At 44.7% G+C, this 141,344-nt stretch overlaps 4 protein-coding genes and 3 long non-coding RNA genes across 17 annotated transcripts; 2 read left to right on the plus strand and 5 right to left on the minus strand.

Annotated features, from left to right (window-relative positions):
* Positions 1-13,334: 13,334 nt before the first annotated feature.
* WASHC1 (WASH complex subunit 1) lies at positions 13,335-60,051 on the plus strand. 5 transcript variants are annotated; one of them, XM_027669070.1, is made up of 12 exons: positions 13,335-13,346; positions 19,336-19,986; positions 28,935-29,088; positions 50,223-50,334; positions 51,024-51,170; positions 56,095-56,231; positions 57,144-57,279; positions 57,368-57,572; positions 58,073-58,237; positions 58,455-58,613; positions 59,230-59,298; positions 59,816-60,051. In XM_027669070.1, the coding sequence occupies exons 3-12, from the start codon at positions 28,940-28,942 to the stop codon at positions 59,965-59,967; spliced, it is 1,431 nt and encodes a 476-aa protein (XP_027524871.1). In that variant the 5' UTR covers positions 13,335-13,346; positions 19,336-19,986; positions 28,935-28,939; the 3' UTR covers positions 59,968-60,051. The 5 variants fall into 5 exon arrangements, with proteins under 5 accessions (XP_027524871.1, XP_027524855.1, XP_027524879.1 ...); XM_027669054.1 differs by lacking the exons at positions 13,335-13,346; positions 19,336-19,986 and adding an exon at positions 18,328-18,370; XM_027669078.1 differs by lacking the exons at positions 13,335-13,346; positions 19,336-19,986 and adding an exon at positions 18,511-18,652.
* A 723-nt stretch (positions 60,052-60,774) lies between these two features.
* Positions 60,775-78,598, minus strand: DDX11 (DEAD/H-box helicase 11). Of its 3 annotated transcripts, none has more exons than XM_027669025.1 (26): positions 78,463-78,598; positions 78,149-78,355; positions 77,576-77,662; positions 75,853-76,010; positions 74,700-74,745; positions 74,067-74,174; positions 73,434-73,521; positions 72,753-72,955; positions 72,041-72,193; positions 71,890-71,936; positions 71,031-71,110; positions 69,708-69,752; positions 69,524-69,621; positions 68,962-69,000; positions 68,360-68,483; positions 67,737-67,871; positions 67,172-67,284; positions 66,490-66,562; positions 66,069-66,172; positions 65,146-65,295; positions 63,141-63,209; positions 62,869-62,969; positions 62,387-62,471; positions 61,706-61,781; positions 61,369-61,523; positions 60,775-61,244 (listed from the first exon to the last, which is right to left on the minus strand). In XM_027669025.1, exons 1-26 carry the CDS (start codon positions 78,526-78,528, stop codon positions 61,215-61,217), a joined length of 2,640 nt encoding a protein of 879 aa, XP_027524826.1. In that variant the 5' UTR covers positions 78,529-78,598; the 3' UTR covers positions 60,775-61,214. The 3 variants fall into 3 exon arrangements, with proteins under 3 accessions (XP_027524826.1, XP_027524817.1, XP_027524835.1); XM_027669016.1 differs by having other exon boundaries at positions 67,737-67,874; XM_027669034.1 differs by having other exon boundaries at positions 67,737-67,874; positions 69,524-69,591; positions 78,463-78,596.
* A 254-nt stretch (positions 78,599-78,852) lies between these two features.
* LOC113959821 (zinc finger protein 501-like) lies at positions 78,853-87,338 on the minus strand. Of its 4 annotated transcripts, XM_027669088.1 has the most exons (4): positions 84,846-85,233; positions 83,152-83,468; positions 82,121-82,227; positions 78,853-81,306 (listed from the first exon to the last, which is right to left on the minus strand). In XM_027669088.1, the coding sequence occupies exon 4, from the start codon at positions 81,281-81,283 to the stop codon at positions 79,871-79,873; it is 1,413 nt and encodes a 470-aa protein (XP_027524889.1). In that variant the 5' UTR covers positions 81,284-81,306; positions 82,121-82,227; positions 83,152-83,468; positions 84,846-85,233; the 3' UTR covers positions 78,853-79,870. The 4 variants fall into 4 exon arrangements, with proteins under 4 accessions (XP_027524889.1, XP_027524897.1, XP_027524913.1 ...); XM_027669096.1 differs by lacking the exons at positions 83,152-83,468; positions 84,846-85,233 and adding an exon at positions 87,308-87,338; XM_027669112.1 differs by lacking the exon at positions 84,846-85,233 and having other exon boundaries at positions 78,853-81,303; positions 83,152-83,991.
* Positions 83,049-85,929, plus strand: LOC113959847 (acrosin-binding protein-like). Its single transcript, XM_027669123.1, has 4 exons — positions 83,049-83,164; positions 83,989-84,204; positions 84,594-84,688; positions 85,240-85,929. The coding sequence occupies exons 1-4, from the start codon at positions 83,140-83,142 to the stop codon at positions 85,663-85,665; spliced, it is 762 nt and encodes a 253-aa protein (XP_027524924.1). The 5' UTR covers positions 83,049-83,139; the 3' UTR covers positions 85,666-85,929.
* A 1,968-nt stretch (positions 87,339-89,306) lies between the features above and the next one.
* On the minus strand, positions 89,307-100,760 carry LOC113959854. 2 transcript variants are annotated; one of them, XR_003531933.1, is made up of 3 exons: positions 94,899-100,760; positions 92,211-92,719; positions 89,307-89,945 (listed from the first exon to the last, which is right to left on the minus strand). It is a non-coding gene; the product is annotated as an uncharacterized LOC113959854 (long non-coding RNA). The 2 variants fall into 2 exon arrangements; XR_003531931.1 differs by having other exon boundaries at positions 92,183-92,719.
* A 9,439-nt stretch (positions 100,761-110,199) lies between these two features.
* LOC113957911 lies at positions 110,200-117,364 on the minus strand. The gene is made up of 5 exons (XR_003531322.1): positions 115,816-117,364; positions 115,521-115,671; positions 114,165-114,263; positions 112,871-113,058; positions 110,200-110,261 (listed from the first exon to the last, which is right to left on the minus strand). It is a non-coding gene; the product is annotated as an uncharacterized LOC113957911 (long non-coding RNA).
* A 20,784-nt stretch (positions 117,365-138,148) lies between these two features.
* Positions 138,149-140,593, minus strand: LOC113952595. Its single transcript, XR_003529599.1, has 4 exons — positions 140,482-140,593; positions 139,363-139,483; positions 138,581-138,713; positions 138,149-138,286 (listed from the first exon to the last, which is right to left on the minus strand). It is a non-coding gene; the product is annotated as an uncharacterized LOC113952595 (long non-coding RNA).
* Positions 140,594-141,344: the final 751 nt, after the last annotated feature.

Raw genomic sequence — 141,344 nt, forward strand, 5'->3', positions numbered from 1 at the left:
AGGTAAAAAGGCAGTAGCCTTTCCAGTCACTGTGGGTGCTGAAGATCCAGAAGGCGTAATGAGCAGTCAGGTTTCAGACAAGCATGTCAGTAGACTTGACTGATCATACAAAAAAGTGGAAGGCCACAGAACAAAAAGCAACTGGGTTTAAGTGATTTTGGGCATAGAGCTCATTTTGCCTTTTCAGATCAGCAAAACCTGCACTGTAGCAAGGATTTCCTGAAGTTGGGAAACAAGCAGTGTAAAAGAGAATCTCTGTTTCAGATGAGCTGAAAGGTGTATTTCCAGTCTTTTCTGTTCACAGATAGCCCTGGGAATGTAAACTGATGCAAACAGGATCACCAGGATTAGAAGCTGTTCACAGACTCCTCCTAAAACAGAACTGCTATTCACAGTTCTCTAAGCAAGCACTTAGAGATGGCTTTGGGGGATCATGAAATGTTGCCATATGTCCCCTGTGTGTTGGGGGAAGATCCCAGAGTGAACTCTAGGGAGTATCAGCATTCAAATCCCACACACTTCTGATTTTATTGGAAAAGTTTAGGGGAACCTTCCTCCCTCTCATTGCCTAGTGTGTCATTAATGTTTTGTGACAGGAGATTGAGCAGGAACTGGCACTGTTTGGAGACATGGTTATAGGGGAATGTGAAAAAAGGCACATGCAGAAAGACAGGGGATGTGAAAACACCTAATCTGTATTTGGAGAAGAGTGGAAGTGATCATTTGGGAAACGGTGCTGGCATGCTGTCTCCTTTCAGAGACGCTACTGAACAGCATCATTTCAGTCTTGCCTCTCAGGAATAGAGTCCAGGGACAGCAATGGAAGTAACGTGCTCTTGGCATTAATACATTCTGGGAAACAAACAGAGGTGGCTATATGTACACTCACATATGTATGTACACACACACACATGCACATAGAGCTACCTTGTCCTTGTTAGGAGACACTTCGGGCACAGATTGCTTATCTGGTAGAACAGAGGAGGCTGCTTTCACTCTTGAGGCAAGTCCTGTGCAGAGGTCTGTGTTTACAGTGGACATCATGTTTCTTTGCAGCTCAGCTGGATAAAAGAGATGAAGACATAAGGGTCATAGACATCATATTGGCCAATCCAGGTGAAGTCAGCCAGGTCGTGGCATGTGTTCTTAAGGAAATACTAACTAAAAATAAAAAATAATCTTGATTTGGATGATTGGGGACGGGGCAAAACAACTTTGGAATTCTTGTGTCATGGTCCTTCAATGCCTATCAGAAGATGTGACTTTTACTGCGCAGAGTGGACCTTATGTATTCGATCACTGTTTCTGCACCTTTAATTTGCTTGACCAGCCTCATTAGCCTAATTTGTACTAATAATCTTTGTCATAATTTAAACAGAGACCTACAGCTGTGGATTGGTAAGATAAAAACAAGCAGGGGAATCAGAAAGAAACCTCTTTTCTGTGCACGTGTGGTGACTGGTGGACAAAAATGGTAAGACCAGTCCTGACCTTCCAGGTTTTGACAGAGAGCATATGCCAAAGGAAAATGCAGCAGAATGCTTTTGTGCCTAACATGAGTGGCTATGCGGGGACCTCCTTACAAAACTTCAAGAGTTAATAGAGTTGCATAATCCCCTGTAATAAGAAAATTCAGTGAGGACGTGGTATTCAGGACGAATCTGCCAGGATATCAGAAGAACCTGAATGTCTTCTTTTTCTTGGTAACCAAGAATTCTGCATAGCTGGAAAACGCCTCCTCTTTTATCCAGCCACCAGTGTGCCCCTTTGATTATGCTGCCACAATACCTAGCATACATCATTTGCAAGGCTCTGCACATTAGTGAAGCACTGTTCTGTAGAAGGTGAATTGTAGGGCTGTAGCCATCACAAAAAGGGAAATATGGACACAGAGTGGTTAAATGATTTATCCAAGGCCAAATCCAGCAGGAAGCTGAAGAGGGAGGATGCAAGGTGGATGGGAGGAGAGGGACGGGACACTTGATGACACCACGCACACAAATGGCACGACAGATCTCTGATTTAAAACATCTTTGGCATTTAGCCCAATCTTCAGGTCATTAAATGCTGCTGCTTTGCTCTTTAGGAGAGATGTTATCTGGAGGGAAACAATGGTGAAGATAAGGAAAGCCTGAATTCTGTTAAAATTATTTTTGCCATAGATAATTTGACGGTATTGTATTTTTCAAAGTCCTGATCCTTTTCAGTCCATTCCAGAAAAAATTATAATGAATAATAATGGATTAATTATGTTCTTATAGAATAAAGTGCTTCCCTTATCCACTTAGCAAGGTGCTTGGGCATTGCACAGACAATTACAAATAAAGTGCATCAGTAGTAATTAAAATAAGCATGCATTATAAAACCAAAACAAAATGCAAATGAGTCAAGCCCCAGGATTTAATGGAAAGGTCTAATACTACATGATTTAATTTTATATTTATTTAGCTATTTAATTCAGTCAGAGTACAGTGAATCCACAAATAAGGGTATACTAATAAGCATACATGATAGGGAAAGTAGTAACAGCTTTAGGTGTTTCATCTGCAGAAAAAAAATTTCACTGCAGAGCGTTCTTGTAACATTTTCTGAGAGGTCCCAATCCCAGTTTCATTTGCAACAGCTCACTGAAACTTGATGCAAACAAATCATTCCAGCCTTTCCACAGGTAGAGACTTCACATGTTTTTCCATTTGAAATTCTCTTTGAGGCATTCCCTTCTTCTCCATTACACTCTAATTCTTCCTGGACAGGAGATCATCACAGCAAATCCAGGCAATATTCTCATTTCTTACATTTAACCCTGTTCTCCTCCCCTTTCCATGCCCCAGCCTTGCAAGGTAACAACTTACCCCTTGTAATTTAGCATCAAAAGTGCTACTGGTAGGAGATGCAGGGCATATAGCTTAGATTTCCACTTATGATTTTGTGGCCTCATTATAAATTTATGATCTTATGGTAAGGTTTTTTTATACTTCTATAAGACCCGTATTTCTCTTGTTTGGGTTTGTTTGGTTTTGGGGGTTTTTTTGAGAAGGAGAATTTAGGAAGGTGTGTACAAGCACACATGAATACAACAAAGTTTATTGGTGTTTAAGGTCAAGTCCTTGGTACTCAAAGAAAGGCACATTTAATGTTGGCCATCCCACCCTAATTAACCTAATGTTTTCTCCCCTTCCTCCTGTCTCTCAAAACCATGTGAGAAACTCAAGTGAAATCCCCACAGCCAGATCTATTCTCATCCAGTTATTAAGGAGTATGCCTAAGGAAGCATAACACATATCATATAAAACTCCACAGAATTAGGGTAAAAGACAGGAGGTAAGAGATGCAAGAACCATGGTTCTATGTTGCGTCCTCCATTCTGATTTCTGGGGAAGACGAAGCCTTTTCAGCCCCACCTGGAAGTCAGCAGCTGCTTGAGTAGAGATTCTCAGAACTGCTTGCAAACAGCCTGCAGACCAAAAAAATTCTGCAGGAATTAGATGAATGATTTCAAAACAGAGGATAGAATCAAGACAATCACAATGTACTCATGCATAATTCATGGTGGAGTGGTAAAAAAAGTGCATCTCCTGAATGCTTCTTTCACTCGGGCTTCTTTCACTTGAGGCCTCATCCAAAACTATTCAGATCAATGAGAGATGTTTCACCATCTTGAGCCTAAGCCAAGTCACTATCTGCTTACACCTGTTAAAGAGATGGATAAGATGAAGCTAACACGAGTGAAGCGTGTTGCCCACAATCACACAAGACACCACAATGGGTGAGCACTGAGTAAAGGTCCTATGGCACCTTCTATCTCAGTTCAGCACCTAAAAGCCAAGTGTTATGGTCTGCAGCCCTGATATATGCAACAAGGTAAATCTCTCTCTCACTCTGGGGCTCTTGAATTGTTAATTCATACTGATACCATAAAACCAGAAGCAAATGGAAAACACCTCAGTTTATAAATCAAACATAAAGAGCAAAACATAAGGACAAATACTTCAGTTTCTTTCAATTTTTGTTGTTTTTCTTTTCAGCTGAGTACAGCTGAGCTGCCATATAAATATTTAAAACAGCTGCTCATCAGGAAAAAGGTACAAAATCTGTATTGTAGCCTTAGCTGAGATGTGTGGTTCTGACATATTTTAAAGTCTTGACTGTATTTGAACTGTGCTATTGCAGCCTTGTGTTATTTACTGCAAATTAAAAGGAATCAAGATCCCTCTTCAGAATGCTCTTCCCCTTTTCCTGTTGCTAAATGTTGCATTGCCTCCTGTCTTTTCCATGAAATTAAGCTTTGACCACTTAATTGATTAATTCTAGAGAGCAAAAGCTACATAGAGACATTTTCTTCAGAGTCAATCAGGTTTTTGTTTGAGCTGACAGTTGTTCAGTCTTTTGTAAATACTGCAGTTAAATGAAAAAAAAAAATCAGAATATGAGCTTGTTTCTCCAAATATTATCTGACTGGCTCTTCTGAATTACATAGAGATTTTCAGATGGGACAAGTTTGTGTGATTTGACCTTGCATAAGATACATTGGAAAAAAATAAGAAGACATGGAATAATGTTAAATCTAAACTCATACTCCTACTAGAAGCCTTCTCTGCAATGCCAGAAATCAAAATCTGTCAAGAAAACTAAAAACATGCATGAACAGTATACATTTCAGCTCAGGATACAATACAGCACTTTTCTGATGAGCTGCTGTTTAAAATATTTATATGTCAGCTTAGCTGTGTTCCCTTGAAAAGAAAAAAAGACCATTGACAGAATAGGAAGTATTTGTCCTTACCACATCTCAGTTTTTTATGTTTGATATATAGAACAAGATATTTTCCCTTTGCTTCTAATTTTGTGCTATGAGTAAGTATAAATTAACAATTCAACAGTCCCAACACAAGCAAGAAAATTCACCTTGTTGCAGAATTCAGTTTAAAGAAGTTTAAAGACTGCAGACCATAACGCCTGGCTTTTAAGTGCAGGACTAAGGATGAAAATACCAGAGGACTCCTCCTGCCTTCCCACAGTCCTCATCTGAAGCTGAGAGAGCACTTTCTGATTACAGACCCTCAGTGGTGTCCTGCTTCACCTTGACAGTGTGGCTTGTTTGGTCTCTGCTCCTGTTTCATAACAGGGGTAAGCAGATGCTGACTTCTCAGGGAAATTAAAGCCAGGACAAATCAATAAAGCATCTGGCCTGATGTGCTACATACTGTATAAACTCATGCAACTTGGAATATGAGTTTAAGAAAAAATGTATCTCCAGAAGTGCCTCTGGTACCACTGGGAAGACAGGAAAAAGCAGAGAACTTGTCTCATTCCTTGATATTTTGTCATCATAGTCAATCTGTGTTATTGTTGACAAGTTGGGATATTTTTCTTGTATGAATTTATCCCTTTTACTTTCCAGACATGAGTGTTTATGGTATTCTCCACCCAGGTAAAGAGCTCCTTAATCCTAAAACTTTTCTCTGCTTGAAGGTGACTGATCAGATCACCTGATGATAATATTTTTAGCAAGATAAACAGACTGAACTCTTTAAATAATGTAATTTTCTAAAAACTTGAGTCTTCATTTTTTTTGGCTTTTGAGGTAATCTTTAAGACTTGCTGATACATGGCATGGTCCAACTAGAAGCAGGCCAAATATTTGCTGAAGAGGTCGCTGCTGAGATATGCTCCTCTCTCATGTTGCTCATTATTTATGGGGTCAGGCTTCTGCTCAGGTCAACCTTTGTCTTCAAATCTGCTTACAGACAGGATCCTTTCTGCTCAGACACAGTGACTTGTGAAAAATATTTCTGTGTTCTATTTTGGTGTCTGAAACAATTTCAAGGAGCAAATGGAGAGACAAAAAGGATCCTGTGACTCAAAACCAACAGAAACTTGCTCCAGACTTTTCTTTGAGGAACACAGCAGAATTGTTTCACACAGCCACCACCATCCATGTCATCGCAACTGACTCCATACAGTAGAATCTCTGTTTACACAGCCTCTTGCAAAGGACACAAAAGATCCCTCTGTTTTGGGAGGCCCAGATGTAAAGAGCAGAATATAAGTGAAATGGTGGCAAATTACAGGTCTAGTTTTTGTGTTACATCCATTAGCTTAACATAAGGTTAAGCTCTGGGTGCAAGCCATTCTGTCTTCTAAATTTCTTCACAAATGATGGGATTTTGGCAATGGTTGAAGCCAATATGGTGACAAGGCAAGCAGATGGAAGCTTACCTTGGCCAGAGAGAAATTCCCCACTGACTGCTGGCTACCTTATTTCCCCATCTCCCAAGTAAAAGCAGCCTAGCAGACCTTTTCAGATAGTGAACAGAAGTATCTTCCCAATCAACACTACACTCATTTTTAAAAGAGGGAAAAAGGAAAAAAAAAAAAAAATCCCAACAGCTCACAGCAGCACTGCTTTGTTGTTCCATCCCTTGCAGAGATAACGTTCAGTTCTTCATTCCCTCTGCAGCACAGTCTGCAGTGCTCACCTTGGGAAAGTGGAGAGAGAGAGAGAGAGAGAGAACAAAGGATAAGGGCTCTTGTCCTGGAGGGAGGGAGGGCTTAGGAGCCAGAAGCAGTAACAGTGGCTGGATGGTGGGGAGTGAAAACCGATGTGAACTGGGAAGCATGAGGCACAGGGAGACTGGTGAGAAGTGACAGAGGGCAGGGGACTGAGGATGCACAGGCCGTTGGTTGCTGGGGTGGGCAGAACTGAGGCAGGGGGAGGGCTGATGTTTGGTCTGCAGGCAAGGCTGGTGTGGAAGTTGTGGAAGAGAAAGGAATGTGCAGAAGGAGGAAGAAAAGTATCTGAAAAATGCTCTCAGTAAACTGAAAAGGATGGCTGAATATTTGTTATACAGACATGCTAAGAGTGGTCAAAAGGAAGACTCAAAACTTGAAAGTTAGGTTGAAATCTACTTTGTAAGACTTAAGGAGCATATGAATAACAACAGTAAGATGCACAGGAAAGAAAATTACACTAGAAGCAGCACAAAATTATACTTTCCCCAAATATGCTTCCAACCAGACTTCCCGAGCCAGAGGTGATACCCTTGCATTAAAACAAAAACCCTCAGTAGCTTTCTATCAGTTTGTCTGGTCTCATCTTGAACCCGTCTGAATTTTTAACATTTACATCATCTGGTAACAAGGAGCATGAGATCTTTGCTCCAGCTGTACTTAGCTACTACCTTACTGTCTCTGAGGAGCAAGGGCAGTATCATGTACCTGAACAAGGGGTCAAGGCCACACGAGCAAACAGAATCCTCTCTCCAAAGATGTCACTGTGCAGGGGCACACAGGTACCTGGGATTTGGTCAAAGGACACCAGCAGTCTTTCCATTGACTCTGTCTTAGTTTCAGGTCTCGATCCTTATTTGAGCTATTTGCTGATGTCTTAAGTTATGATTTGTTTAAAAGCTCCCCATCTGTTCAGGCTTGTACTCTGTTTCACATTGAAATTACTGCTGGATGGATGTTGTAGAGTGATGATTTTGGAAACATTCTCATTGGGTTTTAATTTCTTATGTGATGTTTTGTGATTTTTTTACAGATATCAGCACAAAAAGGCAAAGCAAAACCAACTGTGACAGAACATATAAAACAGCGTGAGCTGCCTACAGATAAATAAAAACTGTCCAGAGTAATAGAGACCAATATGAATCATGACCAATAAGCATATTTGTAATAATAAACATGTCATCTGTGTCAGATAAACAAATCACAAATATTAAAGATAACAAACAGATTATAAATAGAGAGACATCCCAAATTAGGATCATGTCTCTCAGTCCTAGTAGATATGAATTAGCAGCCATATCTGCCAAAATAAATCTGGCAGTCTCTCAGGGGTCATCATATCTAAAAAAAATAAAAAATACTAATAAAAAAATAAAAAGAAGAAGAGTACAGAGAAGGAGAGGGCAGATAACCATTATATTTTTTTTACTTCCACTAGTATGACATAGTTTAGAGAGATCAGGCTGCATCAGTGCTACTAAAGATGATATAAGCATGACAATGATAAGAAAAAACTGGAGGCAGGGTTGAAGGAGAGGCTTCCCCTGGTAGCTGCAGTTCTAACCCCAAACCTATAAGCTGCTGAGGCCTCATTTTGAAATCAGTGAGTTCAAGCCAAGCACAAACGTTTGTCTAGCAGAAGCATCAGCTGGCAGTTTGCATTTACCTCCTTCTGCCAGTCTTTCAGATGCAGATAACACTTTATTGATATGACATGATTTTTGATGTCATGAAAAAAATGTGATAGAGTTTTTATTCTTTGATTCTGATGGTCGTAGAATGAAGCCAGTCAGTTTAAAAAGTGAACTAAAGTTTATTTTCAGGAGGAGATTAATAAAACAAGCTGTTCTTAATGCAAGCCTGGCACTAGTTTGTCATGCACAGTGGATGTACTGTCCTGAGCCTCTGGAAAGGGAGGGGCCGAGGTATTGCAGCAGGAGGAATTCTTCCATAATGTGTATTCTGTGTTTCACAGCATAAATTTCAGGACATAAACAGTGTTATGCCAAACTGAACAAAACAGGCCCATAAAATACTAAATGTGACTGAAACAATACTGGGTTTGGCATTAATTTTTTGTATTTCCTTCCCTTCTGTGAAGGTAATGGTGCATACTCAAGGCCAAGCTCCTGCTGCCTATATTCAAAGAGGGAATGGAGGAACTCATAATGTGATAGTCTTCCTGTCCTGGCTGAGTCTCCAAAGAGGAGAAGGAGCAAAAACTACCTCATCAGTGCTAGTGCTGGTTCAGATAGACCCAGGGAATTACTGTGAGGGGAGCCCAGGTGGAGATGTTCTGGCAACTGCTGGCATTTTTACCAGCCAACATGCTAATTAAACCTCTTCATCCTTGCTGGCACTTCCAGTGGTGTCACTGCTGCTTCAGGTGAACTGGTAGCTAGCCCTGATTGGAACTTGTCCTGCTTAAACAGCTGTGCTGTAGCCAGCAGACTGTTTGTTCAGTGGGCTCCTGAAAGATGAAAACACTCTTTTATGGCTGAGGGTCAATCTGTGCGGAGCTAAAGTCAAGGGTTCACTGCGTGGTTTCAAAGTCAGAGTGAATTTAGCTGCAGCAAAGACTTCACCCTGCATGATGTCTACCTTGCTCTTCTAGTGGTTCTGAGTGAATATGCAGTACTTTGCAGTGATAGAGACAAGGTGGAATGTCGTGCCACAGTTTGCATTGACTATCAGGAATATAGGCAAGAGGATGGGGCCAGACTGTCTTTGGTTGTTCCCAGCAACAGGACAAGGGGCGCCAGGCACAAACTGAAACGCAGAAAGTTCTATCTGAATGTGAGGAAAAATTTATTTACTTTGAGGTGACAGAGCACCAGAACAGGATGCCCAGAGAGGCTGTGAAGTCTCTGGAGATACTAAAAACCCATCTGGATGTGATCCTCTGCAACCTGTTCTAAGTGAACCTGCTTTATCAGTGGGGCTGGGCTAGATGATATCCAGAGGTCATCAACTCCAACCATTCTGTGACTCTGTGAATAAAACCCAAAATAAAGTCAGGAGCTCTCAACTGTAAATACCAGACAGCATAATAAGAGGTAGGTGCCAACCTACTCTCCACTGGAGGTACTGCCATCACAGTTTGAATTTTAAGGGATATTCTTGTAGCTGGTTTATATTTTCATTTGCCTTCTGATAAGCCCTACATACTTGTTTTGAGATACACCCAAAAATCCTTCTCTTCCTTTATGTTTATATATTTGGATCCTTTCAGATATTTTTTCCCACATGCAGCAGTTGTTCTGTGAAGGTCCTGAGTCCTTTGACTCTCTTCCTTACAAGCCAGTTTCTTCTTCCTAATGCTGTTAGACTTACCTGTCCTGGTCATCTCTGTGTTTAGCTTATTCCCCTGCATGCCAGAAAGGTCAAGTCCATTTTAAAGGCAGAAGTACCCCAAGGCTTTGCAGGCAGAGGACACCGGTGCCGTCTCACCATTCTGAGCAGGATGCAGCTTGTCTTCAGCAATCCAGCTCAGCACCTCTGCCTTGCAGCAAAATACTTGGACAAAAATAGACAAAGAGGCCTCCTCAAACAAACTTACAGGATTTCTGGGCTCAACCCTGATTCTCTGCACTCGACGGGAAATTCAAGGTCATATTCATGTTCTGTGTAGTTCTGAGAACACATCTTTTGTTGTTGACTGAACAAAGCCTCTCAGCCTGAGCTGAGCTGAGAGGTTAGCAGCTTGACTGTGGTCCTGTCTTCCTTCCTGATGAAAATCCTTGGTTCCTGGCTCATGTTAGTGGATGAAGTCCCCATTGAAATGGATGTAGTGACTTTTTTGTCACAAATTGGTTATTTGCCAAAATAAACATTTAGTCAATGCAAAATTATTTGTGAATTTGAGATGCACTCACTGAACATTTTGGAGGTTTAAAACAATGAGGACAATGTTACAGGAATGACAAAGTGCTTCTTTTTGAGGCATTTTTGTTTGCATGTCTTAGATGAAGTCATGAGATGGTGGGAACAGAGTGGAATCCTACACCATCGGGTGTCTTTCTGTCTTTCTGCTAAGCAGTTCTTGGTCAGGATGCTCTCATGGACCATGACAGAATGATGTCACATGTTGTCCTCATTATAACCCATTTCTCAGGGAAGAGGCTTTCCATTGGCACACGAGGCACATCCCTTTCCTGCTCTCCAGTTCGTATGAAACTTCCCAAACTTGTGAGGTTTGAGGGTGGGGTTTGTGTTTGGTTTTGTTTTTTTTTTCCCCTAAGCCCTTTGTCTTCTCCCAGGAACAGAAAAAAAATTAAGCCTAGAGTAGTTACCTGTAGATGCTTAACCTCACTATTTTTTTAAAAATTAGCTATGCAGCTTAACTAGCATGTAGAAGAACTGATAGAAGTATTTAATAAATAAATGCACTGGTTTTATTATAAAACAATGACAAAGATGCTGTTAAAATAGATGCTGTGTTGCAAACCGTATTATTTTGGCCTGTTCACATCTCTCTAAAATGGAGGGGGAATTAAAGGCTAAAGTAGAAGGTATATATCCTACTGCTTTGTAAATGAAAAGAAAGATTATATCTGTAAGTCTTAGAAATAGAATTAAGTAGGGACCTGATGTTATAATACAGACGCAAAATAAATTCATGTTTCTAGAGAAAAATGTAGTGAAATTAGCATGGCACCTCGGCATAGAGCTATTACAAGGCAGTTAATATGGCATAATTTTAAGGACCACCAGGAAATTTGGCCTGCAGCACAGAGGAATTATAATAGCCTGCTATAGTAAGCTTTGAAGTGAAATTGCTTCATGTGAATACTGCAGAGCATTAGCAAGCATCTGAGAGATTGAAATGCAGAGGTAATAGCTTCACTGGAAATGTTTAACATGTATTTTACTGCTCATTCAGAAAGAAAATATTGCAGGTAGGAATTTCAAGTTTTTACTAAATTTTGATTTGAGTAGAAACTGGGAAAAAAAAAATCTCTGAAGGTAATGCCTAGACTCTTCTATGAATCTAGTCCTTTGCTTTTATTGCACATACTTGGAAAAAAAATTACAGAACTAAAGTGAGTTCCAACCAAACAAATAGCAAATAATTTACCCTAAAACTATGGAGTTTTTATTACTTACCAAATACACTAAAAATAGTGTTTTGGGGGTGACTTTGCAAAAAAAAGCAGAGTTTAATTTTTTGGTTCAATAACTGAATCAAAGAATGAATTATTCACACAAGCCATTTGAATACCCACTTAAATCCTAAAATAGGAGCTTCCATTGACAGCAAAGAGTTTGGATGAACTTCTCTCAGGGGTGAGCCTTATTCCCAGGGACTATTGATTTCTATTATTTAGTTTTTATGTTTGAAAAGATGAAAAATTGTTTCCAGCTTAAAACTAACTCTGCAGGAACAAGCTTTTATTAAAGTGCAAATTTCATTTAAGTGCAAATTTTCCTTTACCACATATTACTTCATTTTCTGAAATACGTTTCTAGGAGGCAATGTCAAAAGTACAATTAAATGGTGCAGGACTGAGTCCTAATTGATGGTGACAATAATGAAAATGAATTATTTCATGAAAGCTTTTTTCTTTTTTCCCCCATTTGCTTTCACCTCTCATTATTCTGTTTGGAAGCAGAGTGTCCTAAAATGTATTGAGTGTCCTGCTGTCACTATTTTACACAAGCATTTGTCAGTAGGTTCTTAATACACACTAATATTTTCAGTAGGCTTTTAATAGAACATCTTTCTCTCTCTCTCCAGTTATATTTAATTCTAATCTTTAATGTAGGGTCTTCGTCTCTTTTCATGCTTCTCTTTTTATTAACTTTCCAAATATATTCATAAATCCCCTAATTTGTATCCAGCAATGACTTATGTCTTGAAGCATTAACATGTACATTTAAAAACATTGAAGCTAATGTAGGAAACTGATAAAATACTAATAAAGTTCCTGGTTTAAATGTACGTGATTTAAATATTAATTTTTAAAAGAGCTATTTTTATAAAAAGGAATAAATGTTCTTACAAATTCCATATTTTTTCTTCTTCTTTTAGGAGTTAAAAGTCCAGAAGAATTAAAAAAAAACAAGTCATGTCCAAAGCTGGATAGGGAGTGAAGCGAATTTTCAACAGAATGTTGCCACTTATTTGAGCTTTTCAGAATGGCAAAAAAAAAAAATTAATCTTCAGTTTTTTTGGAAACAACCTCTAATATTTAACACCCACACTGTGCTAAAGGAACTTAACGGATGTGGTCAGAATCAAAAGAATGATGCTCATGATGATTCACTAACATGGTAGCAGGGAGTTGTAGCTGGCTACCTCCTCCCTGGGTTAGTGTTCACGTGGCAGAGGGCAATTAGCTCATGGCAACTCCCAGCTTCGATAGAGCAAAAAAAGAATGGCCAGCAATCGGGTTCGTGGCTGCAATAAAGGGGAGAAGGTTTGGATAGCTGGGCTTTGGTTTAAATACGAAACCATTACTGAGATTGCATGGCAAATGCAATGGGTGTCTTAGAACGTTGCTGGTTCTGTGAGTCTTGTGTGTGTGTTGACTTTAAAGTTAAATAAGTGATTTGGGCTTGCTGGGAGCATGGATAAGTGGTCCTTAGAATACTTGTTGCTTTTCTCTTACGGCCATGGCTGTTCTTAATATTTCCCCCTTTCATTTATTTTTTTTTTTTAAAGGCCTGGTATGGGAGGTTTGATCTCTTGCCAGGTAGCCTAGCAGGAATACTCTGTTCAGTTATGCAAGAAGCATGGATTTGATCCCTAACTCCCGTTACCATGCTCTCAGGGATACACAGTTACAAAAATAAAAGCATTAGCCTGCAGCCATCCCGCTGTGTGCTGTGCTCTCGTCAGATCTCACGTGTTCAGCGAGGTCAGCCCTGCTCAGGACTCTCAGAGTTGGGGGTGCTGTAGAAGTGTGGAAAGGAGACACACAGTAAAAAAGAATGTGCATGAAACACTGTCCTCACCTGTGCTTCTCTCCATGTGCTTCTCTCTACTCTTTGTTTTCTTTTTTTGTTACCTTTTTTTCCCTGACATGTGCCATTATTTCATAAACACGCTTTTTTCTTTTTCTTTTTTTTTTTTTTTTTTTTAAGTCTACAAAGGCAATTACTGTGAGAATGCAAAACTGTGTGGATGCAAGGTTAAGAATGGCATTTGGGAATTCATAGCTAAGTCTTCCCAGCGACACTCAGGACAGAGACCTTTGCTATCCAGCCTTGCCCTACTGACCAGTTCAAGGTGCAGCGATGTGAGACGCTAGTTCAGTGCAGCTGCACAAAGAGGTGCCATTTTAGCTTATGACAGTAATACAAGAATCATTTGATACTCATGTGTGCACTGAAGAAGTTGTATTTTTATTGTTTATCGTGAGTGGGGGTTTCCAGCACTGCCTGAGAGCTGCAGCCTGAGCCCTCTGTGAAACACTGCGGCACACTGTGCCCTGGAGAACTTACAGTTTGATGGGCAGTGCAGGCACAGGGGGTCAGAAGGGCTCTGGCACTCACGAGGAATAAGTAATGTGATGCTGGCAAGTGATGTTTAAAGCTGTGGTTCCAAGGCTGAGGAGGCTTGGATGATAGGGAAGAAAGTATAGAAGCAGGAAGGCTTGAGCCTGACAGAGTTCAAGAAGCATTTGGACAATACTTTTGGGCACATGGTGTGGCTCCTGGGGAGGATCTTGTGCAGGGCCAGGAGTTGGGTTTGATGATCCTAATGGGTCCCTTCCACAGAATCATATTCTATGATTCTGTGACTTTGACAAGAATGGCAGAGAAGGAAAAGGGGGACAGATATGGTGCTTCTATCAACTTCAAGCTCTAGTTGGGTCCACTCCACTGCATTTTAGCAGTGGAGTGGACCCACTGCTAAGCCCCACTTCTAAGAGGAAAGTCATGAGTTTGTAGGGAAGTGTGTGGGATGAATGTCTCCAGAAATCTGATTCATAAGAAAATTTGAGCAGAAGGAAAGGTAGCTGCACTTGGCCTTTATTTCATCCCCTTGCAGTAAGAACACCTCAGAGGTAATATAGATATTAATGTTATATGTAGAGCATCTATATCTCTGGAGGAAAAACAGAGGTACTTATCATTTTACTCAACTCCCAGATGATGAAATGTTGTTTAGTTTTGTCTAATTTCAACATCTTGTGAGCATATTCTGATCATTAGTGTGCACTCAGAGGAGGTGCTAATTGTCACCAGACACAGAACAAGGGACAGATGTTCAAGGAGGATCCTGCCTGTCCTTCTACAGCAACACTACAAGCAAGGCGTCAGAGTCAGACCTGAAGCAAAACCTGAGGTCCAAACTCTTCTAAATGTCAGGTGAGCCCAACACTACATCCAACTGCAATAGCAAAACATCCCTCAGATCTGAGAAACTGCAAAACAAGAGGGATGTCTGGAGTAAGGTCTGATCTGTGTTCCTGCCCTCTCCTGACCTTGTGCAAAAGTGGCTCAGCCAGCTCTGCCTGAACATTTGACAGATGCTATTCAACAGACTACAAGAATTTCCATTGCCTTCAAAACACACAACTACAGCATCACTCTGTATTCTCCTCACCTTCGCTTTTTACATTTTTCCTTCAGGTTCTGAGCTTTATGTTATTAAATTTTGGTGTAAAACATTATAATAAATAATAAGCAGCAACATTTTCCATCCTAAAGATATCAAAGACAGAAAAATATTATTGTTTCCCTTTTTCTAGCGAGGAAAGGGAGGCACTAATTACTTGCCCAAGGTGACTTTGCTCAGTAAAAGATAGCAAGAGAAAGAGAAAATTAATTTAATGTATTGAAGGTTGGGTTTGTTGGTTTGCCTTTTTTTTTTTTTTTTTACTTCAGAAAAAGCACTCTAGTGGGAAAATGCAGTTTCAGAAATGTGAAAATGAGTTCAAATATAATGTGAATCTAAAAGGGTTGGTTGTTTCACATGAATTTGTGGCTGTGACACGACAACAGATGAGTGATCAGTTTGTGTACGGATAATTGCAATGAGTCTAGCCTACAGGAAAAAATGTCTTTATGCAAGAGTTCTGGACAGGGTGGAAAAGCTTGAATGTTGCAGTGATGGAAAAGCTAATGGACAGAACAAGCACTCCAGACAGTTATCCAGAGCACAGCATGCAAAAACACAGGAAACCTGACATGCCCTGAGCTGCTCTGGATCAGCCAGCAGCTCACAGTGAGGATTCTGCCAGCAACTGAGGGCAAAGCAGAGCATGCAAAGCCTCCACACAGGCCACGAGGAGCCCAGTGGAAACACCTGGCTTCATGTATTCAATGGGCCAAGGGCAAAAGCAGGTTCTGACTGAAGGGGGGCCCTGCACTATTTTGCCATTTCAGAGCAAAATGACTGAAAGTGGCAGTGCCAACATCCTGTTTAATATAAACAGGACCTCTCTGCAGCCCAACCCCAGTTAGGGTTTTCCCATTGGTGTTGACTTGGGCAGTGGCTCTGGGTAAGCCAAAAGGCATTTTCCAAACCAGCAGTTATCACATTTCTTAACTGCAAAGCCTCTGCCATGCTGTCATGCATGACTTGTCTCACCACAAGGTGCTGCTTTTTGCACCCTATGAAAAATCTTGTCTTAATGACTGTGTGGGAAGAAGGCCCTCCATCTAAATCTTCCTGTGTCTGGGCAGCAGTGGGTAGTAGTGCTCCTTTTGTTAGAAGAGAAGAAATACTGTGTGTGATTTGGTTTCATTGGCTGTAACTTGTCAATGCAAAGCAGCCCAAGCTGAGCTTGCTGGTCACAGGGGCCTGAGAGCAGCCCTTGCTAAACTAAAAGGATCCTGACATCAGGACCACCAAAATGAGCAAGTGAAAGGTTATGGAATGTATCCAGTAAACATTGTTCCAGAGAGAGAAGGAATTGTGTCCATTATTTCACTGGCATGGAATGTGATATTTTGTCCAGTATTCCACTGTCTGGGAATGGTGTTGTTTGGTATCCACCAGCCAGTTGAGGGGGCTGAGACATGCAGCTGGACAGAGATTGCTGGCTCTGTAGTTGAATTAAACACTGTGTTAAGCAGCTGCTCTCCTGATTTGCCTCCAGACTCTTTCTGTGCTGCTGTTCACACCTATTTGTGCGTGGTTAGGTAGGTCTTGTCTGCACACAAAAGAGGTTTGATATATGACAACGTTACACAGGAGTTCACTACAATTTACAGCCTCTCCCTGGTGCTTTGTCCAGTCCACTGCTACCCTGCTATTGCTTCTCACATAGGACTTGCTGTATCCCTGCTGCTCTGCCCACCCAGCCTGAGATTCGGTCTTCCCTTTTTCTCTCTGTGTTAGCTTTCTTTTTGTCCTTTAATGATGGATTTTGCAAACCTAGCTCCTCTTTCTCAGGGGGACACGGGAAGGGACTGCGTCACCTCTTGCTTCCTCTTGAATTTCATAAATGCTTTGAATTGGATTTTACCCAAGCAGGAAAAAAAAAGCATTTCGAGGGCTTTCCGTCAGCAGTATATAAATAAAAATGGATCAGAATAGATTGGATTGTTGCTTCTTACATCCGCTTCCCCATTTTGTTTTTGACAGGTCCTGACACCCACACACACACACACACACAGCCTCCTTGCTCAGGCTCGGCTAGATCTGCTTTTTTGTCTGCTTTGAGTTTTTGGCAGGATTTTCCATTCAGCAGCTCTTACGCTGGTCCTTAGCGATCACTTTGTGCTCTCCATATTCATGGGTCGTACCAGGCCCATCATTAAAACACCGCAGGGCAAACACTGCACCCTCCTGCAGACTCTGAAACCGGGGAGCTGCTGCTGCTGCCTCCTGATCTCCTTTGCATCTCCACCGGGCCCAACATCCCTCCCCCACTTCAGTCCCTGCTTCCCACTGCAAAGGAGGGGAACCGAGCAAACAATCTGCAACAGGTAATTTATGTAATGAATTTACCCTTTCCCCCTGAGCTGAATATGCATGAGTGGCTCCTGATGTGTTCAAGTGCATCCACTGTTTGAAGAGGCTTGCCTCATTTTTTCCCCTGTGCACTGCTTTTAATGCTACATATCAATCACAAGTGTTCCCTGGTGCGTCCAAAAGCTGGTATTTGCTATTCAAATAGTGTTAAATTGTACCTTTTTACTTAAGTTTCGAGAAATTGCTTCTGATCCTGAAGTGGATGAGCATGCAAATAGCTCTGTCACGCGTAGCACATACCCCTTTAAAATGTGGGTTTAAAGTTTACAGACATTGCGCTCTCGCAATTCACTTTTCACGAGCTTTTGTGCCCGGACAACTCGGTTGCTTGAACGGGTGCACGAAAGGGGAGCGTGAAAGCAACACGAGAACAAAGTAGCAGAACGCGCTTAAAATTTTCCCGGTTCGTAAGTCAAGTTTTTAAATGGCCCGACTCTCCGCGAGCACCGGAGAGAAAACACGCGCGTGGGTCACAGTCCCCCTTTTAATTGCTCTGCTGCGCCAGCAATGTGGAAGCGCCAGCAAAAGCTGCCGGGTGCAGGAACCGGGCTGGACGTGGCAACGACAGAGCGGTGACAGGATTCGAGGACACGGCATGAAGCGGAGTCAGGGGACGTGTGGGCTGGGTGTCACACAAAGGTTCTTCACCCGGAGGGTGAACAGAGGCGCCGGGACAGGGCAGCGCTCACAGCACCAAGGCTGGCAGGGCTCAAGGAGCGTTTGGGCGATACTGTGAGGCCCGCGGTGCGACTGTCGGGGTGTCCCGCGCGGGGTCGGACTCGCTGATCCCTGTGCGTCCCTTGCAGCCCAGGACATTCCCGGATTCCCACCGGCACCGTGACCCCGCCGGGGCGGCCCGGCCGGGCGGAAGTGACGCGGGGCTGAGGGCGGAAGCGGCGCGGGGCGCGGGGCGTGGCCGGCGCGCAGCAGGTGAGGGGCGCGCGGGGCCGCGGGGGGCGTGGGGCGGTGCCCTCCGCCCCTCAGACACGGGGGGACAGCGGGACAGCTCCCTCCGGAGAGCAGCCCCGGCTCCGGTGGGGACCCCCCTGCCGGGCCTGAGCGGCGTCCCCGCGAAGGGCTGTGCTGGGGCCGCGGCCTGTCCCGTCTGGGGGCCGCCGGCGCTGCCCGGAGGGAACCCCGGGAGCTCTGGGGAAGGAGAGCTTGGTGGTGTGGAATGAGAGTCACGCAGCGCCTGTTCGGGTGGGATAGAAGGGAAGTGGTTTGTTACGGTTGTTATCCTGGCGTGCCATTGCCAGCAGGTTGAGGGAGGAGATCCCGCCCCTCTGCTCACCCCTGGTGAGGCCACATCTGGAGTGCCGTGTCCAGGTCTGGGCTCCTCAGGGCGAGAGAGACATGGAGCTACTGGGGCAGGTCCATTGCAGGGCAGCAAAGATGATTAAGGGACTGGAGCATCTCTGTTACGAGGAAAGGCTGAGGGAACTGTGCCTGTTCAGCCTCAAGAAGAGCAGACTGGGAGGGGACCTCATCAGTGTTTGTCAGTATCTGAAGGAGTGCCAGGAGGACACAGCCAGGTACTCCTTGGTGATGCTGAGCAGTAGAACAAGAGGCAATGGCAGAAACTGATGCCCTGGAAGTTCCACCTGAACAGGAGGAATTGCTTCTTTACTGTGCAGTGACCGTGCACTGGAACAGATTTCCCAGAGACGTTGTGGAGTCTCCCTCACTGGATAATCCAGAACCATCTGGACACAAACCTGTGCCATGTACTCAGGGATGGCCCTGCCTGAGCAAGGAGGTTGGACTAGTTGACCCACTGTGGTCCCTTCCAGCCTGACCCCTTCTGTGATTCTTACACTGTGCTTGGATGCTGAGCCATGCCATAGATTGGGAAACCTGCCAGGCAGGCATGGAGCATGAAAACCTTGAGCATGCAGGGCTCCACACAGTGCTCTGGGGAATGGTCAAGGCCGTGCCTTTTCTCCATGTAGGTCAGGTACCCTGTAGGAGTGAACAGGAGATGCTGCAGCCTGAATGGAGAGACAAAACAGAGAAGGAGGTGTCCAAGAGAGAGGGTTACAGGACTCTGTGTTGTGGGTTATGTGATTTTTTTTCCTCAGCAAGTCAGCTGATGGCTTGTTATGGGGTTGTGGGTGTTTTGTACTATTCCAGGTATTGACTAGTTGCAGTGGACTATCAGCTAATTCAGAGAACACCCCAGATTATAAAAAATGTAACTTCCAATTCCTCAGGGGTCACCACCTGGAGTACCATGCTACCTGGAGTACCATGGATTATGGATTGCCTTTAAGTTGCACGAGGGTTTGTTTCTCACTCCCAGGCTTGTAGCTGTGCTGTTGTAATGATTTGTCAAATAAAAACCACATTGTCAGTGTTTACAAGTGAACCCCAATGCTGTTGTGATAATTACATTTATTGTAATAATCTTTTTCTGTGTTAAAAATAAAGAATGAGTCGGCCAACAGTAAAAAGACCACAGGGCTGCTAGACCTTGGTGTACATGTGAAGAAGGGCTGCTGATGGACATAGGGAACATTTTGGATCCACATCCAGCAGTAATGGTCCTTGTTAGTATTTGTTTTAGTCTAGTATTTATTTTAGCAATCAGTGGAAGTCCTGTGATAAGCTTGCCCTCTCTCCTCTTTTTGAGTTTGGTTTTGTTGGGTTTGTTGTTGTTTATTTATTGAATGTTGTGGTTCAGGTGTTGAGTGGTTGAACAGCACCTGGATTTTCCCAAAGGCCTCTTTCCAAAGAGGAGGCTTTTAGTCCCTGCCCAGAGTAGGCTAATTCTTGACCCTGCTCACTTCTACAGCACAGCTTCCAACAAGGAGTGTGGGATAATGCCAGCTGTGGTTGTGGCATTTCATGTGACTCAGGCAAATGTCAGCCAGGACTTTGCCTGAGCTGACCTATTTATTTCACTTGGGTTGTGTGGCGGGTGTTGCTGGCAGTGATTTCCAGGCTGGGCTGACCTGTCCTGGGGTAGATGAGGGAGAAGCTGAAACTGCCCCTGTTTCTTGCCAGTTCTCTCAAATACGGAGCCTTCTCTGAGCAGTGAAAGGAAGTGGAGCGGATAGTGCTGCTCCTGCCACAGGCAAGGGCTGGAAGCAGAGTGACTTTGGCATGTCCTTTAGAGGCTTTCTGCACGGCAGTTTTCTGGGGAATCAGTCAGTCAGCTGTTCCTTGCATAGACTTTATTTTAGGAAGGTTACCTGCTAAGTACTCCTGATATTTCGTTACGTTTGTCTTGTCTGAGTAGTCAAGCTGGGGTGTAGAGGCTGCCTGATACACCTCTGTATTTCTGGGATGCTTTTGGGGGGGGGGGGGGAACAGCCACACCTCCAGAGCCCTGAGGCAGAAAAAATGCCCGAGGTACTCCCAGAGCAGCACAGGCTGTTAGTCTTAGCATTTGCCCTTCTTCTATCACTCTGGATATTTAAACTGAGTTTTAAGTCTTCATTCCTTCAGATAAAAAGTGCTGTTCTCTTCTTTCAACTCAGGAGTTAATTGGCCAGAAAACTGAAAGCAGAGAATTTCTGGGAACTGCTTTGCAGTCTGGCTTTTGGGTTCTGGTAATACCAATCACTGCAAGCTCAGCCTGGGCAGTGAAAGAGAAAGATAGAAATTGAGGGCTGGGGAAATATAATACTGAGATAATCCTGAAAACAAGGCAGATTTTTTTTTTTTATATAACTTTTTTTTTAGATTAAAGGTGATGTGCAGAGGAAGAAGAGGATTATGTCTGAAATTGTTATGTTTCCCATGGATGTGGCGTAGGAGCTTGAAGGGAATAATTTTTATCACGCAAAAAAACAATTTCTGTAGCTAATCAGCTCTGCTTAGACCCCTTTGCAAGGTAACCTTTACCAAAAAATAGTCCATCCAGGTGTCATTTTTTTGATCCAGCTTTTCATCAACTCCTGTCATCCAGGCCTCGCTGTAGGGATATTCCTTCCAGCAAATGTGAACAGGCTTGAAGACATTCCTTATATAATGAGGTCCCTTCGTGTCTTCTTCCAGAAGTGCAAACATTCCTTTTGCTTTTGAATGTATAAAAGGGGCAGGAACTACTTTGGTTGCCAGTTTGATTTGGTTGTTTCCTTCATTAAAGGATCCACTGTAACATTGTGTGTGGGGTCTGGGGGCTGTAAAACTCCAGAACTTTGGAGCAGAGGGTACTGAATCAGGAGGTGAAAAACAGGACATTGCGAGTTAGGGTTCCTGGCAGAGAGATGTGGCAATGGTTATGTCTGCAGCTAAGGTCCTCTGCAGGAGGCTGAAGCTGATTTTGCATCAGAAAATTAGAGGAAAAAGTTACCTGGTTTTTTTGTTTGGTTTTTTTTGAAGTGCTATGTTTTTGGAAGTAAGTATTTCTTGCTGTGGTCCGATAGTAAGAACGAGAAGCTCCAGGCGTTCTGCAGGAGGCTCTACAGCAGCGTTCCATCTACTCTGGCTTTGGAATGCCAGTGTTTAAGAGAACTTATTGCAGGGAAATGGCCCTCCAGGGGACTTCTGGCTTAACCAGTGGCTCCTGTGTACGTTAGGCATACAAAACCAAGGTGGTCTATTAGGAAGTGGAGGGAAGAGCTTTGTCTGGATGTTTGGGATGAGATTCTCAGCTTTACTTTTGATGTCTGTATATTAGCTGTAGCTAGGCTATTTGTTTAGTCTTCTTTTATAATAAATAGTGAGAGGAAGGGAAGGCAGGCAATTAGCAGAGTGTTTGTGGTCAGTTGTAGATGGCTTAGAATCAGATCAATTGTTCATTAGAGCATCTGATTGTCTCCATTAGTGGTGAGAGCCAAAGGTGACAGTAGCAGAGGGGATTATCTGATTAACTTAAGATATGAACATCTGTCCATCAAAATGAGCTTTATGTATCCAGCTGGAGGAAATAATTTTCAGCCTGTGCTTAGAGGACAGGACTTTCTCAGCAAGGTGATGCAGCTCGGTGCCTCATGGCAGTGAGGGATGCTGTCTGTGCTTCTCAAAGCAGAGCTCTGCCTTGAGAGGATTGTCCTGAGGACAGTAGTGGCTCAGAGGCAGTCTTATGGAGCTGGCAGGATTGAAGTGCGCCTCTAAATTCTTTTAAGTCTCTACCTTTCAGGTTCTCTTCAAAATTTAATGTAATAGCATTCTGTCTTCTGGAGAGTCAATATCATTTGATTATACTTGATCCATCTTTAAATGTCAGGTATTTTGCAATTTGCCAGTGAGTTGCCATATGCTATTGTAAAGCTGGGCTCTGAGATCTCAAATTTTGATTCTTTCTCTTAAGCTTAAGTGGAATAGGGCAGTATGTGACAAACCAACAAATCTAAGTGGCTCTGAGTAGTTTTTAGGGAGAGTCTCCCTTTGAGAATGATCATCTAATCTGTTGTTGTATTGGTTCAGGCCCACACTCCCATGATCCAAGAGGTAATGCTGCAGGTGAGAAAACACCCAGTTCATGTGCCTTTAGTTCCCTGTCAGTAATGTCATTGCTGGCAGATTTCATTTGCCTTTAGTAGCTGTGATTGCTGCTGTTTCTTTCAAAGCAAAGTGTCTGAGCCAAAGGTGTCAGCAGGCTCTGGCTTCTTGGGTAGGGGTTGCCTTAAATACTTAAATACTACTTTCAGAAGTAGAAACCCCACTCTTCTTAGCTTTATCTAAAATAGCTACTAGAGGTCTTGAGACCCAAAGCAGTAATGTCTACAGTGGAGTTTGAGGCTGCTACTGTAAGACACGTCTAGTAACATGAGCACCCTGGTGGAGTACAGCCTGCTATGGGGCCTAATTATGGTCTTATTAATGCTTTCTTTCATCACTGCCTTCCAGCCTTCAGATGGTGATTAGACCTATTTATAGGGGCAGAGTTCCTTAATATTCATCACAGCGTACTTCTTGCCAATCAAATCAGTAGCATCTGCATCTTTGATTGCCGCTTAATAACACTGTAGAACATGCTTAATTAAAAAATATAAATAGACTTTTCATCCTCTTAACTTATCAAAGTGCTTCTCTCCTCCCCCTGCCTTGCTTCTCCCAAAAAACCTAAAGTTGGCTTAGCACAGGGACTGTGGTGAACCTCTCATCTCACTGCTGGAGGTACCAGTTACCTCTTGTGTGCTCTGCTGGACGACTAAATTTCGACCCCTCCAGTGAATGTGAACACAGGGCAGAGCAATCGTTTGCTGCACAATAAAATAGGACTTATGTCGAGGCTCTTTTGCTGCATTTACAGCCAGAGCATGAGAAACTTGTAGCTTTTGTTCCAGTTGTGTGTCTACATCTGTGCAAGTGCATATGCACACACTGCTTTGTCCTGTCCCTTAACGGGAGGAGCATGTGCAATGACATGTTTTGCTTTTCTGTGACTTCAAGTCTCTTTTTTAAATATGGTTCTCTGGCTTTGCAGCTGGTAAACTCACAGGACTGTGTTTTATCTGTGGAGGGCAAGGTGATACAATTATCTTTTTTATTATTATTATTCTTTCCTTGGAGGATTTGATTCTGATATTTTTCTGGGATAGCCTGTAGGCAAGCCTCTAGGGTAACCAAGGAATGACTTGAATACACCAGCAGATTTGACCATGAAATTTTGTGGGAAGCCCATGAAGAAAGTAGGGAATGAGGATGATGTAGTAGTCCATTAAGTACAGTACTACAGAGTGCCATTGTTAAGTGCACAGTAGTAGAAGTTTGGGATGTGACATACGACAGACATTGTAGCAACTGGGAGCCTTTGGAGCTCTAAAAGCCACAGTCAGGTGTTGTGATGTAGCACACTGGACTGGAGCAGAGGAAAGTGAGGATAACAGAGGTCTGTTATTATCAGCCAGCACAGGAAAACATTTGTCCAGGTGAACGTGGTAGAAGGTGTTATGTGTAAGAAGTTACGGTCAGTGAGGAATTTGGGATGACTTCTCACTGTGAACCAAGTTATGGATGTGTCTTTCCTCTATCAGAGGAGGCAGCATTTTCTGATAAGCTGTGCCCAAAGCCTGTCTCTGCTCCATTGTTTGAGTGTGTTTAATCTTAACCAGCAGCTCACTTGTGGCTTTGTTCGTTCCCACTGTGGAACCATACTGGTGGCAGTGGTGTAGTGGTGTGTGGTGAGGGCTGTGCTGACTTGTGTCTTATTGCATGTTGCTGGTCTCTGCATCCTCACAGGTGTCTACAAGGCACTGATCTTTTATTAGGATCCTACAAAGGAGAGACACAGGGCTAGAGACAACCTCACACTTCTTTTTGGAGATGTTACTGCCTCTGGGAATTAAAGGCCTCTAATTCATGCTGCCTTTCCAGTGCAGGGACAGAAGCAGCAGCAAGTAATTGCTAAAGCAGCCTTTGTAGCTTTGAAGAATACACACTGATTTTGTTTTCAAAGTATTTAATCCCTCTTCTCCCCTGAGCCCTCTCTTTTTAGTCTCTTGAAGGATGTTAAGAAAGGAGGTATTGTTGATGGCTTGCCTTATTCTCCCTTTATTTTCATAACAAAGTACACATCTGGTAAGTGCTTATATGTAGATTTACAGCCTGCCTGTGTTGAGGGCAGCCAAACTGTTTTCTTGATATTGCCTTTGTTTATGTTCCTTTGAAAAAATAAGGTATTTTAAGGTTGGGGGGATCTTTTTTTTTGTTTGTAGATAATCACCTCAGTGGTTGATCCTCCATAGTGCAGTATTTTCTGAAGAACTTTGGGAAGTGTTGCTTCTTTTACAGACTCTGTTTGCTCTGTGAGAAGTTCTCTTGGGCTTAGCCTTAATATAAGAAGTTTTATTCTTAGGTCCAGGAAGAGGTAACGCAAGAGGTGAGCAAAGTAGGTGGAATGTTTCTCTGCCTATCCAGAGCAGTGAATTTTGTACTTCATTTTCCAGGTTCAGAGCTACAAATCTCTGCACAGCCATCAGAGTATTACACTTGGCTGGAATGATTCAGCAGTAACACCAGTTGTTGGTTCCAGATGCCTGAAAACCCTGGAGTGCTCAGCCTGTATCTGTCCTGGTTTAAAGTCTTTTGGAAAGGCAAGACAGTCTGGTGGAGGCTGATTTTGCATTTCCCACTGCTGTTGTTTTGCTCAGTGTGAGTGTTGGAATCGAGAGGGAAAGAGCAGCTTTGAAAGCAGAGGGAGAGCCACCAGCCTTGATGAGCTTTGCACCAGCTTGCCTAAGGTGAAAGGACAGACAGCTTAAAGGCTGAAGTGCAAATCTGAGCAGTTGGTAACTCTAGTCAGAGCTTCCAAATCAGGATATAGCACTTGGAAGCAGGTGGTGCAGTGAGAAAACAACCTTTTTCTCTTTGTTTGCACTTTAATAAGGTAAATGAGGTTATTATATAACACCAGAGCACATTTGTCTTGATCATGGAAGTTGACACAGAAAAAATAATTGAATAAAGAGAGGATGGAGCCCCAGATGCTGCAGCTTTTTTCCAGAGCCTCTTTGATCACCAAAAAAAAAAAAAAAAGCTCTGTATTGCTGTTTCTTCTGACCCATAGGTGGTCACACCACTAATGATTAAATCTCCTGAGTGATCTGACATCTGCTCTTGTGAATCATACTTGCTTTGGGCACACGTGGCCCTCTCTCACTGTAGCATCTGAGTATTTCATATCAGCCACCATAATTCCAGCATTGTGGACTGAGTCTGGTCGTTCAGGTGTTGCTGTTTTTCCTCTTCTTGCTGTAAATCTCCAGCTCGTTTCCTTGCACAGAAAGAATTATCTCTTGTATTTGTCTCTTACAGCAGTTCCCAAAGAGTCTGCCACATTTCTCCAGTGTGGTTTTTTTTTTTAGCAAAGGTGAGAATCTGGAGCTCGGCTGAGAGGCTGCATTGAGAACCTGTGAAGCTGAAGTTTACTGTCAGATGAACTCTGACAGTGTGAGCAGGAGCACACAGGGATTTTCCTGTTTTGCCCGCTGCTGTGTGCTTCTCTGTTTGCAGGGCAGCAGTGGCAGTGGGACCTGGAGGACAGTCTGTAGCTTCTGATTGCAGGGAAAGAAACAGTTTGGAAGTAGCTATGGATGTGCTGCTTCCACGTGTGAGCATCTCTCAGTCAGCAACTGAACAGAGCTTGGCTTTAGGAAGGTCACCGGGAGAATTAGGATTGGTGAGAGTCTGAGAGATCATATATAATCTTATCTGGCCTCAAGAGGTGAAAAGCTTGGCTTTCTCAGGATTACCATTGCACAGGAATGGTTTTGATAATGCAGCAAGTTTTAGAAGTCCCCTTTTCGCCCCTGCTTCCCACTCTGCTTCATGACTGGGCAATTACAGCTGTTTATCTGGCTGCAGCAAATTGGGTCATTGAACTGATCCGAGCTAAAAATAGGCATCCCCAACATGAGCAGCATTGAATGCAACGGAAGAGTTGTGACCAGTGGCAGGGAGGATCATAAACTCATTTTGCTGCTGGAGCCAGAGTAACTCATCACCGTGCCCTCGCTCTGTTGTGCGCTCGCTTTGTTCCGCCTTGACAGTCAGGTAGGAGACTTGAAAGGAAGAGGGTTCGAGCTCGATTGTGGTCAGCAGATCAAAAAAAATGCCGTCTCAAAATTAGCTGTGCTCCTCTCTGATTAACTTGTGTGCCTTACAGCTCTAAATAATAATTTCCTGTCTGCTGAGTAGGCCCAGTCAAGAAGACTAATCAGTGTGCAAACATTGCCGCTAAAGAGTGCGGATACAGAGTCTGGCTGCCAGTGATGCATGAAATGGAACAGAATAGGTCTAGGCTTCCTTCAGCAGAGCCAGCTCTTCTGCTGGCTAGGCTTGGTTTTGCGAATCTAACTGCAAAAAGGCTACTAGGTGTCCTTAAATCTCATGTGATTCATTATTAAACACCCAAAAAAACCCCAAAACAACCCAAAAAAACCCCCGCGTCCCAAAAAAATCGCCCTTAAAATAACAGCCGCATCACATTTACAGAGAGTCTTTCCCTACCCTGCTGCGGTAGGATCAGGAAGGACAAATTTGGAGAGGGTGGATGGTGTTTCTTAAATGTACAGGAATGGCTGCAGGCAAGTCTAATCTGTTATCTTTTCATTTTGTGAAGCAAGATAGAAGATTTAAAGAATGAGTGAAGACTCCTCTAATTTTCACATATTAAACTGTTGTTTTATGTTGTGACTGTCTCTTCAGGCTCCTGTTCTGTGAATTTCTCCAGTATGGGCTGTGTTTCTGTGTTATTCTCAGTCTGTCCTAGTATACAGGCAGGAATACAGGTTGCACACAGCAGTGCTCTCTGGATTAGCTCCTGCAGAACTCCAGGTATCACACAGGGAATGTGGTGTGTCCTGAGATATCCCTGTCTGTTTCTGATGCCTTGCTTTTTGATCCTTCTTTGTTTTGCTTCTCCTCAGCTTAATGAATACTTTCTTATACTAATGTACAGCACTCTGTGTGATGAAACCCTGTAATGAGCACCTGTAATCTGTGGGGTTTTTACAGCCTGAATGAGAAGACACAGAAAAAATAAGTTTGAAGAGAGTTGTGTGGACCTAACAGTAGAGTTTGGGTTAGAAACCTATGGATACTCTACTCTGTTCATTCTTTGGACTATCCTAACAGTGATGTATTTGTGAGTTTGCAATTTCTAATGTGCTTAGAGAAACTGAATTTTTTTTCTCTTTACCCTCCTCCATGTCCTGGGAATGTTTTTGTCATTTTTGTGAGTAAAAACGTAGGAGGCAGATTTTTTGGGAGTTGCTGAGGGAGAGGTGAGCAAGGCTGTCCGGATGGTAACATGAGTGATGCACAGCCTTCTCTTGGCTGAGCTACAGAGCAGTGGTTTGGGCCCAGCTGCATCTGAGAGCACGTGTACTGCTCTGGTGCATGTGTTGCACACAACTGAAACGTGTCAGTGACCATTTAGGTTTTGTAAACAAAAGAATCCTAAAATAAGGAGGCTTCTTTTAAGATAGTTACTAAGGAAAAAGCCAGCCACCAGAAGCAGCAAACAGCTCCTGGGAGTGTCAGAATGGAAGAACTCCCATTAGCCTACTTGGAGCAAGGGGGTGTGTGCACTTGCATGCCTTGTAATTTCATGGCTGCTCTTCCTGGAAGGAAGTGGTGGTTGTGTTTCATGGAGCAGAAGTGTAAGATGAAATACTGCATTTTGGCAATAAGGCTGAATGACCTGGAACATATCCACAGGGAATATGAGGATGGGAGGAGGGGACAGAGCAGTTTCTGATGAATCTTATTGCCACCCTGAACTGACTTTGCTTTGAAGTGTGGTCTTTGTTTTCAGCACAGTACTGAGCAGAGATTTGTTAAGTAGCATGCAAAAAATAAAATTATGGTTCCCAGGAGCATTCAGATAAGCAAGAGGCTTCCACCTCACTGTGGCTGTCATGAATTTATTAAAAATCCAATATGTCAACCTTACTACCTTGTGCTGTTCTCCACAGCTCACCAATTCTGTTGCAAATGCTTTCCTAAAATAATTAGGGGAGCAGAAAGTGGAAGTCCCTGAATAAATGCTGTGATAAAATAGAAGTGTGTTTAATAATGATCTATTTGCTCTTTCCTTTAGGTACAATGGCTGCAGTAGCCCAGAAGCACTTTTTGGAGGGGCAGACATACTCAGTCCCCCTGATCCAACCGGACTTACGCAGGGAGGAGGCTGTTCAGCAGGTGGCAGATGCACTTCAGTACCTGCAAAAGGTGTCTGGTGATATATTCAACAGGTAAAGTGCTCTCACAGGGGCTTGGGTGCCTTGAATTCAGCAATAAGAAACAGTGCCATGTTCAGGTTGCAGCAGTGAAAGTTCATTGCAGTGGCAAGCAATGGAAGGTCAGAAAAGGAATAAAAAAGGACCAGATGCACTTCAATAAAAGTTTATTGGATTCAGGTCTGTCAAAGTGAGGCATAATGAAATGGCTGCAGTTGGCCAGAGCTTGTTGGTTATTAATTTTTTATTCAGTGGTAGAGTCTCACAAATTGCATTATTGCTTCTGGTGCCATTATCCTTTATTCCTTCTTGCTCATGTTTTAAAGGGGAGGCTTTGTTATTGAGAGTATCTTGAAGATATGTCTTTTTGAGTCATTGTGCTTGAAGCAGTGAAGTAGAAAATGTCTCTTTGTTCTGATCTGTGGGACTTAACAAACTGTTCTCTTTGGGCTTCTGGTATTTTGCACTTTTTGTGTGTCGGGAGGGCTGAGTGCATGAGAGTATTCTTCTTGCCACAGTCTCATAATACATCTGAACCCATTTCTTCAGGGGTTTGGCCCAGACTTGGCACCTCTTGCATATGGTCATCTTTGGGGTTGGATCTGTAAGACTGCCTATATAGCAGATCAGAGAGATTCTTGTGTTTGCCTGCAAATGGTGGTGGATAATATGCTGCCTTTTTCCATCCAATGCCATCTTTGATGTCTCAGTGCTCTGAGATGGCATTATATTATTGGTATGGGAACAGATCAGCCTTTGTCTTCTCATAGCCTGATAAGCAAAAACACTTGCTTTGGTTTCAGGGGGGATCATGACTACCTAGTTTGATTTATTATGGTGTGAGGAGGACCGTGACATTCTGTCTTCTTTTGAGATTTGGGGGTTTCTTTAAGGGTAGAGTGAAGTTCTTCAGTTTTTGATAGAGATATTTTGAAAGGCAGCCTCTGGGGAAAGAGCAGTCACTGGGGCTGAGCTCAGGACATTGAGGGAAATAAAGGCTGGAATAATAATAAATGCTGGAATAATCTTTGGGCAGGGGCTTCTGGGCAAGGGCTGTGTGTGGGCTGGGTTGGGTTGAGTACAAGGTGTAATTCTTTTGGGCACTGCACAGTATTGGAACCCTTCGTGATATGAGGCTGAGAGAAGCTTTCTGGAGCTGCCAGAAACATGTGGAAACACCTCTCAACTTTGGGGCTGGTTGGCAGTGCTGTCCCTCTCTGTGGGGCAAATAAAACTGTTGATAAGACAGGAGTGGCCTTTCTCTGTCTTTTATTTCCTTTTTTTCCCTCCTCACTGCTTTGTAATGCAGTACCCTGTAATTTCCCCAGGGAGATGAGCCTGCTGTTTTGTATGCAAGTCACTCCTGAGTCCTGAACAGTGACTGTGATGCTGTTCCCTCATCCTTTGGTGCACTCATGACTTTTAATTACCAATTTTCTCCAACAACAGAGGAGGCTTCATTGGGTTCTTTGTTTGCTTTGCCTTTCCTCTGAGGTCTTGGCTCTCTGATATAATTAGTAACGATTTAGTAATTATGCAGGCATCTGATTAAAAGTTCCATGACCTTGGTTGTTCCATGTCAATCAAAGGGCAAAGCTTTCAAGGTGAGAACTTCGCCACTTATTGAAGAGTGACCTTTTACCTTCCCTTTCCTGAGATAAGGCAGCTCTGTCTTCCATTTCCAGGAAGGAGCTACCTTATCTGGGGAAGCTGAGTGTTCTGATCTGCATAACAGCAGCTTGCAGTGTTGGTGGAGAGGAGACTTGTTCAGTGTGGCAGACTTGGCCAGAGTGTGTCAAACTCATTGCTTCAGTACTACAAAGATGCAGATGTTCTGGGCTTGTTTTGTGGGAACAGTTGGATTGGTCCAGTGCTTTTGAGTGGCAGGCCAATCTGTTTGTTGAAGATGGAGTGAAAGAGTCTCTTACTCTCTATGGAAAGAGGGATCTTTCCACAAACGGATCTCTTTTTACATTTTAGCTGAATTAAGTTTCCGCTTTGAGTTGTTGCTGACATGACAGCTGAGTTCTTGAAATGAACATGTCAAGGGAACACGAGAAAGACACCTCTGCATTTAGAGAATTAGGAGAACAGATAAGGAGCTTTCCTCCTCTTCCCCACTGGTTGGGGAGCCTGGAAAATAACCCATGAGACAAGTCCCTGCCAAGCTCTTCTTTCCAATCACCCTCAAACAAGCTTGCTTGGTGTTAAGTTCAATTGTGGTGAAGTACATGGAGAATGAGGCACTTTGCAGAGTTCATTAGTTTGTAGATAATCAAGGGTTGTGCAGGTGCAAAACCACAGGTAAACTATGGCTGAGACCCAGAGATCCTCTGGGACCAGCCTTGGAGGGTAGGTCTAGCAACCTGGACTGCAGTCTGGAATCAGTAAGAAAGAGCAGATACATCAGCTTAGCATCCCTCTCCATATTTCTAACCCTCAGAAGCAGGGACCCACCTGCCTTCTTCCACATGGAGAACACCAAAGTACTACATCCTTCACAGGGAGAGTGTTGACCTGGGCAGGCTCTTGGCTGCTGGGCAGTAGAGGTTTATGTCTTAGGCCAGTACTGTCAACAGTCCCACCCTCTTAGGAAATCCTCTTGGTGCTGATATCAGTGAGGGGATAAAGAGGCTGCATGTCCTTTTCAGGGTTATGCTTTGGAGTAATGGAAGTTTTAACCTTGCGTGTGTTCACTGAATTCATGCAATTAGTCTGCTGTGGAAGCTGCAGTAAAGAGCAGATTCACTGCCTGTAGCTACTGAGATTTTAATACATATCATTGCTGCTTAAAACATAAATATTCTAACATAGCCAATCTGACATAATATCTATTAAAGTTTAAATCCTGAACTTTTAAGGAGGTTTTTAGATACAGGTCACAGGAGGCAGGATGACCAATTTAAACACTCAATTAACAGTACCCTTTCATCTGTTTGATTTCTCATTACCAGCATTTTCTGAGTGACAGCTTGTGTTGGAATTATGTGCTGTGGAATTTTTTGCAGGAATATTGTTGTGGTAAGTACTTCAAGATGGGTGATGGGTTTAGCTTTCCTGAGATGTTCCACTAGTTAGCTGGATTTATCCTTTGGGATTTCTCAGTTTCTATGGAGGGTTTGTATTGTTGGGAAATGTTAATAATCTCTAATATGTCAGTTCAATATTCAAAGTGTACACTTTTGTGCTACAGATTTGTGGAAAATTGCCTTTGCCAGTTATCTCATGGAGTTTTACAGCAGTAAAATATTTGGGGTTGAAATTTTGTTATCAAGGTCCTGGTTTACTTTACCTGTGATCCAACCACAAGTTGTCCAGTATACAAAATTTCTCATCCTTGTGTTTCTTTTTTTTTTCAGTTTACAGAAGATTTCTTGGGTTGCTCCTTTTAAAAATCTTTATTCAGTGTCTTTTACTTGTCTGAAATAATACTTCACTAAACCAATGTATCCTTCTGTTTTCTCCCCAGTTGGATTCAAGTTAATTTCATATTAAATATTTGGAAAGGGCTTTAATATTAAACAAAGATTTAACTGAAAGCCACACTGCTGAAAATGGTAACTGGAAAACAAAAGTACTGTGGAAATGCTGTTAAGGGTGGAGAGGAAATGTGGTAAGTGTGTGATTAAGGAAGGTAAGGAATTGCTGATGGGCAGCAGAGCCTTAAGGGATATTTGGGACAGGAGCAGATCTGAGATGTGAGCAGTCCTGAAACTGAAAATACAGACAGAATCTTAATCCTGAGGTGCATTTGGGTGTTCCCCTTGTTACTGTGATTAGTCATGATGATCAGTAATGGAAGTGGGGGGACTAAAAATATCCCTGTAAATGTACTTGATTTAGGAGGTCTGTGGAATGGAAACTTGCCGGGGGGGGGTCTTGCTGCAAGCTGTACTGTGTTGTTTGTTGTGCAGTGGGGCTCTGGGATGCAGCTTGGAGCTTGGGCACTTCATTGTATTTGTTTCTCTGTTGGCTGCAAGAGTTGGATCTTGCCAGGAGGAGAGCTGTCAAGAGGGCTCCAGTGCAGGGGAGTTTACACCAGGAAGATGGCTGTGGCACAGGGAATTAATTTTTCTCCAGTTAATTTGAGAGTGTTATGACTTTTGCTAAACCACAAGTTGCCTTGTGGTACTTTGAAGTTGTCCCTGAAAGAGGATGCTAAGTCTAGGGTGGTTTCAGATACCTCTCTTGAGAGGCTGTAGGAGCAGTCATTTGCTACCAGGAAGATTAAGCAGGAACAGTGAGGTAGAGAGTGACTGGATTGTCCTGTAGTCATGAGGAAATGGAGTACAGAGAAGACATTTTGCCTGCAAATAGTTGTTATTCTTGTAGAGACGTGTCCAAGTAACGTGGATTTATTTTTCTTTTAATTGTAGCACACACTTTGTAAGAAACCATTCATTTGTTTTGGCTGTCATGATCCTCTGGAAGCTAAATTTGAAAGCTTGCAAAGATGTAGCTTCAGAGAGGTTCCCAGACTATAGGAGGAAGACTTTAGGAGGTGACAGGAGTGTCAGATCAGCACACCTGGACTGCTGGTGGTGGCTGGTGCTGGAAAGCCTCCTACACCCTTAAAAGGCAAAGGGAGACTAACTGTTCTGCAAGAGTCCAGGTCACAACTCTTTCTGGATGCTTCTAAAATCCCTAAGCTTGAAATCTTGCAGGATCTGAGGCCCCAGGCTCTATTCAGATGCCTTGACAGCCCATGGAGTGGGGCAGTGGGTGGGAAGGAGACTGAATGGTACTAAGTCAGTAAAAGATTATTCCTTCAAAATTAAACAAACATAGTGGAGAATTAGCAAGACAGGATTCTTGCTCATCTCAGAAAGTGCTGAAAATCTGTCTTTTGGACTTCCAGAGATTAAATGTGTCTTTTGAAGGACAGGAACAGAATGCTAAAGTTGATTCTGCAAGCAAGGTGCTTTTTATGGCAGTCATTGAAATGCAGTGATGGTTACTTAAGCCCTTGCTCTACGTCCACTAGCAACAGCTCTTCCACATCAGTTTTGTCTATGAATTTGTTTATCTGTGAATCCAATGGCCCTGAAAGGGAGGTGATCGATCTATTCTGCCTTAAGTGGTTGAAAAGCAGGCTCGAACTTCATAAGAGAGCTGTAGCCTTTTGTACACTAACAAGGCCTTCAGCATTTTATTAAAAGTGCAAAGAAATTTAAAAAAATTATTGAAGTGCTTCACCTTCAATACCCTCATCCAACCAGACTTCAACTTCTTGCACCTAATAGCAAGTCTACAAATAGTGATACAATTTAATGAATAGCTGAAAGATTCAGTGCTGACATTAATGCAAAATATTTCTTTAAACATGAGATGAGTTTGCATTAACTACAGAAGACATTCTGTGGAGAGGAAGAGCTCTTAATGCTTGATTCTGCATCTGAAAAGAGAATGATGAAATACTGCAGTCCAGGGTGCTGAAATGACCATTCAGGAGAACAAAGGAAATACAAGCCTTACTCATATCCTCCAACACTAAAAGTGTGGGAAGGGACACCTTCCAGTAGATCAGGTTACTCAAAGCCCCATCCAGCCTAGCCTTGAATGCTTTCAGGGATGTGGCATACGCAGCTTTTCTATGTAACTTATTCCAGTGACTCACCACCCTCACTGCAGAGAATTTCTTCCTAATATCAAATCTAAATCTGCCCTCTTTCAGTTTGAAGGAAAATGCAAAATTGAGGAGAGGTGTTCTACCACCTTAGCAAAAGGAGCCACGCAACAAGTCCAGACTTAACAGAGCTCTTGATAGGATTCCCTCTACTCTTACAGTGGTAGTAGAATATCTTGTGGAAATATGAGACAGTTTGATCAAAACAGATGGCATGTGCAATAGGAAAGGCAAACAGTAAGGAGAAACTAAGGTAACTTGGGTACATATGGCTTGTTGATTTATTTTAGTTGGTGTTTTTTTTAACCCTGACAGGGAAGCCTCTTGTTTATATTCTGTGCCTTGTTGGAGAAAATTCAATATTGAGTAGCAGCTTTCAAGTTCTCGTGAGCAAATTCCCTCTCTAGTCCTTAAAGACAGGACTAGACAGACTCCCTGAGAAAGCATGTGAGAGATTCAGAAGTGGGGAGAAGTGTAAGATTTGTCTACCTATGTAAGGGTGATTTGGTACTTGGAAAAACACCCAGTGGAATTTATTCACTGTGGCTTGACCAACCTGAGGCCTGAATCTGTTACGTTCCTCTCTAGGTAGTTTTCATCCTGCTTTTGCAACTCCAGGGCAATCAGATTCATTCTCAGAAGGAGGATTTGCTTCTCCTCAAAGGGTGAAGGAGTGGTAACAAAAGAGAACAGAGGGAATCAAGGTTGCTCTTTCAGTAAAGGAGTGCTTTATTTTTTCTTGGTCTGGTCATGAGCAAAGGGAAATCCCACTTTAGCTTGTAGAGGATTGATTATGACAATGCTGATCCTTTGTAACAGGGATGTTGCTGTCTGCAACTGGATTTCCTGAAAAGAGGTGTCCTAGAAGAGTCTGTGATAAATCTTAACACATTTGCTGTGCAGACTCTGTTCATGCAGCAGAAATTTGCACCTTGAAGGAAATCATTAATCAAAAAGAAAAAAATTGATACAAGCACATCTAGTTCACAGTGGCTTCCTGGATTAATTTTCTTTGCTTTTTGCTCATATTTGTATGTGTTTGTAGACTAAAATTAATTTACTACTATCTCTAGACTCCCTGTAGCTCAGCAAAACATACCTAAAATGTTTAAAGAGCTATGATTTTAACACAAGAGATGGCACCAGTAGTAGCCACCATTGCCTATCATTCAAAGGCTGTGTTCCAAAACAGATAAAGCCAGTTGCAAAACCATCTATGGAAATAAAGCCTGTAGCAGCAAGATGCAAAAGAAACAAATGCTAGACCCATTTGTGGAGGAGGTGAGAAGTGATAATCTTGATGAAGTTTGCCTTCTTTCACCAGAGATTTATTTTAGAGCACAATTTGAGGACAGAGCTGTGACTAAGTTGAAGGATGGATCACTTTGTATACCCTCAACTGCTATAAATTGGTTTTTAAACTTTTATGAGCTATCCTGTAGCAAAAAGTACAGATGTGTAATTACTCCTGCTTCTACTGCTTTAAGGAGTGGAAGCCCAAGAGGACCTCTCTGCTACTGACAAGATGGAAGTTTTTGCTCACTGAACTGTTTCTGCATTGCAAAGGTAGTGTGCACTAAGTAATTGTGGTGAAATAACCTTATCTGAAGCCAAGTGCAGCGGGGTCTGCTTTTGTGGAGGCTTACAGGCTTCAGAAATAGTCTGACACATTAATGCAGTGAGGTTTTAAGTAGCTATCAGTTGTAATATCCTGCAGCATGAGAGTAATATATCCAGAAATAATAATAGTGATGTTGTATCTGTAGTGGTCTAAAGGTATGTGAGAAGAGAATTCCACACTGAACCCTAAAGCAGGCTCTTCTCTGCATGGCAAGAGCACTGAGAGCCCTTTGAGAAAGAAGTGAAAAGATCTGGCAGGGGATGGAAGTGGTAGTGATCTCTCCTCCTGACCATGTGCCAAAAAGACTTGTCTTTACAAGTCGTGCAAGTCTTTACAATGGGACCAGGTATCCACCTCTGCAATGTTTAATATCAGTTAATTCAGAAGCCAGAACTGCACGGGCATGTTGACACCTTTTCTAGGCTCATCTCTTGACTGTTGTTTCAGAGTTTCTACCCAGTTCAGACATGATAACATGTAAATCACTGGTACCTGGTGTTCAGTAATGTTCAGGGGTGCCTTGAAAGTCGCATTTGGGTTGGAGGGAGGCAGCAGTTCAGCATGAGCCTGGTGGGAAGGTGTGTTAGGGAAATGAGGGGTTTTTCTGTGGGAGGACACTCAAGTTGGGCTGCAGTATATCTCTGGCTGTGTTTTGCTAACAGCCATGGTGCCAGTCCCTCAGCAGTTCAGTGTGATGTCCATGTCAGTTCAGAGTCCAGGCAGTGACGTGTGCCTTGAGGGCTGTCCAGAGAGCAGAGGTGGGACTGACCTCCCAGCCACACCTGTGAGTGAATAATGCAAAGAGGTCTCAAGGCTGCAGTCCTTTAGCGTGGGAGCGTTCAGTGTGCTTCCCTAATATCTTCCCACTGTTGTGGTGTCCTGAGAAGGTTATCCAGGAGAACTCCGAAACTCTGCTCTTTGTGTAGCTTAATAAGCATCCTTTCCTTGAAATACTCTGGATGTCAGTGGATTGGAAGGCTCCAGATCTGCACTTGACAGGAGATGCAGTGGCTGAGATTTTGTCCAGCGATAAGTCTCTGTTAATGAAGCAAGTTTTGGCAAAGATCTTATGAACTTCCCCATCCAGAGTGGCACTCCTTTCCCACTCAGTCCCTTACCCAGGTGGCTGCAGCTATTTCTGTCTGGAAATAGGCAAGGAGAAACAGATCGTAACAAGTCAGTGTGTGCCTTAGAGCAGAAGAAGTGTTCCCTTGTTCCTTAGCCTACAGTTTCAGCAATATTGTCAGGTTCTCCCACTCCCACTCTTCTTGACACAACTGCCATGTTATTCTTTTATTATACAAAGTGATAGCTCTACCTTCTCAACCAGCTTCAGACATGGGACCCCCACACATGTGTTGGGGTAATTTTCTGTTTCTATGGATGATTATGTATACTCAGTCAGCCCTGGAGGAAGAGATGCAAGTAAGTAATTCTGTTTTACAGGCATGACTTCCATTAGGGATCTAGTGCAGAGAAAACTGTCTGGAAAATAACACTGAGTGGCTTGAAATGTGTATTACAGGCTCCCTCCTATGTAAGTGGGAGTGTGCACACTGAGGGGAGAATTGTGGGAAGAACACCAATGCCAAAGGTCTGTTCTTCACACTTGACTGGAGGATTAAATTCCCTTTCCATGGTCCTTTCTGACTGGCTGTGATGCTGTCACTGGGGTAGGTTAGAGTTTGGGTGTAACTGCAGCTGACAGTTAAGACAGAGCAGCGCTTTTGGAGACAGTAGATCCATTTGCAGATGCTAATGAAGGGGTTCCTGTTTTTTCTTCCATCTAAATTCTCCAAGCAATCATTTTATTGAAGGAATTCATCATGCTGTGCCATTAAGGAGAGGAGAGGATAAAAATTATTTTGGAGCCTTGGGTAAAGGATTTGGATGGTAGAGTGTGTTAAAGAGAAACCCCAGGTGGATAATTTAGTGTCTTCTGAGATGTATTCCTTTCTTAATTTATCCAAGAACATGATCTTTATTCTGGATTAATACACATTATAAAACCAGGTATTTGCATTTGAATTTACTTCTAGGACTCTTGTTTCAGATTGACCAGCAAAGGTGAATATGAAAACATGCTTGCTGGGCTTAAGAGGCATTAACAGGACATTCCTTTTAGAAGAGGAGGTAAAGCTCTGTTCTGTGGTAGTACAGCAGGAATAGCCTTACTGATTATTTCTGACATATGTATAACATGCCAGTCATTCCAGTAGCTCAGCACCAGGAAGTGAGAAAGTTCATGATCTCCATGGAGCAGTTCTCTATGTTGATTTGTCCCAGTGACTGGGTTGGTTTGGTTTTGCTTCAACAACAATACTTTTGAGAGTGACAGTCCTGGATATTGTTAATTCCAGAGCAAACTCAGACTGTGTGTGACTATTCTTTTTAGGAAGGGAGGGTGTGAAGCTCCCAGCTGAGCATCAGGCAGGATTTTCTTTGTCTTTCTAGCACATGGGCGATTTAGGGGGTGGGGAACAAACAAGGACACAGCCAAAATCATGCCCGTCATTACTCTTCATGCTTACTTTTAGCTGTGATGAGGGGTTTAGCTGCTGCTAAAGGCATTGATCCATGAGAACATTTATTGTTTGAGTATGTCAGAGGGAGAGTGGTTAGGCTATTAAAATTTATGAATTTACTGTCCTGGCAGTTTTGGGTTAGGAAAGGAGGTTTGGGAAGTGTATTGTACAGATTTGTTCTGGTATTACTGTGAAAATAGTGTTTCCATTCTTAATGACTATTTGTGAATCACTATGTTGGAAAGATGAGTTTTAAAAGGACAGTGGGGGAAATGAAATCATGAGTCTAGAACTTTTCTAAAGGTGATGTCTGATCACTGATGTGGCACAGACTGTTCATTGGAATGACAGAGCAGCTGTCGGGCCAAGCAGAGAGGTATCTGCTTTTTGACGCTGTTAGGAACATCTCTGCCTGTGGGCCAAAGTTTTCAGAGGAAGATTAGCTAGAAATCCCTCAAGAAAGTGCTGTAATCACTCAGGAAAGGTGTTAGATGGATAACATGTCATAAAGAGTTGCTCTAATTTGTTGAAGAAGCACTTAGGCTCAAATTAGCTTGTTGATGGGCATATCACAGAAGGTGCCTTTTGAGATTTGAGTGTGACTGCGATTGATTGTAGGAGAACAAATAAGTTAACACTAAACAACCTCTGTTTCTGAAGAGCCAATATTGTGAAATAAAAAACTTCATTTGCAAAAATTATGTAAAGAAATATTTCCTTTAAGAGAAGGAGACCTGTTTTGAAGTATCTGTTGTGAGAAGAAGTTCAAATTGAAAGCACAGGTGAGAAAGGAAAGAGGTGAGTTAGCAATGGGGTTTTGTAATGGCAAAGGGGTGATAACTGTTTCTGATAAAGTGTGTCTTATGTGGTTGGGCTTGTTTTAATTGTAGCAAAATTTTGGGGGAATCTTGGGAATGGACACTAGTCCTCACAGGGTGCTGAAGAGGATCATTGCTGAGCAGAAGTAGCAGTTATCAATGTTCACAAGGGCAGAATTATCTAACTGAAGGAAGACTGGAAGGAAGTAGAAGAAATTTCATTGAAATAGAGGCTGTTGAAAGTACAGAGGTCTCTGCAGCAAATATGGTGAACAGAAACACAGTATTGAGTGCAAAACAAAATGACCTGGATACTCCAAATCGTGCTTCAGAGGCTGGTTTGGTCATTTACCAAGTATCTGGTGACGACCTCAATAGGTCAGGACAGAGTGAGGGAAGACCACAGAGGCAGACCCTTTATTATGTGATGGAAGTCAGAAAGGAAGCAAGACTTAGAAGAAGAGATGAAGTGTAGTTGTCTTTGAGGGTTTCCCAGCTGATGAAACAGACTGGTTTATGGTAGCAAATCCTTTTTCTTGGTTAGGCTTTCCTTCCCCTGAATATGCACATCCAATTGTGCAGGACAGTGGTTTTTATAAAGACAGATTTTAGTTAGGGATTTTTAGTTTTACAGAGACAGATTTTGTGGAGTGAGCACTAGCTTGTAAATGCTAGCTCTTAAGTATCTGTTATTGAAAAGGGGAATGAAAGGTTCAACTTACCGTGTGCAAGTCAAATTTTGTGTGATTGCCATCAGCTACTCTAAAGTGGAGAAAATTTAAGGTCAATGCAAAAGCCTTTACCTTTAAACATATGTCTTAAATGTGGTTAGAGGCTATATTATGGATCCCAATAAGGAAGTGGTGGTGGTGCTGAGAGAACAGGCAGTGTTTTGTGTCAGGGCTTGCTGGCTGTAGTTTATTCTGGAGAGCAGCAGTGGGATGGGTTTGATAATGGGGAGGTGCTGAAAAAGGCAGAAGTACTTGCACAGGTGGTCTTAAGCTCAGTAAAATGGAAAATTAACTACTTAATTGTATGTGTTAACTTCTGTGAATTAATGCAAAATTGTTCAATTTAGTGAAGTATGGACTGAAAATCTGATCTGCTGGGCCTGCACTGTGAATTTCTTTTGTTACAGGGGACAAATGATTCCACTCTTGGTTTCACAAGCAACCGAGACTTAATTAACACTTGGAAATCACTTTGAGATCTTTGGGTGAAAAATTATGAAGTTCTAAGGATGTTTGATTAAATGCAAAGAACAGCAGTGCTTTTCTTGGAAAACCATGAGAGTCCTGTTACCAGGGATCGTTTTCTGCTCTGGAGGCAGGTGTGTTTTGATCAGCGTTCTTATTCTTGCTGGCAATGGGTTGTTTTGGTAGTGAAGATCAACAGACTGAGAGCAGATTTGTGCTGTGTGCTGTATTGGTGTAAAAAAACCTCTACCCCAGCAAATGAGAGGGAGCTCAGCTTTCCCAATATATTCAGCCTTACATAAGGGCAAGACCTGTAGTAGAACTCTAGAGATGTTCGCTACATTGGTTCTTATCACAACATGTGTAACTGGGTACTACTTACCTTGGTCAAGAAAACTGATTTAAAACCACTTGGAAGATACAGGGGAAATCTAGGAATGAAGAGGGGCTTCCTGATCTTCTGCTATAGGCTGGACTGTCCTCTTGTTCTATGTTGAGTCAATGTGGATTGCCTTGCCAGTGGGGAGGAAGGCTCTGCAAATGTCACTCTTCCCACATGATCCTGGCGATGTAGTGAGGCATCTTTGGCTCCAGTGAGGCACAGGCTGAAGGGGCTGGGGCAGCTGCTTGTCAGTGCTCATCTCCTGCTCTTGCTACGTTCAGGTGAAGCTCAGAAGAAACACAGTTTTTGGCTGGTGGCTTATGCATTTCTCTTGCAACTCTGCCCCGGAGAGGACACAGATCAGACATCTAAATCCAGGCTGATCTATCTCCTGTAACTACTTCTGATAGGAAATGTGGAGCACAGTGTTGATCAAGAGTGAGCTGTGTAACAAAAACATTGTCGGTGTAGAATCAAATGTGGTGCCCAAATGAAGGCTGGGAAGGAGTTTATTCCACACTCAGTGATTGAGAGGACTCTGAGATCTTTTTAAAGGTATTGGCTCTCCCTACCCCCAGATACAGTTCACCACAGAGTCACCTGGGCATTTCTCCACTGCCTGTCTTTCCTGTGACTCTTTGTAGTGACATGCATTTTCTTTTCAATGGGAACAGGGAGTAAGATCTTTGGCTAGTCTGAGAATAGAGCTTTGATGGGAGAAAGAAAAGCCTAATGTTTGTGTACACAGTTGATTAATTTAAGGTTACAAGGTGCCAAAACACCTTCTCAAGCTATCTGCCAAATAAGATCTATTACTTCAAGCAACATGACAACAAAATTTACTTTTGACAGTCTTGTAAAATTCTGTCCAAACAGGATTATCCTTCCTTTCATAAGTGATTAAAAAAAAAGAAGGTAAACAAACCCCAAAACACTTAAGGCTATTACTACAAAATATTGAGCTTCAGTAAGTAAATACTTGTGTGAGATTTTTGCAAGGATGAATGAATACTGTATAGATAACAAGCCAGTTACTATACTTTATTAGTAACTTCCACTATTTACAGCACTAGTATCAGTTACTACAACACCTCTCCCATGAGGAGAGGCCAAGAGAGTTGGGGTTGTTCGGCCTGGAAAAGAGAAGGCTCCAGGGAGACCTTTTTGCAGCCTTTCAGTACCTAAAGGGGGATTATAAGAAAGATGAGGACAAACCTTTTAGCAGGGCCTGTTGGGATAGGACAAGGAGTACTGGCTTTAAATTAAAAGAGGGTGGATTCAGCCTAAGCATAAGCAGTACATGTTCTGTGATGAGGCTGGTAAAACACCACAGCAGGTTGCCCAAAGAGGTGGTAGAGGCCCTGACCCTGAGAATATTCAAGGCCAGGCTGAACAGGGCTCTGACCAGCTTGATCTAGCTGAAGATGTCCCTGCTCTCTGCAGAGGGTTGGACTAGATGGCCCTTAGAGGTCTCTTCCAACGCAGACTATTCTATGATTCTGTACTTACAGCATCAGCTGCCTGCTATCTCAAGAGCATTCCTATGGCTGCTGCTCTGGGAAGCAGTTCCACTACCAGTGGGGGAACTCAAAAGGTCACCTGTGAAACTCCAGCAGTACTGGGAAAGAACCATTTTTTTCCATTGCTTCTTTTAGAAGTAATCTTTCCCAAAATTGTCACTGTGATGGTAGAACCTGTTTTGTTTATGTATCTTAACATTATTAATGGAGAAGTAGTTTTACCAAAAGTAGCCTGTGTAGTTTAAATAGAAGATCTAATTGTGTAATTTATTTGCAAACACTGACTTTCTGTTTAGTATACACAGACTTTTTATTTAGTACATATTTCTTCTAAAAAAGGAAAGCATATCTGGTTTCAGATCAGTCAGTGGTGGGAGGCAAGTAAAAAGACTGGGAGGTTAAAGAGGAACTTGTTTGTGACCTTTTTTTTTGTGAAGAAAAAGGGAAGCTGCTTTTCTGGGGAAGAGAACAAGCTGCAGGGGAAGAGGGAGGAGGGTGCTGTGATGATAGGTCAAAATTCTAAGTTTCCAGTTTTACATAAACTTAACTCACAGTAGCAGGAGTGCCTTGCAAAATGAGAGATTAAAAAATCAAACTGAAATTATTTTTGTATGAGAACATGACCTGTGGAGAGTGATATATGCCAGATCCTGCTGAGGATAACCTGGCAACCTTGATCACCCTCCAATCTGCAAAGCGGTTCAGCATCACAGGAACAGGGCACTGTGCAAATGCTGAAACACCTGCAAATCAGACTTGAGGGGCAATCAAAGTGAGATAAACATTAATTAGTATAATACCCAAGCCCTTAATGGAGGAAGGAACGTTGATTACACTGTCTCACTTGGGATTTCTTTCTGTCAGAGATGGTGTATGATGACAGTTTCTGATTACGCTTACTCAGACATGAAGTAAGACCTTAAAAACTGCTTAAATATGGAGAGAGAAGAGCAGAAAGCAAACAAGTTGATCTTTCTTTGAGTGGTTGAACGTGTTTGGTTTTTTATAAGAGTGTACATTTTTTGCTTTTTGCCTTTCAAACTTTTGAGGTGAATTGGTTTTGTGAGCTGGTTTTGAATGCTTCCCTGGATCACTATAAACTGTAAATGTCTTAGCAGCCTTTCCTTTGCTCTCCCCATCTCGATCCTGAGATGTTGCCAGCTGCTGGGGTAGAGACACAGCGTGGGAGTGGGGAGTGGGTTTCTTGCATTTCATTTTTGACACTGCCAGTCATGAACTCTGAGCTGGCCCACCACAGTGCGTAGGAAGTAAGGGGTAAGGCCATTTGTAGAGAGCACTCTGGTTCCTCATAAAACATTATCTTTTGTTAGCCAGCCTGAACACTCTCATATATTCTAGCCAAGATCTCTGGGCCCGCTTCAGTCCAGGGATTGTGCATCAAAGCCCTGAGTTATGGGTACGGGGGTTGATGCATTGATGTTCCCCCATCACTACAGCAGCCTGAGGAGCCATATAAGCCCATTGCCTTTTCTCAGAGAAGATTCTTGAAAAATTTGAGATTTTGTTCTCCTCAGCATACAAGTAGAAGAGAGCAGTGACAGAGGCCATAGGAAAGAATCAGGTGAGGAAGGAGCTCAGAAGCCTGAGGTGAAAGGTGGACATTTATCTCCCTCAGCACCATCTTCCTTTGCTGCTTTCATCATGGGATGATGCACACTAGTTCCCTGACTTTTGGAAGGCCACTGAAACTTGTCCTAGAGTTTTAGTGGTATCTCATTCATCAGTAGTGGTATCATGTCAGTTTTGACACCAGTGCTGTGGAACAGTAAATGGCAGCCAGCACTGTTTTCTTCCCTTGTTACCCTGCTCCAGCACCAGCTGCTTGGAGAGTCTGGGAATGTAATAAAATACAAGAGCTATAAACTCCATCCCTTCTTATTCATGCTTCCTGCAGTTTGGCAGGAATTTAATAAAAGCACACTTTGTTGGGGGAAAAAAAAAAAAGAAAAAAAAGGCAGCTTGACTTTCAGGCAAAAAGCCAAGATATAATAGAATAAATTTACTGTATGTACCCTGAAGTTTAGAACAGCACTGCCAAGCATCCCCCTGCTATCTCTCAGAGCTGGAGCTTGGGCTGGGAGGAGACCAGAAGCTTGACTTGCTGTGATGTTTCCTTATTTAAGGGAAAAAGTAATTTAATACTTCGTCTACCTTATCCTCCTGTGCAACTTCATTTCTCATTCTGCTCCATAATGTTCTTTCTCCTTGGTTGATCGCTTACTTTTGTGCTTCAGACGTGAAATTGAAGTTCTTTGGTATTCTAGAGAGGTTTGCTCCAGCCTCTGCTGCCTCACCTTTCTCGTTCACCTTGATGTGGAGCTTGCCTCTTCTCTCTCCCACTTCACAAGTTTTGTCATCCCTGTCTCTTTTGGGTGACATGTACACTCAGCATAGACAGCAAAGTGTCTCCTGTTGCTGTGGTGCTTCCTTACAGATGAATTCTGTCTTGCTCAGCCACTTTTCTGGGAATATGTCAGCCTGTCTTTAAACCTGCTCTGATTTTAAACTTCTTTCTGATGCTGTCTGATCCCTAGCAAATATAGATGATAAAAATCTCTTTTTTGTTGTTGTTGTTGGCATATTTTTACCCCACAAGTAGACACAGATGCAGCAGAGGAGGTCTTCCAGTAGCTGCCTGAATGTGGCATATATCAGAGGAGTTATAAGGAAACAAGAAGAAGTCATCTGCTCTGTGGCTGCACAGACAAGAGGGGCGAGACAGACAAGAGGGGCAGTGATCTGGGAGGAAATATTCCTGGAACTTGCTGTGGTGTTGGAGAGAGTTGCCTGTAAAATGGAGAGCAGTTTAAGGCAGCAGGATGAGGGCCTTAGGAGAATGGAGAAACAAGATCTAAGTTGGGGGTGAGGTGCAGGGGGCTTGAGGACAAAAAGATTTCAGAGGTACAAGAGGAAGTGAAAGCTTGAATCAAAGCAGCTGAAATATTGGCTTTAATGTCTGCTTAGATCAAAAATAAAAGTCTGTATGGATTAAGAGATAATCCACTAGATAGATTTAATCTACCACATCTATTACTTCCCCAAAGAAAAGCATTGGGAGGGTAAGGTTGATTTGGCTCAGTGCCTGGGATTTGAAGGTAGGTGATTATTCTTTTTCCACAGGCCTCCTGTTCACTTGTCCCAAAAGGAGCACATCCTGATGAAACAGGGGGGCTGTTGCTGTAGCCTCCTGCTTCTTTGCAACTCCAAAGTCACATTGAATCTAACTAAAGGCGTTTCTCAAGCAGAAGAGAGCACCGAGAGCAAAATAACACAGCAGTGACTAATAACTTAGGCATGGGGTAGGCTCAGACACTGATGGTGGCTTTGGCTGTCTGAGCAAAGGGTTCTGAGGGGCAGCAACGGGTATTTTATGAACACTTACCCCTGCTGTCCTGAGTGCAATTGCCTTTCAACCAAACACTGCTCAGTGACCAGCTCCAAATGCCACCTTGCTTCAAGCACTTTGCTCCTGAAATCCTTGACAACATCCCTCCCTCCCTTTCTCTTTCCTTTCTTTACAAACACTGGTTGACCCGTAGAGTAAGTTCAGTTTCCACAGCAGTAGAAATACTAAAATTACTGGAGGATGATTGAACACAAGAGGTTTTTCTCCATGTATTTTTTCTGTATCGGTACGGTATATTGTCTCTTTTAACTAACACATGCAGCTGTATCTTGAACTGTACATGCATAATAGTCATGCACTTCTAGGAGGCTGTAGATATGATGGAATTTGGATTAGTTGGATTGAGGAGGTTTAATATTTATTTTCAAAGTTATCTTGTTCAGCCACAAATAAATTAATTCTGTAGACAGATGTGTATTCCTTCAGTGTTGTGGGCCTGCATCTGTACCACCTCAGGTGAAGGTTTTTGGCAGAACTCCTGAGGTCAGTGGGATTTGGCCTGTCAAATCCTAGAGTAGCAGATCACAGGAGAGAGTACAGAGTGCCTTGGGGAGGAACTGTCATGGTTTGAAACACCTGAGCTGCCACTGGACAGCTTCCCCAGCCTGTGCTGGGAGTGGCCTGTCTGCCTGATACTGCCCTTTTACTGATCATATTTGGTGGGCAGTAGGGATGGATGAAACTCTGGATGTCTTCCCTCTTTCCTTATGGATGCACCATTACTGTTGCAACTAGGACACAGTAATTGGCAGTCATGTCCGGGTTTTAGAGCTGTTTCCTTTTTAAGAGAGGTTCCAGCAAATTTTAAATGAGAAAGGTGTGTGCAGCACGGTGGACTGAGATGAGATGCTTTGCTCTCTGTTATTCCCATCGTGCTGTCTGTGCTACAGGAGGGATGAGGAGTCTGGCACTGAGAAGCCCTTTGGAATAACCAGTGCACTGCTGTGTTTGGTGGGGCTGTAAAGGGAGTTGTGCCACTGTTCCTCTCCTACACAGGTGTTTTGGAGGATGAGAGTTAAATGTGGGAGGGGTTAAGAGTGAAAGGTAAGTGTGACTGGGGTTCCTCAAAAACTCCTTTGCTTCTTCACAGCTAGCAAAACACTGAGTGAGGCAAGGGAGAGGAAGAGGTTGATACCTGGTGAAGCACTGGGGATAATGTGGGGCAGGAAAGGGAGCGAGGGAAGCATTTCACTGCCTCATTTGACCCACTCACATTCATGGAGTGGAAGGAAGGAGAACACTTACTGATTTCTAGCTCTGAGCTTGCATAACTGCTTGCTTAACACTTCCTTCTGGGAGAGAAACATGTGCCCTGTCAGGTCCTGAAAATTGTGTCTGGGAGTCAGCAGGGTATTGGCTAAAAGGCAATTGATACCTTGCTTTTATGTGGAGCTTCAGGAAAGCTTCGTTGAGTTCTTCTAGGAGAGAGGTCTACTCACAGGTGAGAGAGAAAATTGCATCATTGATTTGAGGGAGAGCAGCAAAGCAGAAATAAATGACTGGGGTTTTTTCAGTTTTGAAGGAAGAAAAAATAGTCAGATGCCCCCAGGAGCAGTACTGGAAATAGTGTCAATCAATACAATTATGAAACTTCTAGAAAAGAGATGAACTGTGAGATGGGAAAATGTTCTGGGGAGAGCAGTTAGGGAAGACTTAGGTACTTCAGAAGCATCTCACACTTGAACAAAACCAGGCAATGGGACAGCCCTATGACACATGAAACTTGCTGCAGACAGGTGCTAGGAAATGCACATTGAAAGGAACAACAGAAACTACTCTGAGAACCTATCAAGTGTATAAGTGATGCGGACTTACTCCACTGAGGCAGAGGGAGGATGTGGGAAGAAAATCATGAACAGATTTGTACTCAGTGTTGGTACAAAATACAAGCTGTTAGACTGTGTTTAAAATAAAAGGATGGAGAAATGGAGAATAATTCTGAGAGGGAGAATCTCATGAGGTTCAATTTTGCTCATCTCCTACTCCAAACAGAATAAAGTGGAAACAGGCTGTGTGTTATCCTGCCATATGCATAAGGAAGGTTTTTCATGCTTCCAGGAACAGGGGAGCATGGCTATAACAAACACTTAAAGCTGTTTAGTGAAAGAAGTGGGGTACTTTCAGAATGATACAAAGTAAAACAGGTTTGTGTTGGCTGTTTTTCACTACCTATGTTGTGGGGGGCTTTAGTGAGTCCATTTCTGTACTGTAATAGGGAATGTGCTGCACAGGGTGAAAATATTTGAAAAGATGGATTTGATACAGTTTGAAATTGGGAATCATGGATCACTGCTGATGTCAAATTTGTTGCTGAAGGGAATTATACAGACAGAGCAGAAAAAAAGTGTGAGAGCTCTCTCAAAAGCAAAGAGGGACTTTTGGTGAAATTGAAAGACAGTACTTGAGATTGATTTTTACAGGCACAGAATGATCTGATGGAACTCGTTGCTACAAAACACGGGTGAAGTGGAGTGCTCTCTCTCCTAATGGGTTGTATAGCCATAAAAGTACTCTTTGCTGGTTTCATTGGAGGGGTGAATGTTCAGAACACTTTTCAGCTTCTGAGCTTGAAGCTAGGGAGAACCTGCTGGTCGTGCATGGGGAAGGCAGGTCTCTTCTGAGAGGGTGACTCCGTAGTTTCCTGTAGCTGATGTCTGCTCCCAGTGTCCCTCCTGACCTCTAGTTGAACCTGTGTGACAGTTCCTGCAGCATGGCAGCCACTGTGCGTGACATGCAGAAAGTTTTGGCTGTGCCCCTGGCTGCAAGGTGTCTGCTGTAGGCTTTGAGGGAAAGGAATATGTCCATGTGGTGAACACAGAGGTATTTAACCAGTGTCTGCTCTCCCCTGTTGCCACAGAGTGCTTTTCACCTCAGTCCCAAAGCATTTTGATGCTGATCTAGTGTTATGGTTTATCCCCAGCCTGCAATGAAGCACCACACTGCCCCTTGCTTACCCTGCCCCCAGCAGGCTGGGGGGGTGGAGAACTGGAAGGGTAAAAGTGATAAAATTCATGGGTTGGATAAGAACAGTTTATGGAAATAAAATATTATGGTAACATAAAAAGAAAAGAAATAAACCCCACAAAAGACAAGTGATGCGAATGAAAAACAATTGCTCACTACCAACTGAACGAAGCCCAGACAGGCTCTGAGCAGAGGCCCCCAACCAACTTTCCCCCTAGTCTATATGCTGAGCATGATTCCATATGGAATGGAATATCCCTTGGGTCAGTCAGGATCAGCTGTCCCGGCTGTGTCCCCTCCCAACTCCTTGTGCACCCCCAGCCCACTCACTGGTGGGGTGGGATGAGAGGCAGAAAAGGCAAGCCCTGCTCAGCAATAACCAAAACATCCCTGAGTTATCAACAGTGTTTCCAGTACAAATCCAAAACACAGCCCCATACCAGCTACTATGAAGGAAATCAACTCTACCCCAACCAAAACCAGCACATCTAGTCATGCAAAAATTATGCACATTATCGTGCTTCATTTCTCCAAATGAGGACCTAATCTTGTTTAACTGATGTGGAAACCAAATCACAAAACTGCTAAGCAACATAGACAAAGTTGTGTAACGAACTGCTGGTACAGGAGAGGACAGTATAAGCCATGTGACTCCTGAACTCTGCTCATTAACATGTGTTGCCTTTCACTTGTGACAAGTCATTTTTATTAAAAATATGTTGGCAGTTGATAACTGGCTGAGGCTTTCTTGTCAGCAGTACCTGCAGAGAGGCTTGTGGCCCTCTGGCATTGGCAAAAAAGCTGCAGTTTTTCCATCTTTCTGTGCCTTAAACAGCCTCAGGAACATTGTGCTGTGAGTCATGGACTAGTCCTACTTCGTGTCATGTCGGAGTACATAAAGCTCTCAGTGGGATGGAGATGAGTGTGTCTCAACCAGTACTTCATTTTGCCCTTTGAAACAACCCAGTCTACAGAGACTTGCATCCTTCTCTGAGAGTCTGGGCACTGGCTGTTGCCTAAAAATCACTGATTCTGGATTCTTCATCCTAGGAAATGTGCTTGCTTTCTAGGATCTCTCAGCGGGTGGAGGCCAGCCGGGCACAGCTTCAGGCAATTGGCGAGAGAGTCACACTCGCCCAAGCAAAGATTGAGAAGATAAAGGGCAGCAAAAAGGCTATTAAGGTAGTAACTTCAGCCACAGGCTGCACTGTTTCCTTTCTTCCTTCCACCTTCTCTCTGTACCTCTGATGTAAGCTCTGGTGAAGAAAGGGTGCTCGGCCACCACAGCTGCTGCCCACTCACCACTCCATGCCTTGCTGCTGAGCAGGGTCGTGATGAGAATCCCATTCCTGACTTGGCCAGCTGATGATTTTTAGACCCATGAGACACACAGCCCCAGGCTTTATGGGGCCTTTATAGGTTTCTGTCCCAGCTGCTTCCTGAGAAAGATGAAAGGCATGTGCTGAGTAAGCCCAACACCCTCGCACTTCAGACTCATAGGCAGTTTGGCTATTTGAGTGAAAGCTGCTGTTAGAGAGCCCTTAGTGCATCTTAATCCCATTGAGCCATGTAAAACTGGTGAAAATCCTCCTTTCACCATTCTTGCTCCATTTTATACAGTATTTCCAACTCCTTTCCTGCCAGTGGAAGCATTTTTGCCAGTGATCTCCTTTTACTTTTATAGAGACGTTCTGGCACTTCCAGTTTCAGATGTGGCAGTCCATGCACGTAACCATTAGGAGCCTGCTATCTCCAAGGCTCTCCATTCCCATTGGCAGCACAGATGGGGTGCTCACTCCATTCCATGTGTTTCTGTGTTGTAGAATTTCCCAGCTGTTGGGTTGTTTCAGTCCCTCCTTGTTTCTCCACAGGTATTTTCCAGTGCCAAGTACCCAGCCCCTGAACGGCTGCAGGAGTACAGTTCAATTTTTGCTGGTGCAGAAGACCCAGCTAAACAGAAAGGGCCAAGGCACAAGATTCAGAGCAAACATCGAATGCTGGATGAGAAAGCTCTGCAGGTAAGGAGGAGAACAGACCTTGGCATGAACAAGCAAAAAGAAGCTGGGAGGCTGTTAGTCTCTTTGACAAAGTGGATCAAGGCTTTGGGGTATGGGCTGGGAGCAGAACATATTTTCATTTGGTCTGTCAGTGAAAGGATGTGAGATTAGGCTGGGAAGCTTGTGGAGATGCCAGTTTGAGAGGGCTGTGTCAGTACAAGACCTTGTCTGGGTGGTTGAGTGCTCTGGGTGTCTGTCAGCTGCCAACTCTCTGGAGCAGTTCCATTTCCTGAAATGCTCTTTTCTGCAGCAATTGTTGGTGGGTGCTGCTGCCTGGGCTTAATCCTTCGACTGTGTATGTCTGGGATCAGGGTCATAGCTGTTTAGAAAATAGTTTCTGAAGGCTCTGATGTAAGTGATGGTGAGAGGGGAAAGGTAAGAAAGATTATGAGTGTGTCAGGAGAAAAAGAAGTCCTTCATTAGAGCATTGGAAATTGTTGCACTTGGGTGTTGTCCCTTCCTGGTTCCCAGCAAAGTTGTACATCTTGGGGAGGAGGGAAGATCGTTTTACTGCTTCTTTAGTTTGTGCTTTGCTTTTCCTTTGCCTACATACAATAGATGTAGCTCATCTACTGTAGGTTTCAAGCCCTTCAGAGGGGCTGAATCTCTCAGTACCCAGCCCAGGTGGGGCTTCCAGGTGTGCCCATAGCACAGATGCCTGCAGCTGGTGGCATTGAAGGAGGTTCTGAACTTTTGAGTTCCCTTTTAACCTGTGGATTGAGTGGCAGAGAGGGGAGGTTTTAGAGAGGTCTGAGAAGCAATGGGTTTGGCAGGAAGTGCTGCCAAAGGATTCTTCAACAATTTGGGTCAACATCCCTGGGTTGGAAGGACAGGAGGAAAAGTTGACATGCTTAAAGTTTAAAAGTTGATGTGTATGTGCTCTGTCAGGAGTAGCAAATGTGCTGTTCCAGGCAGGTTAAGGGATCAACTTGACAACTTCCCTGCTTTCCACCCCTAAAGAGACTTCCTTCCTAATCCATGTGTGACTTGGCCCAAAAATAAAGCTGCCACTGAATAATTTATCATGCTAAACTTTCCTGAGTGTTAATGGTGTTGAGGCCTCACACAGTGAGGTAGTTATGAATATTTCAGCCAGGCCAAAGAAGCAAGGCTGCTGGCTGACTGGACAGCTGGCAACCTCGAGCAGGGTCCCTGCTTCCTTCGGGTCCTGGCAGTAGGGCAGGGCAGAGCTGCATGGGACCTGCTGCCAGCCTTCGGGAGGCCAATTAGTGGTGCTTTCTGGTTGTTGGCCTCATCCCATCAGAGCGTGGGCAGAGCAGAGGTAGGCAGTGAGCAGTGAGTGGACAGGGAGATGTGTCCCCGCCCTGAAGGGCTGGTGCCGATGTATAGCCCCTTAGACAGGAGGAGAATTGAGAAGAGCTTCAGCTGGTAGAAAGCAGTGTCCTGCAGAGAGCCAATGGTGTGCCCGTTCAACTGGCCTGCTGGCTCCAGCAGGCTCCGCAAGCCTTTCCCCACAGCCATCTGCCTGCAATGCCACCTCTTCCCGGTCCCAGACAGTCTCCATACCTTTGCCATGTTCTGCCCTTTGTGACTAAGGCTGTCATCTCCACAGGGACTTTGTTTCAGGCCCTTGGGGATGTTTGTGTTTGTTGTTCCCCTCCTGTGACCCATCTTTTGATCCTCCTATGTGGCTGTTAATTTTTCTCTGGCTTTGCTGACCCTGCGTCCTGCAGGAGCCTGGTCACTCTTGTCAGGCTCACACACATAAGCTCCTTCATGTCTTCTGTGGGATGGGGGGATGCTGCTTCCAGCTGGTGAATGATGGAGGGCCCTGCACCAGGAGCAGTTGGTGTGTTGAGTGGCGCTTGGTGCGGCTGAGCTCTGACCGTGCTCCAGTGGGACAGACCCTTCTCAGCCATAGCTGAGCACGGAGCCCGATGTGCCTTGCAGTAATGAAATGTGGCAGGGAGAAGTCTAATGTTTGCATTTATGCCCTCCTCAATTATTTAGGGCTTTCAGCAGAGGCTCACTGCCTGTTTTCACTTCTAATGAGGGCCTCTTTGCTGGGAGCAGTCACAGTGGCCTTCGCTAACTCCACTCGCACATGCCCCACCAGGAAAGCAAACTCTGCTCCTGTCAGTTTGAGAGTAAGCAGTGGCAGCCTGTGCTCAGCATTTAGGGTTTGTGCTCAGGGGGGGAAAGCAGCTGAGCTGGAAATCTGTGTGGTTCTGCAGTTTATTTGAAAATGGTTCCCCCCTTGGAATTTCTTCTTTCTCCCTCCACCCCAAGCAAGTGAAAACTCAGTCATTGAGTGGACACTGTTTAGGTTGCTAAGGTAAGGACTAATGGATTAGAGTGCCAGAAACACAGTCCTCGTGGTAAGCCTGGAAAGCCACTTGATTTGCACATGGCTGTGGTAGCAGCTGGGCAGGGCTCAGCAGGGAGCTGGCTGCAGCCCCATGGAGCTTCCCAGGCTCTGTGCCTTGCCTTTGCAGTGGGAGCTGTGTATGGGTGCTGCACGTGCCCCTTGGGAGGCTGAAAAATAGGGTGGGAGACACGGTCTGCCTGGACTTCAGAAGAGGTGCAAGCACAAGTTACAGTCTGCTGCTGGAGTAACCTTGCTAGGCTTCAAAAATGTCAGTAGCTTAGCATGTCCTTGGGAATTCCGCCTCTCTCAGAGCCCACCATAGGCATGGGGAGGCTAAAGCAGGTTTTTGCCACTTGCTTATTTTGAAGTGCTTTTCCAGATAGCCTAAGCACTCCCTTGGTATGGGAGAGTGGGATTTGTGGTGTATCACACCAATTCCCTTTGTAATACCGTGTGCTTAATTAAACTTCAGAACCAGGGTGACCTTATGTATTTTTAACTGTAGGTTCTTATGAAGAAAAATGCCCGAAAATGCAGTGTCCTTGGGGGTGTGAGCCTGCCAGTTACCAAACTCCAGGCTGGGGTGTTTGAGCATTCAAGCATCCCTCAAGACTTCAGTATGTCAAGGCTGCTGAACTTTGGCTTAAGGCTTTAATCTTCCTATAAGAAAACTACTTTTTAAATGGCGTGTTAACTTCTGGAATTTACAGATGTGGGATATTATTGTCAGTGTGTAGCTGTTCCAAATTTCAAAACAGATCTAGGTACTCGAATAAGACTAGCACTTTGATGGCATTTGAATTAAAAGTTTCAGAGTAATACTCATGCTTAGTGCTTTCATACCTGCCTTAGATGAGGCTTATAAGTAAATGGTGGGTAATGGTTGGTTTCTCACTATGCCCTTAAAGTGACGCACAGTCTTCCAGTGCTAACTGAAATCTACAAAGAGAGAATTAAAAAAATACATATATGACTTTAGGGCTAAGTGTGTCTGAACAGTTCTAGCAAAAAAGTCAGTACTCCCTCATGCTTAAAAAAATTAAACATTGGGAAATGAATATTAATGATCAAAAGAACTTTTATTTTTGAGTCTCTGCTTCTACAGTCTGTAAATAAGAATTTGTATATTTTGCCTACTTCTGAAAAAAAAAATACAAGATGTTCATTTCAGTGTATTTTTCACAAGTTGGAACGTGAATTAAATCAAAACCTCCCAGGTCTTACAGCATTTTATAGACTCAGAGCATCATAGAAACTCCTAGTGGATTAACTGAGCTATGACTAAGCCATTTCTTAGTATTTCTGGCTATTAGATCCAAGACTGAAATTTCGAACAGGACAAACTGCTTGTGTCACTGAGATGTGGTCTTAAAACTGAACCAATGGTGGTCTCCATTTCCCCCATAAAAATACAAGGAGAGATGATACAGAGAATGGGATGGTGCAGAGATGCTGGAAGTAGTGAGGCTGTAGGAAGCTGTGGGCAGTATTCAAAGTGGTCATCTTCTGGTGAAGGAAACCACAAGTGTGGCCAGTTATTTAACCTGACAAACTGCTCTGGTTTCTCCTGATATGAACACGTACCGCCTTGCAGCTGCCAGGCTGCTGCTTGCCCTGGTTTGTGAAGAAAGCAGAAGTTGTAAAGGGGCTCAGGGGTGTGAAGGGGTCTGAGGTGGTGGGGTTTCCCCTCCCAAAATGTCTCTGGGTTCAGGAACTGATGCCTTTCCTCCCACTAGAGCAAAGAGTGCTGTGGGCGCTGAGCTTCATCCCCCGGAGCATGTGGCAGTGGGCACTGTCATGCCAGCTGAAACACTAGTCTGATGTGGGATGGCAATTCCTGTGCTCTATAAAAGTCAGGCAGTTCAGATGTAATAAGTCCTTTTCTAAAGGGAGTTCTATATATATTATGCATGAAGTTTTAGAACCGAGAGAGAGGAGATTTCAGTTCATTAGAGTTGAAAACTCCCGCAAATCCCTCAGGCTTTGCAAAACCATCTGGCACACGTTCCACCCTGCACACTCTTTTCTGCCTGATCTCTTGCCTAGTGCAGGCACTCTGTTTTTTCCTAACCTCTTTTTCCTTTGCCTTCCCTGCATACCCCAACAGTGGGATCACAGCTCTTAAAACATCAACTGAAGGCAGCGGAGGGGAGGTAATAGAGATGTTTGGGGGACTCTGCCTGCATGAAAATGTGTAGCAGTTGGAGACACCGTAACAAACGCCTTTTAGACTGTTGTGCTTGATCTCTGCCTCTGACTGTAGAGCCTGAGTGGTGGCTTTATCTTGGTGGGTCCTTGCCACAGCAACATGTGTTCAATATGACCCATCCATGGCACCAAAAGCACATGCCATGAGTCTGAACTGCCAAGATTTGTGTTGAGTGTGGGGTTGCGATGTTGTCCATGTGTTTCCTTCCTCAAAGGGAGGTAGAGAGGAAGCAGTAGGGTTCCCAGACCATACAGTGCAGCCAGCAGTGTGGGTTGTGGTGGCTGGGGAGAGCTACCTCAGCAGCCATGGTTTTAGTGTCTTACTACCTGTTATCTGTTTTCTTGCAGGAAAAGCTCAAGTATTTCCCCGTGTGCGTGAGCACCAAAATTCACCAGGAGGATGATGCAGAAGAAGGCCTTGGCAGCCTTCCCAGGAACATCAGCTCCCTCAGCTCCCTGCTACTCTTCAATACCACTGAGAACCTGTGAGAGCTGGAGCAGTGCTGTGCTGCTCACCTGCCCCTGCTTGTCCTCAGAGGAGCTTTCCCTTCCCCAGGGGTAGCAGTAACTGCTTGCTTGCTTTCCTGGGGGTGTTACGTATCAGGCTCCTGATAGGACAAGGTTTGCTACATCTGCACTGGCTTCCAGCTAGGAACCCTTTCTTCCCCATTCTTTCCCTTGGGTGGAGGGAGTTGTTTTATCTGCACCTGATCCTCTACTCATCTGTATTCAACCCAGTTTTGCACTTCGTGTCCCCAACTTAGTTTTTCCTATTGTTCCCCTGTAATTTTGCTCCAGCCTTGAGATGTGCTGTCACTCCTATCCTTCTCTGCTCTATGCCAGCTAGGTACTGCTTCTTCTCTTGATGATTCTTTGCAGCATCCCTTGACTGCCCTCACTGTTTCAATGTCTCCACCACCTCCCTCACTGCAGTTCCCTTTCCAGTTATTGGGCTTTGCCTTATGGTTCCTCCTTCTGCCCATATTGAAGAGCTTCTTTAAGCCGTTTTAGAGATTTCAGTTGCTGGACCTTCTCTTTCTTCTCCTGAGCCATGGATCATTTTCCCTTTTTGTCTTTCCTCCTGGACCTTGAGTGACAAGTCACTGGTGTCCTGCCACAGGCTGTGGGATGGTTCAGGCTGGGTGGTGGAAAGGGGAGGGCTTGGCAACGGTGGCACTGCAGTGGGGTTTGCTTTAGGGTGATTGTGGAGGCTGCACTGGCAGGGTGGGGAGCTGATCACTTCCTGGTTGTGGAGGGGAAAGGCTGGAAAATGTGGCTAAAAGAAGGAAACTGGAAGGCCCAACCTTTTTGAATGAAGTCAGGCCTTCTTGCGTACACTTTCTTCTGGTCTTTGCTCTCGAGGTAGTATCACTAAAATACATGTCCTCTACTCTTAGGTACAAGAAGTATGTTTTCCTGGATCCTCTGGCTGGAGCAGTGACCAAGACCCATGTGGCTCTGGAAACAGAGACAGAAGAGAAGCTCTTTGATGCTCCTCTCTCCATCACCAAAAGGGGACAGCTGGACCGACAAGTGAGATGCAGCTGTATTCCCTGCAGTGCCCCTGTTTGCTGCAAGTGCATAGTCACTGCCTTATCTTGCTGGTCTGGGTTTCTTTTAGGTAGCTGAAAATTACTTCTATGTGCCAGATCTGGGCCAGGTCCCTGAGATTGATGTGCCATCCTACCTGCCAGACCTGCCTGGCATCGCTGCAGATCTCATGTACAGCGCTGACCTGGGCCCTGGCATCGCACCGTCCGCCCCCAGCAGTGCTATTCCAGAGCTGCCCACCTTCAACACTGAGTTGGTGGAGCCTTTGCAACCAGGTATTTCCAATTCCTGATCCCAGGACTCTGTGAAGGAGGAAGGCAGAGATTGCTAGAAGATGGAGACGAAGCAGAAAGTCCCTTGGTAGAGATTTTAAGATACCTTTGGCTTGTGCTTAGGCCTGAGTGAAAGCTGCAGCTGTCTCAGGTGAAAGCTGAGTGAAAGCTGCCCTGACTTCAGGCCCCTTACCTCCCTCACCTTCTGCATGGCTTGGGAGGAGGGACCACAGTGTGCAGGAATGGCCTCGTGTCAGCCTGGTGGGATGCCCTTGGCGAGTGGGATGCAGCTGGGGAAGGGAGTAGGGGAATCTCAGACTTCACCTTGGCCCTGCCTGCTGGCCAGAGATGGTGCACAGGTGGGAGTGCTCTGCTGCACGGCGTGTGCTGAGGACTCTCATCATTGCTGCTGTGGCAGCAGTGTGACCTGTGAAGCTCTGAGCTGAAGCTCTCAGCGTGCCATTCTCTGGGATCCTTCAGATACAACTTCTTTCATCTTTCAGATCTTCAAGATGCTGAACTATTGCCACCTCCTCCCCCCCCGCCTCCCCCACCGCCTCCTGTTGTGTCAACCATTGTGCCTCCTCCGCCGCCCCTGCCCCAGCCCACGGCCCCCTCGGAGCCGGCCCGGACAGTGAGCGAGGAGAGCAGCAACACAGTGCCTGCAGGTAAGGGCTGGGCATCTCCACAGCTTCACCAGCCCCGTCTGACTCTGACTCCTTGGCTTCAGCCTGTGTCCTTGGGTGGTTTCCTGTGCCTTCCCAGCCTTCCAATAGAGTGGGGAGGCTGGCAGGGTATTGGAGTAGCCTTTTCCATTGGAATTTGGGTGGGCCTGTAGCTGATGCACTGACCCATGTGTGCTGCCTGTCCTTCCTGTCCCTGCAGCTTCTGTCCAGGGAGCCCCAAAGGAGGTGGTGAACCCCTCTACTGGGCGTGCCAGTCTCCTGGAGTCCATCCGCCAGGCCGGTGGCATTGGGAAGGCCAACCTCCGCAGTGTCAAGGAGAGGAAGCTGGAGAAAAAGAAACAGAAGGAACAGGAACAAGGTGCTGAGGCCCTTCAGCAGAACTGCTCTTCCTTGCTCTCTGCCCCAGGCTGGGGAGGTGTGGGTCTGGGGGCAGGCGGGCAAGTCAGGAGCACAGTGAACTTACAGAGCAGAAAGGGGTTCTCTCTCCTCACAGACCTGTGTAGGTCTCAGGTGTTTCCCATTCTGTGAACTCACTGAACCCCGTCTGCCAGGGCATCCATGTTCTTGATGGAGGCATGCTCTGTCTCAGGGCACATGTAGAAGTTTCCTGTGTGCTGCATGGGAGCAGGCACACAAATGAAACCCTAAGGCCAAGAAGGGCAAGGCTGAACCAGTCTGAGCACCTTGGCTGAGGTAGCTGGGGAGGGGAGTGATGGAGCTGGTTTGGCAGAATGAGACTGCAAATGCACAGCCCCTCAAGGAATTCCACTCTTGGATTTCCCCAGAAGATGCCATTACCCTGCGGTGCCTAGTGTTCTCCTGACCTGAAACTGGGCTATAGTTTTGGGGTGTGATACAAGAATAGAGGTTTGTGGTTTTTTCTTTAATCTGAAGACAGTATTGCAGGAGAATGCTTTTGCCATAGTGCTTGGTTCAGACTAGTGTTTCTTGACTGACTTATTCTCCTGTTTCAGTGAGAGCTACAGGACAAGGTGGAGATTTGATGTCAGACCTCTTCAATAAACTGGTGCTGAGGCGCAAAGGTACTGTCCTGCAGGGTGGGCTGCTCCCTCCCCCTAGGAAAGAGGGAGAGCGTTTCCTGGCACCTCAGTTGTGTCAGCCACAGCTCTAGAAACAGAAACAGAGAGACTTTCCCCGGCAAGTGTACCACAGTGTGACTGGGAGTGTCTTTAGAGAGGGTGAGCAGAGGAATCTCCACCTCAAGTCCAGCTGGAGGCACTGGGGGAGGTTGTGTGTCTCAGTCAGAGGATGAACTCTGAAAGCTACGTGGACCCCTCACCCCTGGGGGCACCTGAGTTGCCCAGCCAGGGGCATTTAAGGCCAGACCATGCCTCAGTGCTGGGCAGAGAACAGCAGGGACTTGCTCAGGTGGAGCTGTACTTAAAGGAGCCCTTGGCACAGGACTGTGGCAGCACTGAACATGTTGGCAGCTCTGCTTATCTGGGTGCTGGGAGCATGGCTTTCGCCCTCCCCTTTGCTCAGTCTGTGTGTTCTCTAGTCCCTGGGTGTCACTTACTGGTGCTTTTCCTTCCATCACAGGTATTTCAGGGAAAGGGCCAGGAGCCTCTGGGAATGCCGATGCTCCAGGCAGTCCTGCTGGTGCCTTTGCTCGCATGTCGGACTCAATTCCACCCCTCCCACCCCCACAGCAGCCCGTGGGTGAGGAGGATGAGGATGACTGGGAGTCATAGATGGGGTCAGTTGAGCATTAGTGTCAATCTGCTGCTGTCTGAAAATTTTAATAAAGTTGAAGGAAGCAGGTCCTTCCACCTTCATTTTGGTAAAAGTGGGAAGTGTCATCAATTAAGGGTGTGGAAAGGGAAAGCCCAGCTGTCCACTCATGGCTGGTGGGGACCAGCCTTACAGCCCAGCACCACCAGCTATAAGATGGAGGGCACCAGCTGCTAGAAGCAGGTGCTCCCCCTCCCTCTTTCACTGGGGTGAAGGCAGAGCTTGTGCAGGGTTGGTACCCTCTGAAGGGGCAGGAGACTCACAATGGAAGTTTCTCATAGGCAGCTCTTTCTTTCCCTGTGGGGGTAATTAACATACAGGGAGTGGGTAACAGCTCTTGTGTCATAAGTACTTTCTTCATTGTGAAGAGCCTTGAGAGGTAGCATCCAGCTGCTGAAACTGGCAGAGAGGAAAAGGAAGCTCCTGGGAAGAAACTTACTCAGGATGACAGAACAAGCTGGGGATGGCTGTGGGGTGATGTAGCTGTCCCTGTTGTTATTGCTGCCCTCCAGCACTGACCTATAACCTTGGAAAGAACCCCAGGAATGTTAGCCTAAAAAAGTTACTTTTAATTGAAAAACTTAAGCAGTAGAAAGAACACAGCAGCCCTGTGCCTAAGCATGATCAAAGGAGAAGTGCTATATTATGGCCATATCCTTATTTCCCTGGAAAGAATGAACCGCTCCTCGAATCTACTGACAGCTTGAAGCAAGAGGATAAGAAATGTTACCTTGTGTCTTACCATTCCAGCTGTGTGTTATTCCAACAGGACACAAACTAATGGCCTGCTAGTTTACAATTCCCGTGAAAAGCTCTATGTTGTCATTGACCATCAGGCCTCCTACATGTGGTGGTTGATGGGAAAAAACAGATGTATTCAGTTAAAATAATTATACTCCCCATACTTAATGTTTTGAAAGTATTTAATCAATTTAAATAAAACCTTAACAGCTGTAAACAAATAGAAGCCTGCTGCTACTACCTTCACCTGCCTCAGACCTACAACCAGTTTGTTTTCCTCCCGGTTATGGTGCTGAAGGCTGTCTCACCATCATAGTGCTCAGATACTGAACAGAAAATATCCACAAAGGAGGCAGAATGCAGAGATTTACAAAGTCCATGGTATACAAAAGCAGATTGTGTTGCTTCACCCATTTTTCAGAGGTGTAACTCACAGAGGTGAATACCGTCTGTTCTCTGGGCCATGTCACAAAGCATCCAACTTCCCTCGATGGAACTGGGAACACACAAAACCAGACAGTTTGTCCCTGGCTTTACTCTAAAGGGAAGACTTGAGACAAGTCAAGATGGGCACAATGGGAAACACTCTGGGGAGCAGTACATGAGATAGAAGTTCTGACCTTTCTTAATTCTGCAAATGCTGATCCAAAGGCAGGTTTCACCTGGGTTCTCTCCCTGATCCACTGTGGCAGTTTGTTAAAGATGGCAGGCCGTGCGTACCTGTGGTCCAGGAGCAGAATGCTTGCAAAGTCCTTCTGGTGCCGAATGGCTCTGCCTGTACAGAGCATAAAACCAAAAAATGGTCAAGTGTTTGTTCTCAGACAAGGAAGCTCATGTTCCCATCATCTCTAAGTATGATTACCCAGACGACTGGGTAATGCTTCCTTTCTCCCACCCTGCTCCTTCAGTGCAGTCACATTTTGTATCCCCCAGCCTGTCCAAGGAAGGATGAATTACCTATCGACTGGTTTACTGCCTTCATGCACAGGTTTTCAATCAGCACTCTGCTAGGTGCCTGGCCAGCAGCTCTGGGCTGGAAAGGAGAAATAGGCAAGTCTGAACATGAGGCAGATGTAACTCAAACTAGGGAGTCTGAATGACACCGTGAGGCAAATGCTTTTACCCCTGCAGAGCGAGCGGGTGGCGAGGCAGACCCCAAGTGGAGAGCAAGGAGGGACAGAAGAAAGGTTTCAGTCAGAAAACTATGTTGAGCATTCACAAAGAGCCAGCCCATGGTCCCCTTGAAGGCAGAAATCCTGTCCCCAGCTGCTCGGGAACAGCACATCCAGTGAGCAGTAAGAAACAACAAATGACCCAAGACAAGTGATCCTGGCAAGCAGCTTCTACCACCCTGCCACCTCCTCTGGGGTAAAGGGTCCTTGCTCCCTTCAGAACTCAGAGTTCCCAGTGAGCCCTGATGGTATTTCCCTCCAATGAGCTTCTTCCCTGTGTTTGGTACCACCTGTTCATGAGCTGCCTGGAGAAGGCTGTGCTCTTGGTACCACACAGTCTGGGAAACCATGGCAAACTCAGAGAAGACAAAACAAAGCCTTCAAAGGCATCTCTTGCATGCCTGTGCTGAGAGAAAAGTTAATACTGTAAAGCAGAAGTGAAACAGGCAGAGATGTAATCTGTTACCATTGTTTTGTCAAGCCAAGCCATTTTTTCCTGAAGCTCTGGAGATTTAATGTTGGGGTAAGGCATTCCCACCATAATCACACACCTGCAAGGAAGGGAGTGCATTATTCTTAATGTCTCATCCTATAGCACTTTGCCAATAGACTGATAAATTAGAGGTCACTGCACCCCTGAAAGACAGCCAGCCCTGATAACCAAAGGTGGCAATAAAGCACAGCAGTCTGACAAGCACGTTCTGAACAGAGCTGCAGAGGGATTCAGGGTGCCAGAGCAAGGGATTGTCTAGCATAGCAAGCCTAACTGCATCATTCACAGGAAAAGTAGCCTGGACAAGCAGGTTTACACCACTTGTAAACCCTCCCGTTGTTTTAAGCGTCAGCTGAGGTCGTGCTCCCCAGGATTTTCTATCTATGCAAGTGACAATCCTGCTTGGAGTCACCACAAGCCAGAGCTCACCCCTCAAGAAGGAGCAGTCACCTTACCTTCCCAGGTCATCAGAGAAGTTGATCCCTTCACTCATTTTGCCTCCAACTACAGAAAGCAGCAGGGCCCCCGTCATCTGTCCTCCTGCCTGGCTGCAGCGCTGCAGGAGAGGGACCATCAACTTAAACCAGAGTTGGGAAGATTTCTGTGCTTCAGAAACACTCCCTCACCTGAGCTAGAGCCCTCTTGTTAAAGCTGCAGTGCCCTCTATAGCAGCACTCCCACATCAGTTGGGATGCCACACTCCCACCAGCCTGCCAGCTCAGCTTACCTTTATGCACTTGGCATATTCCACCAGCACCTGCTCCACCTGGTTGGCTTTCTTAGGCTCCTGAAAGATCTGTCACAGGCACAGTGCATCAGTTGCAACAACAGGAAGCAAACAGTTTAAAGAAAGCAAATTATTTCACTCTCACACCATTAAACAGCATATGGAACTGAGATCAGGGAAAGGCAAATTGCCTGAAAAACCAACTTAAGCAGCACCTTTCCCCTCCACCATGGAAACGCACTGCATGTTCACTTTCCAGCTGGGCTATGAAGGGAGCAGCAGCTGCTCCTGCCCTTCCAATATTCCCCTTCAGCTTTGGCAGACTTGTTTAATTCTGCAAGAAGTTAGAAGTTATCCAAGAGCTGAGAGGCAGGAAAGCAGTGTGCACCTCTTGCACCTATGAATCAAGATCCTCCAGGGTGAGGAGACTTTCCAGCTCCAAGATCTTGGAGGACAGTGACAGGACTGATCAATTTGAATCACTAATTAATTCCAAGTGATAGCTTCACTTGCCCAGTGAATAAATCAGCTTTTTATGCAATGCATAAATAAAGTAATATATCTTTATGTTATTCTTGCATGCCTAATTAGTTACTGAAAGCCCCTGCAGTTAATTAAGCTGTATTTTGATTGATGCTGCACCTTGGCCTAAATCACAAGTTGTTTTTCTAGTAAACAAGAGGTGCTACCTCTGTCTTCTCTGTGACAGTGAAGAACTTAAAGGATGTGTTTTTTCTTGGTTGGCAAGTACTATCAAATTTTACCAGTCAAAATCAGTCCTTCAGTAGAAAAATAACTGGCAATTACAAATGTAGGCCCAAACTAACTTACTGAAGAATAGCTATTTAATCCTTTGATTTAAATTAACTTTCCCTGCATTATTTATATACAATCTCAGTGTTATGTCACCACAGCCACCTCAGGACTCAAGCCTTCCCCTGCTATGGTCTGGTCTTGTGTGTAGGCAGCTGAAAGTCACACTTGCTGCAGTTGTACCAAATTGCTTTGCTAACGCATATCCAATCTGCTGGAGACTGCAAAGGCCAAACAAGAATAAATCAGAGCTGAAAGGCAGAACAAACTGTGTGATTGTGGCACTAAGCCTTGGAGGCACCAGCCAGAGCACTGGGACCCTGACAGGACACACCTGAAAGGCACGAGGAATAGTAGCTGTACAAACACGTGGAGAAGCCAAAGCATAATGCTTCCACCACAAAAACAGACAGATCCACGTGCCAGAATGCTGGCACCAAGGCTGTGAAATATCTGGGACTGTGCTCTCCTAATCCACATGCTAAGTTATTTAGCTTTTGGTAAACAGAAGTCACAGTCAGGGTATATGTAACTTTTTCACCCCCCGGCATGTGATCAAAGATCCCTGCACCACACCCTGAACTGCTTGATCTTCAATACGCCTGATCTTCAAATACTTGTGAAAAGTCATTGCAAAAATTTTTATATTTGCAGTGATCTCCCCCTTTAACGTGTTTCATCACTCCTTTAGCAGGAGTCACCACTGCTGGTCTTCCAGTTCTCATCTGTGTTACATCTACCAGGAAGCAAACCACCATTTTTCCTATGAACTGCAGCGTGGCCCCACACTGCCTAGCCCTTGGTTGTGCTGGTCTGTGCTCAAGGGACACACTGAGCCTGGGAAAAACAAATTCCCTGTAAGAGGTCAATCTGAACAGCCTCCCCAGCCACACAGGAACAAGCCTGCTGGTGATGGAAAGCAAAGACTGTCTCCCCCCATGGCCACTACACAGACTGTGCACTTAAAGAACGTATGGCTGCATTCAGTCTAATTTAGATCCCAGCTCAGTGATCAGCCACCCGGGAAGTACCATTTATTTGTAACTGGAGGGATTAGCCAGATAAAAATCCTCTCTGCTCTGCTGTGCAGGGTATGAGAACAACTCGGAGAGAGAGGCCTGTAGTGCATATGTAATTGTTTGATTTTTGAAACCTCCATGGAAAGTACCAACTGCCCCAGCTGCACAATCACCTTCTTCTTAGTTGCCAGGCGGGTGAGCAGCCCTGTCTTCTCCCAGTGTGCATACACCTGCTTCTCATATTCATAGGAGGGGAAGAAGCACACCACACCTCCAGGGATCACATTGCAGAGGTTGCAAAGGATCCGACCTGTCTCATCCATCTGCAAGAGAGATAAGAGCATGTTGCAGCTGGCAGGAGCTCCAGCTAATGCTGCACCAGTTTTGTGCTCAATCCCAGCATCACACTTTCCCTGTGACGTGCCTTAGGGGAGGAAAAAATGTGGGAAATATGCCAAGTCTAAGAGAACTCTCTAGGGGAGCTGAGCATCACAAAGAAGTTCTTCACTGACAGGCCTTTTTCCCTAACCTGGGGTTTCTGTTAGTGCTGTGAAGCATTGGTCACTCAGGAAAGGAGGGTTTGCCACAGTGGATGGGAGCTGTCACACCAGAATAGTAGTTAGCACATCTGGTGGAGATTCAGCAGGGGCAGAGCAGATCTAGTGTCTGGCCTTGGGTGTTTACTGGCCTGCCACAGGAAGAAGTAAAAGTGCCAAAACACCTGCTGCTGCCGTGGTTTGGGCTGCATTTTGCAGGGCTGCCCTGCTCCACTGTCACTGAGCCCTTCAAACTGTGACACACAGTAAGAAACCTCCTCCTGATGCCCAGCACACAACTGCAGGATCTCCGTACAGCCTAACAGAAGTTGCTATATAACTCATCTCCAAAAGCTACCTCTAAGGAAGCAGCTCAAAATCCCTTTTGCTATTGCTCTTTCTCAATTACCTGGCAACACACCTGCCCCAAATCTTACGGATTTCCCTTGCCGTGGCTTTTGGTCAGCCAGCCTTTCAAACAGAGAGCGTACTGTCCTATGAAACATAAGCATGTGAAGCAAAAAAGGGATCCAAAGGAAGGGAACAAAGGACAGACTGACCATCTGGGGCAGGTCTCTTGTCTGGTAGGTGAATTCCAGCTGCTGGTTGGAAGGACCATTGCAGAGGATTATGGGTAAGATGTTTTCTGGAGGAATCACATGTCCTGGAGCCAAAAACAAGTAATGAGAGTCAACATCACTGCTGTTGGCACAAACCCCACAGGCTGAAGAGCTTTACCTGCATGACAGAGGCAAATGTTTTCCTGGCTAAGCCAAAGTGCTTAAGTCACTCAGCTGCTCTGACTTCCATTCCCTGAGCCCCTGGGAAGAAGGCATGGCACACTGCCTGCCAGTACTGGCACTGAGGAAGCTCAGAGTGGAAGGGAACTTGCACACCTTTGCTGCCCTGACAAAACAGCACCAAAGGCAGACTGCAGCACTTGCAGCTGATGACCCCTCCCTGCCAGCCTGGCACACTCACCACAAGAGAACTCCAGGACACGTGCAGGGTCCACACCAGCACAGGACAGCAGCTGCTCTCGGAAATCAGCCACCTACGAACCACAAGCCACATGTGAAGTACCAGTGGCCCAAAAGACACCACACCAGAGGCACCTGTACTGCTCCTTGTGCACCAGTGTCGAGGGAGCGCAGGCCAGATCCTTCCGGGATGAGCACATCGGGGACAGGGAACGCCGAACACACACAGCTCCCAGCCCAGCCCCTGCTCCCGGCCCGCCGGAGAAGCGGCAGCGCCCCCTGCCCGCGCACATCGGGACTGATTTTCCTGAATCCCTACGGGATGGTCCCTGTGGGATCCCTGTCCCTGCAGAAGGACAGATGGTACCACAAGGTCCTCCAACTGCTACCCGTGCTGGTTCCAAACTACCAAGAGCTCAGCCTGTATCGTCTTGAGGACAAGAAAGGCTGACGAGGGCAATCCTGCCCTTGCACCTACAAGTTTATCCACAAACAGGCAGTGACACCTCATGCAGGGAACCCACACCAGGGAGATAGAAGGGCAGGTAGGAGAGGTATTTTCCCACACACACCACGGGGAGCAAGAAGAGCAGCACATTCCAGTGGGGCTTAGCTGCTCTCTTTCCATGCCTGATTGCAGACAGCAATCCTGAGATCCCAGTGCAGCATCCTGATTTCCTCACCGGCTGCATGGTGCCTCCAGCAATGATTACAGCACGGCATTCTTCCACCACCTTGGCAAAGTGGACAGCTGGGTTCAGCAGGAGGAATTTGAGACTGCTCTGACCAACTGTGCCTTGGAAAAGGAGAGAAGGAGCATCAGGAGCTAGCTGTGGGATACACAGGGATATATAAGAGATTCTCCCTCATGCCCTGGGCACTCTGGCAGGTCCTCACTTCTCAAAGCAAGGACTTGCTATTCAACGCTGACAGAGGCAGCAATGCCAACCTGGAAGTTACTTTCTGCTTCCTAACCTCCCTGGAGCTGTAGAAGAGGTGCAGTAAATTGCAGGATGAAAACTAACATCCAAAGTGGGAGCAGAGATCTGCAAACCCTGGCCCCAATGCCCTTAGTTAAGAATTCCTTTGGGGTCATGAACATCCTCAGACAGATCCAGCCTGCCAGCCTGCATCACATATGGCACACAAACGTTGTTGCAGGCTCCAGATCTCCTCCCTCACTGCCAATGAAGCTCCCTGCTTGTGACTGACTCATGCCACCTCTCCCCAGCTTGCCTTTTCCAGTACCTTGTCTGTTGAGAATGACTCTGCCATCTTGGTTTGCATTTGTGAGGGCTGACAGAAATCCTTCAATCTGCATCAGTGGAGAGGCAGCTCGGAGCTGGTCGTTCTCAGCCTCCACAGGAGGGCTCTGGGGGGTGCCTGCTGGCCCAAAAAGAAAAGGAGAGGCAGGCAATTTAGGCCATACTTCTAAAGACAGGGATTAAACATGATGTTCTACAGGAACACAATACCTGGTCTACGTGTGCAGGCAGAGAACAAAGACCCAGAAAAAGGGAAAACCCAAATTTTGTCTCATTGCTAAGAAAGAAAAAAAAGAAGATCTGGTTTTTGTGGTCGGCACCACTAAGCAGAGTAGCTCTGGACCTGGAGCTAGCAGGTCACAGCAGTGCAAAGCTTGAGTGTGTGTGGTGTGAATATGGACTCACACCATCATTCAGCTTGCAAGGGACCTCAGGAGACCTTCTAATCAAATGTATAGTTGCCTAGGTCAGCTTGTTAAAAAACACCTATGCAGGACACCTCCTGCAGTCTCTCATTCTTCAAATCTGCCTCCCACCTTTCCTCATGCAGATTGATGCAGGTTCCACATCCTCACTGTACCTGAAGGGGAGGATGCCTGAACTCACCCTCCTTATCAGATCCCTGCTGAAGGGTCAGAAGAAAGTTCTGTAAACCAGCCATCTTCTGGTTCTCCTTGTTGTTTTTCACAGCTGTGGCAGGGCCTCCATATCGCTCCACAAACCCAAAAAGCTGCCAAACAAAAGGCACATACACTAAGATACCAACAGTAGGCATCAGACAAGATAAAAGTAGGTTTGCTGGTCTGCCACAGATAAAGTTCCTTAGTAGGTGTTCACACACCAGCCTGATCAGAATCTATTAGCACAGCCCAGAGCTTCCATTACCTTCCTACACCTACTGAATCAAAACCAAAACAAGTCTCTGATGCTTGTTCCTCCAGCACAAGTCTACCCAGCTGGCAGGTTTGAGGTCAAGCAGCACAGAATTAGCACCCACTGGAATACCATGGTACACAACATTGTATGTTTCTTTGCTGGAAAAGCAAAAGTTAATCTGCACATATAGTGCTTTTTGCAGGAATCATTTTGTTTGCTGAGCAGGGTGGAGAAGACAGGCTCCCATCCCAGCTGCTGCACCTTCCACTTCACACTCCACGTATGAAACAGCATTGGAACACTGCTGACCATAAAACCTCAGGGGCAAGTACCTTCCTGCTGATGAGGCTCTTCTCACAGTAACGCTGAACCTGTTGGAGGAAGACAGAAAAATGAACTGGCAGTCAGTATCTCTTCTCCCATCCTGCTGTCCTTGATCCCTGACCAGCAGGGATATCACTTACTGTGCTTTCGGGGAGAGTTGCACAGCTCTTTGTGAGCTCTGCCTCCCAGACAACAGTTTATTACAAAGACATTGCATCCAGAGTGGAAACACACAGTGCTAAGGGGCTGTGTCTGGAGGTCCAAGGGATGGGTGACAATACTGGAGTAGTATGGCTTCTGCATCCTCAGCCCTTACAGTTTAGCTCTGCCTACAGACAGCTTCTGCACTTGTACATGCTTAATCACTTGCTTCCCTCTACTCCAAGAGCACCTATCCAGCCTCAGTGCACTTCTACTCAGACTGCAGCAGAAGAGACCTATACACTGGGGAGGTGGGGAGAATCTGCCACGTGGGCCTTGGCTCTACTTCCAGCTCTCACACGCACTCCCCAACAACCTCAAACAAGTCACCACCACCTGTGCCCCAGCAGACAACAACATTTGCATTACCTTGAAGAGGTTTATATTGTCAATCTGGCTCTGAAATAGAAAGTCATTGATGGATTTTAGCACTGTCTCTAAAAGAAAGGGGGGTAAAGGAGAAAAAACTTTATTACTGCTGGGCCTGCAGCCCCTTACTGCCCACACCCACAGACTGACAGCTGCACACACCAGGAGCTCACTCCAGTCTTACCTGTTTGGGAAACTGTCTGACAGCCAGGATTCTGATTCACATTACCTGTAAAACATTAAACCAATTCGAGGAAGGCTTTCAATGGGTCTGTCTCAAAATTAGGCAAGAAACTAACGACTGAGCTGATAGGTACACCGCATCATGACAAAACCCAAGAAATAACTACACCTCTGCAAAATGTAGCTATACAGACAAAACATCAGCTCCCACTCAGTTTTAATTTGCCCTGCAGTGTAGCCTTACACTGTAGGACAAGCGTGCTGAAGCATCCTAAGAAGTACCACCTACATTCCTTCTGTGGCAGGAAGCAGCAGGTAGGGTGGGCGCTCAGAAGTGCTCACACACTATGTAGTCATGATGCTGCATAGGTAAAGGGACAGGGACTGCAATGCATCCCTCCTCGATGCAGCAGCAGGGAGCTGGGAGGCACAGAGGCTGGCAGGTGATTGGGAAGAGGGGAAAACCTGAGGACACCTCCATGCCCAGACCCCAACAACCAGAACAGGATTAATTGCTGCCACTCGCTGCGTTTTATGTCCTAGTGTTTAACACCCACCTCACATCCCACTTTTGCAGCCTCAGTCAAGAAACTGCACAGAGGCTGCATTTTCTAATGAAAGCACTTCACTGAGTATGGGGAAGAGAAGAGTGGCAGGACAGAGCAGGAAGAGAAGTAACATCTGAGAGCACCACCAGCCCCCCCTGCCCCAAAGGGCTACATTTCTCCTGGGCATAGAAGAAGGTCTTTATGAACTTAGGACAGGCTCTCTCCTCAAGACACATGGAGGTCTAGCAAGCAAATTATTAGAGAAAAAGAGCTCTGTGAATTCCTGTGGATCTAAAATCACAGCAAAATGGTAATTTTTCGCAAAGGAAAGGCACTGCTCAAGAAAGATTCATTCTGCAGAGGCATGCTGACACGTGTAGAGGCCTTGCTACCAGATGACCCAGGAGATTTATGCCACACAGCTCTTTTGCTGCACTGTCAAACATCTGCTGTATTGCTCACTTGGAATCTTACACCATCCCCACTCAAATCAGATCTGAAAACCACATAGAAAGAGAAGAAAACTGCCTCTACAACTTACAATGTCATCTGCTGATCTTCAGCTAATGAAACAAAGAGAAGGGGTCAAGTAGACACCAGTCAACTTCCCCACCTTACAAACCAGCCTAAGAAATAAAATTACTGGCTTCTGAACCTATAAGTGAGGAACACTTCCCCACAGTCTCTGCTGAGTGGGAAAGGGAACAGTGTCCTGAAGAAGCACTAACTAGCTCAGAGTCTATCAGTATCCCTGGATGTAGAACTGGTTTCCTTACCTCCCAGCATGGCCACAAACCGCTCCAGTAAATACAGGATCTGCTTAATGTACATCAAGTTCTTTGCCTTCAAACGTTTCCTATGAAAAATGAGACACATATTAGGCCCCAAAACATCTTCAGGCACTAATACAAGCTGCAGAAACAAGTATCTGAACTCTTCTTCATTTTGGAGAGACAGGAACCAAGAATGATTTCTCCCAGGCTCATTCTCCCTATTTGTGACAGGGCATAGTCCTCTGGACATCCTGCCCAAGGTCACCTCAAAGCACTCACCCACATATCCCACACTGTTCCTACCACTGCCCTTCTCCTCACACATTAGTTACAGTTTGTTATTACAGTGGCAGTGATGCCTCAAGTCCCTGTTGCAATAATGCTCCACAAATTCAAAGTTATTCAAAGCACTGAGCACAATAACCAACCACTGAAGGGATGACAAGATGCAGAGCCAAAACCCACATACAGCTTCCTCCTCCTCAGAGCTTACTGCCTCTACCATAATGCCAATCAGCACATGAAAGACTAAGGTCCAGGAGAGACATAAAAGACTGAATCTTTTAAAACTCTGCATCACAAAGTAGAAGTGACTAGAGGGAGATATTTGGAAAGGAACAGGATATAAGGGAAAGCCATAATCCTCAGGGTATCCCCTTCTCACTGCTTAATACCAGCCCCAGGAGTCTGACTTAGACAGTTTCGAGACAAAAATAATGAAGCAAGTGCCTTTTCATCTGCAGAACTATTAATGCAGTAACCTTCCATCAGGGAAAAGCAAGAAAGACTCTGCAGCCATGGGATAAGCCATGGCATCCACACTGCCTGCCACTGCTGTGCAGTTTTGCCCCAAGATCCTCACCTGTATCGCTCCATGTACTGGGACAGCTGGGAGTGGGCACAGCAAAGCTGCACAAACAGAAAGAAGGAGCTGTTGTTACCAAGGAGTGAAGAAAGGGCAGTCTGCTGGATGCAGAGCTCCCTGTCCATTGACAGGCCAGGCTGTGACTCACCTGAGAGCCGCTGACCTCCGCACTGTGGATACAGGTGATGGTGTCTATGAGGTTGTGGGCCTCGTCAATGATTACGACCTGGTCCTTCAGCTTGATCCCAGCAGCACTCCTGGTAGGCTCATGCAAGAGCATCTGGTAAGGCAGCACCACCAACTACAGGAGAAGCACACACTGCCCTGATTCCAGCTCTCATCCTTGCAAACTTACGGCACTCTCCAACCACTCACTAAAGGCCCGTCTCAGAGGGCCTCGCAGAATTCAGCCAAGTGACTTATTATGGGAAAGGCAGGAAGAGAGACAGGAGCACGTGCTTGAGAGGGCCACTGGGATGTAAGCTGAAGAGAAATAATTATGCTACAATTGCGTATCGGCTCAGGTTACCTTCCAAATCTCCTCTCAAGCACTGAAAGCACATCTTCTGGGAGAGAACCAAGCAAGGAAGAAGAGCTAAGAGCACACCCATGTGTCAGTATTGCCTCACAGTTACTGAACCTTTCAAATACTTCAGAATGCTGAGACATACTCACAGCCTCCTTATTAACTTCTGATGGGAATTCTCATTTTCCTTTGCTTTCTCAGCAAAACTACAGCTGACAAAAACACAGCCCGTTTACAGACTCCCACATTATTGAGCAACAGCACTGGAGGGAGCAGGCAACTGGTTTATTTTTAGAGCGCCTGGCATTAATTCTGCTAAAACTGTACACCTCACCTGAGCAGCAGGAATGGCATATCGACTCCCATAGTATGGGCAGGCTTTGGTTTCCCTTCCCAAAGACACCAACTGCTCAATATCCTTCACTTCCACTAGAACTTCATCGCGGAGAAACTGCATTTGCTCATAGGAATAAAATGGGCACACGGCGCGGCTCACACGTCTCTTCTTCCCTTCATTCTCTTCATCACTCTTCTTTTCTAGCAGCAAAAATCACAAGAAAGCCATGAGCAACACACAACAGCCTAAAACAACCACTATGCAGAACTTCATGGATTTCAAAGCAAGCTCTGTCATGTATTTTTGACCCATCACTTATTTAAAAATTTTTCAGCTTTATCATTTCCATCTCCACAGTGAACACTACTCTTGCCAGTTAGATTTAGCCAAGTGACATTTTCCAACATTTCTAGCGTGGAGTTAACAAACACAAGTACTCTTCCATATCAGAATTCCTGACCAACTTAACACACTGAGAAAATACATCCAGATCTCAGCATCCCAGCCTGGAGATCAAGAAAAGTAAAAACACTGGGAATCTCTAGCTCTGCTCCTCCAACCTGTCATTTCCAAGCTCCTAACACTCTCTTTCCAGAATTGATTGGCAGTGCCCACTGTCTCCAGGCTCTTAAAGCAGCTTTATCAGCAACTGCTTCCCCAGGCTGGAAGTCTTCCTACCATGTTTGTTCTTTTGCATCTCCATGCAGCGGTCATTGATGAGCTGGAGAGCACCCAAGCGTCGCACCTCCTCATTCACACACAGGTTCTGGGACGTGCAAAGAGAGGAAGAGGAAGGGGGTCAACTCTGAACTGAGAGCCCCATGCTCTCATTGCTTCTTTAAAGCAATCTTAGGCCAGATTCCAAAATGGAAAAGTCTACCAGTCGGACAGTGTGCACACTAACTCCTACAAATGTGCTCGAAACCCATAAAAACTTAGCAAGGAGAAAAAAATGAGGAAAGGTGCACTGAGAGGGCTCACTGCTACCAACAGCTTCTAGAAAATGCTGCCAGATGTACTAGTAAGAGGAGCGCCTTCTCAGTGACTCAGATACCTGTAATATTCCACATCAGGAAAGGTAAAACAGACTCTTGCATTTACATCAAAGGGTAAGTGACCAAAAGAGAGTTCACAGAAGAATCTACATCACATAGATCTGTGCTGAGACCCACGAGGGCTTTAGTTTTCCAGTGGGAGACTCAGTCAACCCCCGAGGTGCCTTCTGGGGCACCACATCCACATACCTCCTCACAAAGTCTCTCATATTATGTTAACATGCCCTCTGGGTCCCCGGAGAACACCACCACATACCTGCCTGGATCCCAGGGAAACCAGACGTGTGTCTTTGCCAAAAGGACTTTTCTGCACCTCGCGCACAAACTGAGAGAGCTGGGAGTGAGTGCGGCTGCAGTAGTAAATCTGCAGCAAGGGAGAACAAAGGGAAGACAAGAAGAACATGGAAGTCAATCCCCTACCTACAACCAATCCTGCAAGGATGCAGCCAAGCACTCCAACAAGGCTCACCTTGCTCAAGCCTTCAAAAACACAAGTTTGAGTGTCACAACTGCTGAGGCTAAAAGCCCCATCTTTGTTTTCTCCTATCATTTGTCTTTGTTTCCATTTAATTTTCCAACATCTCTATAAAAACAAGGACTCACCATTGGAGAGTAATAAAATGCTATTTATTGCAGTGTGCTTTTACAGCAAGCCACAGCAAAAATTAAGCAGTGCTAGCAGAGCAAGCTGCTTAGGCAGCCAGTGTAGTCCAGAAGGAGATGAGCACAGCAGAACTAGTTGCCACTATCAACAAACTTGGCAGTTCTTGTATGTTAGTTCCTAAATCTTTCTGTACCACATGACTGTTGGAAAGGTGCAAGGAAGCCATAATTCTGCTCACTCCTACACTACTTTATGAAGTGACACTATTTACTTTCCTCATCTCACCTTAGTCACATGCTCCTCTTCCAAATCATCGTCATCTTCTTCCAGCCTAAGAAAAGAGAAAGCTCAAACAGTTCCCTTTCAGCAGACCAGTGGCAGTAAGAATCAAATTATGCTCTATAAAGAGAGAGATCTCAAAAGAGAAAGCTGGTTAAGTCATCTCAAAAAAAGCCTCAGATCTTAACCCAGGTGGTAAAAGAAAAATCAACTTTTTAAGAAAAGTGTAAGCGCACACAATCAAGTTGAGCTTTGCTCTTTAAAAGGGAAATGTCTTTAGGGTTCTGCTTTTGCAAATTCAAGAGGTTTTTTTCTTTTGATTCTGGGGCTTCTAAGCCCTAGGCATAAGCTAATCACTGCTATACCATTCTTTGGTGAGCTTATTTATCTATTTATTTGTGTAAAGCTTTCCCTGTAGAGGCAATTTACCACCCTCCAGCTATTGCACAAAGAAAAGCTTCAGGAAAGCCCTCGGCTGCCACAGAGTTCCTCAAAGGCAACAGCAGTTTAATGTTTGATAAACTACATATAAATGAAAAAGTTAAGTATTTTTCACTTTTTAAGGCAGAAGGATTTGTCTAGATACTAATTAGTAAATTTGTATTTTAAACACATTTGACTTTTTGTGCTGAATTATGACTTCTGGCTTTTGCCATAAACCAAATGTATGAGAGAGAAAAGTGTGCATGAGATTTTCATGCCGAAGCTCTGTCTTTAGAAATGTGAACATCTCTCCCTTTAGAGTATCAAAAGATGCCAGTGCTAATCTGCAGGACTGACAGCTTCCTCTGATGTCCTGAGTTCCATTCTGCTTTTCCAATGCAAGGAACTTAATCTCGAGTCATTTGCTCAGCATCCAGAGGCACTTTTTGGGAAACTGGGCATGGATAAAGGCAGGACACCGCCAAGCATTTTAAGACGCATTTTCTCAGAAAGCATTTCAGGTCACTCTGATCAATCTAAGAAAAGCTTAAAAAAACCAAACAACCAATTAAACAAAACCCCAGAACAACCACTACCTTACACAGTCTGAAAAGATGAGAAACTATTTTGAATAAAATCTGCACCATTACAGGTGACATCTCTTTAATCCGAGCAAGCCGAAAACTATACAGAAAATGTTTCTTTGGCGTGGAACCCCCTCAGTCCCTGTCCTTACCCAGATACCACTTTCTTTTCTTCATCACTCTCATATTCAGCAAGAATCAGCTCCTCCTCATTGTGATCCAGCTGGTCCAGAACATCTGCTCCAGCTCCCTGTGACAGAGCCTCCTTGCTGAGCTGAAGAAGGCGCTTTGTCTCCTCCTCCTCGGATCTCTGAGAGGAACACAGGAGTGCAGTATTTCTCATATAAAAAGAGAGGCAGCACGAGCATCACTTTATGGCACAGACAGGTCAGAAGACAGCAGTCCTTCACACACAGCACAGGGAATGACTTGCTGGGTAAACCCACAGCAGGGCAAGCAGTGCACCAAAGGGGTCTGAAGCTGTTCAGCCCCACAGAATGCAGCTGTTACCAACAGTCAAAGACTTGCCCACACAGACAGTTATAAAAGGGAAACAAAGAAAATTCTATGCCAAAGGCCTGCTGAACTAATAGATCCTCAGTGAAACATTCATGTAAGTATTAGTTGCTTAAAGTGTCCCAAATCTGCCTGAGAAAAAAAGTGCGTAAATAAACCCAAGCAAACATATAAGGATATAATCAAACACTCCATGTACACCTAATTCAAAACTAGGATTAACTCAGCATCTGTTTTAGAACACAGAGCACAAGACTTCACTTGCTGTTTTTTTCTCCAGTTATGTGATTGTTATTCTAACACAGGTCTAGCCTTCAACAAAAATTGCATTAAGCTGTTGAAGAACAGTTTCTTGACTAACTTTGTGTCCTGATAAAGTTTGTTTTTCAATCTGAAAATCGTATCTTCCAATGTCAGTAAGTATTTTATTACCATGGCATTATAAAGAAATGCAGTTGGTAAGCCCTACACAGAAGATTAATTGCTTTTCTAAATCTCTATAATATTTCTCTCATTTACTTTCTTGCTTTTTATCATGCTTCTCATTTCACAGGCTCTTCATCCTCCTAAAAGAGACAAGGTCTTTGTTCCACTTGTTTTTTATTTGCCATTCTTCACTATTTCTGTCATGTCCCTTTGACAGGAGTTGACCAAAACACTACATGACACTTGAGATGGAGCACACTAGAAACTAAAAGCCTGGCAGCCTCATAAATCTGCCTATTTGGGGACTTGAAATATGTATTTCTGGGAAGTTCCACTCGTATCATCAAAAACCTCTTAGAGCTAAGAGTACTGAGGCCAGTTCATTAATCTAAATTACAGGAAAATATATCTGAGAACATTTTGCATGCAGAAAAGAAACATTTCTGAACAATACAATCATGTTTACCGTGGAAGTAAACAAAAACAATTGTTCCCTAGTGGTGACTGAAGTACAAGCAATGCCTGACCTGGCTTCCTTTGGGTGGTATTCTGTTCTCATGACCATAAATTTAATGACAGTTTTTATTCCAGAAATACAGAGAGCTCACACATGCTCATACAACAGACAGCTTTCGAAAAAAAAAATCTAAGTATTAAAACTTTTAAAGAGAAGCAGAAGGGCAGAGGTCATCAAAACACACGTCATTTCCACCCACACACAAACACACCCAGAGGAAATTACTGATGCACAAATTGTTTTTCACATCTGTACTTCTAAAAGAAAATCTAACCAAAAATTTTGGATGGCAAATTTCAGCATCTGAATACAAAAAGCTCCTCAGAAAGGCAGTGTGAAGTCACAGACATAAACAAGTATGAACAACACTCAGTGTAACCAAAACAGAAGGTTCTAATCTCTGCGGAATAACTCACCTTCCTCTTTGCTGCATATTTTAACTGCACGTTATTGCGAATTTTCTCGAGACGATCTTCTCGCTTTTTCCTCTTGATCTGCTCTTCCTACAATAAAGGGAGTGGGAAGTGTATTTATTCCTCAACCCTTGGTATCACTAAGCTCTGGGTGTAGAGAAAAATTAGCACTGAAGTTGTTAGTACACAGTCCTGTTCTCCTCGAGCACCTACTGTGTGTTGCTCTGTTCAAAGGAATATTGTTTCCTGTCTTATGTGACCCGCAGGGCAATGCCTCATCCCTCCTCATGGAAACAAACTCCTGTGACAGACAGACCACCACCAAATTTGCCTCACGTGTTTTTCCACTCATCACCCGGGATACTGCAACAGTTTGCCCAAAGGCTGTGGAGTCTCCTTCCCTGAAGGTATTAAAAAGCCGTCTGGGCACGATCCTGCTCCAGGGCCTCTGGAGCCGGGAGGTTGGTCTAGATGACCTCCAGTGGTCCCCTCCATCTCCAGCCATTCTGTGATACCAGCCTTCCCAATCCCTTCCTCAGTATCTCACCCATCCCCTACAGATGAGCGTTTCCCAACCTTTAGCCTGTCCACCTTGTCCCGCTCCTCCTTCCTCTGCACGAACGCCGTCACCCAGTCCGGTTCCCCGGCCGCGTCGGTGCTTCCCGGGTGTCCCGGCTCGGCCGGGCTCAGCCCCTCCAGGAGCCGCGCCTCCTCCTGCCGCTTCTTCTCCTCCAAGTCCCGGAGCCACGACAGGGCCCCGCAGATGAGGCTCAGGGACTTTCCCTGCCGTGGGAAGCCAAGAGGGTGAGGGAGCGCTGCTGTCACAGACCACCCCGCCACCCCGCAGCCGCGCCCCGCCGGGCACAGCGCCGGCCCCCGCCCCGCCTCACCGTGCCCGTGGGGCTCTCGAAGATGCCGACCCGGCCGGCCTCCAGCGCGCCGTACAGCGCCTCCATGAACTGCTCCTGGATGCGGTACGGCGTGTAGGGGAACGGGAACCGCCCGCACGCAGGGCCCGCTGCCGCCGCCCCGCTCTCCATCCCGCTCTCCATCCCGCTCTCCATCCCGCTCTCCATCCTGCCCCGTTCGAACCGGGCGCCGGAGCCGCTCCCGCCCCTTCCCGTGACGCGCCGGAAGGACCGCACCGCCAGCGGGGCCGCCCCGTCCTCCCTCCCGTGCTCCCATCGCCCTGCCCGAGCATCCCGCCTCGCCAAACCCCGCCTGGTGCTCACCCCCACCCCTTCCCACCCTCCATCACACGCAGACTACTGGACTGTACGCAGGAGAGAATGAAACGTTTTATTCAGGATGGAAACATGCAGTAACAAAACATTGCAATACAGGTTTATGTAATACACGGTCGTTGGCACAGTAATAAATGCAAATATAGTCGTTCCTACCTGTTCGGTGCTGAACTTTATATGTTAATACTTTTCAAACAACGGTGAGCTAAAGAAGAGTAGTGTAAAAAGGACTACAGAACTGCAGTCAGTCTCTGGACCAGCAGTAAGAACTCACCACGTAACATTTCAGACTGGGACATCTAGGGGGAAAATCCTGGTTTTTTGGTTAAATAAAAAAAGGCCACATTTTTGTCCATGTTTCATTTATGTCCCAAGCAGAAGGAGTTTCAAATCAGTAAGAAGAAATCTGGGAGAAGCTGTCACAGACTATTAATGGGCTGCTTTTCAAATGGAAACGCTTCCACATCCATGTTTTCTGGGTACATACTCACCTATCATGAGGTAGGAACTCATTGTCCCACGTAAGATTTGGAAAAGACAAAATAGACTGAAGTTCAGCTCCAAAGTCTCAGACTCAAAAGATTTGAAAATGCCTTGTCAAACACTGGGTAAACTGCTATATTCATGAAAAATAAGGGAAGGTAATAATAAGAGAGCTCAGTTCCTAAGACTACTACAGTGTCTAACGAGCTAAAGTTTTGAGCCAGAACCAACCTGAAACATTTTATTACGATCTTCACTTCTGTTGTATTTTACAAGCCCAATTCTCCCAGCTGTTATTCTACCACATATTCTCAGTCCCTGATTTACCCTGAAGCTGGTGCTCATTCCTCACATTCCTGGCACTCTTCCTAAACCACCAGCACTCAGCTCTTAGGACTAACTCCCTGTTTCCAGACCTCCTAATAGTTCTTGTGCCACTGGGGTTTAGCACCCAGCCCTAACACCAGAGATGCTGTGTCTCCAGTCAGTCTCTTCACACCATGGTTCTCATTACCCACCTTTTTAAGGTAGCCCCAACACTAGTTTCCTGCTCTGAACACCCACTCCAGGCTTATGGCAGAAGTGAGCGGAAAGTGAGCACTCTTCTACCCACCACACTTTTATAGGGCTTCTTGGCCACATGGATTTTCAGATGCACTTTAAGTGTTGAGCTTTTCCGGAAGCTTTTCCCACACTCGACGCACTCGTAGGGCTTGGTTCCTGCGTGGATCCTCAGGTGGGCACAGCGGGCTGAGCTGTGCCTGAACGTTTTTCCGCACTCCTCGCACTTGTAGGGTCTCTCCCCACGGTGGATCCGCAGGTGGACGTTGAGAGCCGAGCTCCGCCGGAAGCTGTCCCCGCACTCCACGCAGATGAAGGGCCGCTCCTCGGCGTGTGTGCTCTGGTGCTTGGCCAGGGTGGAGTGGTCGCTGCACCTCCGGCCGCACTCGGTGCACTGGAAGGGGTTAGGCAGGAGGCCGCCGTGGTACATGGGCAGGGCCTTCCCACCGTGGATCCGGCGGTGAGTGGTGAGCGCCGAGCTCTGGCTGAAGCCCTTCCCGCACACAGGGCACTTGTAGGGCTTCTCGCCCGTGTGTGTCCGTGTGTGGGTCACCAGCGAGGAGCTCTGCCGGAAGGTTTTCCCACACTCGGTGCACTCGTACGGTTTCTCTCCCGTGTGAATCCTCTGATGCCGAATGATGGCCGAGCTGTCCCGGAAACACTTCCCGCACTCTTGGCATTTGTGGGGCTTCTCTCCGGTGTGGACTCTCCGGTGTATGATCAGGGAGGAACGGTCACTGAAGCTTTTCTCACACCGGAGGCAATTAAAGGGTTTCTCACCCTTGTGGCTGCGCTGGTGGACAATGAGATGCGAGTTCTGGCTGAAGCTCTTCCCGCACTCGTTGCACAGGTAGTGTCTCTCTCCCGTGTGGGTCCGCTGGTGCCTGATCACGTTGGACCTCTGGCTGAAGGTCTTCTTGCATTCATTGCACTGGTAGGGTTTCTCACCAGTGTGGATCCGCTGATGTTTGATCAGGTCCGAGTTGCGGGTGAAACTCTTCCCACATTCAGAGCAGCTGAAGGGTTTCTCTGCCAGGTGGATCCTCTGGTGTTGGCTCAGATAAGAACTCCGGCTGAAGCTCTTCCCACATTCAGGACACTCATAGGTTTTCTCTCCCACCTGGTGAATCCAAATGGCACCATTCCCACACGTGGGTGGGTCGGGCTTGTCCCCAGCAAGGATAACCTTGCTGATGTGGCCTCTACCGCTGTCCTCGCACTCCCAGATTTCCATCCCATAGGGAGTTACCATTCCTTGTCTCTTTGTAAAAGATGTGTCCATCTCACTTTCCGTCTCCAACTCCTGCTTGCAGTCTTGTCTTTGGTCGGTGTCCTGCAAGGTATCTCCTGTGAGCTTCCTGGGGGAACACAGATGCAGTTCAGCTCTCACAGGACTTTCCTGATGATGGCTGCTGCTCTGCATGTCACCCACGGTCCTGTCACCTGCTGGAATGAACAGAGGAACTAGCAGTGAATAACCCCCTGCTTGTCTGAGGGAGAAGCCCAAACAGGGAGGCCACCAAGACCTGCTGTACCATGAGCTGACAGCACAGGAGACAGCCCCTCAGTATCTTCTCAGGGCAGAGGGCACGGAAACCAAGGAGCATAGGAACGGAATGTGACTCAAGAATGGGTGGCCACTATGGCACAGATTGCAAGGGGGGTATTCTGTCATAAAGTTACAGCCCTAAAGGGCAAGACCTGTCACTTGCTTGCCCTCAAAGTTCCCACATGTAGCAAGGTTAGAGGAACATCACAACTGCTCTCCTCAATATGGAATATGAGATCATGCACCAGGTTTTGTTTCAAGTGATCTGCAGATTTTGGAAGGCACTACCACATGGGTTATACCAATTCCCAAAGTTTTGTTTACAACACTCAGGGATGAAAAACATTTGTAGTACAAATAAAGATACTCAAAAGCACCTCAAAGCAGCAAAGTGACCAATAAAACATTAAAAATACTGCCCGTGTGAAAGGAAGAAAAAGCCACACTTTGGTTAGTTATGTCTTTTAACAGTCTGAGTGCAGTCTTTGCTGAAAAATACACAGGATTTGATTTCATTTTGGATAGGGTCTAGATACCCCAGAAGTGTATTTTGTCTTTGTCATACCCTGCCTACAAATCTTCCTGAAAGCAGCATCTCTATAGTATGGGAGCAGAAGAGGCAGGGTGACTGTGGAGCATGCAGCACAGTACACACCAAATTTTCAGCATTCAGCTCTTCCCTTCCTGGACATGCTTCATGCAATTTCTCACCTTGTGAGCAGTCTCTCTACTGTCTTGGTATTTAGTTGCTTCTGGCCAAAAAGCTGTTTCTCTTCACTCCATCTGAAAGGTTAAAGCCAAGCTGGGAACTGCAGGTCCTGATCAGAGGAAAGAAAACAGACATAATAAATACCCATCATAGTAGCAGTGCTGTAGAATAAGATTTCAGGAGGGTAAGTGTTTAGGAGCTGGAAGCAACCTAGACCATAGGAAAATGACACCCAGAAACATGAGTCAGGGTCACTGTCTGTCCTGCCATGCACACTGTGACACCGCTGTTCGGGTCCAATAACCAGGGCCACCTCATGTAGCACAGACAGGTCAAACACACACACTGAGAGCTGCCTGCCAGCTTGTTGCCTTCTCACAAGTGTCTGGGTGTTCCTCCTGCTCCACTCCCAGACAAAAATGCCTCCTGATGAGTTTTGTGTAAGAAAAATATTAATTCTTCAGACCGTGTTCTCTCCATCATTTTTCTTCCCAGTGAACTAAAGGAGAACATAATGTAATGCAGTTCTGTTTTGCAGGTGGAGGAAAAATGCCACCTTCACAACCAGGCTGCTTTTTGCCTCTGTCTGGAACTCTGTTTATTGCCTTCACTGAAGGAGTACTTTGCTCAGTCGCTCTCAGTGGGTCAGCCAGGCATGCAAAGGTCTGGGTGAGAGACAAGATTTTGATCTGTTCACACATTTATTGACACGAGCAGTCCGAAGGCAGAATTTTTTGTCCTGTGCTCCAGAAAAATGGCCTCCTTCCAGATGGACTTTAAAGAGCTGCCAGTGAGCAGGAGTTGGTGCACAAATACCAATATGTCCACACTCAGCCTGTCAGGGGGCAGCGGGGGGGGAGGCAGCAGGGAGGAGGTGTGAGCAGCAGAGGATGGAGTGTTGGGAATGCAGGTGTCTATGACATCACCAGTGAAAGAGTGGAGGTGACACCTCTGGCAGCACACTGGGCCCTGACTGTCGGCCCTGCCTGTCACAGGCCCTGCTCACAGTTCGATATTGGCTATGAGGGCTTACCTGGTTTTGTCAGGTGAGTAGCAAACATCTCTCCTCCAAGCCTGGTTGTGAGAAAGGGCAGCTGAAGTGGCTGCTCTGCACCCCTCCCCATTGCTCCTCGGCTTGGGCAGTCTGGAGGCAAAAGGAAGGGACAGGAGCACCCTCTGACACCTCAGGTGCAAAGATCCTGAGGCTTACGATTTTGCCAGTTTTCACCCACTTGTGCTGGTATCTATTCTTCAGGAAGGGCCACAGAATGATCTAGGAGCCAGGGAGGAGCCAGAGTTGGATGTGTAGGCACAGACTGGAGCAGAGGTAGAGACTGGAGACAGGGACACCTGGGTGCATTAAATCAGACACAAGCACAGAGATCTAGACTTGACCTGCAAGGCCAGGAGGAAAGAGCTGGCCCAGTGAAGCAACAGGGGAGGCAAGAGAAGGAGATCTGAGAGAGGACCTTGGTTAAAGACCTACTTAGCCAGAGGAAGAACATTTGTGGAGGCTAAAAATCTTGAAATGAAACAGTCTCCTTGCTCCAGCCCCAAGAGCACAGCAATATTCCCAGCCATGACTTCCAAGACATTTCTCCCAGTTCAAGATTTAAATCTCCAGAGCTATGGTGAAGGCCCCTCAGCCAAGTACTGTCCCCAAAATACTACACCCCCCTCAACATGGGTGGGGCAGGTTTTTCCCAGCTCTGGACCCGCCATCTCTAGTCTGTTACTGCATTTCCCACATGCTGGATCCTGCACCCAGAAAAGGCAACAGAGATCTGGATTCAGCTCTCCAGCTCTTCTGAATGTGGTGTGGTTAGGGTTTCCTTCTCCCTCTGACTCCCTGCACTTTATTTTTTACCAGTGCTCTTGGGATGGGGCTGCATAGTTGGCCCTCGGGGGGTGAAGGCACAGCAGCCAGGAACGCCACTCTCCGACCAGGAGTACCGCCAGTTCTTTAAGTTCCTCCGGATCACTCTCCAAGCCAGCACTGCCTGCCATCTTCGTGAGCTGTATGGCTGCCAGAACTCACTGGTCCAGACACTGGACAAGTACGAAAACCACGGAGTCATCCCTCAAGGTAAAGCCAAGCGTGATTCCCAAGGGCAGGTAGCTGGATGGGGGTCCCGCACAGGACCCGATCACTGTGAGAGGACAGACTCGGGAGCTGGTGGGGCAGAGAGATGGGTAGCAATCCTGCAGTGAAGAGAAGGCATGTGCTCATGCACATCCTCTCTCACACGTGATTGCATCCACACACGTTCCTAGGACAAGCCTCCTCTCACACCCTGGGTCATGGAAATGACCAAGAAAACACGGAGTTTCTCACAAGGTTCAGGGGGGCACCCAAATGGCATAGGAGTTTTCATGGAGGGATGTCACTCAACAGTGAGGTTATTGCTAAGGGCTGATAGGATGCCAGCACTGGAGTTTATCACTAGGTCTGTCTCTTCCTTTGCCTCTTTCTAGGACCCGTATGCTCTGAAATGCCAGGAAATCCTTTCTTCCCAAACTTCTGCACCTTTTCTTTTTATCGCTGTATTAAGAAAAAGTATTTTCTTAAGGTGAGTTATTTAGCTATTTCCTGAAGACTATGTGTGCTCTGGGCAAGTAATAAGCTAAAGGGAGAGCCCTGAAAATAAGGAAGTGGGAAAACAAGAGGCTAAAAGACAGGGAAGAGAGGAGAGAGCCAAGGGTATCCCACATTCCAGGTGCACTCACACCAAGCTGATTCGCTTCAGATGGCACCTGAAGCCATTTGCCAAAAAGGAGACTTTGCAGGAGTTATCTTCAAGAAAATGAACCTGTGAGGACCACCTCAGCCCTCCTCTCCAGCTCGTTCCCAACCAAGTTGAGACAATCTAGGTTCTCCAGGAGAGGGGGGATTCATGCAGGCTAGAAAAGAAAGAAAGTAAAGACACCTGTGAGTCCCATGAGAGACTTATGGGGAGACTCGACAAAGAAAGGGTATGAAGGTTTCTTTGCTTTCTTGGGCTCATCTTTGTAGGGAGTGGGAAAGATGGGATTGTGCAGTGAGAGCTAAACTCACAGAACAGGGGAGTGCCTAGGTGCCTGCTCCTGAAGTCTCTACAGAGGTATGTTTTCTCCTCCTCAGAGGATCGCATGCCCAGGAGAGAGCAGCGCCAAGCTGCGCAACACAGCAGGCGCCAACGACGTTACCACGAGCAGTGATGCCATGTCATCCAGAAACTTCGGTCCCCAGCCACTTTACCCCACATCTCCCACAAGTACCCACCCAGCTGGCTCCAGCCCTGACACGGAAGTATCTGTGACCCCCACCTTCTTACCTGCTGGCCCAAAAGCCACAGAGGCGACAGCCGGTGGCCAGCAGCTGCCACACAGTGACATTGAGGATCTCCTCCTCAGGCTGCTAGACAGCCAGGTGCAGAGCTCGCTGCAGACAATGAAGTTGTTGTTGTCTGTTGGGAAGGCAGTGAAGGAAGAAGAGTTGCAGGAGGCTGCCTCAAGGCTGCTGGAGGCCCTGAACAATGCAAATGTGCCTCAATCGCCAAACAACTGACACAGGTCAATAGTGTGGGAAAGACAGAGGAAAAGCCACCTCTTCCAAGTGCATGGGGAAACAGAGTCATGTGAAATGCTACTGCTCAGGATTCAAAGAAAAAGATGGTATCCTCTTGGAAGTGAATGCACTGAAAAGACGCTGTTCTGTCCTGCAAAAACTGTTTGCTCACTATTGTGATGGTGCTTGTTGTGTTACTCAAGGAATGTCATGGGAGAATGTTGTCTTTTCTTAATTAAATGTAGGTGCTTCTGCTCAAAAGCATTAAGAGAAGAATCTTCTTTGGAAGTGTGCATGTGAATATACACATACAGATACACAAGGCGTGCTCTCCAAATGCAGGAAAGCCTTATCCTGCAAGGGAACTGGTGGTCTAGCATCCTCTTTGTATTGGGGATTGCGCATGGTTGACATCTACTTCTGCAATGATGCTATGAAACACACAGGATAAATATTCATATTAAGAGCCTCCCCTTGTCTCAGAAAATCAGTCTGATTTATGGGGACCCTGGCTGAAGTGTTGTTCCTTTTCTAAACATTGAACATACCTGTAAGTAAAATTGCGTCAAGCCATTTGGATCCAGCACTTGTTGACAAAAGCAGAGTGGGAAATCTCCAGGAACCAGCTCTGCTTCTCTGAATCTCCATTCAGAATGACTTTGGAGCTACCTCAAACTCAGTATAAGCTCCAGCGGTTTTGGCTTTCAGGAGACCATCACTGAAGTGAGTAACCCCTTCCTTTTGCAGACCTTCTTGTAATCTATTCCATTGAGGGCTGTGAGGAGAAAGAAGCCAAAGGCATTTCTCCTCGAGGATGCACCACACCAAGCAACATCTCTGTGGAGAGGGTTGGGGATGTTGGTTTCCTTTATACAGCCTAAGTGTCACAAACACAGCTGAGTGAAATACAGGCTCTGTCTCTATCCATTGAAGGAAGTCCTTAGAAAGAAGACCTCAAAATCACAGGTCCTCCATTTGTTCTGGGAAGCGTAATCTTTCCCAAGGCTAAGGCAGGTCACACATGGGAAATGTGCAAGCCCTGGAACGAGACTGCTGGCTTCCTTTCACAGAGGACAGCTCAGCTTAGAGTCCTTACCTGGTGGGATCCCTAACAGAGCACACGCTGCCCTGGCATCACCCTGGCACAGCAGCTCATTCTCTTCTCCCTAGAAAGTGGCCAAAGCTGCCGAATGCCTGCCTGAGGCACCAGGGCTTGTGTCCCCGCCAGCTGCCTGGGCAATGACATCTCCTCCAGCCCCAGTAGCGGGGGTATTTCTGGCAGCATCCTTCCTTGCCACCACCGCTCTCGGGTCCCGGCTGGGGGCGTCAGATTTGGCAGCCGCGAGCCGATCGCTACAGATTTCCCACTCGCATGGCTCCGGCCGGGCCCTCCGCGAAGCCACGGCCCGGTGCGGCCACCCACGGCCGGGCCACCCTCCCGCGGCTCCCCCGCCGGGGCGGGGCGGGCAGCGGGGGCTGCGGGCCGGGCACAGCCGCTCAGCGCCGCACCCCGCCGCGGCCGGACCCCGCAGCTCTCCCGCAGCGCCTCGACACTGCCCGGGCGCTCCCCAGCCCGTCACCTCGCGGGGCTCCCTGGCCCGGCACCGCCCCGCTTTTGTTGCCGACTTACCCGCGGACTTACCGGGGCCGGGGCCATGTGCGCGGCGGGGCCGGGGGAAGCGGGGGCGGCGGCGGGGCCGGGCGGCGGCGCTGCGGGGCCGCCGGGCGAGGGGCGGCGCTGGGCTCCGTGGCTCGGCGGTGTTAACCCTTGTGAGCGCCGGGCGATGGGGAGCGCGTCCAGGGCTCTCCGAGCTCTGCGCAGCGCCGCGCCCGGAGGGAGGTGCCCGCTCGGCGGAGGGGGAGCGGAGACCCGCCCCCGGGGGCTGCGGGGCCCGGCGCGCTCGGCGGGGTCGCTGCCGCCCACCCTGCTCGGCAGTGCGGGGAGGGAGGCGGCTGGGCACGGGTTTGCATCCTGGTGGGTACCGGAGCTCGCTCCCGTGCGGGAGGAGCCCCGGTCACAGCTCGTACCTGCCCACACACACGGTAGTCAACAGCCGGACACAGTTCTCAAGGAACCACACAGCCTGGGTTTCCAGTGCTCCTTGCTCTCGATTCCCAGCGCTGGCTGTGTTTTACCGAGCCTCCAGGCCCCGGCGGGTAGGGAAGCACCACTGCCGAAGGCTAGAGCTGCTTTCTGTGGGTGACAGGATGGTGTTTTCTTCCCCAGGAACACTTACCTCCAGGCTGCCCTCCACTTTGCTCTTACTGTTCCTAAAGGTTTTCTGAGTCTGGTCACTACTGCAGCTTCTGCTGTGCAGGTACAGCATAATATATCCCAGGACATACACATGTACAGCTTATGCCACAGGAAAGGATCCATCCATCCACCACAGGCAAAACTTACCCGTTGCAATACAGCCTGCAAGTGCTGCTGGTGCACAGGCGTTCAGACAGTTACTTTTTCACCAGGGAATGCAGGAATGGCTATTCCCTTTGATTGAGGTACAGCAGTAAGTAAGGGGCTGAAGTATGTGGCAATCAGTTTCTGGCAATGACTGAAATATTTTCACTGGGCTTTCAAGGAGAATGTTGGGAAACTGGTGTTCACCAAGACCTCCACACATGCAGCTGAGGAAAAATGTTATCATTTTTCAGGGAGCAACTGACTTCTCAGTTCATTCACTCCTGTAAAAGTCTCTAATCTTGGGAGATAGAAAAGCGCTAGTCACACCAGCGAAGAAGGACACTTAGGTGATTTCAGGAAAATTAACACTATGATTCAGGAAGTTGATAAATACTGGGCCATTTTCTTATTCTAATTGCCCTCAGCAACACAAAATAGGATTCTTGTCTCCACTTTGGTAAGAACTCAACTATCTCCCCTTCCTACTTGTGGATAACAACATTTCCAGAGACAGAGAGAGTGTGGTTATTCCTAAATACGAAGTCTGGACTAAGCAGTTGCAGATTCCAAAGGAATTAGACAGCAATCTAGACTTTGCAGCCTTCCTTTTTAGAGGGGAGGACTTTGCACAGATCACACATTCTTTCTCCTGAATGCCCCATCTCTCTCCTCCTTTCTTTTGAAGAAGATGCTCTCCCTTGTAGGACAGGCAAGTTAGATTAATACCACTGGTAGCAAAAAACAAACTACTTGTGCAAAAATCCCATTATCAGAGGATGGGTCCAAACAGCGAGAGGTGGAGGAGGGAAGGGGAGTGAAGTAATTTCTTACAGGCAGGCAGAGTGAAATCTCCCCTGCCTTTTATTTTAGACAGTGCTGCAAAAGCCCAAATGCAGCACAGCTCTGATAACAAACTTGAAGGGACATGAGAAAAATCTGTTTCAACAAAACTTTGTTTCAAAAGCAAATTATGAAAGAGCCAAATTGTCACTTATTACTTGGCCCTAATCAGTATTCGACAGTAAAAGCATCTGTATTATCAGTCTGCCGTGTGATTTATGAGCCCAAGCCCAGTTATCACCTATGGCCTCTACTGCAATCTTGCACCCTGTCTGCATGTTGTTTTTTGCCTCGTGGGAGCACACTTCAGTGAGTATCTTGTACCTGACTGCCTTGCTTCTGAAGTAGAACTGTCAGCTGAATTTTTCGAAGTTCTACAGGGGTATTAGCTGAAAACCTCCATTTTTAAACAAAATAAAGACCTGATGGTCCTGTCTCTTACCATTCACCTGTTGGCCAAGTGCACATGTAAACCTAGTTTCATACTAAATCAGTTGCACCATTTTTTTGGCAGCTGTATCTTCAGCAGTCCAGCATATTGTGTTGCTTCCACAGAAACTATGCATAGGACATGAACAGCACTGCAGGCATACATGAAAGCAGAAATCGTGAAAATCCAAGTCATCCGACTCACTCACCCCACGAAACCCCATCTCTCCCCACAGATGCTGCTATCTACAAATGAATGTTAAGATCCACCAAACTCATAAGAATTTCATCACCTGTTTGAGCAGAGGATGCTTCCACATCTTTTCAACACAATTTCCAGCAGCAGTCCCAGTGCAGTCACATAACTGCAGCCCCCACCAGAGTGCAGCCCAACAAAGCAGGTTTCATGATATCTTTAGCAATTTTCTGCTGCTCCATCCCCTGCACAGGTAGCAGCTTGTTGCACCAGGCAGAGATTTTCTTCACTGGGGATTCAAGAGCAGCTACCATTGCACTTTCTCCATGTGCCATTTATGGAATATTAAGCTTTTGTAGAGGGTTAATGATCTCTGTTCTCTGTGACTCCTTCCTCTGCAATATGAGACACCTGTGGCCAAAAGAAGCAGAGTTCACCATCAGACAACAAAAAATGGCTTTTCTGAGCTGCACCAGCTCTTATTCCCACTATCTTTATCACAAATCAGGTGTTACAATATTTTCTCTGTAACTGAGTGCAAGGGCTATTAGTTCCAGATAAAAGTGTATCACACATCAACCTTCACTGATTTTCTGTCTGCCTGAAGGTTAATAGCAGCAGCAACTGTATTACACTATGTAGTAATGAAAAAAAACAAGAAACATTAGACATTTCAATTTAAACAAAAAGGAAACTGGAATCGATGAAAAAGGTTAACAAGCTTTGCTTTGCTGCTTCATGGCAGTACAAAAATGTCCGGGTCAGTCTCATCAGACTGCATTTCACAGTCTCACAATACAAGTCCTCACCCTCATTTTCATTTTAATCTCAGTGTTAATAGGGTCACTATTTTCTAGTTTCAGTGGTGGTTGTGATCTTTGGCAGTATCATGCATCTCAAGAGCATATTCCTTCAGTTAAGGACTCAGTCTTTAAAAAAATCTGCTTTGTAAATTTGGGGTGAAAAAGCCCAGCCCACTATGTATTAAAAAAGAATACCTTAAATAACTCCGAGAACTCAAACATTAAGTCAGAATCAGCAATTCCCAATTCAGTGAGTCCAATTTAATTTTTTTTTTGCCAGTATTCTGAAACAACTATTTAAATTTTCAAGTTGAGTCAGTTATTCCAGCTCCCTCTGAAATGAGCAGTTTTGTGGCTAAAGTTGGCTACAGCTGACTGGAGATCTTAATTACTTATTTTCCCATTAGGCAAAGCTTTCAAAACAAACAAGAGCTGACTTTGTAATTACAGGTATGTTACTTGAGGGATTTTCAGAAAACCTAGAGATATGTGGAAGAAGCAACAAGAAATGGGTTTATTTCCAGGTAGCTTTCAAAGACAACAAAGTGTCAAAACATTCTGAAATACTGAGTAAAAAGTCTCCAAAGTACCCTACTCTGTTCCCAGGGCAATGCTTTGAAAACTGGAAGAAAGTTTGGGTTATTTTTCTATAATCTTAAGTAATCAAGCTTGCTTTTCCTAACTTCCATTTGTGGTCCTGAGGAGTCTTATTACATTCCCAAGTAATAGAAGAGTAAATCTCTGATTTCTCTATGCCACATTCATATTCTGCTGCTCAGTGACCACGGACCCTGATTATACAGGTATCTGCAGCCAGTTCCTCCTGAATGCAGTACCTACATGCGTGGCTCTGAAATCATGGAGGGAGGTGGGAGAAAATGGTTCTGAAAGGCAGCCTGTCTGCATGAAAGCAGTGAACTCAGAGACCCGTGTTTCATATTCATGTATAACTGCAACCTGCAAAATTATTTTTGTCTTTTTTCATGTTAAGACAAGGGTGAAAAGGTGTGAGGTCAAGTCTCAAACACAGATGTCCACCTCACCAAGCATGTTGCCTATTGCAAGCCTTCAGTAAGCTGTTTGTAGGAGGAATATGACATACACTGGTGCATGCTGTAAGTCTTCTAAAGGTATTACAGTAGAGTATTAAGTACAAGAGGGTAGTAGGGAAGACAGAAAAAAGTGCTTTCTTTTGGAGTATTCACTTCTGTGAGGTGCAGCTGTCCTAGAGTAGCTTACAAACAAATGGCAAGTAGGCAGGAATGAGATCCTGGAGCCCCACATGGAGTATCTTCATCATTGCAGCATAACCACTCCAAAGCTAAAGGAAGAGAAGCCACAAGATGGAAGGGGAAGTTGAACACCTCATTTATCCCCATATTGTTCCAGTAGAACGCAGTGGCCACAGAGTTCATCTCAGCACTCTCAAATAAAGACACCCTTTGAGTGTATTTCCCTGGAGTACGGTCTGGTACAAGTAAACATAGTTTCTTTTCTTTGTAGAGGTTCTCCAAAGTTTTCTGACAATGAGAATACCCATCAAATTCCTGCTGCCCCCCCCCCCCTCCAGAATGACTCATCCTTTATTTCTTGAACACCACCTCTGCATGAGGTGATTCACTGGAACACAAAAACAGTTGCTATAAACAAAGCCACCATTCAGTCACAGCCAAAGATGAAAAAACAAAATCAGGCTAAATTTAAATGTATTCCAAGTATTGCAGTGAGCAGATTGTTTACTAAGACTTTTGTTCACTGACGCTTTGCCACAGAATCCAAAATATTGGTCCTTTTATTTTACCAAGATGAAATACTGTGCTGCACACAACCCAACCAAAATCCTACCTGCTCCTTTCAGAACTTGCCAACTCACCGTGTTTGATTGTTTCAGCACCTCCTCAGCAGTGGCTTGTCCATGTGGGAGAGCTACATCAGTCCTTGAGCTTCATGGGCAGAGAGGTGGGAGCCGTGGAAGTGGGATCAGCCAGGGAAGAGAAGAGGAGCCAGAGGTGGTGAAGCAGGTGATGACCATGGCAGAGGGGTGTAGCTGGGGGTGACTGAAGGATTTGCAAGACAACTACCCCCCTCTTCTGGGCAGGAGAGATCAGTGTGTCTTTCCCTACAACAGGCAGTGGGGAGCACCAGAGGGTACCCATTCATCCTAAACCAGTGACTCTCAAAGGTCTGGGGCATTTGCTCGTGACTCCATGTGAGCTCACAAGAGAGGTGAAACTCCAGCTGGAGATATGGGGTTTATAGACAGTCACACTTCCACTGGGACAGACACCTGGGAGTTGTTGTCCTCCACCTGGTAGGGCAGGAGCTCTGGTGAGACAGTGCTTGTGCCAGCTGCAGAGCACCCTGCTTTAGATGCATCTGTGACTGCAACACAAACGGAAAGTTACAGGGTGGGAACACTTGCAAAGTTACTTTTAGCTGCCCTTTAAACCTTTGAATCACAGCTTAAACCCCCCCACCTCCCTCCAAAAGAACCCCAAACCCACCAAACAAAAATAACAAATAAAAAACTCACCAAACCAAAACAAACCAACGAACCAAAACCAAACAAAAAACAAACAAACAAAAAACCCCACCCAGACCAAAAGCACCTAGCCATACAAGAGTTCAAAATGCCATTTCAGTAGTCTTGGCACCTTGGCAGGCAAACCTTAATTAGAGTATATGGTAGAGAAAGTTAATAATTTGTATAATAGAGTAGGCAGGTATAGGTACAAAAATGGGTCTCTCTGCTTCAGTTTGTCTCCAGTCTGATCCTCTCAGGCCAGTTCTCACTGGTCTTCTTGATAATACCATATATTACAAATCCTTTTTTCCCCTCTGATATGGTTCTTATAAAAAAAACCAACCAGCACTAGCTGCTCTAAAAGCATGCAAAATGTCTTTCAGGAGCTCTTACTGATTTCTCTGCTTGACTTCAGTAAAATCTTTTCAGGTGCTACTTCCTCAGGCTTCATCTCCATATTCTCCTTGTCTTCCCAAAGCCTGTCCTTCAGGTGTTTGTATTCTGAAGGAGAAAGAAGCAATCTCCTTTTCAGACAGAGACCATGAAGTCTTGTTTGTGTATGCAGGCTGCATCTTCCTTGCACTTTAGTATCCTTGTTCCCCGTGAAAGAGTATGACTCTTGCATATTTTCAATGGTATTTATAAGCACTCAGATTAGTTCTGTACTAGTAAGTCTGGTTCTCAATCACCTCTTAAAATAAAGGGAGACTGTGTTTTAAAGGCAGTCTCTTGAGCTCAGCAGAAGAATCTCTTTAAGATCTGGTAGCTTTTAAAAAAAAATCTAAATCATCCTAATTCCATTTTTCAGTAGACCTTTCAATACAGGATATCTGGGAGCGGATGTTACACTGTGGAATTTCTCCAGCAGCCCTTGAAAATGGCTGAATATTCTGTTCTTTGAAGCACAGCTCATTACTCAGCCCCCTTCTGTGGTTCTGTGCCTGGCAAATGCAGATATGAAGGGCGTTACGAGATGCTCTAATGCTGGATTCCCTATAGCAAAACCACAGGGAAATGCAAACAATGAACCAACACTGCCATGTAGTCTCTGGCAAAAAAGCAAAGTATAAATATATCTGCACTTGAAACCATGGCTGTAGTGTCTCCTGATCTATCAGCATGAGTTCTATTGTTTTCTAAGTTGGTATTTTGAAGAAATAGCTCGTTTTCAACAATTTCCTTTATCTCTGAGTCTTTATGAGGCTGCTGCATGTACATAGCTTATGCTTACCATTTACATTTTTCTATACCCATATAAACCCACTGAATTCTCCAAAGAATATCAGATTTCAATGCACTTTGCACTGCTCTTCCATTACCTCTAACAACCAGGCCATTCTTTAAAGCAACCTCCAGTCTGAATTGGTAATGTGAGCTTGCTGTGTAATTCCCTGACTCCTTTACAGTGACAGTTCTAATGCCTTTTTATAATCTCTCATCTTTTACTGTGCCTCTGCAAATTTATTCCACATTTCTGAGAGCAACCTATTCCCTCTTCTCATATTTATGTGCATTGTATTTCTGGGTTCCTTTATCTTACATAAGTCATGTTTTCAAACCTAATATCGGCTCTTTCTTTCCAGCAGCCATAATAAACTAAATATACAACAAAGAGTGTAAAACCAGAGCAAGTATATATCTGTACCCAGCTTGCTTAGACCGGATCTCATTGTTCCTCTGAAAGATGCAATGTCTTCTTCTTTACAGTCCTTTTACTCTCTTCAACCCCAACACTGGCAGGAAATTAAGGCCCTTCAAAACTCCCTCCTCTGCCCCTCTATATGCATATATGTTTGGTAAAAACATAATTCTCCCTTTTCTGAAGGCTGGGATTCTTGTGTAAAATCACAGACTTTTAGACACAGAGGACTGAAGGGAAACTTAAGGTCTCAAAAGAAAAAAAGAGTCTCAAAAGACAGAAGCACTACTTTTCCATCCCGCTCCACCAGCTGCTTGTAGTACCATCATTTCCTTCAGTCAGATCCCCCTGCAGCACGTTACTTTATATAGGGAAAGCTGGTCCCCTCAGAGACTTACCATAACTCCATGGACAGAAGAAGACCAATATAGGCACACACAGGGCAGAGGAAGTGCAGGAGCTGGATCCAGACACAAGCCAGATTGCTGATTTTGGAGACGAACAGCAGTTATGAATATAGGTTTATAATCCCACATTAAGATTGTGACACTCATGTTAATTATTACAATGCAGTAAGACATATGGCAGGTACCTGTGGCTCGTTTCTATAAAGCAGCAGCAGGAATGCCATGGAGGTCCCCAGTATCTGAGAAAGGTTCAGTCCTTGACTTGTGCTGATGGAGAATTCACTTTCCTGAAGACAGAAGTCACAGACGCTCACGTGGACCACTTAAAACATCTAAGGCACTACACTGCAGTGTTGTGGGAAGGTCTGTTGAAGAGGCATGTAAAAAACCTTGACTTTTGGACCACTTCTGGTTCCTGCCCCTTAGGTGACTGTCTAACCAGACAGGGTCCAAGCTAACACTGAGCCATACCCACCCCCTGGGTAGAGAGGCAGTATCACAAGCAAGAGTTTGCATAAACCTTTATCTCAAAGAAACAGTAATTCTCATTTATCAATGCAATAGTTGACATTAGTATAATTATTTGAAACATAGGTATTATTACAACTGGGTGCAAGATTAAGCTTAATGTCCTAGCTGTTACAAGGACTATCCTAAAAGCACTTCACGTCAAGAATTTTGTGAATGATATTTAAGATTGCACATGATATTCTAAATCTGAACTCATACCAACTTGAATGGTTGAACTAACACTTAGGTTCTTATTCTTAAAATATTTAATTGTGCCATATATAGCTTGGTGAGACATTAATTATTTCACTCACTTGGAACTAATCCATAAGTCTGAGGAGTTCACAGGTATATTGGGTAATAGAACCTCTATAAATTCCCAAGGACAAAGTGGAATGTATAATTTTATTTTCTCATTAATGTTAGATATGCCTTACATACAGCATCAAGTCTGGGCTGAAGAGAACTAGAAGTAAAAATGCCCTGAGCACATCTCTAGGTGTGCAAAGTTCACTGTATGGTTGTAAAAATGTAGTTGAAATTTGTACAGTAAGTTGATGTCTGTGATACAGCCATTCATTGGGAATCTCTCTACAGTCTCCAAACTGGTGTATTCAGTAAGTCCCATCTGTGTAATTAAAACCACTGCCACAGTTTCATGTTCCAGATATTGCAAGTGTGCAGCCAGATTGTCCTTTTCCATGCCAGCATCAGGTATGAAATCTGTCTTTTTTTTCCTTCAGTTTGGTATCTGTGACTTAATTTGACCCACAGGTTCTGCTTGAAGTCCACTCCCAGAGTTTGTCCCCAGTGCTGAGTTTCTAGGGTAAACTTTGACATAAATCCCCCTGATAGTTACCAATCCTGATTCAAAGTTTTTTCCAAGGTCTAGGGCACACATCTCTAGTCTTTCACAGCAGTTTCTAATCTTAAAACACTCTTCAGTCGGAGTGACACACTGATTGAAGCAAAAAAATATCATTGCAGGAGTGCCGTGTTCGATTATTATTTGTATATACCACAGCATTCTCATTTTCTTTTCATGGTTATTCAATGGTCTATCTTTGGTGGTTTACTGCCTGCTGGGTAATAGCTGCTTTCTAATCAATTTTAGATTATTTTTCTCCATATTTACTCCTATCTTCTTTTACAGCCCTTTTAAACCAAAATCAATTTCACTTTTGCCTCAAATAGCCCTCCTGGCTGTGCAAGCGTAGATTCTTGAACTTCGTTCCTGGAATCTAAATTAGAGCGTGCACCGTATTAATCCTGGTCTTAAACAGAGAAGCACACGCATATTCAACTTTTCTGAGATCCTGGCCAAGGCACACTGAAACCATCCACAATTTAGATCATGGCTGCTGTGTCTGAATAGGGATCTCAAACAACTCTGGAGCACAGCTTTATGTTACAAGCACCCTAAGTCTGGGTTCACACCCAAGATGACAAACCCATCCCCAGGTGCTGTTCCAGTGCTAACAGCAGCTCTGTACCCAGTTAGCATGTGCAGTGCCATGCAAAGGACTGCTGTATGGCAATATCTTACGATGTTAAAAACACACTTATACCTACCCTGCCTTTGCATCACACTGAACAAGAGCTACATCCAGCTTTCCAGCACTTACTCTGTGGAAAGAAAGCAGTGGAAGAACAACGTCCTTCACAGACTCATAGAATGTTTTGGGTTGGAGGGGACCTTAAAGATCAACTAGTTCTAAACCCCTGCTATGGGCAGGAATGCCACTCACTAGATCAGGTTGCTCAGGGCCCACCCATCCTGGCCTTGAACATGGAGCATCCACAACCTCTCTGGGCAATTTCCTCCTGTGTATCCGTAATTAAGCTCCTGATTGACCGTGACATCCCAGCACTTTGCTGACTATCCTCTGTGCTCTGCTACAACTACACAGCACACTGGATCTCTCCAGGGATCCAGGTGTCTTTGCCCTGTGACTGCAGGTGGCAGGACCCACCCTACTGCCCTTGCATCCCCAAAGTTATAGGGATCACCTGGAGCACATCAAAAAACAGTGAGTCTCAGGAGGGAAGAGAGGACACAAGGCCTATTGGAGAACAGAGCAAGAGAAGGGGTGAATGCATACCTGGTGGGTGGTGCTGAATAGAAGAGGAATTTACTTGGAAAGCATGTGGCAATCCCAAAGCTGCCATGCTCTGTTGCCTGGTGCCCTGTGGTGATGTCACGGAGCTGTATGGTCTCCCAGGAAATGTCTTCTACAAAGACATCAAGTCCAGCACCTCTCACAGCAGCACCCAACATGAAGATGAGCCACAGGAGAGATGAGCAAATCAAAACACAGGCCACGGGAGGAGGTCAGCATGAGGGCATGTGCATGCCCACAGTGCTGCAGCAGTGAGGGAGTCTGAGGAACTGGAACTGAGGTCTTCTCCTTGAGCAAAGGAGAAGGTCTGTGACAGCTCACAGACCACTGTCATGGGGAAAAGCAGGCCAAGAGACTATAACAAGGAAATATACCCAGCAGAAGAGCATATGTGGTACCTTCACAGGAGCCCTGCAGTTCAGTATCATTATCCTTTCCTCACTCCTGCATCCTCTCTCTCCTCCCAATGAGGAGAAGGGACCCTAACAAACCCTTTTGCAGTACTTATCTCTTGCACGCACAACCATTGCTGCATTGCAAAGAGGCTTCTCTGTTATTCACTGACAGGATCCATTCCTCCTCCTGGAGGCACCATGAGAGAAGGGGTTGTGGGTGCCCAATGCTCCCACAAAGTGGGAAAATTTTTGTGCCAACAAGAAAACTCTAATATATTTCTAAAAAATTAATAGAAACATTATTAACGACTAAGTCATACCCAAGGTGGCACTACCCAAACATAATCTGTCTCAGTTCTTTACCTCTTGTGTTTATGGCTCTCTCAGTACAAGGCAGTAGATACACACTAATCCAGTCTCTAATTTACCTAGGGGCTCTCAGTGGTGTGGCATAGTGAAGTATGACATTTGAGTGAGCTGTATTCCCATATAAAAGCAGTTTCTTTTTGGAGGGTGCAAGTCTTTAGATGAAGTGGGAGGAAAACCTAAAAACCTGGGTTGTAGATCCTAACAATTAGGAGCTCCTGGATGTCTCAGTGCTGAAGTTAGTTCCAAATGAAAGTCACTTTCTTCTCTGCAGTAGGGAACTTAAAAGAAATAACCAGCAGGTGAGCAAAAACAACACTGTTTTAATGAAAAATGGAATAGACTTTAGACACCAAAGCCAACGCAGGGAAAAATAAGGAAGATTTCACATAAATGATGGAGGGAGAGAGAGGGAAGAAAGTCAAATCTTCAGAGATCTGAAAAAAGTAGTAGCAGAAATATTCTTTATGTGTATGCGGGTAAATCCTGTTCTTTTCCTCCATCAGCAATTTATTGAAACAAATTAAGGGAAGTGGCTGATAACGTTTAAAAGTGCAGATACCTGATACCCCCAGTTCTTTTTCCTGGCTAGACATAAAGGTGTCTGCATCTGGAGACAATGAAGGGATGAACTGGTTTAAAGGTGAGGAAAGATTTAATGCCGACTTCCTACCTAAGCGCCCGTGACCGTGAGGAAAGATAGTCGGGTCTTCACATGTGTCCTCCCCCACTCCTTTCCTCACCTCTCGCGGGCAATGTGCTTTGTCCTAAGATAAGGACACCAGAGGAACTGTCTGGATGCTTGCGTAATTAATGCATTCCAGAAGGGGGGAGAGCGGAGATGTTTCTGGGATCGGCTTTGGTGCACATTTGCCTGCAAAAGGTTGTAAACCACTGCTGGTGACGGGGCAAATTCACCTCCCAAGGTTACAGGCAGCTTCTGGGTGCAGTGCACTAGTATGGGCAGGGGAAGATGCTACAAAAATAGTGTGGAGGGGGGTGAATCCCCAAAACTTACCCTGAGAACAACGAAGCTTAAGAAAAATCCTGTCATCCATTCAAACCAGGGGCAAGGTGTGAGCCCCCAGCTGGCTCAGCCGATGTCTCCCTGGGATGGTGGCGTTTCCCCAATCTTATAAAAACACACACGTCCTCTCAACCTCTTTTTGCTTCTTCTGTCTTTATGTGATCTCTTTCAGTCTTCTCACCATGGGTAGACATTCCAGATCGCATTCCACTTAGTTTAGGTACACCCCTTCACATTACTAAATCAGGATCATCTCATTTTACTACTTAAGTTTTATAGATTTTTTCATTTTCGTAATGAAAGTTTAAAAATAATCTGTGAGAAGAGTGCTTTGCAGAAAAGTATAAGAAAAATTATTTTCTTAGAAATATGATGCAGTAATAAATTGGAGTGTATAAAACTGGAGAGATCATCTCTCTAAGGAGCTGTTCTGTGCTTGTTTAGACAATATCTTTTGAGGCAGCCAGCAGTTTTTCATTAAAAAAGAAGTATGATGTGGGGAGATAGGCCCAGGTTAATGGTGCAGAGGTGAGTGCCTGTTTGTTTAAGCATCTTCTCATGTTATGGTTCTTTGGAGAGGGGTCGTATTGAAGAGCAGCTATTTGAGTGTAGTGCCCAGTGTGAGGATAAATAAAAAAAATAAAATTAAATTTAAAAAAAAAAAAAGGAAATTACAGAGAGGGAAACTGTGGAGATGCAGGAGGAAAAAGTCCCCAGGAGAGTATTTTACGTAGGAAAACAATAAAAAAATGGAGGCAGAAAATGAGTAGAAGAGGAGAAAAGGAAGATCTGCTTCCCAGGATAAGAAGGGAAGTATCCAGCATCTTTATGAGACCACTTCATCACCATTAAATGTCTTGGAGATTGGAGAGGTTCCTGGTGACTGGAAAGACTATCACAGTCCTCACCAATATGAGCAGGAAGAATGATCCAGGGACAGACAGATCAGTCAGCCAACCTCTGTCCCTGGGAAGGTTGCAAAGCAAATCCCAGCAAATGAATAACAGGATTAGAAACAGCCAGCATGGACTTACCACAGCTTGGCCATGTCTGTGACTGCTGGTGACGATGCAGTGATTGGCTTCTTTGGATGCAGAGTGTGGTTGATGCTGTTTCCTTGTCTGTAGTAAAGCTTTAAACATGGTCCTCTATAGCAGCCTTACAGCAAAAAGCTGGTGAAATGTATCCTGTCTTGATAATCATACCTGTCCCCATTAACATCTCCCTACCAGAGTCCATCCAGCTGGCACTCTTATTTTGTACTTCAAAGGTAACAACCCTCAGAAGGTCTTGGCTCTTGCTTTCTTGGGTGGACCTAGGCTTCTGTTCCTGTGCCTGGCAGATTTTTGGCCTCTGAATTGCTGAGAGGCAAGTGTTGACCCTCATGCTCCCAAGCGTGTTGAATGCAGCCGAGTGCTATTCTTGCTCAGATGAGAAGAGTTCTGGATAACTAGAGAGTAAAATACTATTGTGAAATACTGGACCTCCACACGTGGTTAATAAATCATGTTTTATAGGGTGATTTTTCTGTGTATCTGAAAAGCACCATATATTTATAACAGCAATGGTTCTGAGAAAGGTTAAACGTGTCACTGCTAAAGAAAATGCATTACAAAGCTGATATTGCTGGAAGGACAAGTGCTTTTTTTTGCAAGAAACCATAAGGTCTTGAAAAAGGACAGACAGGAGCAGGGCTCTTGCAGTTCTGTCCCTAGATGGCACCAACAAATTTGAAGAGGAACAGAAATACTGTTTCAGATACCGAGGTACAATGGTGGGCTGAGTTAGCCGGTTCTCAGACCATCACAGCAGCAGTAGCAGCTCTGTCTAGCTCTTCCTAAGCTTCCCTAAGCTGAGCTCTTCATACAAATGCAAAGATGGAAGACTGAGATGCCACTACTTAGGCAGGCCCTTTTTTTGCAAGTCTCAGAATTATGGTGCCATTAGGATTAAAAGAATTATAAACAAGCCCTCAAACGACATGCTCAAACACCTCGTTCACCCCTTTGCTACTAATAACTAAGTCAAAGCTAATGCTGTAAAGCAATTTAACAGCACTTGAAAATGCAGTATACAGGGGTATTTTACAACCCACAATACTTCTTGCTACATGGATGTGTTAGCAGTGTTTACCTACCAGAGCTAACTGCGGCTCTCACAGAAGAATATGCAGCAGTCTTGAAGGTCCAGCTACCTCATACTCCCAGAAGGCTTGGGAAATTATTTATGGGAAGTTGGGTGTTCGGGTTGGTTTAGGTTTTTTTAAGAAAAAGAGGTTCTCTGTCTTTTTAAGAAAAGGGATCATCTGAAAGCGTATAAATCCAAAGGAACTATAGAGTAAGTTTATGGACAACTGTTCACACACCACACCCCCACCAATAAACAATGCTGGAAAACTGATAACAATGGATGAGGAGAAGGCTGAGGTACTCACGAGGTACTCAACAATTTTTTTGCCTATCTTCAGGCAAACCTCTTGAGTGGATGGACAGCAGGATGGGGACTGGGAGAGCAAAGAGTTTTTACCCTGAAGAAGTACAAATCACTCCTACCAGTACAAAACACTCAAGCATGTTTACTTGACTGAAAGAGTTGTTCCTCTATAAGGAGAAAGGGGAGAAGGCAGCGGTTATTGCTGAGCTGATTGCAATGACTTCCTAAATTCCATGCATAGGAGGGTATTTCCCATGGCTGCAACACTCAGATACAATGCTTTCCAGAAACAGGGAGGTTTCCATCACTCTTTCCAGCAAAATTTAGTATTCCAGACTTTGCACCTGGATATTCCAACAAAATGACAAATCTGCTTTTCCAGTACAGTTCATTACACCCTTGGATCTCTTGGGAAGTAAGTAATGGAAACACACCAGCCCTACAACTGGAAAACACAGTATTTCAAATTCTCCTATATGAGTAAGAAATAGTCATGGCTTTTGTTTAGTCCTCCAGGGATTACTTCCCCAGTGTTTAACGTGGCAATCCGTAACTTCATCATCTGATGGATGATGTGCTTGGCAAGAAACAAACCTGAAAGCTTTGGATAGAACTTGGGCATTTTTCATCACATGTCATCCCATAGACACCAATGAATCTCAAAATCCTTTATATTCCTTTTTCTGCAGAAAGTTTCCAAAGGATTCAACTACCTGAAGCCACAACAGACACTGCAGGATACCAGTGTTTCAGGGGCCCTCTGCGTTGCTGTTACACTACATACTTATCCAGGAAAAAAGGCCAACAAATTTGTTACCACTGCTTGTGACTATCCATATTAATTTCCTCTGAGCAAACATGCTACTGGCACCACTTCACTGCAAAAACTTCAGATTAGAACTGAGATATTTAATTTTTGTCTCGGCAAGGTGATGATTGAACTGTGTCCTCACAGACCTCCGCAGAAATTTAAAAAATACCTCAGAGCAACAGGTATTTTGATGATGAAAATTATGGCCATCCCAAACAGTTGTGTATCCTGGATTTCTCCTTAGTATACAGGATCACTTGTGATCTATGGAGGCGGGGCTATTGTCCTGTGAAAAACTGCAGGAGGAGGAGAGGTGGAGACCACTAAGTGTTTTATTAGAATCACCATATAAAACATTGCCAAAAGTATTGTAGGTTACACCTTCAAAACTGCTTTCAGTAACAGAGTGAACCTACAAGATGGAGGATTTCAAAAAGTCTTATAAGAAATGCACCTTAACACAATACACAGGATACTTCTGAGACTCTCAGAAGAAAAGCTGTGAAACATTTAATCTGCCATAGATGAAAAACTTCGAAGAAGCTGGGAAGAAAGACCAAGAGTTCTCCTAAGGGTGAAAGAGATGGTTAAAAATGGCCTTTCTCACCATCAGTCTAAGAAGTGTATTAAATCTAAAGTAGGTCTGTTCCAAATAACTCTCATAAAGACCAGGAGAGAGTTTTTTTACCCACGTGTTGAGGTGACAGTAGTCAAAAAGATAGCAAAATTTAACTTTAGTCCAGCATATCCCCCATTATTTCACCAGTTATTCTCTTATGTTTAAGAGAATAACTTTTATTACTCATGCTTTTTATGGGGGTCCTTTTTTTTTGTTAGAAGTCTTGTCAAAAGCATGTTTGCTTTTAAGATGCTGAACGGTGTTTTTGAAATGGCTGCTACTAAATTGTCTAAGGGAGAACAGAATATAACTTCCCTCTGTTGGGCTGGTGAGCAGATTTAAGAGGCTCATATTTCTCTTAATGCAGCTGGATGGGCTTTCTTTCAGCAGAAGCAGACTTTGAAAAGTGTTTGTTGCTATATCATCTCATTTTATAATCAGAGATTGCTTTTCAGAAAATATAAACCAGTAAGCAATCTAGAAGGAAAAGTCTAAAACTCTGGGGTGCAAAAGTATTTAACACCAATCCTGGATATTTGCATCTGGATATTAGCATCCCCAAAAGCTTCTAGATGGAACAGAATGATGCAGGCTGTGTTCCTGGACTCCTCTGGTTCAAAAGCTGTTTTATCAAGGGAACAGGTATGATGCAGATTGCAGAGGTGGAAACATCTAGTAAAGGCTATGGTGTCCTTCCAAGCAATGTTGTCAATACATTGCACAGTGAGATCTCAAGATCTGAGGAAAACAGAGAGGGAAAGAGTTCATCAGGTTCTCCCACTCCAGCTTGGTTAAAAGTTTTTGTGCCCGAATTTTCCTCTCCAATAGGAAGCACTGGCACTGTTTGTCACTCAGAAGGCTTCATCCCTGTTACACAGGTCAATAAATGCACCTCACTGCATGTACAGAGGCCACCAGGAAACTTATTTTCTTGTCCTAGATCTGTGGACTACAATGAGACCAACACGTGGCTTCTGAGAGAGATGTGTTTTCTTTTTCCCCTCCAGCTGGAGGCCAGTCCCCAGCAGTAGACCCTAGGGGTTAATAGTGGGACCAATACTTCTTAACATCTTCATAAATGACTCAGACAAGAAGGCAAAGTGCACCCTCAGATGGTCCAAAATTGAGAGAAGAAACAAACCCATACACCAGTACAGGCTGGAGAAGAGAAGACTCAGTGGGATCTTATCCATGTGTATAAGCACCTGGTAGGAAGGAGTAAAGACAGAGCTAGGCACTTATCAGTGATGCCCAATGGAAGAATGAGAAGCAACAGGGACAAACTGAAATACAGGAAATTCCAATGAAATGAAAGGAAAACCTTTTTTTCCGTGAGAGTGGCCAGATACTGCAATAGGTTGCCTAGAGTTGTGGAGTTTCCATCTTTGATGATATTCAAACCTCACTAGAAACAGCCCTGTACCACCTGCTCGAGGTGACCCTGCTCTGGGCAGGGACTGGACTGGAGACTTCCAGAGGTGCCTTGACTCCCTGGCCATTCTGCAGTTTTGGAGTGATAATGGTCAGCCTGGCCCCAGGCAGCCAGGTGCACCAGGCCCTCTCTCAGGGCATTTTCTGTCTAAGGCACTCATGGACATCAGCCTTTTTAGAACATTCCTGTGGCAGATGGTAGCCCAGGGGCTGAAACCAAAGACAGCCTCAGAGCAGCACAGAAACCCCATGTAGGTCTTTGATGCACCTGTTTCAGCTCATTCAATTCTACCTTCAAGATGAGACAAAGCTGGAAGTTTTGCTGAATTCTGGATTAGGATGTCTCTGAAGAGCAAAAGAAAATTCTGAATGTGTTCTGATCTTATTCTGTTGGCCAGTAGAGGGAGGAAAGAGAGAGAAAATGGAAAGTCATTCTTGATTCTCTGAGACTGAATAGCAATTCTCTATCATATTGGCACCAGGACTTCACAGCCCCAGGGCCTAACTTGCTCTGTCAGAGCTATTGTAATGGATAAAACCACATGAGATTCAGTTATTCTTGTAGGTATTGTAACCACAAGGAACAACCTGCTATGTGGCTAATATCAAGGACTGAACCCAGATGTAGTCTGTCCTGGTAGCTGACTTATCACTCTGAACATGTTTCCCGTACACCTAGAGCAGCATTTGATGCATTAAAGTCTGTGTTTCATTTAAACTTTTTTCCCCTAACAAGGCTGTAAATTGATCAAACGAGACTGCTCCACTCCAGCCATTCAGAAGGGTGTTCTCTGATACAAAGTGAGGAGAAAGCACTCTCAAGGGATTTACTTCCAGCAACTACCCCTAAACTGCATCCTGGACTGAAAGGGGACAGGGGACAAGATCAGTCCCCCACCCCAACATTTCATTGCTTTCAACATTTCATTGCAGAGGAAAAGAGTACTGCTCTTTCCCTTTCTCATGCCCTATCACTAAGCAAAATAATAAACACCTGGTGAGTGGTTTGCTCATGTGCAATACTGAAACAAGTTAGCCTCACAGAAGACAAGGTTGCAGGACCTGCCCCAGCATGCCACCACTTCTAACAGAGTTGCATCTGTACGTTGCTTTTTTATAGCAGCAGATTATAAATGATGCATTTAATGCTGAAAGTTATTGATGGAGAAATATAAGAAAATAAGTTATAGTTCAGTATAAAATTAGATTATCTTTGCCTGTATTCAATTTCATATACGGTTATCCACTCAGCTCTGGCCTGAGTAAGCCCCAAGGGGAACAGGATCCAGGTTGTGCTGCTGCTCCAATGCTATTCTGTCACTGAACTGTATGAGCTGCACCAGATATCTTCCTTTCTCCCTCTTCTTCTTCAGAACTCCATGTTGGCAATTTTGATAGAGTTCTGCTCAAAATAGTATTACAGGACTGCATGAATGGTGTCAAGTCCCAAGTGCAATTTTCAGAGCTGAATGTATGGCACATAAAAGCCAGTCAATCAGCCCTCAGTGACACACAGTCTTCTGCATATAATTGCCTCATGAGCAGCCCTTTGGAAAAATTGTGCTCAGGCTTGAGCCTGACTTTTGATTGAGATGCCTGTGAAGCTTCTGTCTGATGTTTGTAACTTGCTATGCACACTCAGTTACTGTATGTAACCTTTTCTAGAGTGTGAAAAATGTACACCTTCTGGAACTTTTTCAGTAGAAAAATGGGAAAGTAAAACATGACGGAGATTCTCTCTCCTTGCTTTGTTATTTTAATGTGTCAGATTCTTCCCAGCTGAATTTCATGGCAAATGAAGAAACGTGTCGTGTACAGTTAAAAACTGCAATACAATCAAGGATAGGGGATATGCTTCTCAAAGATTAATACAAACCTTAAATGAACACTGAGACATGTCCACGTGGTGGCAGCAGAGGAGGAAAGTGAGGAAATACCTACAGGAAGCCCGAAGATAAAACATTAGTAACCTGATCTGAAGCATTTCTTAGTTAAGTGCATACTTAACAGCACGCATGTTCAAAATCAGGGCTGTGATCCAACGTGCTGAGCATCTGTGACTACCCTAATCCAGCCGGAAGACTCAATCACCATCACAATAAACAAACGTGGTCACCTGGCGCACACACACTCATCTCCCTCTCAAGAAAACTGATTCAGCTGTCACAAGTCAGGAATAAAGAAAAATGAGCTTAATAAAAAAGAGGTGGACAAGGAAAACCCTCAAGCAACTAAATCATGGTTTTCTACTCTGAGAAATATGCGGTATAATTGAGTCTGTTTTGTTTTTTAGACAGTTAACTCTGCTTTGCCTCTTGCAAGCCAGGTGACTGTATTCTTCCTTCTGCATCACCACTCTGAAAGGTTCACATAGCTGGACAAGGCTCCCAGCACTCTCCAGACTCCTAACTGGTATGGAACCATGTGGATATACACAACCTGGTTACCTCTGGGCAAAACTCCCAGGGAATTACAAGGGAGGACCAGGACACAGCACACACTTTTGCTAAATCTCATACTTTTACTTTGGAGGAAAAAGAATGTACTGAATTCCAGCTGAGCTAGAGAAGGAAGTGATAGAGTAAGATGCTCCTTAGGCTTTTTCACAGGAACTGTATTTCCTGAGCAACTTCTGTGAAAGGAGAGGGACAATTAGTGAGGAATTCAACTCAAACTGCCCCCACCGAAGTGTTTTAATTTCTTGATCACAAAGTGAGAATAGCTCCCTCCCAACTGGTCTCATTACCAGATATCCCAAGCAATGCTGTGCTCACAGCAGAGCAAGGTTCTTTTTCCAACCCACACAGCATCAACAGTAGCCAGCACTGCCAGTTCCTCAAGAAATGGTGTCTGTTGTTGGTACCTTCACGTACAGCAGGGGAACACAAAGCAACTAATCCTTATTAGTGTGTGAGTGCAATCATTCTGCATCAAAAGAAAATATACACACGCAGAATGTGTTCCCAGGGCACAGGACAAGACAAATGTAGTTCGTTGTGAAGGATGGGGGCTGAGCACCAACATTAATGTTTAGGGTAGCTCTGTATCATGAAAATTCAAAACCCAGTTTGAGCACTACTTGAAGTTTCCATTAATTAGGATTCTTCTCCATGGTCAGGGGAAAGAAAGGGGGCAAATAGCAGTGGTTAGGGACCCTGGGAAATCTGTCATGGACTGTCTTCACTGATGACCAACTGCAAGTCTTCAGGACCTAGTTTTACTCTCCAACTTACTGCTAGGACTGAAGAGCCCTCACTCCCAAATAAAACATCTGTGCCCTCTCCTTCTGGAAACTGCTCTCTTTCTTGCAAGTCTAAACATGGAGTCTGTCATGATTTTAGAGCATGGTGTGCTCCTGCTCTTGTGCCTTTACATACGAGTTCCCATCCTCTGCCTATGGCACACATTCCTTATGCCTCTTCTATTCACTGTAGCTTGTAGTGTTCCAGGTCTCCTGTCCCCTTCTAAGTACTAAATCTCACATACAAAGGCAAGTTAAATACAGTTTAGGATTCATGCTGGAAACTTTTATCTGAAAACAGTGGAAAGCAGCACATCACTTGATAGGAGCCTGCCATTACAATTCACTGTAGTGAGCAGACATCTACCCATAACACACTGATTTTCACACACACAAATTCAAAGTGCTTGAATATGGCACAACTCCACCTTGCTGGTCAGAGGCAGCAGCAGTGACCCATCTAAACTGCCTTGGACCAGACCTCCCTTGTTCATTAGTGGAGGTGATATAGGGTGATAGCATTTCTATAAGATGCCTTAGACAAGGGAGAGAAAGGACCTGGAGCTTCAGGCTGTACTTTGGAACCACATGGGAGAAACACAAGGCTGGCCATAGCTTAGTACAGGGCAAGTAAATTAGCAACCATATCACTAAATGCTGTGAATTTTAAAAGGCATTTTGAATGGAAGCCAGTTCCTCCCAGCTCTGCTGAAGCCCCAGCTGACTTCTACCTTATATAACCACCTTTTTCAATAGACTGGGTAGAAGTTAGTATTTACTAAGCCAGAGACCACTTTTCTCTCTAAAATCGCACACTGAAACTATTTATGCTACCCTTGATATGCATGAATTTCAGGACCTGCTAGTCAGCAATAGATTTTTGCTGGGTTTTTTTTTTGCAGAAATATGGCATTTAATAGGTCCATTCAGGACTAGCAGCCAAGCAACTGTGAGTTCCTCTTGAGCAGGCAGGCCCAGCTAATTTCAAAATGAATTGCTCTGTGAAGGAAGCATAGTACTTCCCAGATCACAGAAATGTTTTACTGGCCCAAGTCTCATATAAAATAGTCTCTTGGTGAGAAGCTGCACAGTTTTTAAAAGTGTCAGAGAAACCATTAGGTGATAAAAATTCACAGAGCAATTTCGCCAAAGAAAAAGCATAAATAAAAAGTGCATCATTTCTCGCAAGTCAGCTGCATTCAAAGAGCTGTGCTGCAGCTACAGGCAAGCTAAAGGCAATTAAAAAGCTTTGGCTGCCTTGTGTCAAACCTTCAGCTTGTACTCATGCACTTTAATCAGAAAAGCAGCAATTACATAAACAGTGCCACTAAATTAGGGGAGAGCAGAGAGTACAGCAAGCATAGATCAAATCCTGTATGTGTCTTGAGAAGAAAATAGCAACTGATCCTTATTAGTATGTGAGTGCATTCATTCTGCATGCAAAGAAAATATACATACGAAGAACTGGCTCTTGCAATGAAATGTAGATGCTAAAACAACGCTTCCAGCCAGTTCAGGCTGTTTTGCTTCAAGGATATACAGATCTGCTTTTGAGTTTGTAAGGGTTTAGTTATGTCAAAAGTTACAGATTCTTCTTGGAGGCCTCTCAGTCCATGTACAAATGTGACAGGCTACTTAGAGCATGAAAAGGAGGGTATCTGAGCCCCAAAATTAAGCACAAGCTTTTCTGGGTGAAAAAAGTAATCAAAATTTCACGCCACTCATCTTAATCCAGCACTTGCTAAAATTTTAAAAATCTCTGCTTATAAAACCAGCAGCTTGTAGTTTCTTGTAAAGCTACTTTTAAGGAAAGACAAAAAAATCCACAAAGTGAGAGCAATGAATCAGGAGAACATCTTCATTGCAATTAAGTAGAACATCCCTCTTTGATAGGACAATCAACTTTGTGCAGCAACTGCAAAGAGAAGGACATTTATAGCAGCATCAGGATGTGCTGCATTCTCAGCTACTTGAGAAATTGTAATGAGAAATCTGTTTGGGATTTCATAGTCCCATTCCTTGTGCCATAAAAAGCTCACAGACACCATTCAAGCACATCCAGCTAATGCCAGGCAGAAGCCCTCCTTCTCTCTCCAGACTTTAATATACAACCCCCAGAACCCAAGGAACCAAAAACTAACCAAGTTAGTTTGAACTGCAGCTTGGGATGGTGGAGGAGTTAGTGGTCAGGAGAACCTTCTCCTGACTTTGAATTCCTGTCTTGACACTGTATCCAAATGGCATAGAAGAGTTAAAGCTGGTGCAGCAAATACTTAGTGTGCCCTCTTTAAGCATAAAAACATCACTGCTGTAGGATTTGTGCCTGGATATTTCTGAAAGGATGAATCAGGAATAGCATTTGGAGTGTGGTAAAGCTGCTGTCCTGCAGTGAAGAGCTATTCTGCAAAAAAAAAAAAAAAAAAATACAAAAATCACACCACAATGCTGTATAGATTAATTTATGATCTACCCTTGCTTCAAACAAGTCTAGAACTAGAGAAAAGAGCTCATTAGAGTCCACACTTATGGGAATTACTTGTTACGCTTTAATTATGCAACCCTTCCCCAACATCTATGCCTCCTTCTTCAATATTGCAGTGCCTCTTCCTTCAAAAGATGCAAATAATTCTTGGATCTGCTGTTCCCTTTCCCTCAGAGGTAAATCTATAATATAAGATCCAGACTTGCTTGTAAAAAGCTGGAAAGGGAAAGCTCCTCTGTACAAAGCGCTGCACCTCACCCTGGATTGTGTCTCTTCTCTTATCAAATGCCTCTGCATCAAACAGGTGGTCCAAAAAGAGACCATGCAGCAGATCTTGAGGGAAAACATAAAGAGCAGATATCCTACATATTCATTTCAATTTTAGCTCTGCACTGGAAGTCCAAATTATTTTACATGGTGACACTTTCCTTAGCAGGTTAGCAGTTACACCCCTCAGCACCTGGCTGCCCCTTTCTATGTCATAAAAAAAAATGTTCAGAGAAGTATTAATTTCTCTCCTTCAGGTTTGCCAGAAGTTTTCCTAACACTCTTCTCCCCATGAAATTTAAGGCATAAAGTCTGTGTGGCAGGCCAGGGGGTTCTGCTGCCACCACAAACATGTCCCAGATCCTGGTTTCACCCTGCAGCTCTGTCAATCTCCCAGGGCACGGACAGGACCATTCCTAGGACAAGGCTGTCACTTCACTGGGAAGCACATCCTCTTTCCAGATATAAGAAGTAGTGACTGGCACATCAGGAACCCTGGGGACAGGTTTCCTTCTGCCTACCTCCCTGCCACCAGGAGCAGGTATGGTGACCCATCCTGCCTCCACATGTTTGAAGGTTTCAGTCAGTATGTTATTCCCCTAAGGCCACACTTATTTTCACAATAGGAAGCCTCCCTGGTATATGATGCAGCACTAAATTACAAACCCTAAGTTGCTCTATTTGCACAGCTGAAGACACATTGTGGAAATCACATCTTTAAGCCAAAACCACAACATATTTGCTGTCACGATGGCAGAGCAGTTTTTTAAAGTTAGTTATAACACAACAAGTCAGTCATCAGCAACAGCAGCCTGACAAAATACTGCAATTTACAGCTCTGCTAGTTCAGGGGAACTATTATTTTTGTACAGATTGACTGATGTTTTCTGAATTGTGCTGGAATATGAGATTTTCTTTCCAAAAGTAGCATGGGATGTGGATAAGAGAAAGAAGGGTTTCATTTAAGCAACAGAGACACTGGTATTTGGTATGTCTACTAAATTAAAAGTTACACACATGATTTTTTAAGTATTGTATGTATGTATGTATGTATTAACTATTAACTATGTACCTGAATGACCTGGTGTAAGGGCAGGCTGCAGTTCTTCAGCCATTTAGCAGCAGATGGTTGCTGAGTTCACTTGTTTATGTGACATCATGTTGCTTCATCACATAAACTCCTCTGTTTATATTACCATATTTAAGTGGATTACAATATACAGCACAGAGATGGAAAAGAGCTTTCTATCTTCTGTTTAAAGAATGGATGTGTATGTAGTGCACAATAGTGCTGAAACCAGAGGAGATGGATGCAGGCGGAGGTTTCCTGGCTTGTAATTTATTCATACGTGTGATAGGGCTGAGCATTAAAATTCTTCTTCACAAGCACATTTCACTTCCAAGTCTAATTTTGAGCTACCAGCTCACAGGAAAATTTAGGTAAGTCAGACACTACCTTTTCGCCCCCAAGAAGGTATATTTAAAAGAAAAAACAACCTTCTAGCAAATGGAATCATGTCAGTATGGTCTTCCTAATAGGAGAGACAAGACTAAAAGCTTGGCATAGATAAATCTCTCTGAAACCTGAAGGCATATTTACAATGGATGAGCTATCACACCAAGTTTCAGATCACTTCCTTTCCAGCAAAGCAACACTGCAGCCAAAGCAGTCCATCTTCTCTACCCATCCTGCTGCAGCAGCTACTTCCCTCTGGTAAATCAGATTATCCAAGAGGAACAGGGATACCAATTCTGACAGATGAATACCGGCTGTGTAAAGGACTTGACACTGGCCATGCACCCAGACTCTGAAGGATAATATTTCCTAGGCACCTTTCAGGAACTGAATTGATATCAGTGCCACAGCACCACAAGGTTTACTGCAGTAGAAAAGAGGATTTCTGAAACAAAGCACTCAAGTCTGAACTTCCAAAGAGGAAGGGTTTGGAGGGACGTGATCCAAGTTACAAACCCAGTATACATGACAACCTCTTTACTGAGCAAAAAATGCACGAAAGCCTGAAAAGCTTCTGTTCTAGTTAATCAAATATTTTGTTTTGTGACTGGTGAAATCCAGTGTCTGAAAGCAGAAACCCTGGTACAAACTGTCAGGGACCCTGGATGGCACTTGTCACTGCCTCAGATTTCAATACTGACCAGCTTGTTGTGTCTGTCAAACAAACAGATCTGTGGCCACGCAGAATCTCCCCAAAAGAAGGAAAAGGGGAAGAAGAGAGAAGGAGAAAGCAAGGGGTTATCACCTGTCAGCAGTGTCAAAAGCATTCTTTTCCTCCAGGAAGCCAGGGAGGGACATGGCTTTGTGTCGTGGTTGTCTGCAGCGCATTCCACACTCTCAGTTACACACTGTGCAAAAAGTTGCCCCTGTAGCTCTCTCACACATGTTAATCTCTTCAATATTTTGTCCTCAGGAGTCTCCCATAGCACAGGCCTCATGGGAGAGGAGAGGAATCTCCACTTGTTAGAGCCTGGCAACCAGTTCTTTCCCTGGAAAACCCAACATCATCAGGGAGTTTACAGGAGTAGGAGTCACAGCCCTTTAACTGCTCCTGGGAGGCAATCAACACACTTTCGGGGACAGACCCCAGCCTAGGGTCTACATCCCTTTGCATGCGTGTTATTCATGTATTGTATTTCAAGTATTTCATGTGCTTCAGGAGGAGTCACTCTCCAGACAGTTGTATGGAGCCACCTTGGCTTTTGCTGTTGTGTTGCTTGGATCAAGGGGAGCCAAGCCCATCAGCCAGGAGCAGTAATAGGGTGTCAGTCAACAGTGGAAAGTGTGCATGATATGTTAAGGCCTATAGTCCGCATAACTCATCCTTGCCTCTTGCATGGGTCACCAAAATACCAGAAATGTTGGGCCAAGCCCCTAAGAGAAAGCAAAGGTAGCACACCACCAGGGATGGATGCCTCTTTGCAGGGCACAGATGAGCACGCACAAACCTTCTGACAGCATCCTCAAGTCTGTCATGAACTCACCAGCTGTCTCAGGTTACCTCCAGCCAGGTAAGTAGGGTGATTCCTTGCCACTATCTGTGCTAGACTTTGGCACAGGGGCCGGTCAGACAGGACACAGACCAGCTCTGTGCCAGCTGCACCCAGGCACGTGTATCCCACATCTCCTGGAAGAGGGTCAGTGGCTGTTTGGAATGAGGGGGTGGTACAGCTGTCTTCAGTTTGCAAATGGGGGAGCAGTTTCTCCTCCCCAGACACTGAGATGTCCCAAGGAGACACAAGGTATTATGACCATGCTGCCAAGCAGCAGTGGTGACATGGGCCAGAGATCCTGGACACTCACCATGAGAGTGATTTCATCTCCCTTGAGTTCATTCCCCTTTGCTTAGCTTCCATCTTGGCTTTGCCTTTCCCAAAGCTTCCCGGCTTTCCAACAGAAGAGACAGCCTGGCTTCTAGGTGGAAAATGTTTCATACACTGCAGGCAACACTTAGGGAGGAGGAGAAATCTCTCTTGGCACTGATCCCAGTCTGAGCTGGCACCCTGATGCCCTTTCATGTCAGAGTAACCTGTACTCACTGTCAGCTCCTGTCTCTCCCCATCCTGTTGTTAAGATCTTGCAGCAGTGTTTGTTCCTCTCCACAGTGTGCCAGCAGCTGATTGTTCCTGTTGAACTGTCTGTGTTGGAAAGCAAATTCTCATCAACACCAGGTACATTTTTCCTGCTCTTACTTCGGTCAGCTCTCTGCTTTTCTTGCTTTTTAACTCGTTGCTTCATCTCCCCCCTCCTCCCAAATATCCCACAACAAGACTGCAGAACAGATGAGACAGAGCTTTAATAATGTATATGTTCCATTGCTGTACTCTCTGGATGCCCAAGAGCACTGTTTTAATGAGTCAGATCAGGCTTTCTCCTGATACCACTGTTTGAGGCCACAGCACAGTCAAACTGAACATATTTTGAAGGTTGTTTCTAAGAAGATGAGAGAGGAGGCCCTTCAATGTGACATGGATCCAGGGCCTTGAAGGAAGACACTTTCCTCAAGCCAGTTTGACCCAGGACTTCACTCCTTCAGTGCAGAAGTCTCCCATCATCAGTGCACATAGTCAGACAGTTCTTTGAAGAACTGTGGTATTTTCTTTGTGGATACTATTAAGAGGACATGGCAAGATCCATGTGCTAAAAAGCCTCCTTATTCACATGCTCTGTGCTTGTACACTGGCTCTATTTACATCTCATTTCCCTAACGCTTAACATTTGTCTTCCATTTTTATCCTTTCCCTCCCCCAGGTCCCGCCCCAAGCTGTACACAGCAAACTGGAAGGAGTAACTACTCTCAGTTCTGTCCAAGCTTGGCACTTTTTTTGTATAAAAATCTAAATTATATACTGCAGCAAAATATTCCCCTAACAAGAATATTCAGGGGTTTAGACAAAGGGTATAGGCAACTTAACATCTTTCTTTTAAATTTCAGTTCCTGCTATCTCAAACATTACTTTGCTACCAGCACAGAGGTGCATATTATGTTAGTCCTGTGCATACCAGTCTTTATGAAGAAAAAAAAAATAAGAACAGCTCCCTTGGGACATGCCTGCTTATTTTTGGCTCATTAATGATGTCATAGTACAGCGGTAACAGGTTGGGAAGATAGGTAGAATAGGTGATCTTTTCTATTCTCTAGATCGTGTCTAGCCTGTACTTTTACCTTAAAGTCACATTCCTACCCCTCATTCTGTATTTTAGCCAGTAAGAGGAATCAATCCTGCCTGAAGGCTTGCTATTCATTCCACCCTTACCATCCTTCACTGTGCAAGACACACAGATGTCTTCCCAACCCCCTTCCCACACACATACTAAACACTGTGCCCCATGTGTGAAACCTATTATAATCATTAACCCTGGCACGCTGAATGTGGTAGGACTACAAATGGTACCTGGATCGATGTGTTTCTGCAGCTCCAGGAGTGCCAGGTCACTTCTGAGAGGAAACCCACCAAGACCACAGCCACACGTGGCTTTCGCAAGCAGAGGACTGACATCATTCACATCTGGCAACAAGTATTTGCTTCCCCACAACTGTTCTGTCTGAGCATCGGGCAAGGAAAAAGGAAAGCAGATACATTATTTCAGTCTAAAAAACCCTACAGTTCAGGCAACAGGAAGAGTTCACAGTTCACTTGCAGCATCTACTGCCGAACAACACTCACACTTCAAAACTTATAACCTTACCTCACAGAGACACCTTTGGGAATCCAAGTGGAGGTCTCAGTGCTTTGGGTGCTGTGCTGACAGAGAACCTTGACTTGTACCTCTAAAGTTTTGCTGCTGTTACAATTAACACTGGGAGTCCAGAGGCATGTGAGTCACTCACCTTCTCAGGCACCAGACCCCAGATGGAGCTTACTTTGAAGCTACGGATCTTGATGAAACATCTGAGACCTATGCCACCATCATAGGAATCCACATAAAACAGAGATGAAGGTTCAACAGAAGGATATGGTACCTCTGCCTAACTGAGGCCGGGAAGTACCTAATACAGGCATCAGCATGTTTGGGGGGGCAGAGGACAAGCTCTCCCAGGACTGCATGCATACATTAATTACCAGGTACACATCAAAGTCCATACTCCATCTCTACTGCCACCACTGGTAGCAGCACAGGATACTACACAGGAAGGTTTAAGCTGCTGGAGGGCAGCTCTGCATGTACATCGACACGTGGGAGACAGCAAGCCCATCTCTCTTTTCCAGGATTGACAGGATGGCAATAGTAATGGCCCTGCCTGGAGGTTAGCAAGATGTGTACAGGCTGGCAACGTGTCCTGGGTGAGCAGCTCTCCACACATTTTTCAGGAAAACATATTCCGCATATGAGAATAATTTCCTGACCTTTTTAGCAGAAACAGTATTTATGAAGTGTTTCCACTACAGTAAGTCTTCATTTTCCAAAATCAGCTTGCTACGGTGTTCCCAACCATCTGCAGTAACAGCAAATTAAAGAGCACATAAACAACCTGTATCACACCACCACCAGCTTCCACTGATCACAAGAGATGTCACACAAAAAAGGAAAGGAATGAAATTGGAAGTGAAGAATATTTACTTTCCTCAGAAACTAGTAAAACAGAAGATGAATCTAGGGGGGGAAAAAAAGGTTTAACAGAAAATAAATCCATTAAAATCTTGTCAGTGGTAGAATTGGTATAGAGAAACCTCCTGAGAATTTTGAGGGCTGAGATACAACACATCCCCCTATTTCCCCTCTTTTGGTGGATCACACTGTGGGAACTAACCTTTTTATAATGGACTCCCCCTCTCCCTTCTGTGTGGCGCAGGAAAAGGCACAACACTCTAATAAGAGCAGCCAAGCTCTCAAGCAAAAGTTAGCACAGATGGCTTAAACTGTTTGTTTTCTGCTTCCCGTTTATAGTGTCGGGTTCCAGACAGTGGTTATTAATTAATCTGAGGTCAGTTACACGCTGAGACCAATCATTTCTCCCAATAAGCATCTGCTTTAAACAAAAGCAAGCCAATCCAAAAACTAGTTTAAATAATCAGTCATTCCTCAGGGATGTTTCTGTACTTGGTTCAGTGGCAGTGTGAACTGCAGAGATACAGGGACTACCACCCAGTGTCGGGTGCCTGGGGTGAGCACTGAATTAACTCACTGCAGTTTTGAATTCATCAGAGCATGGAAGAGTATCTTCCATGTATCTGAGTATCTGAAATGATCTCAGACAGCAGCTTAAGGGAAAGCACATTCAGCAAATAAACAGTGTGATAACAACAGCACTGCTTTGTGGCTGGCACGGTTTAACCCCAGCTGGCAACTAAGCCCCACGGAGCCACTCGCTCACTTCCCCACCAGCAGGATCAGGGAGAGAATTGGAAGAGTAAAAATGAGAAAACTTGTGGGTTGAGATAAAGACAGTTTAATAGGTGAAGCAAATACCATGTATACAAGCAAAGCAAAACAAGGAATTCATTCACCGCTTCCCACTGGCAGGTAGGTGTTCTGCCATCCCCAGGAAAGCAGGGCTCCATTATGGGTAACAGTTACTTGGGAAGACAAACACCACCACTCCAAATGTTCCCCCCCACTTCCTCCTTCTTCCACCAGCTTTATATGCTGAGCATGATGCCATATGGTATGGGATATTCCTTTGGTCAGCTGTCCTGGCTGTGTCCCCTCATAACTCCTTGTGCACCCCCAGCTTCCTCACTGATGGGGCAATATGAGAAGCAGAAAATGCCTTGACTGTATAAGCACTCCTTAGCAGTAATAAAAACATCTCTATTACCCAACACCCTTTTCAGCACAAATCTAGAACACAGCCCCACACCAGCTACTTTCAAGAAAATTACCCCAGCCCAAACAAGCACAGTGGTATATGCAGGGAAAGACCCAGAGTCTCACTTAACACTGGCTGCTGCCTTTCAGTTCACTTTGTGTTGGCTGCTCATACAACTCTACAAGAAGGATTTTGAGGCCTCTGTATCCTACAGTTTCATCAGTTTTGAAATGCAGGGTCAGGAAGCTGCTTTAACACAGAGAACATGCTAAAAGATTTTTCTGACAAAATAAATTGGCTGCGTTCAAGGCCAGGTTGGACGGGGCTTTGAGCAACTTTGTCTAGGGGAAGGTGTTCCTGCCCATGGCAGGGTGTTTGGAACTGTATCATCTTTAAGGTCCTTCCAACCCAAACTGTTCTATGATTCTATGATGCTTTTGCCTTGCATTTATAGTTGCCACAAAGCTGATTAAAATGCAGAATGCAATGTTCTAGAGATGTGAACATTTTATTACATGGTTTGGTGGAATAGTCTACATTGTTTTCAGGAATTCAAAAAAAAATAAAATTGTCTACCATCACACCCTGGTTTACTGGGGTGAAAGGAGAGTGGGTCTGACAGTATACTTTTTAGGGTGATGAGGAAAAGGAAACGGATCTTGCTGGAAACATGAAAGTTGTAGAAGCTTGATGAGGATTTTAAACTTTCACCTTGAGGGTCCCTCTGGCTGACAGCTGGGAACATGCTTCAGGCAGATGGGTCAACCTGGCTAAAGTTCAAGCCTTCATACAAAGTGCAGAGTTCTTAGATTCAACATATTTAAGATTTTTTGATTTAGCTAAGGTTTGGGGCTTTTCTGGTGAGGTTTTGTTTTGTTGTTTGGGGTTGTTTTTTCTTTCAAGTATCCATGCATTTCTTCAAACATACATAGCAGCCCTGGTAGCAAGAATTGAAAGTGAATACAGTAAAATAGGGATGTGAAGAATTAAGAAAGTACATTTAGTACTGACATGGCTAATGTTGCTAGTGACCATTTTATACCCAAATGTTGACACTTACCCATGACAGAGATTAACTTCCAAGCCACAAATATAGAAGGTGCATAAAAAGAAGAGAAGGATTTTTTTTTTTAATAGGCTTTCTATTACTTCCCTCTCATCAGGTTTATGGAAAGTTAAAACCAGTTTTACCAGTTAAAACCAACCTCCATGTTTCCAGGTTCCTGACCTGAAAGGAGAGTGCTATCTTACCTGAGGTACACAAATACAGAGAGATTACAGACTATTCTGGGGAGGGAAGTCTGAGCCAAGAGGAGTTTTTAGCCAGGCTGCAGGTGAATGGAAAAGGCACCTTCTCATTTTCAGAGCTAGGATTTGAAGTTCATCTTGGAAAAGTGCATGTTTGCATGAAAAAGCCAATAGATCTCTGGTGACACTGCTGTAAGGCTGATGCATTTTAATAAGAGAAATTTAATTGCTGTGATTTACTTCTGAAGCCCAACACATTCGCCCAAGCAGGTGTGCTCATTCACACAGCAGTGAGGAGCACAGGTAGGACAGAAGAAAGGGGCATGGGAGAGGATTAAATGTGGCTCAAGTTGCTAGAAAGGCAAAACACTTTCCTTCCACAAAACAGAAGAGTCAGAATGGACATATCTTTCCAGCTCCAAGTTTCTCTGCTCTGAGGGATCGAAGAACTGATTTGCTTAATGGTGCCAGGGCAGTGCTGTTCACAGAGAAAACTGTCCACCCATGTCACCAGCTCTGTCCCTGCCTGGGAAATAAGAATGTGAGGGAGGTTTCCTTTGGCCTTTAAGCTTAGAGCCAAATTAACTGTGTAGCTCCCTGGGCGTGGGGCAGAGGTGAAGTCTGAGGAGGTAAGCAGTGGTAACAGCAGCACCTGGCAGCATTATTGCCTGCTAGGTGGAGAAGCAGAAGAGAGATTGTAGAAGGAATAACAGACAGACCACAGGGAGAGGGGATTCTGATTTTGTAGAGCAGAATGGAAAGGGGCAGATAGAGAGCAACAGATAAGACAGGATCTCTTTTTTACAGGTTTATAGCTGGAAATGAGCACAGTAATTAGACCACTACTTGTGCATTCAATCAACACTCAAGGTCTCTAATAGATTTGTTATTACTAACCAGATTTTTTTTTTAAATATATATAACTGCCATACTTCAGGCTCTACTTCTCCACCCTCCCTACAAAATCATGATAGACTTATCCGATGATGTTTCCTGAGTAGAGGAAGTTGAGAGAAAGCCTTTCATGGCTGCTGAAGTCCTGGAAGGGAAGGTCGCTGTCACTACTGAACCTCAAGATTTTATGGGGTAGATGGAAGTGTCACCACTGAAGTTGCCTGCAAAATAGACCAGAATGGGTTGTGAGCCTTTTTCTCCTGAGAGCTGCAAGTCACAGTCTTTCAAAATGCAGTGTCAGAGAAGATTTCACTTTCTCAAAGCTTCTTAATGCAAAATCCTGATGTCATTCAGCTTTGAACTCATGCATTAGTCTACAAACATGGCCAGAAGAAAACTTGCTATACTTGTAACCAGAATGGTGACCTCCTTCAAACAGACAAAAAGTTAAAGACACTCACTGTAGCCACCCCAAATCACTAGTGGCAAATGCCCACTGCCTGGACTACTCTGGTCAGAAGAAATCCCTACCCTGACAGGCAACACCTCCCTCATCCTCTTTTGTGCAAGACACCGTGCAATGCTCACAAGGCTGCAGGACATCCATATCCTCTGGGGAATAAGCTGCTTGGAGTGTCTCACAAAACTAAAATCTGGCATGAAGAACCTTGTATCAATAAGTGCTCTTAACAGTTCAAATTTCCAGTCTATGCTTTTTCTTCCATGTACAGAAGATAACTTACACAGCTTCACTTCCCTGAAAATGTCCTACATAATCAAGCTCATAATTCCTTAGTGAGGTAGGCACCTTCCGTCACTTAGCAGGGCTGTAGGAAAAGCTTCCCTCCCTTTGGTCCTATCACTTTGACCTGCTGCCTTGTCTTTGGCACACAGCTTCAGGCACACACAGCAACTTTCATGCTTCCAGTTAAAGTCTGGGAAAGATCATCCTACACAGACTAACATAGTTGCAAGGCACAGCCATGCCACTATTAGGACCTTATATCCAACAAGTTTGATTGCAAAAATACTTATAGGATGGGAAAGATACTAGGCTAGCTGAAGTAACTCCAAGTATCAGAAATCCTTCCTGGAGCATGGAAGTGTGCCATGTAAAAATCCCTTTTCTCTCAGCAAAAGAAACTTGGTTAAGCTCCTCCATTTCTCTCACCCCAGAATTAAGATGAGCTCTCTTTCACTGAGTAACTCTTTCATTAGTCCAAATCCTTCACACACCACCAGTTGGCCATGACAATTAGACAGATTTCTTTCAGTCCAGAAAGTCCAGAACTTCAAGGCGAATAATGGATTTTAATGGGTCTACAATTGTCCTGTGGCAGCTAGAGCACAAAGCAAAGAACAAAGTCACAATGCTGGCATATTTAACAATTGGCTCTGATCTCCTAGGGATAGCGATCAAAATGTGAGCAAAGGCAAAAGGGATTGTAATGCCCATTAAAAAAAGAAAAGAAATAAAAAAATCAAAGGCGGGATATTGGTCCAAATCTATTTCGGTCATATGATTTATTACTTCTGAAGTTAACCTTCCAAATGCTTTAGAAGTCTGTGGTATTGCCACCTGAATGGAAAGTTATCTCTTACCTTAACAAAGCACGATAAGGGAGGAAGAAAAGGAAATGGATGAAAGTGCCAAAAGATTTTTAGTGAAATAGTTTATTATCCCCTTTTTTAGCCCTTCAGTTATGCCACATTCAGGCCTCTGACATGGTCAGAGCTTTTCCCAGACGTGTCAGGTTTGTCTGCTCTTTGCTGCAAACAAAATACTGGCACCGACCAGCTTTCCCAACTATCTTTGAGAAACCTGCCCAGTCTTCTAACATGAACTGAAGCACCCCTGGATTCATTAAAAAACACATCACAGATGTTTGCAGACTTCATGGGAGTTACAGAAGCCAGAAGAACTTGGGTGCTCACCTGGTGGCATTTGTGTATCTCACGCGGTATCCCAGTGGCTGAATCATTCCTTCCCAATCTGTAAGAGTGACATCTATGCCTTGTGACAACTTTGAGCTCATCTGCTTGGGCATTTTTGGAGCATTGACAGTTTTTTGTCCTTGAAAGAATAAGAATATAGAGCATTAAATTCAGCTTTAACATTAAGTTTTAAAAGGACTTGCACCAGCAACTAGAAGAATTCCTATGTGACCCTCATGGAAAAGCATGGATTATGGTTGAGATACAATCTGAAGAGAAAAACCTTGAAATACTCCTTTTGAAAGTTCATCTGGAAAAAGAGATGTGTTCAATTAGAGGTCAAATCAATCACAAAAACTTCTACATTCCCATTCTTCCAGGCCAGATCTCGTTCATTATAATCCTACAAAAGTGGTTTCAAGATTCAGCATTGTGCATATCAGACAGTTTTACACAGGCTAGAGTTTCAGAGAGCTCTGTTTTTTCATATGTTTGGAGAACATCTGTCTGTGAAGTCTCCGGAAAGCCCATAAAGGCATCTTGAAAACATGTTTCTGAAGCTGCGGTCAAATAGGTCAGTTCATCTTTAGAGAGAAGTGTTTGTACAGCTTGACCTTCTCTTGGATCCTGAAGCAGAGCACCATCTTCATCACAGGTCTGGGATCTGGGAGAACCACAGGAGATTGCACAGTACTGAGCAGCACAGCTAGAAGCAAATCCGAGCACAACATCCCTGTAAAAACACCGTTTGAGAAATGCAGGCCACAGTCATACAAGTTACTCTGTGGAAAGGTGGAAAAGCAAGGAACTATTCACATTTAAAAGATGTTCAGCTCCAGTAACATGGCAGTCCCCTCTTGATGAGGCAGCACCTCCAGTCCCTGTCCTGCACTAGGTGACTTACTGCTGGCCAGTGAGGGTTTGCTCAGTTCATTGCAGAGTATCAGCTGCCTCAAGTCTACCTACAAGTCTAGGCATTTTATTTTCTTTATCTGTCTGAAAAATTGCTCGACTACACATGGGTTTGTTCTTGGGCTTAAATTGAAAATAGGATGAGACAGGGAATTTCTGCCATTACTCCATCTCCTCTGATAGGTACTTTCCATTGTTAAGCACACTAAATTATTTTCTGGTTACTTACCGGCTCTCTGAATTTTCCAGCCTCTTTCTCCCCTATCACAACATCATCCTAAAATTCCAGCTCATACTGACATTAAAGCCTCATTCTGTGTTTTAGTTCCTTGGTTAAAAATAATTTGGTTTAGAGACAGGCACCCACAAACTTCTGTTATTCACCAACTCCAGAGAAGGAGGGGGGGGGAAAAAAGAAAACAGGCTGTTTCAATATGTTGGCATATAAATAGTCATAGGAATCTAGTTTAATATACCCAGTCTTGAAAAACTGCCAGCCATAACAAATGCTATTACATAGCAGTGAGCCTGTGTGCTGGAGGACGCTCCAGGGAGCTATCTGTGAGACTCCTGTTCAGGGAAAAGTTTGACTGATGGCCCCATTTCTGACAGTATTTTCCTCTGTCCTCCATGTAAATAGTTATGATAGTTAAACTGCTATTCTCAGCTGTAATAGACACAGTTTTAGATTTTTTTAATTGCCTTTTATAAATTAGTTCTTGGAAGAAAATAGCTGTGGAGTACTCCAATAGCTCCTTAGCATATCCTCTATCTTTCTTCTCTTCTGTGCTTTCACTTCCAACTCAGAGTTAACTGGCATGCTAAACTGTAGATTTGGTGAGTTTTGGTTTTGTTCCTTAATGACAAAAACATTCCTAGCATGTTCCATTACTCTAAGAGTCTTCACTTGGAAGCATTACTACTGTATTTGGTAACAAAAGAGTGTTCTTGTTTAAGAGTCATGGAAGAACAGCTTATTTTGCTTTTAGCCCTCATCTACACCCAGAGAGAAGTCAAATAGGGCCTCTTCTCTTGAGCATTAGCCATCACTACCAGTGTGATATTAAGAGGATGAAGGTCTACACACAATAGCTATTATCTAAAAACTTTCTCCAAAGGCATCACTTAATTCTGGAAATATTTGGGGAATATATACACTAAAACTCATCCACAGGACTTCCAAAGGCTCACAGTGTATTTCTCCACCACACTGTCTACCAGTAAGTCAGTGTGGATATCTACCAAGAAGACATTCTTCTGTATAACATCTGCAATCACAATAAATTAAACCTCTACAGAGGCAGAATAAAGGAGGAGAAGGAAAAACCCACAGCGAAAGGCTGGGAGGAGATGCTGGGGGAAGGAACAGAGATCCTTCAGCACACTCAATAAAACCTCTGCAAGATCTAGTTTCTTGAGTTTTCCCCCACTCATTTCCTACTAATTCCCCCTCCCCGTTTATATTTTGTGCCAATAATTTCCAGTTAATTCCTTTTGCTTCCAAGTTTCTGCCTGATACAGCACTTTCTCCATTTCTTCCTTTTCCCCTACTCTGTGTACAGACTCTTCAAAACAGGAAACAAAAAAGCATTTCCTCCATGCATTTTGAAATGGAATTCCCATGCTGTGCTCCATCTCCTTGCCACACTGCACTTCCAACAAGATTTTGCTTCTCTGCATAGCATGCTGTACACATGCAGACAGAGTGACCTCCAGAAACTTAAACTTCCAAGTAAACAATGTTGAAGTTCTCCCTTTCTTTTTTATTTAGCTTTCTTTTAATTCTGTGGATTTTGTTCATCTAGACTGCTAGATGCTTGATGGGATTGCACCTCAGCAGGGTCATGGTTAGCAAAACTATACCTTCCGCATAGAAGTTAATACATTTTTTGGTATGAAGAGTCACACTTATTTCCCAGCCCCTGATGCCTCAGCATCATTCATTCCAACTCCAAGAGTCAAATCATACGTACCATCACTACATCTCACGTGATTATCTCAGAGGATGTGGAGGAAGGGGGCTCCACTTTGAAAACTAAGCTGACAATATAGGAAGTCAGGAGTCACTTACATAGACAGGTGTCCCTGAGGGTTTGCTCAAACATCACAGCTTATTTCTATGTAGTCCCTTTTACTGGTCCCTAGGGTACTAAGAGGGCTGTTCTCCTGCTGGATCAATGCAGCACACTGACACGCTGACACAGGGATTAAGGTCTTCAGCCAACCTTACAGCCTGGGCTCTGAAGCTTAACTTAAGGCTGCCAACACATCGTAGCCATCCAGCTGGGGCTTTCTGAAACTGGCCCAAGTGAATGAGTGAAATTTCTAGGACTGAGTGTCCTCAGCTGGATCATTTGTTGTTACTTTGCACTTTTCTTGCTCTCTGATTCTCTTCATAAATCCCAAGAAACTCCTCTTGGTGGTTCAGTGGTGATGTTATTGACAGATTATAGTAATATAATCTTTGCCATGCCCTCCAGAGAGAGTAGGAGTATCCAAGAGCACTCTGTGCTTCCCACGTAACGTGATGAAGAAGGAGCAGATATAAATCCCCAGGGCTCTTCTAACTCCACTTCTGATGCACATTCTGTGGATAAATGTGCACTTCAGTGATAAAAGCATTAAGACAAGACAGTAAGAGCTTTCCACAAAACCTGGCAGTCCTGCCCGTGATCAAAGAGAGTCTAGCAGGTCAATAAAGTTAGTGGGAAATGGTTTTCCAATATTTAGTTTTCTAATTTTTTTTAAACCTGTTCCTCCCCTACCCCAGTATTACTGGACTTTCTGGAAGTCTGAAGATCCTGATATCACTAGCAAGGGCACAGATATTGCAGTCACTGCAAAGGCTACAGTGATAAAAGGCATAACCTACGTAGGGCATCTCTCTATCTATGTGTATAAATATTTAAAACCCATTCCTATCAGCTGGATCATTTCTTAGGGTCCAGCATTCGAGCTGGTACAAGCCTGAAGGAGTTCTCAAAGTGTACATGATCACAAGGCAGCCCTCTTGCCTTAACCTCGAAGAGCCAAGCAGAGACACAGGGTAGGCAGCACAAAGGAGTGAGCTGCCAGGCCTTAGGGGAAAGCAGACTTGCTTGTAAATTTGCTTTGAGCTGTGCTTTGAATCAATGCCTGGAAAAGAGATAAACAGATACCAAGTTGGTCACGTAGCTGGGCTAACAGACCTACCAACCTCAAATACTCACACACTACTGAGGAAGAAATGCAATTTTTTTTTTTTAAATTGACCTTGTGATCAGCTCTTGACAAGAGTTATGAAATATTATGCTTTTGTCTATGAACTCCCTGGTTCTCCAGAAACACAGGAGGAGAGCAGGCCTAGTCTGGAGCTGCATGCACACACAGTGCAGTCAGATTCAGCACTCGTTAAATAAGAGACCAAATCAACAGGGAAAAATATTTGGAAGCATCTGAGTGGTTATAACAGAGCAGGAGGAGGGGAACAAGATCACTAATGAGAACTGCATGTCCCTTTAGTACCAAGCATAATAGGGTTGTTTGTCTCCCAAGGCAGCAATTTTTAAAGTCATACCCTCTGTAGAGCAGCTTAAATTCTGTTTAAGTGTGCTTCCTCCCACACCAATGCTTTATGGGCTTTCTGCTCAGATGGGATGCTGACACCACATCGTGTCTCTGCGTACCTGCACGGGATACTGAGAGTGCAGAGGGGAGGAGCTGAGCCCTCCTGCTGAGTAGAAATCCTTCAAATCCAAAAGGGAGATGAAGAACATTTGCCTCCTGAGGAAGGTGCTGTGTTGTGAACAGATTTACATAGCAGTGCTTGTGAGAGGGCACGTGTAGGGAAGAGTGACTTGCCTTAACTCTCAGTGGAAGAGAGTACAAGGAGAGTACCATTCCCCCAGGAGAACTGGCTTTAAAGAAATCCAAACCTCTTCCATCACGGTCTAGGTTAAAAGCAATGAGTTAATCACACAGTTTTGCCAAGGGCTCCTGCACATACCCAGCACTGTTGAAGGGTGAGGGCCCTGTGCTGGCATCAGGGGTCAGCAGGGAATGCCAGTGTAGTGTGGGTGCTGCATCCTGGAAGAGGGTAAAGCCCAGCAGGCTGAGCCACAACAGCTTCTCTAGGTCCATTTTAAAAGCTGTTTTTTCATCCAGGTTGACACCAAATTCAGGTAAACACCCAATTCAGGTCAACAGCCAATTCAGGTCATTGCAGCACCATGAGCTTGCCACGGCTTTGAGCTCATCCAGAGATGAGCGGCTCAGCTGAGCCAAGCCTGCTGCAGGGTGGGCAAGAGCCTTATGCACATTTCCAGCCTCTCCTAACCGGCCCTGGAGCTGCTGTGCTAATGATACCCCCAGAGTTTTTGACTGTGCTGCACTTTCCTGTGGAGAGAAACCATGCCCACCTCCTATTGCTTACCACTTCGGGGGACCTATTTTTATCTCAGTAGTGCGATGTTGTGGAGCACCAGCAAGGATGCCAATGGGAAGAGGAGGAAAGCACACACTGCATGCCAGCAGCCTGGCTACTGCACAAGTCTGTGAGCAGTACTGGTAGCACGTCCCCTCCTGAACAGATTGCTTTTTAAATTCGTTAGCAAATGCATTCTCCAAATTGTTGCCAAAGCTAGTGTCACCCAGTAGCTGAGGGTACTTTAGCCTTTTCATCGTTCTTCCTCCAACACAGTGTTGGATGTAGAGAAACATTTAAATGCTTACTAGCCAGGAGGAGCCACATTAGTAGGACAGGGTTGTTTGTTGTGCTTCAAAAGCAGCAGCAAGCTGACAGTGTCTCACCCAAGACCACAGCTCTGTTTAAGCAAAGTAGATGCATAAGAAATTAAGTAGTTCTCTCTACCCTGAGAAATTCAGTCTAAAACATGGAAGATGAAAAAGCAGTACCTTATTCCAGGTAAGGGAATGGTAAGGAAGAGAGAGCACAGATTTAGCAACGTATCCAAGGAATTCTGCAGCATCAGTGGTAATGGATCCTTGCTCCACTATGCAAGCCCCCTGCTTCTAGCTACAAGACGGTCTTCCTTCCTTCACCTCTGCTCACCAGCCTCCCTCCCTCCCCTCTCCCTGTTTACACACACACTCTTCCCAGGACAAAATCCAGAGAGTAGTATCCACTTGCACAGAGATGTTAGGAAACTCAGACTTGTTAGTAGTTACCACCCAGAGCTGATCCTGAACTGAACCAGTTCCATTGCCTTCTGCAAACCAAGCACTGCCTCCCGTGGCACACGGGAGCTCCACACAGCTCTGCAGTTCCCCTACCTGCACGCCTCTCCTGTTAGCTTTGAGGGCCCCTGTGCTGAGGTCTCTGGTGCACTGCCACTTCCCTGCAGCATGCTCTGCTCAGCATCTGAGGAGAGGCACAGCATGCTTAGAGGCAGCTTAACTCAGAACAGTCAGCATGGCCAAGCACTTCCCACAATAGGAAGACAATGACATGAAGGTCAGATAAAGGAGGCAAGTACCAGTATACTGATACTTTGAGTCAGTATCTGGCTCAAAGAGCCCTCAGGGCTTTGAACCTTTTGCATTAAAGTGTATGTGAGAGCTGCATGCAACACTACAGGCTCCACCTCTGAGTAAGATTTATACAACAGAGCTGAACAATTCAACTGCCTGGCCATGAAAGCCTTTACTGCCTTCAGAGTCAGTGGTCAGCAGCCAGTTGTGTCAGATCCAAGGGTATGGAAGATATCCAGCTAGCTCCCAGCTTATCTGTGGGGATGGTCTGGCTGATGATCACTGTACAAATGATGACTTGTTTTGTCACCTGGTTTTAGTTTAGAAAAAAGTTCTCCCTTAGTCAGCACCTGTAGTAGCATTTCTGTTAGGTCAGCGTGGGACTGTGAACGATGCCACAAGGGAGAAAGACTGGCAGCTGCAGCACAAAGCAGGAGAATCCAAGTGCTCATCTGACCTGAGAATAGAGCATTATCCACAACATGCCCTTTTCTTTAATATATACTTTAATTTCCTGCTCATAAGTGCAGCACACTTTATTCAGTATACAGGGAAAGGAGATTAAATTTATTCCTGTGAGCAGAAGTCTTCTATTTTCTGCTGGCAGCAAAAGGATAAAATGTAGGATGGGCAGAAACATAAAAACTCTGTCCAGGATTAGGTTTTTCCTCTTAAGAAATGCTGTGGGACAATCACAGCTATTCACTAACATACTTGGCTGTATGTGTGCACACGCAGGGAAGGAGGAGCGATAGAGCTCTGGAATACAAAGGTTTTGCATCAGCAGTTTCCTAGTGCTACTGCTTCGAGCCAAAGTGAAACATTTCTGTAGAATGACAAATCTATTTACTTAACATGGGGGAAAAAAAAGACTTGAAGCTCTCTGGTGTCTCTCTGAAATCTCTCAAATTCCATCAGATTAAACAAGATGAAGTGGTGGATTTCTCCATTTGCCAATGAAACTATAAAGCCAAATTCACCTTGACCTGAGGAGCCTCAGCAGGAAAGAAACATCTGGGAAAGAAGGAGAGAGAGAGTTGGTTCAGGGAAAGCAGTGTGACAATGCTGGGTTCACGTGGGGCACTTCAAATAGGTTTGCTCCCCTCATTTCTTTGCATGAGAGCCCCTCCAGCTTAAGAACAGGGGCTTCTTCTTTTTGTAAGATGCCATCACTTTCATGCAATCAGTCCTTATTCACTAGCATATGCTACTCTTTCTCTGGCAAAATTTATCCTCCAGACTTCTGAATACGATGCTAATTATATCTAGATCCATAGATGCACAAGTTCAGTTTACTGCATTTCCCAAACTATTCTGCCCATCAAAGCACGGGGCTGGTAGGCATTTTCACAAGCAGCTGCTTTTTACTGATAGAAGTATCCGTTCAAAGATTATGATCAATATGAGAGTCACGGTGTTAAATTCAAGTCTTACACTTCTGGAACTTCCATTCTAATTTCCAGTAAGCTTTATTTAGGGGGAAAGCATGAGGAAGAGGAGGAAGTGGATACTTTCTGCAGGAAGTCACCTGGACTTTTTTTCCTTCATCTTAAGCTGCCCTGAAAAGCCTATTAGACAAAACCTCAATGCACTTGGGATATTTTATACAAAGGCATGATATTCAGGACTCACCTCACTTAGACAAAGAAAATTCACCTTTCATCAGCAGTCCTATCCAGTCCATGAAAATCCTCACCCTTGAAACCAAAGAACCTCGGTTTCTTTGGGCTGGCACAGGAAACAGCCCAGCTGACAATGCTGTAAAGCATAAATGATCCATTTTCAATGTTGCAAACCAAGGGGCCACCAGAACCATCCTGGAAACCAAAAGATACAGGACTCACAGGGATCTCATTTGGCCTCTGCACTGCTGCAGCTAAAAGAGAGCTTTTGGAATCAGATTTGCCCGGAAAAGCCCTCCTGCAGGAACTGGGAACACAGCCACTGGTGCGACTCAGCCCCAGCCTGCGAAGAAGAGACTGATTTAAAGGCTTGTTTATCAGCATAGAGTGAAGACTGAGCACAGGCTGCAGACAAAATATGACTAAATAGTGCTCTTCAGTGTTACATATAATTTATTCGCCTGCCATTGGATTGCGCTATTGAGCAGAACTCACATTTCAGCTTGACAATGCCTCAGTCAGAATTACTTTGCCTTCTATTTACTCAGCTGTCCTTACCTGCTTGCCTTGTGGTTTTGGAGAGATTAGTCAGTTCTTGAACACTGCTCTGAATACAAGAGTTCTGTAAAAACAATAGAAGTCATAGTTTATCTTTACAAAAGAGTGCCATGAAAAACAGTTCCAAGCAAGCTCCAATGGGAAATGTTTCGATGGGATCATAAATGGGTCTTGGGAAGTGCAAGGGAAGAACATCCTCTCCTCCACAGGTCTCACAGAAATTACCATTCAAAGAAAGTTTTCTAAGATCTGTGGTCCCACTTAAGCAACACTGCACATTGCTTATATCTCCCATACAGATCGACTGTGTTGATTCCTGTAAGTGCATCCACTCCAGGGACAGCATGTTATTGGAACCTGCTGTTCTCCCTTCTGTCATTCCCAGTCCCTTTCCCTAAGTGATCCACAGATATATATATGCAAACACTTTCAAGAGTGCTCACCTTTAATTTTACTTCACCTGACGAGAGTCCTGGCCTCCCACAGAAACAAACCCTGCACAAAGCATCCTGACAGTGATCCCTCCAGGGTAACTGAAGTAGCAATTTATCTCATATTTCATTCTCAAGTACAGGTACTCATGTCTGCTGCAGCTCTAGCTTGGCTCCCATCTGGTTGGGAAATAAATTTGGGGTTAGGTCTGGGCAGAAGAATAACATACTTCTGATGGAGAAGTAAGTTCTGCTCATAAAGGGCAAACAGGCAAAATCAGAAGACCCACCTTCTTTGATGATGCCCATCCAGACACAGCATGGAGGAAAGAGAAGGATAATGTCTCTGTGCTGCTGGGCAGGCACACTGGCCTGACAGCAGTGTTGTACTCCAGAGAGGTGTTGAGCTGCATCAGGGCAATAGCTCAGCATTCCAAAGTGCAGCTACATCATGATGGGCTTCGCCTGTCTCATCTGTGACTAGGGCAGAGAAGTACATGCTGAAAGGATATTTGTAAAGGAAGAGGGCAAAAATCCGACAAGTTATGATCGAGCTCAAAATAGGTCCTGAAAAGAAGTAAAAAAGGTGCAAGAACTTTGAAAAACAGATTCCCTACCTTGCCGCTCAGTTGAGAAAATTGCTGGGATAGTTTATGTGGACCTTCTGAGGCTAAGGTGAAGGCTGACTACTTCACTGTGCAAATACAAGCCTCAAGGTTTTGCAGAAGACTAGTGTGAGTTACTTGAGCTTCTTTTCCTTTTGTCCCATTGGGAAGAAAGAATCAGCAAGCTTTTTATAGACAGCTATATTGCTCAGCACCAAGGGAGTAAGATGCTGAGGACACTCAGTCGTCTCTGCTAGATTTTAAGACTTTTTACTGCTTGTAGTAGGAACCAGGTATAAAACATGCTTCCTTACACTGCAAGTTAGTTGAATGAGACCAGTGTTAATGGATTTCCTTTCTCATTCTTCAACCTGGGCACATATCAGTCATTTTGCCTTGCTGTCAATGCTGTTTTATCTGTGCATATAAGTCTCTTTTGAGAAATATTGTAGGGTCAAATACACCAAAGTAAATATTTCTAATGGTACTGCTTGGGTTTTACCTGTTGTGTTGACCTTCTTAGGGCTCTATCATGGTCTCTAGCTGTCATAGTCCTGTGCAAGGGTTTATTGGATCTGTAGAATAAAAGCAAACATTTTGGAACTACTTACAGTCAGTAATACAAATTCCTAATTCAGCAGTCATACATCCCTTCTGGGTCTTCTCTAATTAGTCACTTATTCCTAGGACTGCTGAGCGAGAGCTTCTCACCACGACAAGTGTGTTGCATCAGTTCTGGCTCTGATAGCAGATACTTCAATTAACTTTAATGGATCTCCTACAAGGAAGACCAAACTGTTCCCATCTCTAAAATCAGTGTTCATGGTGGAAGGGCAAAAGAAAGGTTTTTTAGAGGACAAGAGGGTGTGAATATAATTTATAGCTGTGCACCCAGTCTGGAGGAGCAGGGGGAGTTCACAGCATGGGGAGAGGAGGAGAGTGTGCCTGGGAACATGCGGGTCACACTCACAGCTACACACAGTGGGCGGCTGTCAGCAGCCATGTAGGGTTGATGACAGTCCCACTGCACTGGGAGCATTTCCAAGGAGCTTCAGGGAGGTGTGCCATGGCCAACAGTGAGGACAGCCTCCTCAGCCCCACTAACATGCTTGAACAGCCACTGGGGAGTAACTGGGGAAAAACCACAGGTGTCTGCCAGAGCCAGAAAACTAGCCATACTTCCACAGGCAAGTTTCATGTTTTCCTAGATAACCTCATGCCGTGGATATACAGCAAGGCCAAAGATGCAGGAGAGAGAAAATCTGTCTGTTCTGTCTGGAAGTGGTGGGGGTAGGAAAAACAGATACATGAAAGCTTGAACCCTAAGGAGGTGAGCCCTTCAGGGAGCAAGTGAGGCTCAGGCACTGAAAGCATTTCTCTCCCATTATCTTATTTGTCTCTGCTCCCAGTAGGAAGTGCATGCAACTGAAAAGGAGAGGATGTACCACAAGTTTGGATAATGAGTGATGGAGCACCTACCTATCACTTTTCATGCATGAAAGTTCACAAAAGGAGACTTGAGGTCAGAAAGTATCTACCTCACTGCATAAGCCTCTTACATGTGAGGGGAAAGCTCCTCAGACTAGATCAACTGAGCAGAATTTAATTTCTTTACCTAAGGGGACATCCTTCGAAGGCAACATTGGTGCAGTTAATGCCAAATCTTTTCTTCCTGTCTCCTCCTTTTCTTCTCCTCCTCAGAGAAGAAAATAAGAGTTAGCTCTGACTTGGACCAACAGCTCTGGCTTGTCCCCTCAAAGTCTCCACTCTGGAAGGGAGAAGTTATTCATCCACCTCAAGCAGCAGCTGGCACACACTCATGAAAGTAGAAAACAACAATAGCAGACTAGTCCCCAGGATCAAGACTCTCCTCTATAATGAGGTTTTCAAGGGAAATATCATATTGACAGAATTAACAAGGCTGCTTGTTTCAGGTAGCAGAAGTCAGTCATTTCTCAGTGAAAATAAAAAAGCACATTTGATTCATCTCCCTTATTTAGCAAAGGGAGTTCTGCTACAAGTTACTATTCTTTTTTAAAGTTACCTCGACAGAATGCAGCAGGATTAGCCTAAAAAGTAAGCTCTGGTATCTAAGAATAGCTGCAGATGATAAGGAAATTGTTAGACATAGCAAGCATCTCTCTACTAACCTGAATGAACAAAAGTGAACTGGGCTCTAAAACCTCTGAAGCTGTTCTCCCCATCACTTTCAAAATGTACCAACATGGTATTTCCTGAACTTGGCCTCGGCTTGGGAGCTGAGAATTCACAGAGATTAGCAGTGGGAGTGAACAAGAATCTGTACTTTTAGGATGTCGTCCTGTAAGGGCTTGTGGCTTTAGCTAATCTAGGCTTCTAAAAAAACAAACCATAAAGACTTGATGACTTTCTAATGAGAATAAGAACTTTTGATCTAACTTTTGCCCACAAAACAATGATAATCAGTGATATCAGTAAGCAATAGCAAGCAATAGCAGCCAGAATTAATCTACTGTAGTTACGCTACATGAACGTGAGAGTAATCCTAATTTTCTCATAGTGGAATTACAAGTAATCTTCAACAGACAGTTTGAATGCTCTCCATAGCATAAACCAAAACTCCAAACCACCAAACCATACCTGATAATTGTATCTGCCACCACTGAGGTCTGCAAGCAAAGTCTCTCTTGAATGGTCTATGTACAGGTTGAGGTCCTAGAGAGCAGCTCCTAGACTTTTCTTCCTGTTGAGAGCATTCCGTTTACATAGCAACTGGAAGGCCCATAACTGCAGTTGGATAGGAAGCTTGAACTTTACTCCAGATGAGCTTTCCTGTAAGAATCTGAATTTTTTATGGCAAAGCTGTTCTGGAAAGCATCGAGTGGAACTCTCCAGGATGCTGAAAGCTCTGCCCTGAAAGATTCCAGACCCAAATTTTCAGCCTTCTTCCTCCTGCTTAAATACTCTTTTCCAATGGAAACCAGATTTCTTTTCATGAACTGCAGTGTTAATACTTATGCAGCATTTGGTAAACACATGCGACTAAATTACCACCACAAAATAGATGGGGAAAAAATAGAAGCATTTGCCAAAAGATCACTTGTCAATGACAAACCCTGAACAACTCAAGCCTCTTACCCATATTCCTTAGTGCCAAGAAAATAGTGCCAGCCCCTGACCATTCTACTGTCTTTTGGTTGACATAGAGGTCTGTAAAGAAGCAGCTAGAATTCAATCAAATATCTTCCCTTCTAAGCACCAGATTGCTTTTCACTTTAAGAATAAATATCAAGCTCTGCAAAAGTGAGCACGGTGTCTGGAAGCTGTTTTTTTGAAAATGACAGGCTGTTACGAAGTGGTTTTTTTTTTTTTTTCATCCAGGTAGGGATAACATCTGGAAACACAGAAATTTAAAAAAAAAAAAAAAAGGAAAGTTAAAAACATTTCTTTCACTAAAGTTAAAGATTTTTATATTGATGAAACTGAAGCAGATTTAAAGTGAGAAATTAAAAAATATTTGCTTCTGAAAGTGTGGGAAAGAGATGCCTCAGGTTAGCAATTTTTCATTAATGAATTTCCAACAGTACTTGTTCAAGGTATTAAGAATTCACATCCATTTCAGTAGAATTAAACATGCACCAACAACTGTTCTTTCACTCTGCCTTACTTTGAACATTTGTCTTTTATAATGACACTTAGAGCCAAGTTGCTCTTGCTCTCTTCTTTGGGAGAGTGATGAAGAGCAGAGGCCAGATCCAGCAGCACACACTTGTGCACTCCACTGTCTCTGCAGCAGAACATGAGCCATGGTCTTATATTCAGCCCTGCAACAGCAGCAAGACTTTGGACCAGGATATGGGATCTCCTGTGCCAATGGCGTGTTTGGCCATCATGATGGGCAAGACAGATGGGCCTCAAAGCTACTGCAGAAGCCCTTTCAGAGGTACCAAATACCATGTTACCAGAGAGAGCATATTTTGCTGATAAAACATGCCTGTTTCCACAGGATTTCTAATTTAAATCTGAAACAATTAGCACTCACACAGCTGTTTTTTTCCTTCATCACCATAAATAGTAACTGCATCATAAATGCAGCCTGGGCTAAGCCCCATGGCAAAGTCTTCAAACTCCAGCTGCAAAGTGGAAAAACAAGAGGGAATCATCAAGATTGAAATAAACTTCTGAACCTCTGGAGAAAAGCTAGATTTTGGGAATTCTAGGAAGAATTTGGGCATGACTTCCCTTGGTGAACGTGTCAGGTTTTGCATCAAAAGAGTCTGTAGGGAATCTTGGCCTGACTGCTCCTTCCTGTGTGGGGCTACCAACAGGTCTGCAGAGGATGAAGGTGGCCTAAACTTTGTCTTAAGGCATTTCAGCTGTCATCTTTACTGCAGCACTCAATGTCTTGTACTTCTGAAAGGACTGTGCCCCATATGGATTGCCCTTTCAAGAGCTTTTCCTTCAAGCATGGGAAGTGGGTGATTTTTCATTTGTTTTGTTTTTCATCCAGACTGCAAGTTCTCACACCAGCAGAGCAGCAGCAAACCAAGCAACAGGTCTGCATATCCTCAGTCATCCATAGGTTTAACACTGTGTCATGGTTTAACCACAGTTGACATCTAAGAACCATGGAGTCACGTGCTCACATTCTCATCCCTCCTCACTCCTGGTGGGATGAGGAAGAGAATTGCTAAAAATAAAGATAAAACCTGTAGGCTTAAGAACAGTTTAACAGTTGAAATAAAAATAATAATAATAATAATAATAATAATATCAATAATAATTGCAATGAAATGGGAGACAGCAAAAAGAGACAGAGAGGAGTAAAACTCCAGACAGACAAGTGATGCATAATGCAATTGTTCACCACCCACTGACCGATGCCCAGCCCATTTCCCAGCACTGCTCTGTGGCTCCCAGCCAACACCCCCCCAGTTTATACACCGGGTTCAACATTCTATGATATGGAATATCCCTTTGGTCAGTTCACATCAGCTGTCCTGGCCACGCTCCCTGACACCTTCTGGTGCATATCCTCATTGGTAGAGCATGACAGGGTAAGCACTACTTTAGCAACAACTAAGACATCAGTGTGTTATCAACACTATTCACATAATAAACCCAAAACACAGCACCAACTGCTGGAAGGAAATTAACTCTATCCTAGACAAAACCAGGACAAAAACAGGACACACTGTTTTCCACCTCTTAGCCAAGGCAACAGGGGAGGAGAGATGTTTCTGCTTTAAACAATGTAGGTGGCAACAGAACTCATCCTAAGCTTGGTGGGATGCTTGCTGCACACAAGATGCAGCAGGCAATAAAAAATAAGAGGTGCTGGTAGTAGGAATGAGGACTATTATCAGACAGCCCATGCACAATGAGAAGCAGACACTTTGGTATGGACTAAGGAGTAGCTTGTGGGGGAGGTTGACACTGCCTTGAGAAAAGAGCTGACTCTCTTGTTTGCAACATGCTCTCTGCCTTCCCTTTGTCCTCAAATCTGTGCTGGACTTCAAGATAAAGCTATCCTGGGATGAGGCTGGTGCCTATAGATTTCAAGCCCTTACAACAGTCACAGCCCCTTCACACAGGAGTTCAGAGGTGATGTCTAATTGACAAAATATGCCCTGCAAAGAATCAGTGACCTGGAAACTACAATTTGCAGTCTCGTGCGTCACAGATGTTTCTGGCAGGATTTTATTGAATTGCTCCCCTGAACAGTTCTCAGTGCAGAGGTTTAAGAGCAGTTTCTCTTTTTATTACCTTTACGACATACTCTGCTGGACCTTCAATGAGCCAGTGGCACTTCATGTCCCTGGGATACAAGCCAGGCTAATTAGCAGTATCAATCTTCCCCTCTTCCACTAACACTGCGACACTGCCACAGCCGGAGCCTGCAGTACTCAGATGGGAAAGGAGACAATTTAACACATGGGATTAGACAGTACTTTCAATAAACACAAATCAACAACTTGATTTTTAAAGAAACCAGGCACACTAAGGGTAGTTGTTATTTTAAAGGGGTCAGGAAGGAGAGGAAAGGAATTTCTAACAGCATCAGCAAGATCACTTGCTTCAGAGTCCTTAGGGATGGCCATGAAGGCGAGCCCACAGCCACAGCCAGCATTGCTCCCACCAGAAAAAAATATAACCGTAGCCTGGTCTGACTCTGCCAGCAGAGGGGCTGGGAAGACATCCCTGCAGGATTTACCTGAGGAAGACAAGTAGCTGTAAGGGTGGGCTGAACATACATTTATTCAGGCAGATCTCAAAGTGATTCACCAGGCTAGATTCCATTAGGAAGGTCTTGTCTCAGACCAAGTGGAGGAACTATTTGACTTCCATTATCTCTAAAATATTTAGAGGCAGCACCAAGAAATTGAGGCAATTGGACTTCATCCAAAACAACCACATGAGCAACGAAATATTCCCAGTGAATGAATTGCATGACTAAGGATCAACATTATTACCAACACATCACCATTACTAAGTTAAAGTGCAGAGGCAGTGAGTTTTTGCAGGAAACATTTATTATTGTTTCAGAGGGACAATGGGACACATTTCTTTGTCTTATGTGTGGTTACCCAGTTACCTGTGTGCTTGTTATACCATATAACATGATTTCGAGCTAAGAGCCAGCCTGTGAGTTGTGTCTTCAACACATTACTGGCTAGACTAACACATCAGAAGTCCACCTGGACACTCACCAGCTAAGCAAGGCTAAGCACGCAGTTTCTTCTGCTACCAAAGGTCCTTAGGAGTAAAACAGGTATACTGGAGACAAGGCAGAGGGGGCATAGAATTATGCACAGTTGAAAGATGTTTTCGAGACACCCATCACACTGCACTAGGAGCCAGCACAAATATGAACATGACCCTCAGTCCTACCTGCCCTGCTCCATTCAGGTGTTTTCTCTAGTTCTTTAAATTCACAGTGGAAAATACAAATTGCTTTCAAATGATAGCTGGATTTGCTGCTCTTCATGACAATGAATTACAAGAAATTATACCCAGTAACTCTCGCACCTCCAAGGCACCCAGACTTACTGATCAGCTCTCTTCCATTCAAATAGAGAGACACATAGTCAGAGTCACATCCAAGTTGGTACCTACATCTAATTTAGTGAAGGACATCAAGATGATTTTGTCCTCTGGTACTGTTATATTCCAAGTGCACAGGCTAGAAGCAAGCAATAGTAAAGGCATGTTTCTGCATGGCTGGTCTTTGTCCTTGTCAGTCCCACCATGGGCTGGGAGTCTCACCAGAAGCTGAAAACCGATGTCACCAGCTCCACCTGTTAAATTTTATGATCTTCCCTCTCAGCATAAGCCATCAGGGGAGAGAGTTACCAACAGCAGAGGACTACCATGAATTTGATCAGCACCAGGTGGGGATTGATGCTTCCTTACAGCAGCAACAGTTTTGTGCCATGTGACTGACACACCATCAGCCCAGTCCATCTTGTTCCCCTGCCTCCTGAAGGAGCTGAAAGCTTCTTTGTGTGAGCTGAGATTGATATGGTCAGACCAAAGGATAAAGGGCACAACAGATCTCTAGCCAGTCACAGCCATTTCGTGGGAGTGGCTTGTACAGGATCTGTATTACAAATAGACTTTTTGTCTTACTACCTTCCCCCGCAGCATTATCCTGCCCAGCAAGCACAGCTGGAGATTTGCATTGCAGGGAACACACAGCTGCTGTCATCCAGACACTACTGAGAGTGGTGCCTGGTCTGGCAGTGGTTGGGGCTTCCAAGCCCAGGGAAACACTTTGGTGGGTGCCATGAGGAAAATTCAGTGTTTGACTACTACAGCCAAACTCCAGTTACCTGTTGTGAGGGACATTATGCTCCAGAGCCTGGGGGTACAGAATGAGACCATTTCCTCCAAAGAGCAGGATGCCTTGGGAACTGCATTCTGCTGGTGCAGGGAGGGGGCTTGGCACAGCAGCTAGAGAGAGAACAGAGTTATTGCAGTACAGGCACAACTGATTAAGCCACAGGCTACAGTACTGCAGTTGTTTCAAACACAAAGTGCTTGACATGCAGCTGAGAGATGCCTCAGATGAGAACACACGATTTCCATCTCAAAGTCCTACTTAAAAATCCCCAAACTTCCATTTTGTCCCACTGACACCGTGGACTCGCGTTTTTCCAGCCTGCTAAGAGCTGACATGGCTACTCCAAGCTCATTTTTAATGACACACCACTTTTATGTCGGCCTCCCCTTCGTCTCCTCTGAGCGTTTGGTCTGTGTGAATCCTGGCAGCTCTGCTTTGCAAGGGGTAATGCACCCACTTTGCAGCCACATGGCTTCTGGTCCTTGCAGTTGCTGCATCCAATTAAGAGACCTTCTTGTCTGCAGACGGTCCCCCTTTGAAAGCGTAATCATTAAGGATCCCTAGCAAAGCCATAATAGGTTGGGTATTAGTAGCAACACCTCAACTTTGATGGCTATGACAGAAATAACACTATCTCTTTAATAACTTGTATTAGCCCTGTAATTACCTGCACAGAAAAATGCAAGTGGCCAGTGGGGAGTCACTAGACCCGTGCCTAGCTATAAAAGGCACTTCCAATAAGCCAAGAAAACTGCGGCACTTAATTCCATACCCCTCTTCCCTTTCATGTTCAAAGTTGTATTTGATGAGGAGATAACCCCTGATCAATCCTGCACGCCGTTTCAGGAGCACAACAGTAGTTCAGATTTCAAGCTGGCAAGCACTCAAAGCAGACTTTTAATAGAGCAAGGCTAGTATGCAGCACTCAAGAGACACCTCACTGAGCTGGAAGGGCTGCATTCAGCCAGAAAAAGGGCAGCTTGAGTAGCCTTCTGCTTCTCCTTCAGGGGATGCAGGGGTCAGACTTGCTATTGTAACATGGTTTCTGAAGGGGGACTTATATGTTTAAACCTTTTGTTTTAGCATCCCAAATTAAAAGATAATACACCCTGCTGCTGATGCAGTGTCTGGAAACTGAACAGAAGTGCTGTGGGTGGAGAGGAGGGAGGCAGCAATAGCATGGCAATTTGGATTCCTATGGTGCTAAACAGGTAGGAGTGAAAAAGAACCCTCCCAGTACTCACACCTGCCCTGTGTCATGTACTGGGCAATGAAGTCACAAACACAGTCACCTGTGAGAAGATGCCTGATGAACTCTGGGCCATGGTGCTTCTCATGAAGGTATCCCATCCTGTGGCACAACCAACCACCCAGGACACCACACCTGTCAGAGTTCAGGTGGCACCAGTCCTCAGACACACAAAGGGGCCTCCAGAGTCACCTTGTCCAAACTTCACTGGGGAGGAATAGTGACATTTATTCCTCCAAACTCCTCTATCGTAGCCCATTGCCCAGTGGGACTGTCTGAGCAAGTCTGAGTGTGTGTAAGAGGAAGTGATCACAGCAACAAGCCTGATGGATTTCAAGACATGTTTGGACAATACTCTTCAGGCGCACAGTCTGACTCCTGGGGATGATCCTGTGCAGGGCTAAGAGTTGAACTCAGTGATCCCTGTGGGTCCCTTTCAACCTAGCTTATTCTGTGATTCTGTGACCTCAGGTGGGAGGTGGGAACTGCCTTCTTTACAACCTCCTGGTAGCATTGAACATGCCAGGTTCCCTTGCCCATGCCTGTAGTCCCACCACTGAAGGTCACCCCTGGCTTCAGCAGAGGTGGTGGCACTTGTGTGCAGAAATGGAGGTCCTGATGTTAGCAATGCCCAGGGCAGGTCTAGGCAAGGGGCCAATCATGCTTCAGTCTCCTGCTCACATCCATACTCCCACCTGTAAAAGACTGTTCCTGCCTTTGTT

The sequence above is a fragment of the Corapipo altera genome, unplaced genomic scaffold (genome assembly GCF_003945725.1).
Source record: "Corapipo altera isolate COAL_440 unplaced genomic scaffold, ASM394572v1 1, whole genome shotgun sequence".
Lineage (NCBI taxonomy): Eukaryota > Metazoa > Chordata > Aves > Passeriformes > Pipridae > Corapipo > Corapipo altera.

Bases quoted from the DNA above. Each gene is read 5' to 3' on its own strand.
- LOC113959821 (XM_027669096.1), bottom strand. From the start codon at position 81,283: ATGCAGAGCAGCAGCCATCATCAGGAAAGTCCTGTGAGAGCTGAACTG.
- DDX11 (XM_027669016.1), bottom strand. From the start codon at position 78,528: ATGGAGGCGCTGTACGGCGCGCTGGAGGCCGGCCGGGTCGGCATCTTC. The intron at 69,753-71,030 runs GTAAGGAAACCA...AATGTTTTACAG, and splicing joins GTTTGTGGCCATGCTGGGAG to GTAATGTGAATCAGAATCCT. The intron at 63,210-65,145 runs GTGATTGTGCAG...TGCCTGTGACAG, and splicing joins GCCTGGCAACTAAGAAGAAG to ATCTTTCAGGAGCCTAAGAA.
- LOC113959847 (XM_027669123.1), top strand. From the start codon at position 83,140: ATGAGGGCTTACCTGGTTTTGTCAG. The intron at 83,165-83,988 runs GTGAGTAGCAAA...ATTTTTTACCAG, and splicing joins GGCTTACCTGGTTTTGTCAG to TGCTCTTGGGATGGGGCTGC. The intron at 84,689-85,239 runs GTGAGTTATTTA...TCTCCTCCTCAG, and splicing joins AGAAAAAGTATTTTCTTAAG to AGGATCGCATGCCCAGGAGA.
- WASHC1 (XM_027669045.1), top strand. From the start codon at position 28,910: ATGATCTATTTGCTCTTTCCTTTAGGTACAATGGCTGCAGTAGCCCAG. The intron at 56,232-57,143 runs GTGAGAGCTGGA...CTCTACTCTTAG, and splicing joins TTCAATACCACTGAGAACCT to GTACAAGAAGTATGTTTTCC. The intron at 59,299-59,815 runs GTACTGTCCTGC...CTTCCATCACAG, and splicing joins ACTGGTGCTGAGGCGCAAAG to GTATTTCAGGGAAAGGGCCA.